Genomic DNA, 137,307 nt, shown 5'->3' with positions numbered 1-137,307 from the left:
GATCAAAATACCTACAAATTTTGAAACATTCATGCTCTATTTGGCATGAAACTTTCAGAAAAGGCGGAAACCCTAAACACCAAATTTTTCGTGATCCAAAAACACCAAATTTTTCAACCATTTAATCCTTGAAAAAGCTGAATAAAGCTGTTTACAGCCTGCAAATTAGATCACATGCCAAAAAAAACAAGAAAAATGATAAAAAAATGACAAATTTCAAAGAATCCCGTGAAGAACACTGTGCAACCCGTGTTCTTCACGAACTCGCCGATTCCGCACAGTGATTCGGTAGAATCGTCCGGTTCTCTCTAGAACCGGACGATTTTCGATTTCTTAGCCGATCCGATCCCCTTTTCACGATTTTCGAGTTGAACCGGGCGAGTCTGGTTGGACTCGACGTTTTTTAAAACACTACTCTTTACTATGAAGAAGGGACATCTGATGTGAGCTTGTCTTTTCTCTCTCTAGGAAGAGGTTTGGGTTGCCGAGGAGGCTAGGGTCTCAGCTCTCTTCTCTCTCTGGTAGGAGGTATGGGTTGCAAAGGCTAGGGTTTCATTGCGTTCGGTTTGGCTTCACGATGGGGTTGGGGAAAATCGATGGGTTAAAATAATGGATGGTGATGGTCTGATGGATGGATGGATTAAAATAATGGATGGTGATGGTCTGATGGATGGATGGATTAAAATAATGGATGGTGATGGTCTGATGGATGGATGGATTAAAATAATGGATGGTGATGGTCTGATGGATGGATGGATTAAAATAATGGATGGTGATGGTCTGATGGATGGATGGATTAAAATAATGGATGGTGATGGTCTGATGGATGGATGGATTAAAATAATGGATGGTGATGGTCTGATGGATGGATGGATTAAAATAATGGATGGTGATGGTCTGATGGATGGGTTAAATCGAGAGAAATGGATGTGTTAAATTGATGATGGCAGGTTGGGTATCGGTTGGGTTGTGCTGGACCCGTACCCGACTAGAGACTATTCAGGTATGATATCTTGGACCCGGACCTGAGTCGGGTATACCCACCCCAGCTCTGGGGTCGAGTATACCCGCCCCGTGTCTCGGGTCTAGTATACCTGCCCAGGTCTCGGTTCCGGTATGGGTCCACTGTCAACCCTAATTCCTTGTAAATTTCAATATCGCAGAGTATTATATGCCTGATCACATGCTTCAGCAATTTAGGAAGCCGCAAGGAATTCCTGATGAGCCTTTTTAGTGAGATAAGAGGGACAAATACACCGCAAGTTGGAAGGATGAGTTGTGCAAGGAGATTAGGGATTGGCGTGAACGGCAACACAATGTTACTGAAGTTGTCATTGATATGAATGAGGGGTGCCTATAAAAGAGTAGATGGCATGGTATAGTCATTTTATGCACCAATATATAATGACCCCACCTGCTCCCTGTAGCAGTCACGATCACCTAGACAATGCATTAGAGGGGATGATCACTACAAAATATGGGTAAATAAATTAGTTAGATATTTCATTGCATGTTTACGTTTTGTTATGTATTAAATCAAAATTTTCCAATCTCGTTTGTCTTGTAATTGTATAAATGCTGGTTGTAATTGCTGCAGCATACTTGTATAGAGATGCTAAAATCCGTACTTCAAAACGTTGTTCTACCAGGGGATTCTAGGCGTTATGTACTCGTGATCAGCAAATTATTACTAAAGAACACACTGGTAGACACATATGTAGATGAAATAATAGGGTTTGGGGATGGAGGAGAGGAGTGTGAGAGTAAAGATGGTGAGCAACGGGATGGAGGAGAGGAGAGTAAACACGAAGAGAATGGGGAGGAGAGTGAATGCGAGGAGGATGGTGATGAGCGAAATGAAGGAAAGAGTGAAGGTGAGGAGGACAATGAGAGGAAAACAAAGATAAGAGACCGGTATCAGGTGCATGGTCTGCTATGCGTGAGGAACTGAGATGGAATTTTCAATTGAAAAGAAGGGGAGATATAAGGGCCCAAATCCTGGCCGTTCAAGATGGAAGACCTGCTCATGAAACCAATGTGAAGAGGAATGGTCCATTTAGTTGGCCAAATAAATTTATGACGCGGAGAAACTAATGAACATCTTGTATAGTTATGGGTCTCTTACAGATTTGTAATTTGATGTCTTCATAGTTGGATATGTACTTAGTAGCAATTCAACCATGTAAAGCTTCCAGAATGAAAAAAGATCTGTATTTTGATTCATCTCATGTAGTTTGATAAAAATTTGGCGTTTATTTATCAATTTGCATAAATGTTACGAAATATAACTTTGTATAATTATGGCACTCTTTCAACTTTGTATGTTGATGTCTTCGTTAGATATGTACTTTGAAGCGATTCGACAATGTTAAATTTTACAATGAAAAATGTTATGATTTGTAACCTTGCAATTGTGGCTTGAAGAACCAAGCCTCATCACAAGGTCTTGAATATTGTTCAAGTGTAAAGGACTAAACTATCATGGTCAAAAGCATGCAATTGCTTCACATTTTAAGACACATGATTATTTTTTATTGTGTTTATTTGGATTAAAAAAATATAATTAAAAAATAAAATGCATCACTCTTGGGAAGACCTTTTCGGCACATTGCATCGGGACAACAGAGGATTCTGGGACCAAAATGTTTTGTGTCGGGTCACAAAATGTGCCGGACAGGACTTCTGGGCACCAAAAATAATTGTGTCGGACCGGGAATAAAATGTGTAGGATCGATCCTCTGACTAAAATGATTTACTGCCAAACCGACCACAAAATGTGTCGGATTGGGTTTCAGGATAAAATACTATTTTTGTGTCAAATAAAGCACAAAATGTGCGAGATCGAGCTTCTGAGCATCAGAAGTAATTGTGCTAGATCGAGCCTATAGAAGTAAAAGGTTTGGTGTCAAACCAGCCACTAAATGTCCCAGACTGGGCTTTAGGATAACAAAATATTTTAAGCTGGACCAAGCATAAAATGTGTCGGATCGACCTTCTCGGTATCATAAGTAATTGTGTCAGATCGAGAATCAAATGTGCCAGATAGGGCCTCTAGGGAACAAAAGGTTTGGTGTGGGAACAAAATGTGTCGGATCGGGCTTCAGGATAACATAATGCTTTTTGCGTTGGATTGAGCACAAAATGCCCCGAACCAACCTTAGGACACCAGAATTCGGACCGGGAACAAAATGTATCGGACCGGGCCTCGGAGAAATAGGAGATTTGGTGCCAGACTAGCCACAAAATGTTCAAGAGCAGGCTTCAGGATTGGTCGGACCTGGTTTTTTCTCACGGGGATGGTGGGATAAAATCCTCTCTCAAACAACCACGGAGGGTCCGTGCGCGCTGCATGTTTGTTGATGTGCGTACGTGTTCTCTCCTATATGCGGATAAGAACCAACAATGAGAAAGATTTTACAACAGCGGTGTGTTTAGGAGTCTACCTTGTCGTTTAGGGGTTCGGGGACACACCTAGGCGGTTTGCCCTCTTAGAACAATTACGAAGCCTCCGGGTGTCTGCCAACGTGGTTTGGGCACGAACTCACCTTAATCTTTAACATGTCACCTTGTTCTCTTATGCTGGAAACTGCAATGTGAATTCAACGATATTCCTCTATAACGGTTCACTCAAACGAGGGATGACTCGCAAAAAGTAAGAACGAGTGGAAAAAGAGCGACTAAGAACGAGTGGAAAAAGAGCGACGTGAATCCCTCTATCCGAGCAAATGCTATGTGCTCCGGCGATCAGAGCAACTAGAGAGTTAGAACCCTCTCGACTATCAACTCAGGAAGACTCCACCCGAGTGAGTGACGGATAAAACATATGTATTTCTCGTGGCTCAACTCAATTGTACGGAGAGGAAGTTAGAATGATGATCCAAGGGTTGGAACTCTTGGGATGATTATGAAGGGTACTGATTTGAGCATATGACAGGTAGCGGGATGCTATACGGAGCCGCAGGTTTGTTGTGTTTGCGCTTGAAGCACTAAGGGGAAGATCACAAAGAGACACGATACCATGGGTTCTGCGGCTCCGAGACCCACAACACGATGAGAATGAGAGAAAGGAGGGGGAAGAGCTGGGACCGTGCGTTTGTCGTGGCTCTAGGTTACTGTGCGAGGCAAGCAACAAGTAGAGAGAGATGAAGAAAGAAGAGAGAGAATGGGCTTGAGGTGTGGCCTAGCTCAAGAGAGGGGGAGAGAGAACGCGATCGCGTAATCAGGATGGGTCGGGGTTGTTTCTCTATCTGAAAATTTTCTCTCTCCTCGCCGCTGGATCTAGGGTTAGAAGCAAAAGACAAGTGGACACAAGCTTAATGCCTTGATTTCGTTATTGAATGATCCAACCCTTTTACAATTGACTTAGGCATGTTTATATAAAGGATCCACCGAACAGGGGTGGATGCTCACAATTGTTTTGCACCAAATTTTGTCTGATTTGGTTCTTCCTTGAAGTATTTCTGAATTCGGGAGGTCGCCGGAAAAAGGGATTTCGATGACTGGGAAATCTTGCCTTCTACAACCTTGGAATTTGCGATATTCGACCTTAGATTGTGTGCCAAAGTTGTACCAGCTTGTAGCCCTTTGTGATACAGTCTCATTGGATCCGACTTTGCGATGATTCGATATACGTATCTCGAGTTATCGCGTCACAAAGTTCCAGGTGCATTTCTTTCAAAACTATGATTTCTATAGTTTCAGGCTCATCTTATCTCTAGAAAAGCTTTGGTTTTGAGTCATGTCATAACGTGTGCCATATGTTAAAATGACGGGGTCGTCGAGCCCTAGCTTATATCCGAATTTGAGCTTGTTTTGATTCCAAACCAGCCGAATTTGAGCTTGTTCGGATTCTAAACCAGTGACCTATGGGTGCTTGCAAATCATCCCAAGGTGTGAAAACACAGACTCCATCATTTGAAACTGGTTTGGTGAGGTCACACCACAATAGTGTAAAACCTACCTGTTTATGGTAATTTGGGCTTAAAACGTTCCTAGGAAGTCCGATTGAGCCCAAATTTCGTCCCTAGGGGTTTTTCGACGTTCTGGATGCAACGACAATAGTTTGGTATTGTTTTGAAGCTTTTATCATGGGGCTATGATTGTAAGGTCTCTTTTCGGCATGATAGAAACTGTTCTTTGAGAACCGAATTTCATCCTGATCAGGTCAAAACTTATTTGAATGCGACAAAAATTTGCGCGTGTCCTTCTTGTATCCTAAAATACTCTTTTCATGGCTTCAAATCCGTTCTAGTATATTTTCCAAGGTTGCCCAGTTTTAGACTTATTATGCAGTGTTCCCTTGGTCTGACGGGGTCTTGGGTACCGACAGGACCAGGTTGTTATTGGGTCTCTTCTTATTTGTATCAAGGATGTAAGTACATAAAAAATGGAGTATAACAACTTGCAACGATGAATGCTGCGCTTCGAGAGATGCGAGAAGTGAAACATTTAGAATAAGATTTTGTAGTCGAACTTCATCTTTCGAATCCTCACTAAGACTTATTTTATTGTGTCTCAAAAGAAATTTTTTTCTTCTCGACCGCCAACGTTGGCACAATCTTTAAGGGGGAGATCATGCTAAGCTTCCTTCTGAAGGGGCGACCGAAGTGAGGTTTAGTGATCGAGAGCCTTGCTTAAGGGCTTCCTTCCCAATTATACTAAAATCCCTTTTTTTTTCTACTGAGAGAGAGTGCTAATAGGGTGCCTCGTGTAGGGCTTACCATTCCATATCAACAATGCCTCCTAATGACACAGCTAGTGGCTTGGTAGGCTTTGCCCCAATCTAGCTGGTGGTGTTATTTGGCTCTGGGGTCGACTAGTGAGTGCCCTTGGTGGGCATCTGGTCTCAATCTAGTTGTTAACAGCTGAGGGTCCTTTTGGTGGAGTTGATCTCAATGTTGTAGGAACTTAATTTTGGCTTTGGGGTCGACAAGTGGGTGCCCTTAGTGGGCGTTTGGTCCCAATCTAGTTAGTGGTGAATTTTGGCTCTAGGGTTGACTAGTGGGTGCCCTTGGTAGGCGTTTGGTCCCAATCTAGTTGGTGGTGAATTTTGGCTCTGGGGCCGACTAATGGGTGCCCTTATTGGGAGTTTGGTCCCAATCTACTTGGTGGTGAATTTTAGCTCAAGGGCCGACCAGTGGGGGCCCTTGGTGCCGTTTAGTCCCAATTTAGTTGGTGGTGAAGGGCTGGTCAGGATTTTACACAGCGCCTTGCGATTCTTTTGTTGTAATTGGTTGAGGTCATTTTTTTGGATGAGAGCTGCATCAACCTGTTTATTTAATCCAAATGCCCTTTCAAGTTTTCACTTGAACTGGGTAGGAGTGGTGCCACAAGAATGGTTTTTGCCGACTCCTCTTTGTTGAGGCACTTTTCCTCGTGACTTCGAGGCCACGTCCACCTTTTGATTTCCATTTTCTCATGGTGCCCTTTTGGGTTTTCTCCATGCTCGGTTTCTTGTTTTTAGGAAACTTTACTCATGGCTTCATGGCCATGCCAGCTTGTCATTTTTACTCATGGCGCCCTTGAGGATTTTCACCATACCTTTTTGTTTTTGGCAATTTTTACCCATAGCTTCGTGGCTATGTCCACCTGAAGCTTCTACTTTTACTCATGATGATTCTCATCATGCCTGGCTTCTTCTTTCTTTTTGAAGGGATTCCCTCTTGGAGGGGTCCTACTTGGAGAGGGCTCAACGGGGCAGTGGATACCGTTGGTGAGCTGTCAGAGGATAGAGGTGTGACATAGCCGCGTGTTTGTGCAGGGAGGCACACCAAGGTTGCAATATGTGTGTAGGGGCACAGAGCGCAAGTCAGCTCTCTTCTTTTGAGTAGGCGAAGTGTCACCAGTGAGGCAGGCTGTTTCGGTGACGGACCCACGTGTAAGGGGAACGTCGTCAAGAAGGCAGAACTTCTCTATGACAGGCCTGCATATAAGGGAGACGTTGCCAAGAAGGTGTAAGGTCTCTACGATAGGTCCGCGGATAGGGGAAATGTCGCTAGGAAGGCGAAACGTCTTAGATGGGCCAGTGGATAGACAGGTCATCATCTCGGGATGCAAGATGTTTCTGTGACGAGCATGCGATCCGGAGCGGCTTAATAAAAGTGACGGTAGGTGGGGAGTTGGACGGAACCTCTGGCAGATGAAGCATCGTCAGGAAGGCGAAACGACATGAGATTTGACTCACGGTTAAACGAGGCATCGCCAGGGAGGCGAAGTGACGGGAGATTGACCTGTGGTCAGACGGAGCATCGCCAGGCAGGCGACACATTTTCATGGCCAGTCCGTAGATGAAGTGGCCTATAAAAACAGGGTTTAGAGGAAGAGTGGGGCATTGTTTGCCTTGGAATGCCCTATTTCTTTGGTCTTCTTCCTTTTGTAGAAAAATAAAGAGACTCTTCCCCATTGGAGCATTTCTTCTGTGTTGCCATGACCTTAGCTAGCACCGACATTAAACAGTGTCCTTGGTTCCAAGAGTAGAGCTAGAGATAACCGCGGCTCGACCTAAAGTGTCAGGCTTGGCCACCTTTGGTTCGAGCAGTGAGCCAGCAAGGGCATCTGTGATGGCGGAATTAGCGATGCCTCCCGTATAATCATCTCCAGTTCCAAGAGTAGAGCCAGAGACTACCGTGGCTCAGTCTGAGGCGTCAAGCCTCAGCTCCTTTCGTTTGGTTCATGAGCTAGTGAGAGCTCCTTCTTCAATAGTGGAGGCAGCGACGCCTCTTGCTGCAAGCCCTATTGGATATGCTGCTTGTCCATCTTTGAGCCGAGGAGACTTCCTTTGCACTTTTGCAGAAGAGGGGTATGTTAAGGCTGCAGATGAGGCCTCTAGTACAGAATAGCGGCCCCAGAAGCGCCTGCCCCGACTGTCCCAGAAGTGGAGCAGGAAGGGGAACCTCGTTTGGAAGTCCCTTCTACGGGGTCGGTGGTGGCACCGGCTTCGGAGTTGCCAATCCCAGAGGTGCATGCTTAAGAACCCTCAGCTGAACCTCTTGCTGCCCCCAGTGAATATTGGGCTAGTATTGTTAAGGATAATGTCCTTGAAGTTCCTCCTCTAGATGAGTCGATTCCTCAGTTCCTCCTTCGTCAATCCCGAATGCTAAGGCACTCCTAGTGAGGTGTATGCTTCGTTCAAGCCTCCAAGGGATAAAGTAGTGTGCCCTTCCCAGCCTCAAGCTAAAGGTAGAAGTTGTCAAAATTTGTGCAACTAGTCTAAAGACTGTATACTATGATGAGGAGATCTTTGACCTGCTGGAGGGGTTGTTGCGAAACATCGAGGTCTTTGACCTGCTGGAGGGGTTGTTGCGAAACATCGAGGTCTTTGACCTGCTGGAGGGGTTGTTGCGAAACATCGAGGATTGGGGAGCTGAAGCTCTTCAGTCGGAGGTTGAAGCTCTTCAGTCGGAGACTGAAGTGCAGGCATCAGGCCATTTTAAAGGAAAACTTGGCTAGATAGCAGGCTCTCATGAAGGATCATGAGAAGACGAAGGCTCTGCTTACTTCTCGTCAAGTCGTCTCGTAGAGGAAGTCGCGGGTCTCTGTAGCGAGATCCAAGACATGGAAGATGAATTAGCAATGTTGCAAGTTTGCGCGACCCAGTTGCAGAGCCAACGGAAGGCGGAGATACACCGAAAATCTCAGCATTTGGAGCTCCTGAGCTCTGAGACGGCGACGGTCAGTGATTTGGCAAATGAAGTTGGTCAAACTATTTCCCGTCTTGAAGAGTGGAAGCAGGTTGAGCGGGGGAACTAAAGGGGCAGATTTACGAGGCTCTCGACCGTTTTTAGGGGTCCATGAGCTCGTCATTTTGTTTTTTTTTCTTTCAACCCATTTGCAGATTTTGAGATCCGTTCAAATTTTTGTAACTTTTCGATACATGTATGGAATTATTCTTCTTCTTTGCTTCTTACTTCTTCTTTGCTTGATGGCTCGCTTCCCTTGTTTATGGTTTGTGCCTATCTCTTATCCTCTCAAGAGGGTGCCAGTGGATGAGCCGAAGGTCTGCTGGAAGTGAATTTGATCCTTTCCATGCTTGACTTCAACGTTCACCAGGGTTTTTTTTTTTTTTTTGTGAGGCGTGTTTTAGGTAGTGCCTTCGAGACAAAGTATAATGCTGTACAACTAGGACATGGATAGAGATTTTAGGGTCATCACTTAAATTGGACCGAATCAGGCTTTCAATACCTTCCCCTTTTGTTAGACGGCTACATCGGATCTTTAAGTCTTCACCTTTATCAGACTGTTGTGGGGGGGGGGGGGGGGGGGGGGGGTTTCTTGTATCCTCACTCGTATAGGACGTATCCTGGATCGTTTTCATAGTCATATATTGACCTCCCTCAGCAAAAAGAACTTGCCTTGGGACGAAGTCGTACAGATTAAGAAGAGGGGGAAGGAGTACTTCTTTGATCGGGTGCTGAGGGAGTTTAAACTTGTGGCGTTGTGCTCGTGAGGCCTTTTTATTTTCCTCTCTTTTCTTAGGCCGTCGAGGCTCTTGAGCTCGGGGTGCAGGTAATGTATTTGCTTGGCGAACAACCTCCGTCTTGAGGCTTTTCATCTTGCCACGACCATGATATACTTCCCATGGTCTGGGCGTTCCTGCAAGATTATGAAGAGCAGGTGCTTCCGAAGCACTAGGGGCAGGGTTTTGAGCCTGCTCGACTCTTGTTGTGGGGGCTTTGACCTCATGAGTTAACTTTAAAGGTGGAGATGGTGTGTTACTAATGACTATCTCACCATTTCTTATGTACCTTTCCAAAATAGACCGGAATCTGAAATAGTGACATAAGTCGTTCCCCTTCAGTTTATGAAATCGGCACCACGGATTTTGATCTTTTTCTGCAACCTGCTGCAGTATCTTGGGTACACAAGGCACGATCATCTTATGTTGCATCATTATGTCAAAGAGGAAGGGGAACATGTGAGGAGACAGTCCAGTCACAGGGCCACTGTCGGTTGGCTCTTCTTGGACTATGACCACATGTGAAGCTTCCGAAGTTTCGAAAGCCTTCTTGAGGCTATCCAAGTTGATTTGCCCCTTTTGAATTAAGGCTTTGATATGCTCTTTGAGTTGAACACAATCTTGCATGGGTGGCCTAACATTCGATGATAGGCACTGTAGTGGACATGATTGACGAGTCCTGCCTTTTCTGGATTTCTATTGACAGGAAAATCCACCATGCTTTGTTCAATCAGCATTTTCAATAGAGTCAGCACCCATAGCTTGTTGAAGCTGTATGGCTGCTTCAGGCTCTACTCGAATTGTTCGATTCGATAGTAGCTTTGTGGCAAGGGTACCCTATTGTAGTTCTTTGTTTGAGGCGATTGCTGTTGGGGCTCCCTTGACTCTTGCGTGGTAACCCCGAGAGGTATTGTAAGGACCGAGCTTTTCCCGGTCAGGAAGACGCGCACGGCAGGAAATATCAGATGGAGAAGGAACACACGTGGCTATGAGATGATGTTACCACTGTGAGTGTTAGAAATAGATTGAGAATAGACCACCGAGACTATTGGAGTAAGGTAGTCCATGAGGGACTTCCTTTTCTTTTCCCGCTTCTTTTTTTTGTCTTTCCCCTTTAAACACATGGCTGTACTCTTTGTGCCACTTGGAGGTAGCTTGTTGCCACCTCACCCCCCTTCTTGTACCACTTGGAGGTGGCTTGTTACCACCTCACCTCCCCCTTCTCCTTACCAATATATCAGCCCAACTCTCTCTCTCTCTCTCTCTCTCTCTCTCTCTCTCTTAGAGCCTTTCTCTCACACGCCATGTTCTTTTCCCTCTTGAAACACTTAGCAATTCCAGTCCCTTTGAGCCTTGTGGGAGAAGCTTGGAAAAGTGCGTGTGTGAAGGATTTTGGAATCACAATTGGAACACAAGGTAAGTAGATTATGCTCTTATGTATCCATAGTGTAAAGCATGAAATTAGGCATGAGATTGTATAGAAATGGTGTGAAGAGAATAGGATTGCATGCATGTTATGTGTTCTATTTTCCAGGAATTGGGCTTTCTTTGTATGATATGTTAGGCACTATTATCATTCTTGTTGAGTATAAAAATCTGTGAATTGATGCTCTTATGAGTCTAGTTTAAGAAATAAAAGGTTTATGTCGTTATCTAGTATAGAGTAGAAGTTATGAAGTGATCTTTGAAGTGTGCCATGGCTGTGCTGTGAAATTTCAAGGTAGTTTGAGACTTTTGTAATACTCTTTTGACTTACCAAATGATATCCAAATTTTCTCAAATAACCACCATTGGAAAGATCTATGTGTCCACTTTGATTTTGGTATTTACGTCCAGTCGAAATTCTTGATAGTTTTGAAGCTATGCTTCGATTTGTGTATGTATGTCACTGTTAGCAGACTGTAAAAAATTTCAGAAATGTTGCTTTTGTTGTACTGAGATTTTGACTAAGCAATTGAAGCCTAAATGGCTCCAAATCACCATCATTTGAAAGATACATGAGTTTACCTTGATTTTTATGTTTTAACCCAGTTCAAATTCTGTATAATTGAGGAGATATGATCCAAATGGTGAAGGTATGTCACTATTAGCAGATTTCACTGAAATTCATAACTGTTGCCTCTGTTGCCATAAGATTTGATTGACCGAATGGAGTTTAATTTCTCCAAAACTACTGCCAATTGAAAGATCTCAGTGTTTACTTTAAGTTGCATGTTGAAACCATCCCGAAATTCCCACTAAATTGAAAGTCATACCTTTGTTAAGAGGGACAGGTCACTGTTAGTTAAATGCAGAAAACTCCAAAAAGTTTATGTTGTGCCCAAGTGTTGACTAATCAAACATTGGTCAATTGACTCCGAACCACTTTTGAATGAGAGAGAGTTGTGTCTACTTTAATTGTTGTTTTGTGACTAGGTTAAGATTCTTTATAAACCAAAAGCTATGTCTAATTATGTGAGACTATCACCCCTAAATTAGTGAATGTTATGACATAATGAATGTTGTAGTGAATGCCATAAAGCAGTGACACTATGAAACGGAATGGGCAATGAAATAGTAAATGCGGGTGAATTAGTAAGTGTGCCTAGTTGTTATAAGACATGCTTCTGAAATAGTGAATGCTCATGATGTGAGACCCGACACAGATATGATATGAAGCACTATGCAATGGGTCATCCATTAATAGGTGATGTGGTATGATATGACTATGATGAATGATATGTGATAAGACATTTGTGTTCATCTGTGTGATATATGAGATATATATGTAACAAGTGATTTAATGGCATGCTTTGTGCGTATTGCATCGCCTCGGATATGTGACTTTTCATGAGGTGGGAATCAGGTGATATGTTATGTGACTTCTCGGTGTACTTTGAGCGTATTGCGTTGCCAGAGATTATGTGATTGATTGGCATGCATTGAGCATATTGCATGACCATAATTGACACCATTGAGGTGTGCCCGGGGTGAGATGTGACTTCCTAGCATGCTTTACGCATATCACATCGCCTGAGATATGTGATTGACCAAAAACATGTGATCGACCCGAAATATATGATTACTTGAGATGTGTGATCAATCTGAGATATGTGGTTGGCCTGATAGATAGGGCTAGAGAGGGAGTTAGTGTTTGTTGATTTTGTTGTGCTTGCTTATTTGTGTTGATCGGTTGAGACTTGATACATTGCCAGTTCATATGATATATGACATCTAAATTGTGTTTGCTCTACCAAGAAAGAACCATTATGTAATTGTGATAGAACTATGATATATGACTCATGTGTTATGAGAATGGTATAGAAACTTGAACATCGTCGTGAGATAAAATTAATAAGCAGGGAAACATGATACTGTGATCTACTTACTAGGCTTTTTAGCTCATTCCTTTGTGTCCACCCTTATAGATTGACTGCTGCTGGTCGAAAACGGTCAGGCTGTAATTGTGATTGGTGGATTGAAAGCCCGCACTTGACTAGAAGATCTCCTTATATTTGTAGGTGTTAGCTAGCCGACGGCCGTACAGTGTTGTTTGTGAAGCTTTGTAATTTTGTTAATGTGCTTTTGGTGCGTTGGATGAATTGTAACATTCTGGTTATTGTAAATAATTTTGGTGAATGAATGTGTAAATATGACTTTGATTTGAATTTAAGTACTGTCTTGATGAATGGGTTTTAGTTTTATTTTTGTGGTTTGCTTTGATTACCGCTTTTTTAAAGCGATGAGCGCACTCCGACCTAAGTGGCATTCGCTACATGTGGTCACCGTCTTGCACCCTATCGTCCTTCGGCGTGTGTGATAGAGCGTAGGGGGTGGGGTCGTGACAGGTATCTAATGTTTGGAGAGGGGCAGCATTAGTTGGGGGTTTAGGATGAAGAGGCGTGGTAGTGACTGCTGCACTGACTGAGTTTCTTTGTTAGCTAACACGAGGGTTAGATATGTTGCTGACAGGATTACGAGTTTGACCTTCCCCTGAGGTCTGAGCTTTATTTCCCACGTGATGCTTTAACGGGCTTTTTATTTTGGCTGCCTTTGTGATCATGTCGGAGAAAGTGTTGGGATTAGAAGCTTCAACATGTAAGGAAATTTCTTTTTTCATGTTCCTTACGTACGTTTGTACAACATCACTCTCAGTCATAGGATTGGTCAGACACTTGGGGAGGTCCCTCCATCTTTGGATGTACTCGCCCATGACTCATTCATCTCCTGAGTCATTGTGAAGTTATATTGCTTAAACACTTAGTTCTGCCTCATATAAGCGCTTGTAAAACAATTGCTCCATCTCTTCCCAGGAATAAACTGAGTTTGGGGGCAAGCGTGCAAACCACGTAAAGGCGTGTCTGACCAAAGTTTCCACAAACTACTGAAGAAGTCTTCTAGAGTCCGAGGCCGATTCCTGGCATGTTGACATGAAATGAGCCACGTGCTGCTGAGCCGATCTCGTACCATCAAAGATTGACAACCTTCCTTTTTGATATCCAATGGGAAAGGGGATTTCATCAGTAAAAGGCGGGTAAGGCTTTTTATAATGGACACTTTCTTGTGTCTTTGAAGGTTGTAAGCCTTGGATGTTTTTATTTGGTCATTCCTTGGATGTCTTCTTGCGTGAACACCGATGGCATAGCTTGAGAGGCTATGTTGGGTTGGGTTCATCATCGAAAAAGACGGGAGTGTTTAGAGGTCTTGAGGTTCGGGCTATAGGAGGAGGTGGAAGTCTCTCTTCCTCTTCTCGTTGGGGTTCGAGAGGGAATTTTCCTCTTTATGGGAAGACATCGCGGGTCGAGCATCTTCGAGTCCCTTGAGTTTGTCCATGATGTTATTTAACATGTTCTCAAAATGGGCCATTGGATTTTTAGGTGCATCCTCATCATGGCTTACTACCATTACCGTGGCTTGCTTGCTTGGGTCGGGTAATTCGGCAGTGGGGGTGATTTGGGTTCTCTTCACACCTCAATCTGACAATCTGAGCAATAGGGGCTGAGTTTGCCCAAATTGAGCAAGAGATTATCTCGCAGCCCGAGTGAGTAGTGGCTCTGTACGGCCTTGGGGCCGGACTACTGTCGAGTTTGATGCTTGAAGGCAATGGGGCCATCGTCCAAACCAAATGGGCTCAAGACGGCCTTGGGTTCATATCTTTTCTACCTACTCGTGATGGCCTCGAGGCCCATATTCCTGCACCTCGATGATGTAGCAATGAACAGTGTCACCTATCTCAAGCTCTTCCGTGGTTTGCAATGGATAGAACCAATTTTGTTTTAGTAGACCTTATGAGATTAAAGACTCTACTTTTTGCTTTTGGAGCGACACTTTTATCCCCTTTGACTATTTAACTTGCAAGCTGCGGCTGATCTTCTCCCAGAATCGGAATTGACTTCGACTTTGACTTCTTCTTGACTGGCTTGCCCTACAGAGATGAGGGCAAAGTTGATCAGCTCCTATAACGTATGACATCCTGGGAGAAGGGAGCTCGTAATTAACTTTGGAAGCTTAGGTTTGCCTGAAGAAGGGGGGTGCTGACTAGTCGTCTTTGAGGGTATCCTCTCGCCCTGAGCCCTACCCCGAGGGCTAGCTCATGTGTATAAAGAAGGAGGAGTAGACAAGATGGTGCTCGAAGGGAACTTCTTCGAGTGCCATGTAGTAAGCAGCCTCGAGGTAGTGAGGGGTGTGTTCAACGCTCCTTTTCCTGTTTCAATGATAGCATCACCGGTCTTGCTGGTGTGTGCACGACCCACAATAGTGTTTGGGGTGGTTTGTGACCCAACCCCTGGTGAAGTGAAAGGCTGAGTATTCAAAATACTCGCCTTTTTAATCAGAGTAGCTCTAGGGCTTTCAGCATACATGTGCATTTTCTTGGAAGACTTTCAATTGCCTTCTTTGGACTGCCTCGAGCCGCGAGATCAACATGCGGTGAATTGGTGGCTCGAAGACCACTTGTGGTGAGTCCAGGTCCCAGGAGACCCGAAGCAAGTGAGGAGACCGGGGCAAGCTATTGCCTGTCCCGTTTCGTCACAGTGATGGTTAAACCATCAGTTGTGACATGCATGAATGTGTGTGGCGACACGTTAGTGCTAGCAATGCCTTTGTGAAGCGAGGGTGGGGTTACTTTTTGGTTACCCACTAGGACGGTGGTCTTATCATGACTCACCGAGCGAAGAAGAGAAGTGGCGCTAGGACCACTGTTAAGGTTGTGACTGGCAGGATGCCTACCAGTAACAGGGTGCATATGAGAGGAGGAAGTTTTAGAGCCACCCATGCAGCTGACATCAATGGATTTCCCTTTGACGTCAGAGGAGGGGGGACAAGGGATTTGAGCACTTGTTTGCTCAATTTTCCTAGCCTGAACTAGAATGGTAGGGCCAGCCAAGCCACTTGAGGAGAACATGGGAGAAGCATGATTAACTGTTATGCTCTTCATAAGTGAGGTCACAAATATGGGGATGATGAAGTCCCCAACTTAGATGAAAGCGGAATACTAGAATCCCATTGCAGTTTTAGAATGAGAAAGAAGCAAGATGTTTGTTTGAGAACAGTCTGAGCCAACTATAGGGTGGCGTGTCTCCAGTGTAGTCGCCAGTTGATCAGACCTGATTTTTCCACGAACAGACGGTGGGATAAAATTATCTCTCAAACAACTGCGGTGGGTCTGCGGGCACTACACGTTTGTTGGTGTGCGTACGCATGCTCTCCTTTGTGCAGATAGAAACCAACAATGAGAAATGTTTTATGACATGGGTGCGTTTAGGAGCTTACCTCGTCGTTTGGGGGTTCGGGGATACACTCGGGTGGTTCGCCCTCTTAAAAAAGTACGAAGGCCTCATGTTATCTGCCAACGCGGTTTGGACACGAACTCTCCTCAAGCTTTAATACATCACCTTGTTCTCTTATGCTGGAAATTGCAATGTGAATTCGACGATATTCCTCTATAAAGGTTCACTCAAACGGGGGCTGGTTGGCAAAAAGAAAGAATTAGGGGAGAATTAGTGACGATAATCCCTCTATCCGTGCAATTGCTATACACTCAAGCGATCAGAGCAATTAGAGAGTTAGAACCCTCTCGACTATCGACTCATGAAGACTCCACCTGAGTGAGTGAGGGAGATAAACGTATGTATTTCTCGTAGCTCAACTCAACTGTATGGAGAAGAAGTTAGAGCGATGATCCGAGGGTCAGAACTCTTGGGATGACTTTTAAGGGTATTGATTTGAGCATACGATGGATAGTGGGATGCTATACAGAGCCACAGGTTTGCTGCGTTTGCGATCGAAGCACTAAGGGGAGGATCGTAAAGAGAGACGGGACCACAGGTTTCGTGGTTATGAGACTCACAGCGCAAGAATGAGAGAAAGAGGGGGGAAGAGATGGCATTGCATGTTTGTCGCGGCTCTAGGTTACTGCATGAGGCAAGTACCGAGTAGAAAGAGAGGAAGAAAGCGTAGAGAGAGTGGGCTTGAGGCGTGGCATAGCCTAAGAGAGGGAGAGAGAGAATAGGACCACGTGATCAGAATGGGTTAGTGGTAGTTTCTCTCTCTGAAAGTTTTCTCTCTTCTCGCCGCGTGATCCAAGGGTTAGAAGCAAAAGACAAGTGGACACAAGCTTAATGCCTCGATTTCATTAATGAATGATCCAGCCTTTTACAAATGACCTAGCCTTGTTTACATAAAGGACCCATCAAACATGGGTGGTTGCTCAAACTAAGCCAAATTATGATTAAAAGAAATTACAATAAAATATCAAATTTAAGAATAATTATCAAAATACCCCTTAAACCTTTTATGCTAATGATAAAACCATCCCTTTCTGAGGGGCCTTTCGTCATTGCCAGATATTGGGAGCTTTTCGGGTGCTTGTGGCGGTGGTTCAGACGATCCATCATTGTAGTCTTGATGCTTGTTTGATTATGAAGAGTTTGGTGTCTTTTGATCATCTTGAGACAAACTTTCCCATGGGGTAAAAATCCGGCTAGGTTGTGAACTTTGGCCATCAATGAAATGTGATTCATGGTGCTCCAAGTATTTATCTTGATTACAAATTAAAGAGGGAACTGTCACAATTGCTTTGATAAATTTTGTCTGATTTGGTTCTTGCTTGAAGTATTTTTGAATTCGAGAGGTCCCCGGAAAAAGGGATTCCGGTGATCGACAAATCTTGCCTTCTTCAACCTTGAAATTTACGTTATCCGACCTTAGATTATGTGCAAAAGTTGTACCAGCTTGTAGTCCTTTGTGATATGGTCTCATCAGACCCGACTTTGGGATGATTCGATGTACGGAGATCAAGTTATTGCTTCACAAAGTTTGAGATGTATTTCTTTCGAAACTCTGATTTCTATAGTTTCGGGTTCATCTTCTCTCTAGAAAAGCTTGGTTCTAGGTCACATCATGACGTGTGCCATATGTCAAAATGACCAGGTCGTTGAGACCTAGGTTGTGTCAGAATTTGAGCTTATTCTGATTCTAAACCAGTGACCTGTGGACGCTTGCAGTTCATCCCGAGATGTGAAAACACAACCTCCATGAATGGAAACTGGTTTGGTGAGGCTACACCGCAATGGTGTAAAACCTACCCGTTTGTGGTAATTTGGGCCCATAACGTTCCTAAGAGGTCCGATTGAGCCTAAATTCGGTCCCTGAGGGTTTTTCTAGATGCAATGGAAGTGGTTTGGTATTGTTTCTGGCTGTAATGGAAGTAGTCTGGTATTGTTTTGAAGCCCTTAGAATGGGGCTATAGTTGTAAGGTCTCAGCGAGTGTCCTTTGGGTATCCCAAACTACCCGTTTCATGCCTTTTAAAGCCGTTCTAATACATTTTCCAAGGTTGCCCAGTTTTAGGCTTATTTTGCAGTGTTCTATTGGTCTAACGGTGTCTTGGGTATCGACAAGACCAGGTTGTTACTGACTCTCTTCTTATTTGTACCAAGGATGTAAGTACGTAAAAAATGATGTATAACAAGGATAACTATATGCTTTTGTATTGAACCGAGCACAAAATGTGCTGGATTAGCATTCTGAGAACCAAAAATAATTGTGCCGAAACAGGAACAAAATGTGTTGGACCAAGAACAAATTGTGCCAGACCGGGCTTCGGGTTAACAAGAAGGTTTGTGCCAGACCAAGTACAAAATGTGTTGAACCGAGCTACAAGACAACATAAAATGTGCAGGACTATGCTTGTGCATATAGAGTTAGTTTTTATTTTTATTTTTTTGTGACAGATTTGGAGGACAAACTGTGGTTGTTAAAATGCAAACATTCCATGCCACTTTAATTCACTTGGTTTTGACATCCTTCACATTTCCCATTTTAATGCAAGTGTTCAACATAACACTTTTATTATTTTGTGTTTGAAGCCAAGGAGTACTATTGAAAGCGCAAACCATAGACAGAGTTTGTATGGGGAGATCAAAAGAGAGACGCACACATGTACACACAAAGAGAGAGAGAGAGAGAGAGAGAGAGAGAGAGTGAGTGGGAAAGTAAAATCATGGGATAGAGCGAGAGATGGATTACTATAAAAAAATAGACCGTGAATCATGCAATTCTAAAATGATTGAACCATCATTTACACTTTCATAAGATTACAATGAGCACAGCATTACACTTTCATTGTAAGCTCCCAAAATACAATAGGCATATGATTAATTTGTAATCGATGAAGACTATACAAATTGCACTTGCAACATGAATTTGCAACATGCGGAAACTATACAAAATTCTACTTTGAAGCTCGATTCACTAGGCAAGGACTTCTCGACTTTAATGTTCATTTCATAAAAAATTATCAAGAAAAACTTCTCTGAGATGGGGAGCTTGAGGGGAAGCATTGGGCTTTTAGCACTAGCTAACTCGAGTCTTGTTCTTAAAGATATGGTATCTACTTTGACTTCTTGCATTGTTATCCAAACTGATATGGTCATAGAAAATTTAGAAAATACATTAGTTCAGTAACCAATTGAAAATGGAAAGAACTAAGCATTTAACATAAACACATGCCATTATACCCCAGTACATTTAAAATATAACAATCAATTAGTGCAAATGTATTCTTGATGTATCTTCAAAAAAGTCAATCATGTATATAATGAAGTCCAAATATTGTTTCACTCAACTTCAGGCTCCATAGTGGGTATCTCCATATCAAACCTGCATAAGTTGCAAAATAGTAATAAGTTGACGCATTATTTACAATTCGCAAGGCAATGTTAAAATATAACATTTGAGATGAGTAATTGTAAACATTAATTTTAATTTTACCTTTGAGTTGTAAAAGTTGGACAAGTACGCCTATTATGCCCAATATTTTGGCAAACAGAACACTTCTTCTTGCTTGTCTTCTCCTCCCATGGTACTTTCTTTCTTGCAGTGCTAGGTCGCTCTTTCATTCAAACACATGGTAGTTCAAGCATACAGATATTTGGGTCAAGCCATGGTGTAACTATGACTAGGCATGTTATCCTCTATTTTGCTACCTTGACTCTAACAACATATTTTTCATACTCCAATCTCTTTCTTTCCACTTTTTCATTACACTCCATAAGAATATTTTTTGTAAAATCCCAGAGTCTTTCACAATCCGATCCCTTTAACACAACTTTAAAGGCGTTTCTACTTAAATCATCATAATGAGCAGTTTAAGACTCCTTATAGGCGGCTTAATGTCAACACCATCACCATTTGATACCATTCCTGTGTTCCCTTCCTTAGTCTATCTTTTCATGATGTAGTGCTTAGGGATGAGCATAACATTATTATAATAGAAAATCCTTATGACATGTGTACAAAGTATACCGTCATGTTCATACAAGCAACAAGTACAAGTTGTTGTGATTTCTGATTCATAGAATAACACTATATTGACGTCATATTTATACACCCTATATGTGGTCATTGGTCCTTTAATTCTTATAGCCTCTGCAACCATTAGAGGTATATTTTGAATTTTCTCAATAAACGTTCCAAATACACCATGGGTATACAACATAGTAGCTTGTTTTTATAGGGGAATTTTGTTCTTATCATTGGAATATTTTCATTGCTATGAATTCCATCCTATTTTCTTTCTCATATAGATGATCAATTGCTGTCTAACACTGCTTCACAAATGTAGAAAAATTAGTGTGTGAATTTACATATCGTTTAATAAACTATTCATAGATTCGCTCTGCTGACTAAAGCACGCACCAACAATAAATGTGTCCAACAATTCATTCCGTCCAAGCTCATATTTTTGGAGCATTATGAACTAGCGATCCTCAAAATTATTAATTAACTCATTATAATCAGTAGTAATTCTATGCGGCTCATTTAAGAACCTTGAAATATATTCTTAAACGTGAGTCAATCCATAACATATCACAAACTTGACCTACTTGATCTAGTTGTAATTTATAGAAAAACTATGCGTTCGCCTCAACATGCTCACAAAAATAGGCCAAAAGAGCCTCCCCATCACTCCTTCTAACACTTGCCTTCCCACAGGATCTTTGGATAAGGTATTCGACATTTACTTGAGTGAAACCCAAAGCATTTGCCTCATTCATATGTTTTGTTAAAATATGCATAATTTTATGCACACCAAAGCTTGCTAAAGAGATTGCTTTAATCAAGTTCATAATAGTTATTGGGAAGCACCGGTGTGATATCAAATGATATTCCTTTGACGGCGACGTAAACTTGTGGGTTTGCTCCTCAACAAATTTTGTTACAACTCACTTCCCCTCATTCATCCTGCACGCACTTAACATTCCTTTACATCCTTTCCCTGTTATTGGTCGAGGATGAATATTTCCTTCATACTTTGGATGATGTTGCCTTCTTTTGCGCAAATATAACCTTGCATCTTCAAATTGTTGTCTTTGTTCTTCTTTGGCCTCTCAAGACGAATGATAAAACATTTTTGTGATGACCTTAATTTTTTTTTTAAACTGAAAACTAATAATAATAGTGTTAATAGAATAAATACAATAAAAATAAATAAATAAATGAAATAAAATAAAATGCACAATGAAATATTTAGAACGCTAATTCATGGTGTCGAAATGCACCATAAGGACCATCTTTTCTCTTATGTGAAATTACCCCTCAATTTGAATATGGACCCACGCTTTCTTGGATATTTGATTAATAATTCAAAGCTACTATTTTTCAAAATTTTTGAAGCTAGTCCATTTCTTTAAGGTGGACCTTTGATCCATCAGCTCATTTACCATAATTGAATGTAAAGCTTCCAAAACATTTATTCTTGCAAGCGTATTGGGCATGGTAAGGCTTACGTGCCTCCATAAGATGTTGCATTAATTGTCATATTGTGTGGTGGCATTAGCATATATTTCAATTAATCCTCTATTAACACAGTTTAAATGATATGGCACATTTTGCATCATGCGTGTTAACCCATGGTTGCTTTATAAAGAAGTTTTCTTTTGGTCTAAGGAGTGTCATTGACAAGGCTTTCTTTAGTACCGTACTCTCTCTCTCTCTCATTTTAATCCTCTTTCTCTCTCTAAGTTATCATTTTGTTTTCACTGTACTCTCTCTCTTCAACCTCTTTCTTCCATCTACTATGTTCTCTCTCTACAATTGTTCCTTCTACCTACCCAACCTACCCATTATCCCCTGCCATGACTGAAATGTTCAGGTTTTCCATTGAAAACCTCGTAAGTCACCAGCCTCCTCTATCTGTTCAAGATTTCTTGAGATAGTCTAACTATCTCTCATATGCGATAGACAGTTGAAAACCTTGTGCGCTACAACCCAAGCCATTCTTTCGAATCCAAAGCTTTACTTCCTCTCATGATCTTATTCATGGTGCTCTCACCGCTCTTCTCTCTCAAACGATGTCCCCCATCTCACCCCTCCAAACGTTCCCTCGCACTTTCAAGACGATACTTGTCCAATTTCTCTCACATCTTTGGTACTCAACTAAGACAGAAACCATGGCTTTCTCTCTCTAGTCGTAGAAATAGTGTGCTCTACCAAAATTTAGAAGCCATGAAGATTAAAGGCAGGGACTAGGGAAGTGGATAGTGATAAGCAAGATTGGGACGAACGACTGGAATTTGCCAAAGTGGACCGTCCATATCGATTGTTTAATCCAATGATGGCTTAAGTGTCGACCAAATTGTTGATATAAGGATACAAATGTGAAGATTCATGGTGGTGGTAATTGCAGTAATATGGGTCAAAAGGAATTCATAACTATGGACACAAGGTAATGCTTTAAGACCATTTGATCCTGATTGAAGCTTTGATGGGCGTTCAGCTTAACCATGTAGATGTAGGCACCAAAATCAGAAACTCATCACTCTTCACATAAAATATAATGCTTCGTATGAGGAGCATGCTTGCCATCTCTTATCTGAGAATAACCCACCTCAAGTCGTGGAGAAAAGCTTGGAAGAAATCCAAGCTTACATAGAAGTTGAAAACATTTTACCGATGGCAACATTCATTAGAAACATTTTTTCTATTTCATTCAGTCCTGATACTCGAGGAAATAACAGATAGGTAAGTGATTTCATTGTCTTAAAAAATAATATTTTTTTAGTAAAATTGTGATATTTTTTTCTATTGTTTTTGAATATTTAAACATTGTAAAATTCATGTGCAAATGACTGCCTCATTATTTGAAAAACTGATATTTTTGCACTTCATTGTAGTAGAGCCTGTGAAATGATTATTTCTAAATTTGCATTTTCATAAATTGTGATAATTCCGTATTTAATTTTGTATCCCCATAAGAGTTCTTCTAGTAATACTAGACTGTCTATCATGTCATGTTTGAAGAATGTATTTACGAACTGCTACCTTTCATAAATTATTGCCAAAATGTTTGACTAGTTACTTACAGATATTTCAATAAAAGTGATTGTTTAAATTGCTTCAAGTGAATTCCTGTTAATGATTTCAATGATACTTTACATATATGATGCTTTCTGATGTTTAAAAGAGATTCAAAGATAATTTAAGTATATCTGGACCCATCCAAGACGCTTATGGGGTATTTGGACTCATCCGGTACGTCGGTGAGGTATGATTGGACCTACAGAGATTATTTGGACCCATCTAGGACATTGGTGGGTGTTTGGGCCCATCTAGGACACTGATGGGATATTTGGACTCATTCGGGATGCCGGTGAGATAGGATTGAACCCGTAGGGATTGTTTGGACCTATCTGGTTATGCCGGTAGAGATTATTTGGACTCATCCGGTATGCTGGTGAGGTATGATTGGACCTGCAAAGATTATTTGGATCCATCCAGGATGCTGGTGGGCTATATAAGTGACCTACTTGGGATGTCAGTAGGGTATTTTGTGAAATCTTTTGAATGATGCATTGATGTTAAAATGTTTATATGCATTGCAATAATTGGGATTATGTTTAACTATGCATTTCTGAAAGTGAAATTGTTATCCATAAATGTTTTTGGCTGGCAATTCTTTCTCAGGTGATTTTTAATATACATTTTTTAGAAAATGTTTATATCTTCTAACCATGATTATTTTTTTAGGACCATGATGATCACTTACTGAGTAGCCATACTCATCAAACTATGGTAAATATTTTTCAGGGTAATTACAGTCTAATAGTTTGATTGTAGCAAGACTATGTTTGAAGAATGTGTAGGCATGATTGACCTCCCCTTGTAACTTTGGGCTCAAATGCAGTATTGTAATTTTTGTTCTATCAAGAAATGTATATATATAGCCTTCTTGTTGGTACCAGTTGTGAGCAAACTTTGTAGAAATTATTAATTAATTAATGAAAAAAAATCCGTTTTGGTACAATATATATAAGTAGGAATTTAAATTTTTCCCAGTATAAGAATAATCCGTTATACTTCAGGAATGTTAGTAAACTTGGGGTGTGACAATTGTCGATGGACATATGCATTGTGAAATAAATACTCAGCATCCTCATATAAAAAATTCATTCCTACAAATGGGTCATTTTCATGCCCCCTATTGTCTAGTTGATCACAAAACAGTGAGATCTCATTGTCCTTCCCATCCCCAGTTGCTATGACATTATCATAACTCCAATCCATAAAATGGTCTTTATGGAAGTGATCCGGGTCCCTATCAAAGGATGAATTGGCTAAAAGTGCCTCAATGGGTATGTAAGCCTCAATAGGCTCCATATTAGCAACCATAGTATCACTTGAGGACGCTCCACCTTTTCTAGTGATGTCCATAGCTTTTAATCAATAATACCTAAACATAAGTAACTAACACAAAGTCACTTCTATGTCACATAGACACACAAAATTCAAGCATAAACATGAATTCCAAAACAAAACTACACCTAGCAGCACAACAAATAAAAAATACCAATTAGAAATTGAGTTATAAATTGATGGTAAAACACCTAGAAATTTTAAAATTCACAATTAAAAATCACAATGCGAGAGGTAGAGATAGAGAGGAAGAGCTCGAAATCAACATGAATATGAATGCTATGGAGACATGAAAATTTACTGTTATAATAATACTACAACTCTATTAGCTCAGTTAACTCAACGAATAATGCCCAAGTCAGATGATTCTTTGGTCCACAATTCAAAATTCTATTAATTTAACAACCACATGAAGTAACTCATTACATATAAAATCGAATTTATGAAAATCAACAACCTTGTATTCACAAGAGATTAAAAAAAGAAGAAGAAAGAACACACAAAAAAAAAAAAAAAAAGAGGGATAACAAGTTAACACAACGAAAAAAGTGAACGAACCAAGTAAAATTAGCAAAACCAAATTTTCATTGATTGATTAGACCACCAATGTTTTCCTATTCCCTAAAACAAAGAGGCATGGGGTGGTGTTTACACTCGAAAATTTCAATCTGGACTGGGGTCCTGGCCTAGGTTTTGGGCCTAAAGTCGTCACAAAGTGGGGAAACTAGAGGATGGGTCCCGTCGAATGATAGTTGAGGCAAGACACAAGTAAGAAGACCATCCCTCACTGAAACGGCCGACAGAGCCGGCTTTCGGAATCATAAGCTTGAAACCAGATCGGGAATTTGGGAAATCAGGATAGAAGGAGAGAGATTTCGAAATGGTTTGAAATATAACTAAGTAAAAGCAAATAAATCAAAATAATAAAATAAATTAAACTTGAGACCGAGCTCCAAGGCCTGGTGCCCGGAGACGGCATCGAAATGGGACTAGTCTGAGCGCAGCTTTTCCTGAACTATCATAGATTCACTGATTCAAGTCAATGTACATTGTTTAGATTTGAGGGTTGAAGGATAGGAATAGGATTTGTGGTTTTGATTCGGGTTAGATATGGATTAGGGTTCAAACGAACATAGTCTAGGTGTTTTAATCAGAAATATGATAAATTTTGAAAATGGCATAGCCTTGGAGCCAAAATTATCTCTTTGAAATAGGGGATGGGGGGAGGGGGGCGCGCCATTTTATAGATATGTCTCATGCATTATCGTCGTCTAAAGTTGAGATTGAATCTAGGCCGTTGATGGCCATCGTGGTTGTCATCTTTGCCAATGGAGCTGTAACAGTCATTTTCTTGTAATGATTACAGGTTGTGTAACACACTACCTTGATGTTACAGCTCGCTTAATTTTGGGCAGTAGATGGTGGTTGCTCTGGCCAATCAGGAAGTGGCGACGTTGCCAATTGGGTTGACGCAATTTACAATTCCCTTGTCCATAATTATTACAATTTCTCTCATTCCTATGTCAGACGGTTAAGCCGCCATTCTCGACCAATAGGGTGTGGACATTATGGTGACCTCCATTGGCACAGTTGCAACCTTCGTTTCTTTGTACTGATGATGGTTTCTTCACTCCGATGTCAAGCGGTTAGACCGCCTTTCTAACCAATCAAATTGCGATGCGTTTCCCATATGCATCAACAAGCTTTCAACCTGAGTTGCATTCATCACCACATTAAAATGTTGGTGATACCTACGTTAACTTCTATAGTGTTTCAGTTGGCCTCTTTCTCCTTTTAAGTGCTTGTTTCATGCTTTGGTTTTTCATTTTGGGTCCCCTTCCTTCTTTTGCAGGTCGTCTGAGGCTGCTCTGCTGAGTTTCAAGTTCTGCCCATGGTTTAAGTAGTGTGGTGAGGCTCAATTAGGTGTTGGGGATAGTTCAGGTCCATGGGTGGCTTTCCCAGAGATTTTGGTTTTGATACTGTTTCCTCCATCGGGATCGGGGTGTCTATAAGTGTAAAATCTATTATACGAATAATGAATATTTTGTTATCTCCCTCTCTCTCACTCTAACAATCATAGAGTACATTCTCACTCTAAAAAAAACTAAAACAATAATGAAAACCCTAGTTTGTCAAAAAATAAAATAAAAATAACAATGAAATTCCAAAATAAAAATCCAAAAAAAAAGACAAGACAAGAACATGAAGACCCCAAAACTCAGATGTCTCCCATTTCATCAACACTATGAGCATAAAACTGTAAAAGCAGAAAAAATTGATTTTGATGATGCTCATACCTGGTGATGGTGGTGCAAGCAAAATGAAGTGGGGTGAAAGAAAGATGACGAAACTATGAAATAAAGATGCTCATTCTTTCTTCTTCCTTTTCTCCCGCTCTCTTTTTCCCTCTTCCCCTTCTTCCTCCCGTTCTTTCTCTCTTTATGTTTCCTTCTTCTCCTTCTCTCTCCGTCAAAGGAGTCATTTTTTCTTTTCTCTCTATTACATGCAAGTTTGAAGGGCTACCCGTTGAGCCCATAACCCTAATGACACTATGAGGGGTGCAGTTGGCATACATATGCATCTGTAGCTGTAGAGGTAAGGTGGACCTTCAAAATTTATTTTGGTATATAATTTTGATGTAAAATGTTATTAGGATTATCTCAAAATATACTTTTATATCTAATTATAAATTTTTAAATTTTAAAAATGGTTAAAATCAAGTAGATTTATAAACATATGAAAATATTGAAAATGGACGGTGTAGATAATATGTTATAAAATGCATTAGTTATGAGACTTAGAATCTTTTTATTTTTCATGGTCATATATCTCGATGTTGAGATGGTCAATCAAAGGGTTTTTCAACATTAAAATTACCTTTTCCGACGGATTTTTGAGGTGCATCCGTAATTCCACATTATAAGGTTGCATCCTTGTATAAACTTTTTCCCATTGAGTGAGGTGATCGTAACCGCCCATTTGAATTGGATGATTGGGAAGGAGATGGAATATGCTTGTTATATGTTGTATGCGAAGTATAGAAAGTTTCCCCTAAATATTTTACATCTAACCACTTACATCTAAGTGCTATCCCTCTCTCTCTCTCACGGATGTCTCTAACTTTTACATTTGGAGAGATTATATAATGACGTGATGTTAAAACAGGCAAGTGCACTCTTTGTAAGGTAAGATAGTTGTCAAGATGGTTAAGATAAATTAAGATAAATTAAATAGTTTAGATAAGATAAATTAAACAAGCAAGTGCACTCTACTGAAACATAGTTAAGATAAATGGGCAATGTTTATATACTTCCACTACAATATAGAAGATCTATGCTTCTCTTACTTTCTAGCCGTCCAATTTTGATCAAGAGAGCCACTCATTATTTGGCTTTAGATTCGACGTCTCAAAGTATTTTTTTTAAACTTTTTTATACAAATTGTATAAATATGAAATTTGGTATGTGCCATATTTTCATTGGGGCATACCTATAAAAATATTAAAAATAACTTTTCGATAAAATATAATGACTAAAATACCTTTTGAAAATTATAAAAGTATTTTGGTCATTTTATTTTATTGAAAATAGTTTTTTTATATTTTTTGTTAGTACGATTTTAATAAAAAATTGGATGTACAAATTTGACGTAAAAATAATTTATAAAAAAATATTAAAAATAAAATAACGTAATGACGTGACATTATGATTGGAGCAATCTTAATCTCTCTTACAAAATGGAATAAAGGAAAGTATATAAATTTTAATATAAATTACATGGGTGCTAGAGCGAGTGTGCACATAGGTTCTGGAGAGAGAGAGTGTACATTGAATACAAACCACTCAAATTTTTTGGGTGGTCGCGTTAAATATCAGAAATTATGATATAGGGCATACGTGAGGGACACGTGCTCCGTGAAGGACCCAAAATCAGGGGGTCATGGGTTCGAAACTTGTGGCGAGAGCCGTGCTCTGTCGTCTGCTTTTCCCGCGCTTCTTCTCCTCTGCAAATTCTCATTTTGAAAAACCGCTTTCTGTTCCACCTGATCGAGGGAGACGGCAAAAGGTATTACCATCAAAATCGCTTTTGTTCCTTTACATGGTTTTCAAACTACCATCGAAACGGCTTATCCCTGCCAAAACCCCTCCTCTGGCATAAAAAACCGCCTTAGCCGCTCATTTGTGTAACATCCCTGGTTTCCATGGCATTGGGGAACATCTGTTTTATTGAAAACGGAAACGATAAACTGCTGACTCCGGCAAATTTGTCTTTTTCTATGGCAGACTCCTTACGGAAACCCTAGTCGATGGTCATGGCAGAAGGTATGCAGATCAAAATCAACTATCTTCATGGCAGTTGTTCAGCTTTCTATGGCAGTCGTATCATACCAGATCCATTTTGTTTCCTTAACATAGTCGTCAAAGCCCTCCTTATGCTTGCATTTGTAACAAAATGGGTTCGCTTGCATTTCTAACAAGATGGGTTTGTTTAGATCAGTGATTAAAAAATTGGTGAGTCGACTCAGAACCATCCTAGTCCGCTAGGACTTGTGATGTGGTCTAAGACCGTACACAGTCCAAGACCGTGCTACCTCGTTGTGCAAACACGCACAGGTTTAAGAAAATGGTTCTCTCTCCCTTAACATTTCATTATTCAATCTCAATATATGTGGAAAAAGTTTATATAGGGTTGCAACCTTATAATGTAGAGCTACAGATGCACCCCAAAAATCCATCGGAAAAGGTAGTTTTAATGTTGAAAAACCCTTTGATTGATCATCTCGATATCGAGATGTATGACCATAAAAAATAAAAAGATTTTAAGTCTCAGAAATAGTGCATTTTACAACATATTATCTACACTGTCTATTTTTAAGATTTTCATATATTTATAGATCTACTTGATTTTAACAATTTTTGAAATTTAAACTTTTATAATTAGATATAAAAATAGATTTTGAGATACTCCTAAAAACATTTTACATCAAAATTATATACCATGATAAAATTTGAAGGCGTACCTTGCCTCTACAGCTACAGATGCATCCGTATGCCAACTGCACCCAATATATATACATATCAAGCGCTTTCCCTCAAGATGGGGATTTCAAATCAAAGTCAAAATAACAAACCTATTCAAATTAGGAAACTATCTCGAACTGGATAACTCTTAAATCTTAATTGAAATATTCAAATCTATTAAATCTTATGCAAATGGGAAACTTACTAACTACTCCTAACTAAAACTATGGGTTTCTTAATATTCCACCCCTTTCAAATCAACCTTGTCCTTAAGGTTGGAAATCTAGGTTGGCAGATCATCTTTCCCTCAGTTGGCATCACTGTCTAGCATAAACAATTACACAACTATGGCCGAAGTAAACCTATCATCACAATCATAGCAGAGACCCCTGTCTTGATGCTCCTTCATCTCGACCAAGTTAGTTTCTTAATTGCAAGGGTTCCTGTCGTAGAAGTCTTTAGTAAGGGCATGGTAACTCCTCATTGAATTGATATTTTTTTATGAGGCTAATAAAAGTTGGATAGGGTGAACTAGCACGGTATATGCAGTTTTTAATTATTCTTCTTTTTACTGGCTAGAACACTTACAAAGGTCCGATCCAAATAAAATAAAATAAACTCAAAATAAACAAGAATGAAATACAATAGAAGTTCGCACTTGTTGCCACTAATAAAAACTCTTTTATTTAATAAACAAAAATATATAAACTCTTGTAGGGACCAAACAACCATAAACTGCAAAGCATAGAAATAAACTGCCAGAAGGTTGCCTTAACTGGACTTTGCACACCCCACTTCGGTCTCCTCCTCGGATGGCGCATGGGATCAAGGTCTATCTCATATCTTCAAAGTACGGAAATCTTAGGCTATTCAACCCTTCAAATCAGAGAGCAATGGTGGAACTAGTAGCAATCAAAGGCTAAGTATCAATGCTTAAATATTTGGGGCGTGCCCCTCTCTTGGGCTCTTTAAGCTATGGTGCATGCCCCCAATTCAATATTTTTCTAACATAAAGAGGGAAGCTAAGAGAGATGATAGATTAGAGAGAGGGTGGCATGCCACCTTGTGAGAGGAGAGAGATGTAATGTGTAGAGAACTAGACGCCCCCCCATAGAGGCTTTTTATAAACTCATACTAGGGTTAGGGTTTCTTAGGGTTAGCCATCATTATATAGAAGGGATCCATATCATTGATCAAAAGAGACCTGTGGGGTGAGAGATTTTAGCCTTATAATCCTTAGATCAACCATCATGATTAAAAGGAAGGTGTTAAAATCTTATCATTCAGTTTCCTTAACCTAATCCCATCAAATAAATAATATATAGAAAAATATAATGCACATTCCTTTCTTTTCCATAATTCTCTTACACATGCTTTAATTTGAAAATAAACTCTATTTAATTTTTAAGGCTTTCTATTTTGTTTCACATTGACTGAGTGCCTTGATGGCCTCATCATAAAATAAGAAAGAATGCACAAAACTGGGTGTGCTCCTTATGGGGCCTCAAGTGGGCCCCACACACCAACTGCATGATCTTATTTAGTGGGGCCGCAAGAGTATAATGGGCTCCCGTGTGTAATGTTAATTTTAAAAAATAGAAAATGATTTTTAGTAAAAGATTTTTATTTTATTTTCTCTCTAAATATTAAAATATTGAAAAGTCAGTTTTAAACAATATAAATCCATTTTGAAAAAATAAAAAATCTAGAGCTTTCTAAAAATTCATTCTATTAATCCAAAAATCATTTACCGTTAAAATAATTATTTGAAAATTATTTTGATGGGATTTGGATCCAACTAAGTTAAGGATATACTAATTTGCTGAAGCACTCCATTTTCTACTAAGAACTATAATCCATACCACTTTCTCAAACTGGCACAACAATATCTATGATTTATGGACTATCTCCGGGGTTCATGATTGAGCTACCAAAATTAGCCAATAGGTGAGGGGACATAATCCTAGTCTATGGATTACAGGTTCCCCCAGGGACAAATCCAAGGTCACCTAGACCCTCATCCCTACAGGCCTTCCAATCGCATACAAGGGCCACACAGTCCCTGGCTCACTACCCTAAGCAATTCCGTCCTCATCAAGGGATAACCCCGCTAACCCTCATCGGTTGTGCTCCATGCGTAGGTATTTAGGGTTTTGTAACTCGACTGGCTTAGCTCATTAAGTGTAGCCTGAGTCTCGCAAACATCATTTGCCACTCTCGGTCCTACTGGACCATACTTCTACTGAAGTTCTTTGTTTCCACTCTATCAAAAATTGATTACATGCTCTCATAAGGCTTTTTGCCACAAATACCCAACATTTTCCACTTGGCCTTTGAAGGCTTTACAATCCCTCTTCCTCACTTTCTCTTAGCCCCATCTCACGTGCATTTTTTACAAAAACATTTGCAATTAACCCCTTTGTAAGCGGGTCTGCAATCATTACCTCAATGGGTATGTATGTGATCTCAATCTCTCCACACTGCACCTTATTGCGCAGATGATAAAAGTAGGGCTTATTGTGCTCGAACTTCCTATGGAATCATGGCTCTTTAGACATGCATATTGTGGCCGTGTTGTCGCAAAAGATTCTTACGCACTCACATCATACAAGCTCAAACTCCATCCAAATAAGAAACCTCTTTATCCATACAGCCTCCTTGGCTGCCATGCAACATTCCACATACTTTGACTCCATGGTGTGCATCGCCACCACATCTTTTTATTTTTGACTTTCAAGAAACAACCCCTACTCCAAGCATGAATACATGTGTAGATGTGGACTTCGCATCATTTGGATTACCCTGGTAACTCGCATCCGAATATGCTTGGATAGCAATTTCTGATCCTCCCTCATATGTTAGTGTGTAATTATCAGTCCCATTTAAATATCTCAAAACTCTCTTAACCGCTTTCTAATGCTCAATCCAATGCACTGGAATCGGCTAATCATGCTCATGGCAAAGGACAAGTCTGGCCTTGTTCTTGACATGGCATACCTAAGGGACCCTACTGCTCTTCGATATGGTACTCTTTCCATAGCTTTCTTTTTGTCATTGTCTTCACTAGGGCACATTTGACTTCAATTTTGTCTTCTTATCTATAGGGGTCGATATGGGCTTACACTTGTCCATCATAAACTTTCCAATGCTCTTTTGTAATAAGTTGCTTGGGAAAGTTGAATGGTACGCTCTTTTCTGTTTCTTATTATCTTGATGCCCAACATGTAGGAAGCTTCCCCTAGATCCTTCATAACAAAGTGTTGTGCAAGGAATTTTTTTGTTTCTAACACAAGGGCAATTGAGCTACTAACTATCAACATATCATCCACATACAAAGAAATAAATACAATTTCGCTCCCACTGATCTTTTTATAGATGTAGTAGTCTTCCTCATTTAAGGTAAACCCGGCCAGAGTCTTCCTCATTTGAGGTCCACTCTGTTAGAGATAGTGTCTCCAAAAAGTTGATTTACAAAAGGAACGAGGCTTGTTTTAGGCCGTAGAGAGATTTTCTTAGTTTGCATACAAGGTTCCCCTTTCCTTTCTTTTCAAATTCCTTAGGTTGTTTCATGAAGATTTCCTCAAAGTTAATGTGGTTGTTTTTAGGTCCATTTGATAGACCTCAAAGTTAATGTGGGCAGCTATGACTATCAGGATTCTAATAGACGTAAGCTTAGCAACTGGGGAGAAAGTTTTCTCACAGTCTTCCCTTTTTTTTGGGTGAATCCCGAATCCCTTAACTACTAGCCTAGCTTTGTATTTCTCTCTTTTCCCCTCTGAGTTTAGCTTTTTCTTGAACACCAAAGTAAATCCTATTGCCTTATAGTTTTGAGGTAGAGGTATCAGTTCCCAGACTTGGTTTTGGGTTATGGAATTGTATTTATCTTTCATGACTTCTACACAATAGTTCTTTTCAGAGCAGGTTATGACTTCTTGGTAAGTGGAAGGCTCATGATCTGGCTCATCCCCACTCTCATAGTGTTCCCCCAAGTAGGTGAAGAATTCAGGTTGTCTCTTAATACTTCTCCTAAGTAGTGGTTTAGGTTCTCGAGACTCAACCTTGTCACTAGCAATCTCATAGAGATCTGCTTGCTTGTGACTCGTTTCTGCTTCATGGAACTCATCCTCAAAGAAGTGAGCCTCTCGGCTTTTTATAACCGCTCCATTCCCTGAAAATTGGGCTCTATTTTTAAATAAATTAGAACTTTTCAAGTGGTGTGTTGAATATTTTTTGGTTCTAGGCTGTGTTAGGAAAGGCCGGGATATGTTTTGTGTTTAGTTTTCCTTAATTTTTCATGAAATTGATTTTTTTTGGTCTGTTCTCTATTTTTTTTTGAAAAATGGCTGAACTTTTTGAAAAAGTTTTAAATCTTTGAAAATTTTGTTGAATTTTCTTTGGGTTTTCTTCAAAATTTGTCAGGAAGAATTGAGATTTTTTTTGGTTGTTTTTTTTTTCGGAAGTTTGATGAAATTGATTTTCTTTGCTCAGTACTCTATTTTTCAAAAAATGCCTCGAATTTTCAGTAAACTTAATTTTATTGTAACTAAATAGTATTCAGTTTTGTTGGGGAACTTTTATCTAGATTGTGTTAGGATTGATTTGATCAGTATTTCGTTATGTTTTTCTTAATTTCTAATGAAATCAGTTTTTCCTTCCTTGGTTCTCTATTTGTTTGAAATTCCTTGAATTTTTGAAAGGAATATTTTTTAAAATATTAGGTTTAATATTGTTCTAAGTTTTGTCAGATGATCTTTTTGTTTGGATTTTCCTAATTTGTAATAATTTTAATTTTTTGGGTATGTATTTTTTTGAAATTCTTTGGATTTTTGAGAGGAATATTTTTTAAAATATTATGTTTAATATTGTTCTGAGTTTTGTTAGATAATATTTTTGTTTGGATTTCCCTAGTTTGTAACAATTTTAATTTTTTTGGGTATATATATTTTTGAAACAAGGTCAATTTTTCAAAAAAATAAATTGATTCCAATTTTTTGACTTTTGATGTTGGTTATTTTTTTTGGTTAATAAACAATTAGACTTTTTTTATGATTTTTCTTAGAATTATTTGGTTATATTGTGTACTTTTTATATTTTTTAATCATAAATGAAGTGCATTCACCAATACTGATTTTTAATCTTAGAGTATTTTCTTTGAATTGTTGGGTTATATTTCTAATTTCTATACTTGTCTTTTTGAAATTTTTTTTTTGTAATAGTTATAGAAATACTTAATATTACAGAAATCAAATTCCAAGTTTCCCCTGCTCAGGGTTGGGAACCATGTAGAAATAGTGATATTTTTCTTGTGTTTTGCAGCCTTTTAAGGCCTAGCGAGATTGTAAATATGATATTTTATAATAGATTATGCACACTTTAGTGGGAGTATGTGTGTTAATTGACAAAGGGTTGGGCTGTTTATGGCCCTATCATGTTCAAAATTCTTACCCTTGGGCATGTGGCACAATCGAGAAAGGTTTACAATGGGTCATCCGTTGTTGAAGTTGGAGAGGTGCCTATGGGTGATGTTTGTAGGCCAGGAGAATTGTGTGGTCTCCTATATATATTTGTAAGCCTGTGAGAGCAAATTCCAAAGCCTCAACAAATTTCTGCACTGTATGTATACATGACAACTACTTTATTGAGAAGTAGCCCTATAGAGGGACACTTATACATGTGCATAGAGAGAGCCCCCTTTGTACTGTTGTGACTTGCACTTAAAGGTGAGAACTTAAATCCACATTCCAGAACTATGGACCCACTACTTATTTTCCAATTTTGACAAGCTAATCATCACTTTCTCGCCCATGCCAACATTTCTCTCTCCCAGATTTTCTCTTACACAAACCTCTCTCTCTGCCCATGGCTTGGCACACCATTTTTCTCCTTCTCCATTATGTGTGTAGTAACTCAAGGAAATAAAGAAGAAAAATGAGACATGAAACCCTAAGTGAAGTTTGCTGTATTTTGAAGAAAGAAGGGAAAAGCCCATCCTAGAGAAAGATCAACTTACAAATTCAATCCTTATTGTTCTTGTGGGGTTTCTACAAACCCTAGTAGATTTTTTGAGCTCGCTAAAACCCTAGAAAAAGTATTGCCTAAAAAGGCTTCCCTATCTCAAAATTTTCAGCAACACTTACAGGACTAAAACTGCGCCATCGGTCGGGGAATCGGGTGTGGGGTGTTTCAAGATTTGTGAGGTTAACTCTAGGTATCTATTAGTAAGTCTTCTCAGTTGATTCAATTAATTTACATTAATAGTTCTTAATTTTCTATGAATTTTCAGAAATATATATTGTACTAAAAATTAGAGTGGGAGTTTGTTTAAAGCTCCTGGATAGTTTATATTTGTTTTGGCAGTGAAAGTAGAGATCCTAGGATATATCTAAGGTATTAATTTTGATTTATAACAGTATTTAGTGGCCCATGTAAGTGGAATTCATGTATATTGAATAACAGAAAAAGAATTTTTTTAAAATTCAATACCTTGAGTTCCACATAGTCACTTCTTTTCAATTTTGGTAAATTAAGTGACTCCGCTACCAGCAAAGTAAATACAAAAGGGCGTGGTTGTGCAATGAGGGGCTTGGCTGGGCCACGTGGAGGGGCATTCCAAAAGACGCTCTTAGATAGTTAAGGTGGAGCATAACTGCCATGGATAGGGGGCAAGGAGACCATCTTGGGGGGGCGAAGATCACAAGGAATGCCTGGTCGATGCACTTAGGCCACTGATCCTTCGCAGCTTCCTCAAGGTTGCATCTACTGTTCCTTTCTAAGCCCAGGTGGAGTAAATGAACCTATTAACTAGCTTCACTAAGACCACAAGGGAAATTGTGAGGAAGACAATGTCTAAGTGCATTTTCCATAGTGGTGTCCCTTTCATGTAGCCGACAACCCCTAATACACACAAATAATCGCTGCTATTGCGAAAGCAGATCTGGAATCAAGCCCCCCACTGCATATGAGCATAGTGAGCCTTATTTAATGAGGAGGTGGAAGGGGTGGGTGAGTTTATTGAGGAGTTTCGGGTGACTTGGCCGCTAACAAGGGTCTTGATTGTGTCAATGGTCGGAAGAAAGAGTGAATCAAAAGGATTATCTAAACTTCACGGTGTACTAGCCCGCAAGGGATGATTTATCACATTAGTGCACAGGTAACAAAGTTCAAGAAGGATTCCAAACTATTGTGTGCTTTGTTGGATAGAGTTGTGCAAGGTGTGTGAGAGGAGCATGTGATTCAGATCGACAAAAAAAATGCGAAAGAGTGCATATATGCATGGAGGAGGTTGATGAAAGATAGAAAACATCTAGTAGTGGAACCCCTATGCTGCCCATTACATTGAATTGATGCTAAAGGAAATTAGCAAGCTTATGAGTGTGAAGGACATTGAGAAGGCATGGAGAATGATCACAAAGTTGACCTACAACCGTTCTAGATTCCTTCAAGTTAGAAGACAATACATGGGTGGTAAGAAGTTGGAAGGCCTGGGATCACACACTTTACTACTACGTACTTTCCATGGAGTTAGTTTTGGAGTCTCAACCCAGGATGAGGATTTTTTTTCTCAATTGACTGGTTAAATTGCTATTTTAGGCAGACCCGGGCTGCAAGTAAAGTTGATGCCATAATAAATGACAGGAGGCTCTGGGAAAGGTACAAGAACATAGTGGCAGACACAACTCCTCTAGTATCATTACTGAAGGCCATGGATGCTGACAACAAGCACACCATGAGGCTCTTCTATGTAGGGATTTGAATGTGAAGGCCACAATACTAGGAAAATGCCAAAGTTTTGCAGCCGGTGCTGAAAATCATTAATTATTGACATTGTTGGGCCACCTGATTTCCTATTTAGCAATTAAAGGTTCTAATATCGCTATTTGATTTATAGAAGATGATGCTTGTAATTGTTATATTCTATCGCTGTTTGTGGTGTTCAGGTCATATCTCTATCCCTGTATGTTATTATTTGAACCCTGCTATTTCGCCTGAGGTCATGGCACGGTGAAATACTTCATATTGATCTTCGAAATAGATATTCCGAAGCAGGCTAATGCTCTAATGGAGGTAAGAATCCCCTTTCTTATGAGGATATATTCTTAACTCAGTGGATTTGTAGAATTTCAACTGTTGACCTGAATGTTGGCCTCTTTCTTAGTTTGCTATGTATAGGAAACGACAAGGGTAATTCAGGTTTATTCTTGCGAAGATGTCATACTCTGATAATGATCGATGTTAACTCTCATGTCCTTTCTTATGTGTCATTTCTTATCAATTAGTCGTAGTACTAGTTGGAACATTGTTTATATGTTATTTTTCTTTTTTTCAATCTCAATGGTGGGTTATGCATGCCGTCGAGATAGAGAATGGTGAGTAAGGTTCTTAGTTTTGCTACGGGGTGTGTGAGAAATTGTGGTTGCATTTCCCTAGGAGAAACATGTTGACTTTCCTCAGGCTTCAGGAATTGGTGTACTTCCATTATATTTTAAACATGAGAAAGCAGCAGCTATAGAGGACTAGAACCCAACTAATTTAGATCGCATACTTATAAACGGTTCAGGTGAGGAGTGGTTGGTGGAGAGGTTAAGCAACCAATCCTTGACATGAGGTTGTTTCTTGAAATGATAGGTGAAGAGGAAGGAGATGATGAGAACCAGCTGGGAGGAGGACGAGGGGACCAAATAATGGAGAGGCTATAATTTGAACAATTTGAAGGAGATGCACTTCAGGCATCCGTAGAGGATAATGGGGGGAGGGGATGGTGGTGATGATGATTCTAAGGTCACCCACCAAAGCCCCAATACAAATGCTGACATAGGTGAGCACAAGCCCGAGAACAATAGGAGGGTGGGGTCTAGCACAAGGGTTGGGTGGACCAGCCGTGGGAACTTTGGGCTAAGAGGAGAGGATGCTGTGGCCAGGTGTAGTCCACCACTCTGCTTAATTCTCAAGACCTCGAACCCTCAAACTTGTCCCTCAATTGATGGCGCATGGTCAGGATGATGGCAGTTGGGATTCTTATGAGCCATCAAATTGTCCCTTTTGGTATTGGATTGTATGTTGTAACTCATTGAAATATAAATTTCATATATAATTGATTCTATGAATGCCATTATAGAGATTTGTTGCATTTTAGATTGAGAAATGACTGTGGTACTCAAACAAGAACCGGACTTTCAATATGCACACTTCTTTAAAATTTTTATCACAATATGTATTACATTCATCAAATTTTGCACAACTCCACTTATTCTAATTTCTAAAATCTTTTGAATATTGGTTCAAAATTTTTAAGTGCTTGGTACGGTTGAACCAGTTGTACCAATCTGAGTCAGCTGGTTCACGGAGTTGACCAGGATTGGTAGTTGACCGGTTTGGCCTCCCGAGTTGACTTTCTAGAAACTGATTTAGATTATAGTCAAAACTGCTTGTTCCTGAAATTCTTTGATTGCCGTATAATTCATACTAAACTGTTCGTTTCCTTTACACTATAGTCAAAATTGCTTATTCCTGATCTGATTTCATGGCATTAAAACACCAAAATTGTTTCGTTTCCTTTACATTGTAGCTAAAACCCCTCATTCCTCCAACTTTTCTAATATTAACGAGCTAATCAGAACCTCTATATGTGTGATATTGATTTCTATAATAAACCACTTGTACCTGCATCTTTGTCTTTTCCATGGCAGACTGGGAAGCTTCAAATGACACTTGCAAATGAGATTGTTATGAGCGGAAGAGGGCTCCATTCTGGTGTCAAATCAGTTTTGAACCTTCTTCCTGCTAATGCTGGAGAAGGTCGATATTTCATTGTTGGAGCTGATTGTACAAAGATCCCGGCTTCTCTTTCTTTTCTTGAGGATGGTACCAGGCTTTGCACAACTTTGATAAAAAATAATGTGAGGCTGGGAACTGTGGAGCATTTGCTATCAGCCTTGGAAGGTCTTGGGGTGGATAATTGCCGCATCAAGATTGAACAAGGCAATGAGGTAACAAACTCACAGGCTCTATATTTCTCCCTTAGATTTCTTTCTCTCTTCTTTGTGAAATAATTGGTTTCCAATTTGTTGTTTGAGAGGCTGCATCTTGCCTGTAATTTTGATGCTCAGTAGTAACTATTGGTGCAGTTACAATTGATTGTTATATATTCTTAGCGGATGGCTAATAACATCTATTGGTTTATTACAAGAATGAACATATATTTCATTGTATATTTGAAGTGGCTATTCTGAAAGCATTACTCAGTTTAATAAGCATTGATCCCATTATAGATTTATTGATAAAATTGATAGTATTTTGACAAGGACCTACCAACGTCTTCTAAGATTCCTTCTGGATAATATACAGGAATTTGGCACTTAGTTGAATTATCTCTTTGTATGAACTATTATGATTTGGAAATCTGTGAAAATGTCGGCTCTTTTTCTTATGCAAATGTGCTTTTGAATTGCTGTTGATGTTTCGATAAAACTCCTTAATTTTGGTCATATGTACAAGATCAGTACAAATTTTTGTTATTCCTGTTTCTGCAGACATGTGTTTATCAAATTTAGGCATGAAATGATGTTAAGAGCATCGTTTCAGATACAAGAAGCAATAAGCTTATAAATCTTTGATATTCTTGAAAGACTAGAGCTTTTGCGCCTTTATTTCATTATTGTAAATTACTTATCCAGACAATAACCATCATATGTTGATGGCAACTGGAACGAAGTTTACCTTTGGAGGTTGTCCATAAATCTTATTTACCTATAAGCCATAAAATGATGTTAATAGCATCTCTTCAAATTTTTTTTTTCCTGTTTTGTAATATGATGCATCACTTAACTGTCTGCTGTAGTAAGAGCATTCTGGAATTATTGCCTCTGTCACACTACCGAGGTTTTGGATACACCTCATAGAATTGGGGGATGTTTTGACGTTTTTTTAACTTTTCAGCTTTCATGTCAAAGGAAAAGTTGCAGATCAGGCTTTGCTCACTTTTTGCACTTATCAATTTCTGCCCATCCCTTTTCTGATAAGATTTTTCTTTCCTATTTCTGCCAAGAGTGCTGCTATGATTGGACATCATTGCTTGTATAGCCATTGGGTGGTTGAATCCGGTGTTGTCAAATTTGCTTCGCTTCGGCCGAAGCCTTTGGATTTTAGGCCTAGATTGAAGCGAAGCAAAACCTATTGTTGCCGCTTTGGTCAAATTCAAGTCGCTTCGGACTGATTCAGCCTCTACAACCTAAGCAAAGAAATATCTATATAAAAGTGTTATATTTTTATTTTTTTTTGAAATTCTTTTTTTGAAATTTTTTCATTTTTTCATTTTTTTTTTATATTTATATATATAGATCTATAAATATCTAATTTATTTATATCAAATTAAAAAAAAGTCCGAAGTCTTCCCCCGAATTTGGTTGAAGCCCCCAATTGCTTCATTTTTCTCACTAAAGCGAGGAAGACTCCAAAGCGAATCAGACAACATTGGTTGAATCTACATTTGCACCACACTACTCACCCCTTCCACTATTGTTATATCTTTTAGATATTGTCTAGAGGGCATAAGGACCATTACCACTTGTGAATTCTTCTATGGAGGAAAGATGCATACCAGATGTACAGCATACTAAATGTTCTTTCTCACTTTCATCCAATGAAAAGAAGTGATCCATTAACTAGAAAGGCCCATCGAGTTTTTGGTAAGAAGTTTTTGATTGATGCAAAAACCCAAGATTTCTAACTTTATTGTAATATAAGGTTTAATTGTTGAAATTAATGTTCTTAGTCAAGGTTTAAAATCCGGTATGCTTGGCGCCTAGGCACCCAAGACACCTCTGACCGTATGCTTGAACTTGGGCGGGCCAGGCGGGTGCCTAGGAACGTGGGCCTTTTTTTGATTTTTAAAGATGCCCAAAAGGGCAAATGGTGTAATTTTGACCTCCAAAAAGGAATTTTGCATGAATAGTGAAAGTAGGGAAGAGAAAAATGGATCGGCAAAGGAAAATCCATTTGTTTATTGGAAAATGAAGTACTTCCAACCTATTTTTTGAATTGGTTATGAGAGACCCTTCATTTACATGATAATTAATTAAGATATCAAATATTGCCAAATGTTTTCATTTTTGTTCATCAGTTTGTAATTGACAGACGACAATAATGTTTTCTATTTGTTTAAATATTTCGTTTTGAATTGCAAATTGTTATTGTGTGTTGTGACAATGTGATGGTGGTGGAGTGGTGGCAGCGACAGTGGCAGTGTGGTTATGATGGTGGTGGTTCAATAGTTGTGGTGGTCGTGCTGGGAGTGCTGTGATGGTGGTAGCATAGTGGTGGTGATAGTGGAGTGGTAGTTGTGGTGGTTGTGGAGCTCATGGTAGCTGAGTGGTTGTGGTGGTCGGGGTGGTGGGGGCGGTGGTGGTGGAGGATTGTTGTTGGTGGTAGAGGAAGTATGGTGGTGGTAGTAGTTCAAGCTCTTCTTGGGAGCATATCATGAGTACTTTAGCACCATATCACTGGGTATTTGGACATTTGCTTGAGGTATTTTCTCTACCCCCTTCTTACCATGGCCGAAAGAGCAAGATCATCTTGCTTCCTTGAACCAACAGCCCCCTTTTGGCTAACTTAGCCTCCTCTGTACTTAAACTGATATCAACCTTTTAGTTAACCTAGCTTCATTTCACCCCTCGGGACCGATAAGGGTTAGTATAGGACTATTCAGTTGTAGTCAGTGTTTTAAAATGCGGGATGCGGCCAAAAGCCGTGGGGGGGCCGATGTGCCTCGATGCGGTCCGGATGCGGGTGCATCATGACGATGCGGTCAATAAATGCAAACAAATTCTAAAAAACCTAAAAAATAGGTTAATGCATAGAAAAAAAGATGGAGGTGATATATGTGATAGTAGGTATTTTAGTTAATGATTAACTCCAAACTTATTAGTTGTCGGAGATTCTATATCCACTATGCCCAATTTTAGTGCTCAATTTCTTGTCGCAAATTCACCTAAACTTTCCCAAATCAACAATCAAAAGGTTCTAATCAATATCCAAGTATCAAACAATCCCCAAATCCAAGATCTGAATGAAAAACAATTTTCGACTAAATTTTTTTTTGCTCGATTTGATGTCAAAAAAGCCACGAAAGTGGCTGTAAATGATAGTTTAGGGGGGTTTAATACCCTTCCAAATTGTTTCCCCCAATTTTTCATGGTCAAAAAGATCATTTTGCTCCTCCCCGAGGGGCACAATCAATTTTTTTTTGCAGAAAACGATGCGGCCAGATTCGGGCTGATGCGCCGCATAACTCAAAACCGCATATGCGGTCTGTGCAGATGCAATGCCCACCGCATACCGCATGATGCGGCGATGCGGCCGCATTTTAAAACATTGGTTGTCGTCCATCAATGCAACCTTTTGGCTCTCCTCGAACTATCGTGAAGCCTAAATGAGGTGAATGTATGATGCATAGGATGATAACATTTTGGCTTAGTGGGTTAGTGTTTGGTTAGATCCTCAGTTGGGCTTAGCTTATTCCTCAATTTCCTTTCCTCAGAATCGGGAAAAGAATTCAGGCTGCGGCAAAGTGGTGGTGGTGGTGGCTACGTGGTGGTGTAGTGTTGGTGGAGGTGGTGGTGATGGAGTGGTTGGCAGTAGTGGAGGTGGTGCCGGTGGTGACATGATAGTGACTTCGATTGATATTTCAGAAAGCAAAAACTTCAATTTGGGGACCCAATTGCAGTTGGGGATAAGTTCAAATTCAAATAGCACCTCTTGAGGCCAAATTGCAGGTGATGAAATTATAAATTGGCCCAAATTGCAATATATCTTGGAAACCAAATGGCGCCTAAGAATTCACTAAGCATTTTCTATTGAATTTGTAGAAAGGCATTGATTTGCTGTTGATGAAATCCAACTTGAAATGTGTTAGAGCGGTACTAATAAAAGCATTGTAGATGGTCACATTTCATTCGCGTTTCTTCTTGACTTGTGTTTTCCTTTGCTGTTTTATGGTCACTGATTTTAATATATTTTGTTGAGTATTATAGAAGTATTATATTCTAATTTATGTTTTTCAAATATTATTGAAAAGTTGAGCTCACAAATTGCTTTGAAAGGTGAGACTAATTATGAGTGATGGATTGAAATGTAGGTTCCTTTACTAGATGGTTCTGCTAAGGAATGGGTGGAGGCTGTCAGAGAAGTTGGTCTATCTGTAGCGGCAAATGATAGTGGCATTACTATGGAAAGGCTTGCTCTTGTAGTTCATGCTCCAATGAACTTTTTCAAGGATGGTTCATTTGTAGTAGCCTTCCCTTCTCCAAAGATCCGGATTACATATGGAATCGATTTTCCTCAGGTGCGATTGTTTTATTGCTATTCTTTTAGTTACTATGGATTGAGGTGACTTAGGGAAATATAGTTCTGCTTATGGTTGTCTTTGATTATTCGGCATTGTATAAAGATTTATTTCCATTGAAATCCTCAAGGTTGTACTGCTATTTGTCCCAAGTTGTTAAATTTATGAAGATTGACCATCTTAATCAAGATGGTTTTGCTACTTCTGTTTTAAGAAATACAAATTTAAGGTAAGAACAGATATATGGTTCTACTCCTGTTGTAGATCTGTCGAGTCACGAACATTTGGTCACTGTTAGAATTCTCATGGTTGTGCTGCAAAATTTCCCAAATTTTCAAATCTGTTAAGATTTATATCTTTTGGTCCCTAAGCTCCTACTATATTCAAAGATTTATCCATCTTGAATTCCATACATCTTAATTTCAATGTCAGTGTTTCCGTGCCTAATGCCGTTTGGCTAAGAAAGAGAAATATGCTTTAGTAATTTTTTAATGTTGGGGAAGGATGGAAATAAAAATGACCAAGAAAAAATGGAAAACCACTCACAAAGCATGAAACTGGTGATAATCTTGGGAAAGGATGGAAATACAGAAATAAAAATGACCAAGAAAAAATGGAAAACCACTCACAAAGCATGAAACTGGTGAGACTAGCACAAATAAGATCATCTATATCATAAGAAAGTTAAAAAATAAGCAAATAAACACTTCATCACAAGATTATATATATGTTTATTACCAACAAGTATTGGTAACTTTGATAATCTAAAAACTGCTGCCCAGAAGAAGCTGCTATGCGAAAGAAAGTAATTAAACTAAAAAATAAGATCAATTTTAATTCTTGTCATAGAAATTTTGACTGAGGATCACTAGCAGAGGTCCTTATGTAGGATTGACCTCATTCTAAAACTTGAACATCATAGTAATAGCTTAAATGTTTTGATATAATAGTTGTAACATTAATGAAAGGAGTGGCTATGTGGAACTCAAGGTAGTAAATTAAAAAAATTTTCTTTTTCTTTTATTCAATAACCTGAATTCCACTTACATGGGCTACTAAACACTGCTGAAAATAAAAATTAAAACCCTAAACACAACCTAGGATCCCCTAAACACAACCTAGGATCTATACTTTTACTGCCAAAGCTAATAAAAACCATCCAGGAGCAATAATAATTCTTACGCTATAATTTTGAGTACAAAATATGTTCCCAAAAATTCACAGAACAATATAAAAGAAAACATTTATATAAGGGCGAGGCCCTAAACAATCAAATTAATGCGCACCTCAAAACTTCACTAAAAGAGGTTGTTTTGATACCCAAAAATTCTCAAATTGATCCTACTGAAATTTCAGAGATGGGAAGCTTTCATAGGCAATATCTCTTAGGTTTTAGAGAGCATGAAAACCTAACAAAGGTTTCTAGGAACCCTTAGGAACAAATTAGGGTTGGGCTTGAAGGTATAGAGTCCTCCTATGGCTGGGCGTACCCCTTTTTCTTCTCCAAACAGCAAAACCCAAATTAGCGTCTCAATGTGCCACCCTTGTCTTATCAAATTTTGGGTGGCAGGACCCTTTTTGGAAGAAGGAGGAGAGAAAAACCAATTTTTAATGAAAGAGATAAATTTGGTGCATGGAGGAGAGAGAAATATGTGTAATGAGAGAAAGGGGCTCAATGGTGTTTAAATAGAAAGAATTCCTTCTATTTGGATTAGAATTCCTTCCTTAGGTATTGTCTATCCAATGACACAGCTTGATCAATAGGAACTTAAGAAATCTGTGGGTTGAGAGAGAACAAATCTGAGCCATCCATCTCAGAGGATTATTAGGAATCTTTTCCCCTTGTAACTTGATCTAAGTCCAACTTTTATTTAAATTAGAATTATAACCAATCTAAACTTCCTAATAGCTTTCCAAAATCTGTAAGAAGTTAAAATAATCGGAGTTTTGGTCAAACCAAACTCCTAATAGAACAATCTTTTAAGAACATAACTCTCATTTGAATAGGAATCCTTTTTTTTTTTTTAATTTTAAAAGATTTCTAGCTAATTAAGACTATTAACTAAAAGCGGCACATAAAAAAAAAAAAATGGGGCATGCCATCCTAGGGACTTTATGTGGGCCCCACAAGGCCACACGTGCCACTCATAGTGACACACACATGTTGGGGCTAGATCCTAGGTCCCTACATGTGCCTTTTGTGGTTCTGAAAATTTCAAAACTACTATTTTTAATGAATTTACAGCATTAGTAGATTTTAAAAATTCTGAAAAAATTTGTAAAAATCATAGAATATTTCTAATGGCAAAATAAAATATTTAAAAATGGACTAGTACCATTGGGTAAAAATTAATAGCAATAAGGGTACTCCACTTGACCTAAGAACCATGATCCACCACTGTTTCTTATCCAATCCAACAAAGACCTATGACCCACATTCTCAATGCAGGGGCTCATGATTAACTTGTCAAAGTTGGACAATAAACAGTGGAACCATGATCTTGGAATACGGATTACAGTCCCCCCTTTAAGAGCAAGTTCAACACTTGTCACTACAGTGCAAGGTGGCTTCTTTTTCTATGCACATGTACACGTGTCCCTCTATTAGGATGCTTTCCAGTAATGTGACTATCGTGTGTACATGCCATGTAGAAGTTTGTTGAGGCTTTGACCTTTGCTCTTACAGGACTACAATTGTACACAAGAGATTACCCAGTTCTCTTAGCATATAAACATCATCCTTAGACAGCTCTCTGACCTCAACAAGGGATGACCTATTGTAAAACCTTCTCGGTAGTGCCACATGCCCAGGGGTAAGGGTTTTGGAATAACTAGTGCCATAAACTGCTCAATCCTTGGTAAGTCAACACGCACACACTCCCACTGAAGTACATATTTCACTTTAAAATTTCATTTTTACAAGCTCTCTCGGCCTTTAAAGGCCACAAACCTAACATCTCCCACTTTGCCTTTGAAGGCCATACAATCACTACCTCTCAATTTCTCTCAAGCCCATCCCATGTACATGTTTGGCAAAAATATTTGCCACTAATCCTTTCGTCAAAGGATTGCTAACATAGTCTCTGTCGGGAGATATGCAATCTGAATATCTGCTACTCGAATCTCGTTGCCAATGTGGTAGTAGCATGCTTTATATGCCTCGAATTACTCTGGAACCTACTAACCAAACTCATGGCAAAGGATAAATCCGGTCATGTCCCAGGCATAACATACATTAGTGATTGAACTGCACTTCTCTATGGAGTTCTCTGCATGGTTTAGTTTTCCTTTGGAGTATTGAAACGCATGGCTGGGCTAAGCTTGGTCTTCTTATCAATGGGAGTTTATATGGGCTAGCAATTTTCCATTTCAAATCTTTCAAGAATTTATTACATTATGTCTCTTGAGATAATTGAGTAGTTATCTCTTTTTTTTTTTTTTCACGTTTCAGGTTATTTTTCATTTCCAAAACATATGATGCTTGTTGAAGATTCTTCATTTCAAAATGCTGTGACAAGAAAGCTTTTGTCTCCAACACGAGACTCATCGAACTATTGGCAATTTACATGTCATCCACATAGACAGAGATGAAAACAATGTCACTTCCACTGACTTTGACATATATACAATAATTCTCCTAGTTAGGCAAAAACCAGTTGATGACAAGGTCTCCTGAAACTTAAAGTATCGTTGCCTTGATAGCTGTTTAATACCATAAAGGAACTTATTGAGTTTACACACTAGGTTTTTTTTTTCCATTTCTATGAAGCCCTCTGGTTGTTTCATATAAATTTCTTCTTCTAGATCCCCATTCAGAAATGCACTCTTAACATCCATCTGGTGGAGTTCGAAGTCGAAATGGCCTGCTATGGCTATAGGGATTCTTATGGGGGGGAATTTTGCTATAGGGGAGAAGGTCTCATCATAATCTATTACATCTTTATGGGTAAACCCTTTAGCAACTAATGTGGATTTATATGTCTCCAAGTTCCCTTCTGAGTTCAATTTCTTCTTATCAAGGTTTGAAAATTTGACCATCCGGATCAAAATCGCCCGATCTAGATCCAAAATTGGATGAGGCATCCTGTTCTTGTCATATATTGGGAATCGACTGTGTTCCCCTAGAATCGCCCGGTTCGTAGCGGTTGTCTGATCGAACCAACAGGTTATGATATCACCAAATGATTATGATGTCATCAAACCCAATATGACGTTATCAAACCTATTTTCTTTATTTTTAATATGCGTTTAATTGTTTTTCAAATTTTTGACTTTTTTGTCTAATTTTTTGTTTTATTTTCAAAAACTTTATTGTTTGTGTTGTTTTATTTTCCAAACACCTTTTTTTATTTTTTATTTAAAATGTCCAATTTTTTTTAATAAATAAAGGGCCCAATTATTAATTTAAAACTCTAAAATATTTTTTTCCACAAACTCTCCCTTGCCCCATATGTGTTAAGCACTTCCTTCCCATAATTTATATTGGCACTTCCTTCTACAAAGTCTCGATGTGGGACTATTTTTTCTCTCTTCTTTCCTACAGCTGCATTGGGACTTTGAAGAAAGAGCTATTTGATAGAGAAACTCCTTAACAACAAGGTTTAAACGTGTCACACGAATGCTTGATACGGAAATTCACAAGGATCATCAAGCAAGTGGTTTTAATTTTTGTTTGCAAACCAAAAGACTTTCCATCCCCAAGGATTTGAAAGAGCACCTTCTTTCTACGTGGCATATTATCCATATGGATTTTGTAAGATATTTTGCCTATAAAAATGATCCAAATAGCCACATTCTTTAGAACTTATATAAGCCCCTCTCTCTCTCTATCTCTCTCCTCCCTTGGCGTCTCTCTCTAAAAACAATTAATTGCACTAAATTTCTCTCTCTCATTCTACTGACAACCCATTCCATTAAATTTGTTCCATATTGCTTCTTTTAAAAGTCCAAACTCTTAAGTTAATAAAACAAAAAATAAATTGAGTTAGAGAGATTCATTATATTGTCTTGAGTTACATTTTAAATTTCATTTTGACTATAAAAACGAACTTAATAGACAACACACACTCAACATAAAACAGATTCTCAGTATTTATATACTTTTGATACAATAATTACATAATGCAATTGCCACTATTTTTTTTAGAGACCTAAAAAATTTCGATTTTTGAGAAATTATAGCGATTTTTTGAAAATGTTTTAAGCTGAGATCGGCCAATTCAGCCGATTCTCTGATTTGGATTGCCGATCCACCGATCCGACACAGTTTTTGGGGCGGCTGATCCAAGTCACCGATCCGTTTTTTTAAATCTTGCTTCTTATAAATCCACTTGTAGCCTATGGGTTTTTTACCAGGAGGTAGTTTCACTAGTTCCTTAACGCTGTTTTGTTTGATCGAGTTAAGTTCATCAATCATGGCATCTTCCCATTGTGCCTTTTAATGACATGTCATGGATTCCTTGCAAGAACAGGGTTCATGTAGCGATTCTTCTTCAACTCTCTCATAATATTCTCTTAGGTAGTTGAAGAACTCAGGTTTCTTCTAATTCAGTTACTTTTCCTAGGATGTAGTGGTTCGGGATACAGGGCCTGGCTGGTGTCACTTTTTTTCTCTTAAAAGTGTGCTTGTTTCTGAGTGGCACAACCCTAGAGAAACTCTTCCTCAAGGAAATGGGCATCCCTACTCTCAAGGACAGCTTCAATATTAGGATTATAGAAATGGTATCCCTTATCATTCGGTGGGTATCCTATAAAGATGGATTTAACGGTTTTAATTTTTTACTATTTTGACAGAGTATTAGGACATGGGCAGAGCATTCCTACACTCTGAGGTGATCAAGGGACAGAGCATGACCAGTGAAAATCTGATGAGGACTTAGTGGGACAACTTTTTTGGCAGTCCCATTAAAAATACAATTAGCTGTCAAAATAGCTTCTCCCCAAAAACTTGAGAGTTTGGCATGTTCCATCATGCTCCTCACTATTTCCGTCAAGGTCCTATTTCGTCTCTCAGCTACCCCATTTTGCTGAGTGTATGGCATAGTATATTGATGTATGATACCATGCTCAGTTCAAAATTCCTTAAAAAGTCGTGAGGAATATTCTCCACCCCTATAAAATCTAAGGCCTTTAATTTTCTTGTTTTTGGGTTTAGACCTCAGCCTTATATTCTTTGAAACGGTCCATGGCTTCAGACTTTTCATTTAATTGATAGACATGGCCAAAACAGGAGTGATCATCAATAAAAGTGATAAAGTACCTCTAGTGGCCCTTAGTGGCCACATGCCCAGGTTCACAAATATCACCATGGACAACTTTTAATATGCCAGTAGCTCTCTGAGCTTTCACAAAGGATTTCTTAACCAACTTTCCTTGAACACATGATTCACGGACTCTGATTAAGCCTTCAAATTCGCGAACTTCTTTAAATTCACGAGTAAAAGAGTTATGTTTATAAATCACTAGTTGCTGGCACATGAATGCACAAAAGCACATGCAAAAAGTAGTAGTAAATTGGTTGCACAAGAGGATATTTTAAGGAATCAGTAAAAACAAGATGTTGTAAAGGCATATCAACAAGCATGTTTTTATGTATGGTAACATTAGAAATGTTAAAAAAGTACAAAGGGTATAATAAATTTAAAACAATTGTGTGATGTTTTTTAATCATTTCTAAAAGGATTGTTGTTTCTTGGTTATTTCTTACAAAAATTGAACTGGCGTTTGCTAAAACATTTGCAAATATAAGATAATTGGAATTGTCTTGTTAATCCTGTTTTAGGTTGAGTATCTTGTTTCGTTGTTCGCTAAGCTACTTTGTTCGCTACGTTAGCTTGAATATTTTTTGAAACAAACTAATGAGATTTGATCACGTGATATTTAAATAACTTCTCTCTCACAGGCCCCCGCAATTGGCTGCCAATGGTTTTCTTGTTTTGGGATGGATGAGCATGTCTACATGAAAGAAATTGCAGCTTCTAGAACCTTTTGCATTTATGAGGAGGTGGTGTTCTTTTATTCAACCTTATGATACATGGCATTTGGGTATTGTGTCCAGTAATGGCAAGAAAAGTTTTTTTCGTCTTGAATGTGAATATTGTATTTGACTTGAATCGTTGTCATCATCATTAGCATCTGAGCCTTAGCACAATTATTTAGGATTGGCTACATGAATCCTGTTTCGCCATTCTGCTTTATCAAGGGCCATATAATCAATAAGACTATAAGGCGCCATATTTTTTCTCATTACTTCTATCCATGTCATTTTGGGCTTTCACTTGCCCTGTAGAGCCTTCCACTTGAACAAGATCACATCTCCTAATTGGTATTATATTAGGTCTAAACTGCATATGGCTAGCCCAACTATGTCTATCTTCTCTCATCTTATCACCCATTGAAGCCCACACCTAAGTCCCATCAAATTTATTCATTCCGAATTCCATCATTTCTTGTCTTGCCACTCATTCATCTCAACATCCTCATCTCAGCTACATTCATCTTATGGATATGTTGTTTCTTGTCCGCTCAACATTTTGTCTCGTAAAGTATGGTTGGTCATACAACTGTCCTTTCTAACTTCTTCTTTAGTTTTATTAGTATGCGGCGATCACATAAAACTCCAAATGCATGTCGCCACTTCTCCCATTTAGAGCTCTAAATCTATGTGCGATATCTTCCTCAATCTCTTTGTTCTGTTGTATTATTGACACAAATATCGAAAATTCTCTCTTTAAGGTATTTCTTGACCATCAATCTTAACTATTTCATCGTTTCTACTCTTATTATTACTAAACTTGCATTCCATATATTCTTTCTTAATCTGGCTAATTTGAAAACCTTTAGATTCTGGAGCATCCCTTCAAAGTTTAAACTTTGCATTGACACCGCCTCTAGTCTCATCAATCAAAACTATGTCTTCCGTGAATAACATACAATATGGTACATCATTTTATAGGTACCCAGTTAACTCGTATGTAACCAAAACAAGTGATATAAGCTCAATGTTGACCCCTGATGTAGGCCTATTGTCATTGAAAATTCACTTGTTTCTCCACCATAGTTTCAAAAAGCGGTCCACCTGGCACCTAGGAGAGCCAAGGGAGCCTTGGCGACTAGGTGGCCCTTCTAGGCGTTTGGTCCTTGGGCACTCAACCTCAATATGCATTTTTTTACCGTGTATGTTTGTGTATGGAGTATGGATTAATGCTAAGGAGTGTATGGACTGTGTTATGCCTCAATATGCATTCTTTATACAGAATTTGGACCTAAAGCAATTGGATCAAACACCTCCTACACCTGTTCTTCCACCTAGGCGGCATGGACCCCCCAGCTGTCTAGGCGCCGCTCGACGTGTTTTGGAATATTGTTCTCCACTAGTTGTCCTCACTGTACTTAGTGCTCCCTCCTACATATCTCTTACTATGTCAATACTGAAAGGTGGACTAGGTGACCGGGCAAGTCAATACCGATTACAATTTTTTATTTTGTTTTTATACCTATTGCCACTTGGATCACTTACAAGTGTCCGAAATACTATTTTGACTTAATGAAATAACCAGGGCCTCTCACTTGCATGCCATTAAAAGAGAAATTACATTTATCATGTAGAACTGAAAGTTACATAAGGAACCAATAGAAGCAACATAAACACGAAATGTGAAATACTGCGTACCATCCTCAGGTTCCCTCAAGGACTTCGTACACCTCAAACCGGGTCTCCTCCACTGATGGTGCACATGATCTTGGTTCAAGAACGCACCTCACAATTAGGGAAGCCTAGGCAAAACTCTTAGAGAGTATCACATGATGCATGAGCATGAGGCAAGGACCTATGGCTAGGGCTACGGCCTGTGTGGCTTGGGCGTGCCACCCCTGAGGGTTAACTCTTTTCTAAACCCTAATTTGGATGAGAGAAGAAGAGAGGGTTAACTCTTTCTAGACCCTAATTTGGATGAGAGAAGAAGAGAGAGAAGGCTTGAGTGGGGCGTGCCCCCTTTGGTTGCTTAGACAGAGAGAGATAGAGAGATGAGAAATAGAACTCCCATAGCTAGTTTTTATAGATAAGAGGCTACGGTTTCTAGGGTTAGGGTTTTTCCATCATCATGAGGTTTAATCTTGACCTTTGGGGCGAAGAGATCTCAACTATTCATTCCCTAAATCAACCATAATGTTTAAAGGAATGATGTGGAACCTTATCCCTCAATTTCCATAACTCTATTCCCATCACATGTTTTGTGTAGAGAAAGTAATAAATCAATGAAAATTAATTTCTTACACATTCCTATTTGAAATCAATCACAATCAATTCTTACACCATCCTATTTTGAAATCAATCATAATTAATTTCTTACACCTTCCTATTTTGAAATAAATCAAAATCTCTACACAAAAAGGTATCGTAAAATATAAGTCAACATATGGCATAATTGCCATTTTTCAATTTAGGAAAGTATGGAGGAGGTGGGTTGCCTCGTGGGCCTCACACCCCCACAATATGGTGGGCCCAATGAACCCAATGGGCACCCAATCCCTTAAACATAATTTTTAGATAATAAAATAGTTTTCATAAAACCTCCAAGTATTTTATTTTTCTTTCTGATTAAAATAAATCCAGGAAATTGATTTTTCTCTATTTAAACATCATATTTCAATATAATAAAAATACCTAGAGAGGTCTAAAAATTCATTTTAATTATTTAAAAAATAATTGAAACATATCTAAGAAAGTTTTATGGCAATTGGATCCATAGAGTTAGGATTACGACAAATACAATGAAGACCCATCCTCTCTAGAGACCACATCTCACTGCACATTCTCCAATTGGCCCAGCCAATCCCATGACCCACAACCCATCATAGGGGTTCATGATTGGACCATTAAACTTAGCCAATAAGTGGAGAAGATACGATCTTAGACCATGGATTACATGTCCCTCCTTGATGACAAGTCTAGGGCCCATTTCAACAGTATGCTCCATGAGTCCTTCCAACACAGTCCAGTATTGCAGGAGTCATCTCTTCTGCACATGTACACGTCACACACCCTTATTCAAAGGATTGTTTCCTAGACGACTATCTAGTGTATGTGCCGTGTGATGGTAATGATGAGGATTTAAGCCTTTGTCCTCTCAGGCCATCCATCACATATAGGGGTCAAATCCATGTCCCCTGGCCAACTGTCTTGAGCACATCTCCAACCTCATATAGGGATAACCCCACATCGAAACCCTTATCGGTTATGCTTACATGATGCTTAGGACTGCGGGTTTTGGATTTCACATTGAGTCATAGCCAGTCAAAACTCATGTGAGTGTAAGGCATTGTTAATGCCCTACAGTCCAAGCTGGACCATACTCCCACTAGAGTCAATAGTTCGTTATATATATTCTGTATATGCTCTCATAAGGCCTCTAAATGGCCACAAAAACCCAACAAATATAGCCTCTAGAGACTCCTTTCTTTCCAATATCTACTAGATTAAGGGGTCGTTTGGGTACCTGAAAATATATTACAGGGAAATAGATTAGTAGGAAATATGATATTTATACTGTTTGGGTACATTTATTGGTAAGGAAATGAAAATAGATTACACAATATTTCTCCAAATATCGTGAAATCTATTACACGCGGGGAGGGCTGGGAAATCTTTTACGTCCGTGATGGGTAATCTACTGCGCGCGTCTAAAAAAACCATTTTTCTTCTGTCCTGCGTACATCCTCTTCTCCCTCTCAAGCTCCCCTTTTCCCTCTCAACCTGGCAAGCCTACCACTTCCCTCTCTCTCTCAAGCTCCCCTTTTCTAGACTCAAGGCCATTTCTAAATCATGGTATCAATTTCTCTTTTTCCATCATTTTGCTCGAATCCACTCTCTCCTCTTCCTTGCTTCCTCAACCTCTCTCCTCTTCATCAAGCACTGCGTTCATGGAAACCACATGTTTTATGTTTGCCCTTCTGATATAATCATCTTTACTCAGCCTCTCTTCGAGCCTCCCTTCTCTGTTCCTCTTTGAGCCTCCCTTCTCTGTGCTCTCTCTCTACAAGTGAGCTGTGTAGGTAAATTATAATGATTACTAAATCTTTTGAAAAAAAAAAGGATTTTTTTGGGATTAGGGTTTAGATCGAGACAGAAAAGTGATATATTATATTTTATTTTAATTATAATGATTACTCTTTTGGAAAAAAAATGATTTTTTGGGGTTAGGGTTTAGGTAAAGATAAAGAAGTGATAAATTACTTATACATTGGCCTCTATTTCAATCTAATTTTTAAAATACTTTATCATTTCACAATAATTTTTTTTAAAATACATCACCATATACTATTTGAACTACAAATTAATGATATTTAAAGGTTGTGAATAAAATAGTTCACTCAATGTTTATGACCAATATTAATTCACACTTTTAAGTTATTATTCTTTGAGGCATGACAAGCATGGTATAGTCCTGCTATCTATACATATGCATTTCAATATTAAATAAGAATGTCAACAAAGAGACCATTTATCTTTTGTGAATAGAGGTCACGATCATTCTTAAATATTAGATATCAAATTGGATGGCTTGAGGTGAGGCATGAACTGAATTTTTTTTTTTTGAAATTTTGTATTTATTCAATGACACTAGTACAACCACCCATTTTGAAATATAAAGGACAAGAATGATTGTGCGTACAAAAGATAAATGGTCTCTTTGTAGACAATTCCATATTAATTCATTATGTCTAGTAAGAGTAAAAAAGATAAATGGTCTCTTTGTAGACAATTCCATATTAAATTGTAAGAGCAAATTTAAGGTGCAATGTAGACAATTCCATTATTAAACCGTGTCAAGTAAGAACAATGTATTTCTTAGGTTGCATCTAAATACTACCCAAACAGTAACAATCTATTTGCATGTAATGTATTACGCCAGTAATATATTTCACAGACAATATATTTCCAGATATCCAAACGACCACTAAATCTTTAAGTATCTTATCGTATGCTTTCTCTAAATTAATAAAGATAACGTAGAGGTCTTTTCCCTTTTCCCTAAACTTCTCAGCTAGTTGCCTAAGTAGGATAATGACCATCTGTTTGACTTGGTTATGGTTCTTTGTTTGCATCTCTATATAAATTTTTTGTAATTTGTATAGAAAATTCCATTATTTAAAGCAGTAATTTGTCATTTATGAGCACACAAGATGATGATTTTAATATATATATATATATATATATATATATATATATATATATATATATCTGTGTGTGCATTTCTGTGTGTGTGTGTGTGTGTGGTTTTGTATTTTGGTCAGGAGCCTTTGAGTTCCTTGTGTTATTAAAGGGAACTTTGAAAGACGTGGCTATGTGGAATTCACGACTATAAAATCAAATTTTTTTTTTTTTTCTTATTATTGAATTCGAGTTCCACGTAGAAGTGCCACATTGCACTGCTGTAAATAAAAATTAAAGCACTAAATACCACCAAAGACCTTTCTTTTTATGGCCAAAATCAATAGACAATCTAGGAATGAAAATTTTGCTTCCATTAACAATTTAAGTACAAATGATGTTCCTGGGAATTCAGAACCAATATGCAAATATGATTGGAAAATAAAACAAAAAAATGGGGAAGACTTACTTGATTATGCCTAGGGTCATTCCCATAGGATTTAGCGCATCCTATACCTGATTTCCTGACCTACGGTGCACTTCGCTCCTATTGGTTTTACTGAATTTTCACAGCTGGGAAGCTTCCTTAGGAAATACTTCTTCAACTAAGGTTTAAGAGAGAACAAAAGACAATTAGGGTTTTGTTAGAACTCTTTTGGAATAAATTAGGGCATGCCTCAAAGACACCACGCTTTTCTACATTTGGGCTTGCCCCTCTCTCTTCAAACCTTAATTATGGTTAGGTTTGCCACCGTTATTTTTCTTATGGGTGGCGTGTCACCTAGAGTGAGAGGGGAGAGAGATAAGATGTTAGAGAGAGAGAGAGTGGGGGGTGGAGGATAGAGGAAAGAGAGAGGCTAAGAAAATTTGGTAGAATGAGAAGGGGGATTCACCTCCGTATATAGGATTCAAGACCCCCCTAGGTATGCTCATCCAATTATGACTCACATTGACCAATAGAAATTTAGGAAATTTGTGAGGTGAAAAAATAAATCTGAGCCATCCATCTCATAAATCAGTTGTCATGATTTAGGGAGGAATATTGGGAACATTATCCCATTAGTATTTGACTCATATCCACCTATAGTCTAAAAAGGATTAAACCAAACTAAAAACATTCTGGAACTTCCTATTTATCTCTTTAAAATTGTGGGAAGTCAAAATAAAATATTTTTTGTCAAAACTAATTCCCACAAAATAAGCACAAATAATCTTTTATTTTAAAAGATTATCCTTTAACCAACTTAAAACATCTTTAATTAAAATATAACTTAAAGATATGAGAAGAGGGTGGCGTACCACCCCATGTGGGAGGTATGGCCCCACCATGGGCTCCACGCCCTGTCCATGAGGTGCGACATACATGTGGGGCTGGATCCAAGGGCCCCACATGTGCCCCCTCCACAATTAAAATTTCAAGAAATACTCGTTTAGGGATTTAACAGTTAATTTTAAACATTTTCTGAAACATTTATAATATTGAAAATAAAATATCTTGAAGTGGATGGGTACCAATGGGTCACAATAAGTAACTGTTAGGGCATTCCACCCAACACAGTTACCATGATCCACAACTGTCTTATCAAACCGACCCAACAAGACCCATGACCTATATGAAAGGGGGGCTATGTGATTGGGTAAGCCAATACCGATTAAAATTTGTCTATCTTTTCTTTTGTATTGCCACCCGAATCTCTCACAAGTGCCTAAATACAATACGTGAAACAAATAAAACACCAAGGACTCTCACTTGCTTGCCATTAAAACATAATTACATTCACAACATAGATCTGAAAATTACATATAAGATGCAATTGAATCAAAAGAGCATAAACCAGCAAATTACTGTATACCTTGCCTCAGGTTACTCCCAGACTTAGTACACCCCATGCCGGGTCTCTTTCACCATTGGCGCATGGGATCAAGGTTCAAGAACTTGTCCCACAATTTAGGAAGCAGAGAGCATGACATAGTATCAGTGTTTCAAAAAGCGCTAGGTGGGTCATAGACGACCTGGGGGGTCCAGGCCGCCCAGCGCCTAGGCGGGTGCCCAAAACCTGGGTGGCCCAATTGAATCCAAAAAGGATTCTACAGTCTCTAACAATATATATATTGTATAAAATATAAAAATTTGGTATTTAGGTCACATCAGAATTCAAAGTATATTACACATTAGCACACTTTCCATAAGCATAACCATAAGTTGGTCCATATTCAATTAAAACTTAAAATTTACCAACCAAATTATCAAACCAAAGTTATCAAATACCAAACTAGTGGAACTACAAATCCACTATCCACAATATACAACCAAGAAGAAGAAAACAAAATGAAAGTAATACTTGAAGACTCAAAAGAATCTTCCATCAATGTTCAAAGTTTAATCATTATTCATCATTCATCATTCATCATCAGAAAAAGTAGGGTCAGCCGCATTTGCATCATATTCATCAGAGTCGTCACCCTCCTCAACATATTAGTCGTCTTCATCCGTCTCTTCTGAATCTGCTTCTACTTCCTCCACCCTCGTCCTCTATGTAGAAGATCTAGTGGCCCTAGGAGGGTCGACTGATGTCCTTGAAGCATCCATGACCCTGTCCCATTTCAATCCTTCATGTCCCTCGACCTCATCATCATCAACACCTCATCATCATCCATATTGTCTCTTATATCTCTTAACAAACTTGTCCTTCAAGAATCGATTATACTTGACATAGACTAGGTCGTTGAGCCTCTTTGATTCAAGCCCGTTCTTTTTTTTGTATGAATCTAACAAAAACAAATGAAACTAATTAAAATCTATCGTTCATGTATTATTACCCATTCAAAGTACTCCAATTGTGCTCACAACTGGATGAGGAAGTGGTTAGATTTAAGATCCGAATGGCCAACTTTTGTAAATTTGGAGAACTACGCCCATGTTGGCTCCACGAATTGGCTGCAAAGATATAGAATAAAATCATAAATAAATAATAGAATTATAAAAATGAAACTTGATTACTTGAATTTGATGAGCTTAAGAATGTTATTACTACCTGGATTAATTTTGGTCCTTTGCCTCATCGCCATTGGATTTCTAAAAGACTTTAATGAGCACTTGTAATTATCAGCTCATCAGCACATATAATATCCTGGATATCAGGATAAGGACTGGCACATCTACACACCTATTAAATCCAGTCATAATTGAGTCATTTGTGTGTATATCCTTGTCAACATAAAAAAAAGCCGGGTTCAAATAATAACTAGCTACATGCAATGGACGATGTAGCTGTCTATAGTCCTCAAATAGACTTCTAGCGGTTCTCATCATCATCAAAATTTTGGGCTTTCTCTCTTTTGCATTTCTCCATAGGCTTATATATGTAGCTCATAGAAGCCTTGTCGTTATCAACCATGCGAAGGACTCTGATAAGAGGTAAAAATACCTTAAGAGTGCCTTTCACCCTTCGCCAAAAAGCCTTAAAAAGGATAATATCTCTCACCTTTTTCCCAACTTGATCCTTGGATTTCCGCAGTAAACATCTGCCTCAACTGCACTCTCCTCGAATGTATGTTATCAAGACATGAATACCAGGTCGCAAACTCGTGACCCTAGGCCTCACAATCTCTTTCTTCTTTGTAAATTTACGCATCATGCTGAGGGTGAGATTGTGGCTATAAATGAAATTCGTAACTGATTTTGCCTTCTTCACTGCACCTAATATCTCGGTTAAACCGCCAAGAGCATCAAGCATGAGGTCTATATAATGTGTTGCACATGGTGTCCAAAAGATTCTAGGATAAGCTATACGCAACAAATTAACAGCAACAACATTAGAAGCAGCATTGTCTGTGACAACCTGTACAACAGAATGCTCCCCAACTTCGTTGATTCCCTTCTCTATAACTTAGAATATATAATGGGCATCATGGATGTCATCAGATGCATCAAGAGACCTCAAAAAAATAGTCCCTAAAGGACAATTCACAAGCAAATTCATCTGACTTCTTTTCTTCCTATCACGCCAAGCATCAGTCATAATAGAAACAGCCCATGAATCCTTCTTAACTTTTATAACATCTTTCGTGACACTCACCGTTTTTTTCAAACGAGGCTCTGAAAGCTCATATAGGTTGGGGGTTTCATCCTAGGCCCAAATTGGCCAATTGCCTCTACCAAGGCATAGAAGTTGCTTAGGCGGTATTGAAATGAATGCTCGCCTCATAAAACTATGTAGCAATATAAAAAACAGCTCTATCTCTCTCTTCCTTCTTCATTCTATTTTCAATGGTGGTTTGCGTCTTTGTTTTATCTCTTGCAACCTCAGGCTTAGGTCGGGGCAAAAAACTATTCACGGGGCCTCTAACCCGAGGCTTCTTACTCCTAAAACCAGAACCAAAAGCAATTACAACTCCCTTTCCCTTTTCCCTAATAATGGATTGTTCTACCTTTTGACATCCCTCCCCATCCTCATCACTATCATCATCATCAAAACTGACTCGAACCTCAGACTTAATCTCTGCTATGGAGGCAAATTTCTCATCTTTTTTCATTTTTACCATTCTCAAAAAATTGGTTATTGCCTCTTTAACAACATCAGGAGTCTTTTTACATGAGGCAACATTCTCTCTGACACAGACAAGATGTTTCTTGAACTGGTTTATGCCCTCTTTTGTATCCTTTTAACAAAACTTGCTTCTTATGCAATTTTTATCATTAGGATCTGGGATGTAGCCATATTTTCAACCAGGATCACTACTCCTATTAGATCCCGAAGAAGACATCTCAAAATAATACAACTTATACAAGCAATAAAAAAAAATCACTTACTTTGATTGCTCAATCTCGAAACTTCCACCTGAAATATGCTTTTAAAGACTCAAAATCTTTTAAAAAACCCTCCAATAGATTTATAAAACATTACAAATTAAATCTAATATCAATGGTTGATGTTTTGATCAATTTCTCATAACTTTGAGAAACCCATCAAAAATTGGTTTTTTGGGTTTTTTCTCGTTCTAAAATGGACTCTAATATGTTTTAGGTTACAAATAAACCTAAAAACAAGAAATTTGGCCCTTTAGTATAAAAAAAAGGGACAAAAAATGCCCCTGTCGAAACTCATTTCCGCCTCTGGGGGGGGGGGTGTAGGCCCTGGGCGGCCGCTTTGGTCTGAGTGCTGGGGGCCCGCCTAGGCGGATGGATACCTTGACCACATCTAAATGCATGAGCATAACGCCAAAACTGACGACTAGGGTGTTGTGGCTTATGAATGCCACCCCTTAGGATTTCTTTGTGCTTCTTAAACCCTAATTTAGAAAGAGAGAAATAAAGCGAGATTAGAGAGGGGCGTGCCACCCCTTGGGCTCACAGAGAGAGAGATATCAAGTGTATTGAGAATGAAACCCCATGGCTAATTTATATAGAATAAAGGTTAGGTTTTTTCTATCTTTGTAAAACTTAATCTTGACCTTTGATCTTGAAGACCTGTGGGGTGAAGAGATCTTATCCATTCATTCCTTAGATCAGCCATCATGATTAAAGGAATGAGGTCGAGCCTTTATGCCTCAATTTCTATCACTCTATTCTCATCGAAATATACAGCGAAGAAAGTGCTAGATCAATATCAGTTAATTCTTACACTTTCCCTTTTGAAATCAATTAAATTCTCTATACCACACTTTCCTAAAATTCTCAAGTCATCATGTGGCTTAATTAGAATCAACCAATTTAGGAAAGAAAAAGAGGAGGTAGGATGCCCCACCCCAATGTGGGCATTGTGTCCTCTAATTGGTGGTCATAATAAAATCCAATGGGCCACCAATATATAAAAATTAATTTTCAGATGATAAACTAAATGTTTTATTGTCATTAAATAACTTATTTTTCTCTCTGATTAAAATAAATCCATAATTGATTTTTCTCTATTTTAAAATCATATTTCAATAAATCAGAGAGGTCCAAAACATTATTTTTAATTATTTAAAAATAATTAAAACATGTTCAAAGAGATTTGATAGGATCCATAGAGTTATGATTACAACAAATATACTGAGGACTCTGTCCTTTCTAGAAATCGTATGTTATTGCACCTTCTCAAACTGACCCAATAGTTCCTATGACCCATAACCCTTTGTCGGGTTTATGTTTGAATTATCAAAGTTAGTCAATTAGTGAAGGAGATACGTTCTTCGTCTATGGATTACAGGTTCCTCCTTGAGGACAAGTCTAGGCCCCATTTCAGCACTACACTTTATGGGTCCTTCCAACACAGTTCAGTGTTGTAGGGAGTCATCTCTTCCGCACATGTACACATCATACACCCTTATCCAAAAGGGCTACTTCCTGGATGGCTATTTAGTGTACATGCTGTGTGATGGTAATGATGAGGATTTTGGCCCTTGTCCTCTCCGGTCATCCATCACACACAGGGGTCTCATCTTGAGTACAATTCCGACCTCATCAAGGGATAACCCCGCATCGAAACCCTCAGCGGTTGTGCTTACACAATGGCCATCACTACGGGTTTTGAAGATCACCTATGAGCCATAACCAGTCAAGGTGGACCATACAGATGAGTCTTGGCACTAGCAATGCCTCATAGTCCAAAGTGGACCACACTCCCACTGGAGCCAATATTTCACTATAATGCTTTTAGTACATGCTCTCATAAGGCCGTAAAATGGCTACAAAACCCCAACATAGTCTCATGCAGGGGCCATGATTGTCTCGTCAAAGCTAGCCAATGACCAGTGGAACCACAATCCCTGAATGTGGATTACAGTTCTTCCCCTTAAAAGCAAGTCAAGCACATGTCATTATAGTGCAAGGGGGAGTCTTTATGCACATGAATGTATCCTTTTCATGGTTGCTTCCCAGTAGTGTGGCTGCATGTGTACATGCCGTGCAAAAGTTTGTTGAGGATTATGTTGAGGTTGAGTGTTTGTAAATGAAATCATTTATAGTGATTTGTGCACTTCAATGAGAATGTACCATGAATGAATGACTTAGGATTTGGTGGTCTATGGCTCGGCTCATATCCAAAATTTTTTACCCCGAGGCATGTGGCACTATCGTTGAGGGTTTGCTGCAGGTCATCCCTTGTTGAGGTCAGAGAGATGCCCAAGGATGTTGTTTGTAGGGAAGGAGAGCTATGTGTTATCTTGTGTGCAGAGGAGGGGTCTGTGAGAGCGAGGACCAAATCCTCAACAAAACTTCCACACAACATGTACATATGACAACTACATTTTTGGAAACAACCCTATATAAAGGGATATGTGTACATGTGCACAGAGAGAGCACCCCTTTGCACTCTGCGTGCATTTGACTTGCTCTTGGGGGAAATATGTAATCTACATACTGGGATTGTAGTTTTACGATTTAATTGCTAACTTTGATAGGCCAATCATGAACCTTTGCACTTGATTGTGGGTCATAGGTATCGTTGGGTTAATTTGAGAAGATAGTAGTGGATTATGGATCCTAGCACTGGTAGAGTGCCCCAATATTCACTTGTTTTTTATCCATTGTGTACCTGTCCACTTCTAAGTTATATTTTTGTTTGTTTCAGATTTTGTGGAACTCCGTAAATATTTTTTTCAACTAAAAATGTGTTATCGTGAATTTTAAATTTTTTTTAGAATTTCAAAAACGAATTTTAAATGTATAAAAACTCTAAAAGGGTATTTCTATTTTTTTTAAAAATTACATGGGCATTCTGGATAATTTGTAAAACTGTGTGGGACCCACATGGATGGGTTAAGGACCCAGACCCATACGTGTGAGCACCAATAGGGGGTTTCACGAGGACCCCATTAGGGACCACATGTCCGTTTTTATGAAACACCCTCTTTTTTATTGGGTAAGTCAGTGGGGGAGAAGGCCCCCTACCCGATTTTGCATTAATAAGAAAGGAGAATATAACTCATAAAGTTACAACCCTAGAGTAGGGCATTTGTTCCACATCATAAAGTGATGCAAGAGAAAGAAAATCTGATGGTCTAGATCGCCAAATAGTGGCATCTGAGAATGCTGAGGCTTTCTTAGCGAATGTGTCAACCGCCATATTGGCCTCACGATAAATGTGGAGTAGGGACGAAATACTGTCAGAAAGCTTGTATTGGCAATTATTAAAAATAGTATTGAGCGCCCATGGAGCTTTGCAATGATCATGGATTACATTAACTAACAATGATGAATCGCTCTTGATCTGTAAAGGAAAACAATTAAGTTGGATGGCCCGGTCCACTCCTGCTTGCAAGGCATGAAACTATGCAAAATTATTTTATGCTATTCCAAAGCGATTGGCAAATGCGGCAATAAAGGAGCCATCATCACTTCTAATAACGCCTCTGCCACCTGCAAGTCCAGGATTCTGGAATGAAGCCCCATCATCATTTAACTTAAAATAATTCTAATTATGTTATTGCTCTCTAAGCCCAATAAAATTTAGTGAGGGTGTCCCAGAGGTGCTTTTCAGTTTAGATTTGACTGTTCAACAGAATCCGGAATTTTAAGTGCGTCATTAGTCAGGTGATCGAGTGTGGGGCATTCTAAGCTTTGGAGGGGTAACCCTAGGTGAAAGTCATTAAGTCTTCTCTTATTTAATTTAGTTTTATTTGCTGCTGTTTATTTCTTATTTTTGCTTCCTGAGAGTCTCAAAATTGTATTCAGTTGAATAAATATGTCAACAAGTATATAAAGATCCTAGATTGTAGTAGGAGGAATTTATTGTATTTGTGCTACCTATAAGTCGAATTTTCAGCAACTAATAGAAGGAAAGAAAGAAAAAATTTGATTTTATAGCTTGGAATTTCACGTTGCCAGTACTTTCAGATTTAGCCCTCGCTCTCACATCCTACATCTGCACATAGGAGACCACACAACTCTCCTAGCCAAAATTCCATCCCTGGGCATCTCTCCAACCTTAACAAGGAATGACCCTCTATAAATGCTTTTGGTAATTCCACATACTCAGGGGTAAGGGTTTTATACATGATTAAGGCCATAGACTGCCTAATCCTTGGTCAGTCAAAAACAACACACACTGCCATTGAACTGTATAATCCAATACAAATGTTGTTTGCATGCTCTAATGACTTTTAAAGGCCACATGCTCTCACTTGATGGAGCCAGCAATGGCTGATAAGAAAGCCTTATTGGTAATTTAGTGGAGCCCCTTGTGCATCCTCTTATTATCTAAGCCGTCTCACTGCATGTTCTGACATTACTCAAAGAGAAAATATACCCTCTCCCAGAGATCAATGAAATATTCATGAGGATACAATACGCATAGTCTACTAATGGACGTATATGTCCTGTGTTGTCAAACACAACGTCCAAAGCATATCAATAAGCCAACTTTGGGGTAAATCCTGATGGCTTGGTTCTTTTGGAGTTTGTGCCATGCCATTTCTGTCTATCACTATCATTTTATATGAGAAGAGAGCAGCTTACTACTACTATATGTACTCTTACCATCTTAAGAAATTTTTAGTTGATCAATACAACAAAAACATGAATACATAGTCACTTTCAAGCATGATAGTACAAACTGCACAAAATATTAAGTTCAATAGTGGGGAATGTTTACACATCATCATAGAAAATTGGAAGTTCAAATGTTAATTTGTAGGAACTTAAGCAGTAATGAAGAAGATGAAGGCTTTATATGGATTCCTATATTTTTGGTACTGCTTATTTTGCCTTTTCGCCTCATGGTGACTATTGCCATGATTGTTGTTATTGTCCAGCTGGATGCCCTATCTTATTTGTTTGTGTGGGAGTGGGCATGGGGGCAGCCGGAGCAGGAGTAATGGATTGACCAATGCAGGAAGCTCCCTAGGTTGGGAGCTCATTATGTATAGTTTGTAATTAATAATTTTTAGGAATTTTAGATAATTTAAAATCAATAAAAAAAATACAATAAAAAAGGCTCATAAAAAGGGCAATAAGAAAATGAGTTATTTTATCATTGAAACTCCTTTAAATTAATATATAATATTTTTAGATTCTAAGTATAGTTTTTGTAACAATAATCCTGCGTAATAAATCCTACAAATAATCTTATTAAAAAAATCCTACAAATTACAATAAAAAAATTACAATGAGGCACATCTGTAGAATAAATAATAATCAAGGGAGCTGATTTTTTATTGACAAAAATTTGTTTTATTTACAATTTCAAATTTTATAACATCCAAAAGCCAAAGTTATTGCTTTATTTGCAATTTTATGCTTCACAACATCTAGATGCCTTGAAGATGGGGAGGGAGGGAGGAGTTCACAACATTGAAAAGCGAAAGATATTGCTTTATTTGCAATTTTACATTTTACAACATCCAAAATCCTTGGGGAAGGAGGGAGGGAGGGAGATCCCAATAAATCATCTTGTTGGCCTTGTACTGCTCCTTCAAGTGGCTAGGAGCGATCCCTAAAAGGTGGGGATCGAGATCCCATGGAGATGCCTTTTCGGCAGTCTTGGAGATGCCTTTTCGGGAGTCTTGGAGAGAGATTCTAGAGAGTCTCGACGCCTAGGGTCGGAGATTCCGGTGACTATGTGCCCTACTCATCATGTCATCAATTTAACTTTTTTATTTACAAAAAGTTCTGGCCAAGAAATACCAAAAAGAGCGCACTTTCGACATCTTGGGTCGATATCCCAGAAAATAGAGAAATTGAGGAAGATGTCGTACATAAAATTAGAGCTAGGTGGATCAAGTGGAGATGTGCAATCAGAGTTTTATGTGATTGCTGCATACCAATGAAGTTGAGGGGAAGGTTCTATATGACACTTGTGAGACTAATTTTACTTTATGGGAAGGAATGTTGGGCAGTCAAAAACAACAAACCTATAGAATGAGTGTAGTTGAGATGAGGATGTTGAGATGGATGAGTGGCAAGACAAGAAGGGATATAATTCGAAATGATACATTAGAAAGAATTTAGTTATGACATCAATAGGCCATAAGATGAGTGAAAGTAGATTTAGGTGGGCTGGATATGTGTGGCGCAGATCCAGTACAACATTAGTTAGGAGGTGTGAGTTAGTTCAAGTGAAAAGCTCAAAAAGGGCAAGGAGTAGGCTGAAAAAGACATGGTTGGAGGTTGTAAGAAAAGATATGGGGACCTATGGCCTCATTACAGGTATGACCCTTAATAGAGCAAAATGACGAACCAAGATTCGTGTAGCCAACCCCTATTAGTTGGGAAAAGGTTTTGTTGATGATGATGATTTACAAAACGTTCAGTAACAAAATCTCTCTTCTGGTTTTGCTTTTTCATAAAAACTGCTGATTATGAGGGCCAATATATATCTGTGGAAGTTGTAGTACATTGATATAGGCTTTATAAAACAAATTATGCAAAGATTGTCAACCAATAACCGACATTTGAAGGTCATTTTCAATTTCTTTGTTTATTTCGAATATAGGGCAACTATGAAAATCATTGCGTGTCCCCACCACCTTTTTTGTTTTTTTGATGAACGTTAACTTTTGTATTGCTGTATAAAAGGAGAATACAAGTTTGGGTTAGTCCGAGAGTACCCACTTGACGGGACTCTCGATAAAACAAAAAAAGTCAACAGACCCTATACAAAATGGGGTTATAAGCTTGCCCCCTTACAAAGTATACGGTGAGTTTACAAGAAAAGGCTCAAAAAATTGTCCGTTCCCAGTAAGGTGTTCTTCTTGCAGTATCCTCTGTGGCCCAAAGCAAAAAAGGTAAGGGCTTAGTCTCCGTCATGGGCCTTGGCTTCATCCTTCGCCAACAGGTTTGCGAGCTCGTTTGATGTCTTCGTGGTATGCGTCCAAAATACAGGCATATCCCTGCAAATGTGTACAATCTCGTCATAAAGTGGTGCAAGATACCAGGGAGGAGTAGCTTTCCTGGAGGCCCAAGTAATGATATTTCAGGCGTCACCCTCCACTATAAGGTTTTGTCCCCAAGATCGATGGAAACTTTGAAGGCCTTTGAGGAGAGCCAATGATTCAGCATACTGGAAATCTTGGAAGCCAAGGTATTCGGAGTAGGTGAAAAGGATATTGTGTTGGTGATCTCTAAAAACCACACCCGCACCTGCATGGCCTGGGTTTCCCAAAGAGCACCCATCGAAATTTAGTTTGATTGCTCCTTGAAGGGTAGGCTTCCAGAAGTTTGATCTTTTCTTCTACCCTAAATCACCATTCTTGAATGAGGACATGAATGTTGTGTGAGTTGTTCTGGGTGTGGGTTGATAATGTTGTAACCCAAAGACTAGAGCCAAATGGAAAGGAATACTAGGGTCTGCAAGCAAGAGGCATAAGCTTTAGTGGGACGCATGCAAGTCACTCTAGGAGGCACAAGCCTCCTCCAAGCATTTTTTAAAGGCAGATCAAAAGCAGCTTCTAGGTGTTGGACCTGAACCTCATCTTTGTGGTGCCGATTGGGACTAGACCTTTGTCAACCATGCCAGTGATTTAGATGTGATGAATAACTATTCATCTTGCTTTGCTCGGGTGTTATTACAGATATTATGAATTAGCCATAATTGTCCTTTCTAAACATGTATAGTTTTGTCTTAAACTCTTTTGATGGTTTCATTTCTTTGATGCAGGTTGAGCAGCTACGAATGAATGGACTAATTGCTGGAGGATCTGTGGAAAATGCTATTGTTTGTAGGTTGGCTTCCCCTTAACCTTGGGTTGGAGTTACACTGATAGACTTGCTTGGTTGTATTCATGTTTTGCATCGTTGTCGCAAAAGTCGTTGTATTTTGATGCAAATTTTTGGTTCGCTATGATTACATTTTGTTCCTTTAACCTTCTGCACATCTGACAGGCATTAGCTATGCATACTAGCCAATGAATATTAGCAGGGTTGACATTAATTTATATGCATAATGGACTATTCAAACTTAGTAAACATTCCACATGCTGTCCAGCAACTGTAAATGCTTTTCCAATAACATAAGTGTTCCATGGTCCTGTCTTGGTTGGCCTCCTTCTCGAACCAGGTCCACAGCTGGGCTGGTTTCCGACAATGCCAACTCCGGCTCCTCAAATCTGCCTTGAAAGAATGGAGACGCCAACTCCCAGGAAATTTCTGATCCCAGAAGAAGCATTGCTTCTGTTCATCCTGCACTGGGACTCCATCAAAGAGAACAGAGGCTCGACTCCTGATGAAAGGTAACTTAGATCCCAATCTAAGCTTGACTACCCGCTCCTCCTTTGTAAAGAAGAGATCTTTTGGTCTCAGAGATCCAGGGTCAATTGGGTCAAATTTGGTGACCTCAATACCACATTCTTTCATAAGATGGTCAACTGTAGAAGGCGCAAACAAGTCTATCTCCCACCTCAAGGTAGATGACCTTGTCTTCGACCAACATCCCCTCGTGGAAAAGGCTATCATTGACTTCTTCTCTCACCTTTCCTTGGCTCCCCAGGCCCCACACCGTGGATGGCTGACTTTTCCTTTCAATCTATCCCATAGGACAAAGCTGTTTGGCTCGAAAGACCTTTCTTTGAAGAGGGCCTGAGGGCCATCAACGACCTTGGATAGGATAGAGCACTTGGCCCTGATGGATACCTAGTGGCTCTGTTCAAAATATTTTGGGATGCCATATGGCCAGACCTGCTCGCCTTCTTTGACGAATACCATACTAGAAGCATCATTCATAAGGCCATGGACGCTAGGTTGATTGCCTTAATTCCCAAAGTTGAAGGGGCCAAAGGGCTCAAAGACTTCAGGTCAATTAGGCTAATTAACAGTTCTTACAAGATTCTCTCTCCAAGGTTCTTGCCACTAGGTTAAAGGAGGTCCTCGGCTGGGTCATTTCTCTGACCAAAGGGACCTTTGTCAAGGACTGCTAGATCCTTGATGGTGCACTCGTTGCCCACGTATGCATCCGCTTTAGATCCCTGTTTAAACTTCTAGGATTGGTCATCAAACTCTATTGGGAGAAAGCCTACGACCACCTTGGCTGAGACATTCTAAACGAAACCCATCGTAAGATGGGTTCTAGCCAACGTTGGAGGGGCGGGATGTGTGGACGCATCTCGAACCCCCTCTTCTATGTTCTTAATGGCTCCCCCAAAGGATTCTTTCTTGCCTCTAGAGGCCTTTGACAGGATGACCCCCTATAACCTTTCCTTTTTGCTATTGCGATTGAGGTTTTAGTAGGTCCATCTCTAGAATGTATCACCCTAGCCTCCTCAAGGGCTTTATTATTGGGAGTTAGGGCCCCGTAATCACTCACCTCCAATATGCTGACGATACCTTGCTCTTCTGTGATGCCTCCACCCAAAGAGTTGACTCCCTTCTCCTATTCCTAAAATGTTATGATATGACCACTGGCTTCAAGGTTAGTATGACCAACTCCGAGATGATATGCGTGTCCACTGAGGCCTATATGATTCATAACCCGGCAGACAGGTGGAGCTGTATGGTTGATGAGCTGCCCTCCACCTTCTTGGGGCTGCCATTGTGCATTCGCAAAGCCCAAGTTGCGGCAATGGAACCACATAATTGACAAGTTTGATTGGAGACTACCTGGTTGGAAGGGAATGTTTCTTTCCTTGGTAGGGTGAATAACCCTCATCAAGCCCACCCTATCCAACATCACAATCTTCCGTATTTCCCTTTTTCATATGCCTTCGTTGGTAGTGGAAAGGCTGGAGCAGCTCATAAGGAACTTCCTTTGGTCGAGAATGGGGGGTTGTAGTATTACCTCATCTCTTAGGCTAAAGTGTGCTCGCCCAAAGCCCAAGGAGCCAAGGTATTCACAGTCTCAAAGCTAACAATCTAGCTCTCCTTGGCAAATGGTGGTGATACTATGCCACAAAGATAATCACCTTTGGAAAGACGTCCTCTGACAAAAGTACGACTGCAGAGCCTCAAGTTGGCTTCCTAACTTAGGGACTAGTGGCAGATCCTCGAGCTTTGGAGATCCCTCCCTTGGAGCCACAGTCTCTTCTTAGAGAATAATTGTGTGTGACCTCGTGAAGGTAATAGAGTCCTTTTCTGGTCCGATCTCTAGACAGGACATTGGGAACACTTTCCCAATTCGTTCCTCATAGCTCGTGAGACCCACACAATTGTAGCTGATCACTTTGTTTCGTTGGGTCCTGCTAAAGTTTGGCACTCCAACTTTAGGAGGCCCATTGCATACCACAAGATCTGTCGCCCTCCTACCCCATGGTGTCGACAAGATTATTTGGTCATTCGCCCCCTTAGGTGTTTTCTCCGTAGCCTCATTGTACCACAAATCACCTCACCTCCTACCCTGCCAATAACACCCCCCTTCGTAGCTGCTAAAGACCAGTTTCCCTTTATTCTTCCCAAGATCTAGGTCTCCAATTGGAGTGCGCTCTTCAAGAGAGCCTCGACTGTTGACAAGCCCCAAAGAAGGGCTTTTTTGATACCCAACAGATGTGTGATGTGCATTGAGGAGAAAGGAATCAACACACACCTTTCATCCATTGCGACTTAGCTAGATCCCTTTGGGGAGATCACCTCCAACTTTTCAACTAGTCATGGTGACCCCAAGGTTAGTCCTACGTCTTTTTTCTGCTTTTCTCTCTCCTTCGTGGTTCAAGTCGGGCTTACTCCTATGGCGGGCTTCTGTGTCTGTCATGCTGTGGGTCATTTTGAATGAGAACAATAGTAAGACCTTCTGTGGGAGAAGGCTACCCTCGCAACCTTGAAGGACAGGGTCAAAACTTTGGTCATCTTTTGAGCTAGATATCACGACTCCTTTAAGCATTTTTCTTATACAGATTTTCATCAAGACTGACAGACAATGCTGTACTTGAGGGCAACTAGAATCCCTCGTGCCTCTCGATGGAGACTGCCTGAACCCAGCCAGTCCAAGCTAAACTTTGATGGTTGTTCCCTCGGCAACCTGGGCCCTTCAGGCATAGGGGGTATCTTCAGGGATGAGGACGGTTGTACTCTCTTCTCCTTTCCTCAATTAATTGGGCACATTGATTCTAACCGCAGAGGCTATAGCTCTTCTCGAAGGCCTCAGCAGCTTCAATCCTAGTTAGGGCCCAGAATTAGTTGTCGAGGGAGACCCCAAAAATGTCATTGCCCAGGCCTCCACGTCCTCGCCTTGCTCCTGGAGTCTCAACCATATTTTTGATGAAATTTTCACCATCAGCGAACCTATGCATGTTTCATGGAGGCATATTTGGAGAGAAACCAATGCATCAGCCGAAGCCCTTTCTATGGACCGAGCAGCACAAAACGCCATCAGGGGGGTTTTTGGAAACTTTTTGAGCTCATAGTCCCCCATTTTTTGTACCTAGTTCTATTCTTCATCTTCTGGATGTAGAGCATTTTTTGAACCCTGTTTGAGGGTTTTTGTGCAAAGCACCTAGCTACTGGATTGCCTAAACTCTTATAATTTGCCTATTACTTTAATACAACAGTCAACAGATAAAAAAAAAGAAACGATAGTTTAATTTAGTTTGTAATAGACAGAATAATCTGTTATGAATTCAATTATTTTGAGAGAGAACTAAGTAGAAAGGAGCAACATTGTAGATCCACTTGCTTTTTTATTGAAGTTGACTGGTGATCCTTTTGATAATCCAAGAAACTCATGAGTTGGTGTTGGTATCTAGATAGATGGTATCATTACATAATTTTGAATGAATTCCAGGTGATTCTTAATGTTTTTAGGAATGGGTTCAGTATCCCATATGATTAAGGAGCACAAATTTGGGATGACCTCTGGATGAAATAGTTGAAGTATGTTATTGGTTCCAGTACATTTAATGTATCCTTTAACTTGTCTCCTAATGTTGCCTTGCATTGCCATTTTGTTCCTTCAAATCTTAATTGCTATCCAAGCTTGATGCACATGATTTTTTTTTATCAAAAGTTCAAGACATTTGGTGGTAATGGAAAAAGATTGATTCTGAAATTTTGATAAAGAAATGCTCAAATCCATTGCCCCATATTAAGTGGATCCCTAGAAAAGGATAACTAGGAAATGGTTTTCCAAGGAGATTGCATATTTCCATTGTTGGATCCAAAATCTGGGGCAAAATGTTTTGTTTGCTAGAGATTGTTTTCCCTCTCCTTTTCCCTCTTATCTCTACCATGTATTCCTCTCTAGAGATTCCTTGCATTTAACCCCTTTTCCAGGTAGAAATGTATTTTTCAAATTGCATTTAGATGCTATTACATTTCACAAGAATATATTTTACAGGAAATAGTCTTTTTTAGACAATTTCTTTCTGAAGATCCAAACGGGTCCTTATTTTCCTGGTAACTTTCAGAAAATTTGGCTCCTAGAGAAAACAAATGTTACATCGATGTTATACCAAGGAGATAATATGTTAATATCTTGCTCATTGGTTCCTTTTTTAGCAATGGTTTTTCATGGATACCAATAATGTCCTTTGTATTCATAGTTGTAAACTTTATCACCATTATGTTGATGCTCTCGTTCAAATAATTTGTATTTCATATGGCTTAATTGTTGACTTTGTTTTTCTCAATAAGGTTTGTATAGAAGTCCCTAGGGGTTATCTAGGCCCTGTAAGAAGATTTGGTTTTGAATTTCCATGCCACTCTAACTTGTGCACGTCATTGTTTGATTTCTGTATTTGTGAGGATTGATGGTTATTGTGCTTTTTTTTAATGAGTTGTAATGCAGAATTATGTCTTGAAATTGTTGAATTAAGGAGTTGTAATTTTGTCCATTGTTGTGCTCAATCTATCATGTTATGAGCGGAAAAAGTCCTGGGAGTACTATTGGAGTCATTATAGTAGATCATTTTAGGGGCTTCTTTTGAAGTACTATTGCTGTAAATTTCATTTTATGTGTTTTTATCTGATTTTGGAAGCCAAGAAATTTTTGTTTTGCTACCCTTGAGGGGACCTCCAAATACCTTCAACATTACAACTGTCATATAGAAAACTTCCCATTCAATTTCATAGGCATGCGGCAATCACATAAAACTCTAGGTACACCTCTCCACTTTGCCCACTCAACTCTAATTCTTTGCGCGACATCATCCTCAATCCCTCCATTCTCTTGGATTGTCAACACAAGATATCAAAAGTAATCTCTTTTAGGTATTTCTTGGCCATCAATCTTAACTACTTCCTCGATTTACTCCTATTATTACTAAACTTGCATTTAGTATATTATGTCTTACTCCGGCTAATTTTAGAACCTTTAGATTCTAGAGCATCCCTCCAAAGTTCTAGCTTTGCGTTGACGCCTCCTCTAGTCTCATTAATTAGTATATCATTCGTGAACAACATACACTACGGTACCTCATCTTGCAGGTACCTAGTTAACTCGTCCATAACCAAAACAAAGCTATGGCCTTTACGCTGACCCCTGATGTAGGCTTATTATTGTTACAAACTTTTCTCTCCACTAGTTGTCCTCACAATTATTAGCATCCCTCATACATATCTCTCACCATATCATATGCTTTCTAGGGACCCTCATACATATTTTCTTTCTTCGCAATATTGTATTGAACAACTTAGTTAGCTAACATATGGCAATCTCCCCCATGCACTTCCAGACTCTATCGGGTTACCATCTGATCCTAAAGTCTTTCCTATCTTCATTTTTCTCAAATCTTTTTTTACTTCAAATGTCCTAATCCTACGGATGTATCTATAAACTCCGCCCTCATTAATGTTAAAAGTTCCTCCGAATGCTGTGTTCTCATGGTGTTCGTCATTAACAATTTTTGGAAATAAATTGCCCACCTTTCGTTGACCTCATCATCCTTCATCAAGACCCTCTAATCCTCACTCTTAATGCATTTAATATGATATAGATCCCTACACTTCCTCTCTCTCATCTTTGTTAGTTTGAAGACATCTTTTTCACCTTCTCTTGTCCCCAGTGTATTTTGTAGATTGTCGTATGCCTTAGGTTTAGCCTTACTATTTTCTTAGTATTTTTATATTCTTCTAAGTTTTGATGATTTCTGCCATATTGTCAAGCTTTATAACGTGATCGTTTTCACTAATAGCCTTTTGAACCTTAGCACTCCGTCACCAAGTGTTTATAGTTTGTACATGCATGTCTTGCCATATTAGCTTTTCAGATCGAAGTACTAGTTACTTTGGACATGTGGTAGGCATGACATTTATGTCGATATCTATCAACACTAGTTTCCGCTCTGTTTTCCTTTGTGGACACTTACAAGCTTACGGGCAGTTTGGCTGCAATATATTGCTCTGTGATTGCAATTTTATGGTAGGAAGATTCACTACACCATAGTACACAAACATCTGAAACTAAGGACCTGCTTGCTTGTGGATACGTACCAGACCTGCTGGGAAGGGGCATGAAGTACCATTCTTAAGAGTCAATAATTTCTTCACAATTAACCTAGAAAACTGCAGGTTTTGAGGGGTTAAACCAGAAAAATAAGGAACCTTGAAAAGAAGTTTTACCGTTTATCTTGGATGAGTGCTGTCCCTTCAGGCCCTTATCTACCCAGCCAAACTGGCTATAAGAATGACTTCATAAAGATATTATGTTCTAGTGCTCATTAACTTTCTTCAAAAAGAAGTGTTTAGGTGCATGTGCTTTAGTTACGCTTTTATGATGATTTTCTACTGTAATGAGAGCTTCCAGTTGCAAGAGAACTAACACCAGTGACAAATAAAATGTGTTAATATTTATTCCATTCAAGGACATCACTATTATATATATAAGTACGATCACTTATAAAGAATCAATAGGTAATGGCCCAGAAGCAAATGCTTCCCTGATATGCTCAGCCAAGTTAATGCTCTCATGAAGCTTGCTATTTTTGTTTCTTTCTTTGATTGGCTTTTTTGACATGGTTCCAAGCATGTCAATAGCTCTTACTATGTTCTCAGGGGTGAAATGGATATGTAAACTTGATCCTTTTTGTCGTTTCATACATAGATTAGAACATCGAAAGATTCTAATCTTTGTGGAGCCTATTAAATTGTAGACTTGTGTTTTATATTTCATTGTATGGACATTTGAAGAGATGGTCTTCATTTTGAGGATTTTATTGACATTACTCGAGGAATTCATTTCAGAAACATAGTCTTCATTCCAAGTCTAGCTATTGTTATTATCAGAATACTTTAATTTTGTTGACTCCCAATTTCATTTGCAGTACCAGTGAAGGATGGCTTAATCCACCATTGCGTTTCCATGATGAACCATGCCGGCATAAAGTTCTTGATCTTGTAGGAGACCTCTCACTTCTTGCAAGCAATGGTAATCAAGGATTTCCTGTGGCACACATAATTGTTTTCAAGGTTTGTGCGCTAAACTATGTGATAGGATTTATGAAATTGCATATTTTGGGGAGAGTAATTGTCTACAAATGGATACATGAAAAGGCACATATTACGGATTCCTGCTTAATGAAGGCTGATAAAATGCTTACACTTTCACAAGGAAAATATGACTAGATTTTTTTATATTTAGAAGATAAAAATGACTGCGTAAGGGTCATTATCCTGGGGATCAAGTCGTCTACGGTCCAAGGTGAATCACATTGGCTTTGTATAAGGTCTAGAGCATCCTAAGTCACTAACACCCTCCATGCATTGACAACTGAATTCATTAGTCACTAGGATTTTTACCCGTCATTTCATTGTTTAAACTAATTGGGAAGCATGAAAGCAAGACCATGAACCAGGTTGACCATTGTCCAGATATTGAAGAGTTTGTTTCTAATGAAGCAGCTTGACTACCACGCCCACCACCTCCCAAAAAAAAAAAAGAAAAAAAAAACCTTGTAAATTAATGTGGGAATCTCAAAAATTAGACACGCTTTTCTCTTTCCCCTCGGAAAAGACCTTAAAGCTCTCAACAGTTGCAGTCCTCAATTCAAAGGAGCCCTCCTCTCTCTACAACGCCGGAATAAGGAAATGGGCGCTGCACAACCGCAGAAAATTTGGCTCACAGTATCCCATATTACCCTTCAAGCTTGGCACATCGATACTTTCAAGAAGATTGGCGACTCTTGTTGGGCTTTCATCTTGGTTCATTGGAAATCCTCAGCATCACTCCCTCTCAGGACCATTCAACTCCTCGTTGAAACCCTCATCCCTTATCTCATACCTTCCTGTGGATCGATGCTGATGGCTTGTACTACTGTATTCCGCTAGCTTGGTACTGCGCTTCCCCACTTTTGCCTTGCCATGTTCGTGAACACCAGTTTCCCCTCCATACTCTTATGGACCACCCTACACCTGCAGGCCAGAACTGGTGGACCATGGTCTCCCGTAGACGCCACTCTTGCGTTCGTTGTAACCAGAGGCAACGACCTGGTGGGCACCGCAACTGTCCATCCCTTCATCGTAGGGATGCATGCGCTTCTTCTCATTCCCCTAGGGAGGGGATTTCAAATTCAATCTCAAATTCAAACCCTGGGACAGTTGTCAACCCTGATGAGTTACCCCATGGCACTTCGTCCTTGCCCATGTGAGCAACCTCCAAAACCCAATGGCACTGCACCACCTGGCCCTTGTCACGTGGTACCTTCAGAGTGCTTTCCTCAACACGTTTCTCCCCAACTTTTGCCGCCCCCTCGCCCTGCCCCACTAGCGATTCAATGACCACCATCCAGCCTGTTGAACCTATTTCTTCCCCATTTGTGGCCTTACCGCTCCCAGATGTGACCACACCTCATCCTTCACCCTCATGTCATGCAGCTGGCATTGACCCAACCGCATGTTCCTTGGGTTGCCCACCCCACATGGCCTTGCCCCTTCTTGCACCACCTACTGCCTCTTCCCCAAAAGCCTTTCCTGGGCTGTCAGATTTTCATTGACCTCGTCCCACCCTTCTCTAGCTTATGATGTGCCCCCTCAACCACCACTTCCTTTTCCTTTCACTCCCTCGCTATTGCCTGCTTCTCACCTTCCACCAACATCCCTCAAGCCTCGCCTCTTTGCTCCACCCCTCTTGAAGCACTCGTCCACCCTCACCTTGCTGGTAGCATGGCCTCCTCTGGTCACACCAGCGCACTTTTGCAAATCCCATGTTCCCATTCCCATTTTCCTCGCCCCATTCCCCTGTGTCACCTTCGTTCTCTGCTATGTTACCCCCTACTCCCCTCTCTCGCTCCACCTCTTGGCCTCGTTACCTCAAACCCTCTTCCCTCCCTTCCCCATCCTTCCCTCCCTTCTTCATCCTCCCAATTTTTGCCCCCTTACGCCCACTCCACCAGCCCTTCCTACCCATCACCCACACGCCTCCCTACGACCTCAATTCTTTCTCCTCTCCTTGGTTTTGCCCCAACCCCTTCAATCGAGGATGTTTCCCCGGCCATGACAAACATGAAAGGTGGACCATGTGACCGGACAAGTCAATACCAATTAAAAATTTTCAACTCTTTTATACGTATTGCCACTCGGATCATTTACAAGTGTCCAAAATACAATTTTGACTCAATGAAATAGCCAAGACCTCTCACTTGCATGCCAAAAATTACATTCATCATGTAGAACTAAAAATTACATAAGAAAGTAATAGAAGCAACAAAATATGAAACATGTACCTTGCCTCAGGTTAACCCCAAGGACTTCGTAACCCCAAACCGGGTCTCCTCTACCGATGGCACATGGGATCTCGATTCAAGAACACACCTCACAATTAGGGAAGCCCAAGAAAAAACCCTTAGAGAACATCACATGGGATTTCCTTGACCAAGGCTCAACACATGAGCATAAGGCAAGAACTTAGCACTAGGGCTTGTATGGCTTGGGTGTACCACCCCTTAGGGTTAACTTTTCCTAAACCCTAATTTTTTATGAGAGAAAGAAGAGAGAGAAGGCTAGAGTAGGGTGTGCCCCTTTGGTTGCTTAGAAAGAGAGATAGAGAGATGAGAAATAGAACCCCCATAGCTAGTATATATAGACAAGAGGCTTGGGTTTTTAGGGTTAGGGTTTTTCTATCATTATGAGGTTTAATCTTGATCTTTAACCTTGGTGACGTACGGAGTGAAGAGATCTCAACTATTCATTCCTTAGATCAACCATCATGATTAAAGCAATGATGTGGAACCTTATCCCTCAGTTTTCAAAACGTCATTCCCATCAAATATTTTGTGCAGAGAAAGTATTTAATTCATAATTATTTGATATCTTACACTTTTTTATCTACTTTCAATTCAAATCTTTACACCTTAATTTTCCGAAACTTCAAATCAACCCATGCCTTAGAAGGCACATGAAACAATAAGGAAAGTTTGCATGCGGTGGGGTGCACCACCCATGCGGTGTCCATGTGGGCCTCACACCCAACACATTGGTGGGCCCATTGGATCCCATTGGACCCCAATATATTAATGTTAATTTTTAGATATTAAAACAAATTTTACAAAACCTCCAAATATTTTATTTGTCTCTCTAATTAAAATAAATCCAGAAAATTGATTTTTCCTTACATGAAATCATATTTCAATAAAATAAAATACCTAGAGAGGTCTAAAAATCATTTTAATTATCTATAGAATAATTAAGACTTATTTAAACATATTAAAGAATATTTGATGGGAATTGGATCTATAGAGTTAGGATTACGACAAAAATAGTGAGGACTCTATCGTCTTTAGAGGCTGCATCTCATTGCACCTTCTCAAACTGACCCAATCGATTCTATGACCACAACCCATCGTAGGGTTCATGATCGGATTATTAAAGTCGGCCAATAAGTGGAGAAGATACGATTCTAGACCATGGATTACAGGTCCCTCCTTGAGGACAGGTCCAAAGCCCATTTTGGTAGTATGCTCCATGGGTCGTTCCAACACAGTCTCTCTTCCACACATGTACACGTCACCCACACCCTTATCCAAAAGGGTCGCTTCTCGGATGGCTATCTAGTGTACGTGTCGTGTGATTGTAATGATGAGGTTTTAGGCCGTTGTCCTCTCAGGCCATCCATCACACACGGGAGTCAAATCTAAGTCCCCTGGCCAACTGTCTTGGGCACATCTCCTACCTCATAACCCCACATTGAAACCCTTATCAGTTGTGCTTACACGATGCCTAGGACTACCTACGGGTTTTGGACTTCACATTGAATCATAGCTAGTCAAAACTCTTATGAGCTTAATCTAAGACATTATTATGGCCTACAAGCTGGACGATACCCTCGCTGAAGTTAATAATTCATTATATATTTTCAGTACATGCTCTCATAAGGCCTTTAAATGGCCACAAAAACCCAACAAAACCATCCCTGGCTCCCCACTCTTCTACCAAATCCCCCCCGCCCTTTTGGGTCATCCACTCCTTCCCTTGAGTCCCCGCTCTTCTTCCTCTCTCTATTTCTATGCTGGTCCCTCATTCCCTCCCTTCTCTACCAAACACTCCCCAGAGTTGGATCTCTTTTCGCATCCAAAGGAGAGACAATCACCACCCCCATTTTCTCAACTACACCCCTCAGCATCGGCTAGAGGTTCCTAATTCCCCGCAGATCACAGACTCATCTTTTTTGCAGTCTATGGCTTTTGTCAATTCAATTTTCATGGATGATTTGGACGATGCTCAAGGTAACATCGACGAAGTTCTCAAAGTCTTGGGGTTCAAATTCAACGAACCAAAAGAAGCTCTTCAAGCCTTCATCAGGACCACAATCTTGCACAATGCTACTAAGGATACTAAAGGCAAGGGTCCCATGGCCTCTACCAGAGGTAAACGAGAATTAGCCAACCTCCACTGTGGAATTAATTATGAGAGAGGGGATCCTTCAGCCCTCCTCCATGCTGCCCTGACCTCCTCGGCCTGGTAGACTACCATACGCTCGTCTAGGCGAACCCCTCCCCCACCCTCTGCACGATGAAGATTCTTAGTTGGAATGTCCAGGGCCTGGGCCACCCGAACAAGCGGAACCACATCCACAACGTTTGCTCTACAACCTCACCTTCCCTCCTCGGGTTGGTGGAAACAAAATTCATACCGTGCCAATGGCATGCTCTCGAAGCCCATGGTGCTTCGGTCGATATGGGTCCTCTGGGACTCGATCATCCACTCTCTTGCTCACCACTCCATTGGCTGTTTTTTTGTCACAGCCATCCTCTCCAAGAACTTTGACAGCTTTCTTTGGAATGCCACAGTGGTGTATGGACTGAACTCAGATACAATTCGAGATGCTTTTGGGGGCGAAGTCCAATCTGCCTCCCTGGCCCCTCCCACTTGGTGCTTAGGGGTCGACTTCAACGTCACAAGATGGTCGCATGAGCATAACTCCAATCATAGCATTACCCCAACTATAGTCAAGTTTTCGGACTTCAACTTCCGTAAGAACCTCCTCGACATCCCCCTTGAAAGGACTGAATTCACATGGTCGAACCATTCCTCAACTCCCAACCTATCAAAATTAGATAGAATCTGACCTCCATAGATTGGGACAACCACTTTCCTAAAACTCACTCCCTTGTCCTTCCCAAGCCAGCGTCAGATCACCGCCCCATCCTTCTCGACAACCAAGCTGTCCAAAGGGTCCCAACCCTTTTCGCTTCGAGTTGGCATGGTTTGAAGAGCCAAATTTCCCATCTTTCGTTCGATCCTTGTGGGACTCATTTTCCCCATTGGTGCACAGTCGAGCTGGCTTCAGGCTACAAAGGAAGCTTCAATTCCTTAAGAATTCCTTAAAGTTTGGAGCTCACAGCTACCTGGAAACTTTAGAGCTCAGAAAGCTTCCCTACTTGAGTTCATTCACTTTTGGGACTCTACTGAGGGGCATAAAACTCTCTCCCCTTGCGAACTTCAGCTTCGGTCTAATACCAAACTAGAGTATCAGCTCATACTTAAGGAAGGAAGAACTTTATTGGTCCCAGCGAGCTAGGGTCCAATGGCTTAAGCTTGGAGATTTTAGTATGGCTAATTTTCATAAGATTGCAGACTACCATAGGCGCAAATATTCGATCACTCACCTCAATGTGGGATGATGAATTCTAGATGAACCTTGCCTCTTTGAGCAGGTGGTTGTGGATTACGTTTCCCAGCTTTTCTCCACCCTCAATTCCCCAAACCTCAAATGGATGACCTGTCTTTCTCTCGTCTACCTTATGATGTTGCTGCCTCTCTTGAGAGACCCGTCACCAAGGAGGAGGTCTTACAAGCCATCAATGACCTTAGCATAGACCGGTCCCTTGGTCCGGATGGCTTCCCTATCGCACTCTTCAAATCCTTTTGGGACACCTTGCTACCAAACATAATGACTTTTTTTGAAGAATACCACTCTTGGGGCATCATCCACAACGATGAATGCTACCTTCATTGCACTGATACCTAAGGTCGAAGGAGCCGAAGAGCTAAAAGTCTTCAGACCCATTAGTTTGATCAACAGTTCCTACAAGATTCTGTCCAAAGTTCTTGCCTCTCGCCTTAGAAATGTTTTAGGCTATAGGTCGTTTCCCCCATCCAAGGGGCTTTCGTAAAGGATCGGCAAATCCTCGATGGCACTGTTATAACCCATGAATGCATCCACTCTTGCCACCTCTCTAAAACCCTTGGCCTCGTGATCAAAATCAACTGGGAGAAAGCTTATGATCACATTGATTGGCATATCCTTGATGAGACCCTTCTAAGAATGGGTTTCGGGGTTACTAGGAAGAGATGGATCCAAGGATGCATAGCTAAACCTCCCTTCTTTGTGCTCATCAATGGCTCTCCCAAAGGTTATTTCCAGGCCTTAAGAGGCCTTCGACGGGGTGACCCACTGTTTCCTTTCCTGTTTGCATTGATAGCTGAGGTGTTTGGTGTTTGTATCTCGAGAGTATATCGTGCGGGTCTCCTTTCGGGCTTTCGCATAGGAAAATATGCCCCCCATCATTTCACACCTTCAATATGCTGATGACACTCCTCTTTTGAAACGCCTACCAACAGCAAGCGAAGTGCCTGATGAGTTATCCTTCAATGCTTTGAGTTAGCTACCGGCTTCAAAGAGAACATGGCAAAATAAAAAATTATGGGAGTGTGTACCGACAACTCCCTAGTACAAAGTCTTGTTGACTGATGGGGTTGTGCTGTCAACGACCTCCCATCCACTTGGGCCTCCCTCTAGGAGTGTGCGCTGATAGCTCCCTAGTACAAAGTCTTGTCGACCGATGGGGTTGCGCTGTCGATGACCTCCCATCCACTTGGGCCTCCCTCTATGTCTCTACCTACCGAGACTCGAGTAGTGGAGCCTAATAATCGACAAGTTTGATAGTAAGCTAGCTGGGTGGAATGGGTGATTCTTCTCTCCAGCTGGTTGATTGACCCTCATCAAGGCCACGTTGGCTAGTATCCCGCTCTTCCTCATGTCTCTCTTTTACATGCCAGCCTCTGTTCAAGCCAGATTGGAAAAGCTCATGAGAAATTTCTTATGGTCAGGCTAGGGCAGCAATAAATTCGATCTCATATCTTGGGCCAAGGTATACACTCCCAAATCACAAGGGGTCTTGGCATCAAAAATATTAAAGCCACAAACTTAGAACTGCTCGATAAATGGTGGTGGCGTTTTGCCGCCCAGCCAAATCACCTCTGGAGAGAAGTCATATCCCGCAAATATTGTCATGAGGACCATGTATAACTACCATCTGTTAGAACCAGTGGTCATTTATCAGGCTTCTGGAGGTCCCCTCGCCACTGCCACAACCTATTCTTAGACAAGGTGCGCTTTCGCCCAAGAATGGGCGACATAATCCCCTTTTGGTTAGACGCTCGGGTAGGCACCACCTGCTGAAGGACCAGTTCCCCTCTCGTTACAGAATTGCTGCTGATCCACTCGCCATGGCAGGCAACAGTTTTGCTAGCCCTAGGCACTCTAGAACGGAACCCCAACTTCAGGAGGCCCCTCACTGATGACGAGATTAGTGCTTTGTCATCCACCCTAGCACAGATTTTCATCCCTCCTTCTGGGGAGGACAAGATCATTGGACTCCAGATGCTTCTGGGGCCTTCTTAGTAACTTCTTTCTATCGAGCCGTCAACCTACCACCCAATTCCTCTGCTGCGCCTCCCTCCATTGCCGCCAAAGCATGGTTCTCGGCTATCCCTTCCAAGATCCAATTCTTCAACTGGGCTCCACGAAAGAGCCTTTATTCTTGACCATCTTCCGAGAGGACTCCCCCTACCCAATAGATGTACAATTTGCTTGAAGGCCGAAGATACAAATGCTCATCTCATTATTCATTGCCAAGTGGCATCTACACTGTGGTCCTATGTACTCCACTTGTTTAATTCGCATTGGGTTGCTCCTTTAGTCCATTCCCTAACTTTTTTCAACCTGCCTCCACACCCCTTGGACTAGCTCTGGTTACTTCCTATGGAGAGCATCGATTGTGGCCATTTTATGAACTATATGGCTCGAAAGGGACAGCCGTATGTTCAGGGCGGAGATAGCCCCTACTTCTACCTTGTTTGACAAATATCACACCCTAGTTTCCTTTTGGACCAAGAACCACAGTATTTTCAGAAGTTCCTCTTTTGCCGACCTCTTCCACAATTGGCACTTGAACCTCAGGGCCTAAAGGATATCTCGTTCTTCTCTGTGGAGGCTGCCTGAAGATGGGCATATTGAGCTCAATTTTGATGGTTGCTCCATTGGCAACCCAGGCCGCTCTGGCATGGGAGGCATCTTTAGAAATTCTGAAGGTTCTACCCTCCTTTCCTTCTCTTTACCTATTGGTTCATCAGATTCTACCACTGCGGAGGCTTTGGCCTGGCTTGAAGGGCTTCGAAGATTCGACCCTAGCTGAAACAAGGACTTGGTTGCTGAAGGTGACTCTAAAAATATCAACTTGGGCTACTGGTACTGGTCCCTACCCGTGGAGACGTTCATATCTTCGACAAAATAGTTTTCATCACCAGTACCTTAAGAAATACTTGGAGACACTTTTAGGGAAGCTAATGTTGCTGCCGACGCTCTAGCTAGGGAGGGCGCAAGACTCAACAGTCTTAAGGGATTGTAGGCAATTTTAAGCTTGCACCGTCTTTTATCTTTTTTTGATGTAGAGCATTTTTTTGGCCCCCTTGTGAGTTTTTGTACAGGGCACCTGCCAATTGGGCTTGCGTAATTTTTGTATATGCTCTATCTGTTCATCTCTTCTCTGCACTCCTTTAAATTCATTAATATAATAGTTTAACTTAAAAAAAAAATAGATATCATCTTTTATATCTAGAGTTCTTTGGAAAATTCATATTGGTGAATGATGCGGTCTCCTTTTGGGAATTTAATGGGATAATCTCACAAAAGTTTAGGTAGATTTTTAGTATTTTGATACTCCCCATTATTTTCAACATGGACTTGCCGCTCATCAAAATTCATCTTAATGTTTGAGCATAAGTTGGGGACTTCATAAGTTTACTGTTTTGAGTCTTGAGACAAAAAAAAAAAAAAAATTGTATGCATTAGCTTTATTCAATTAGAGAGCTAATATGGGTAGATCTTATGTTAGAGAAGGCGTGATGTTTGATTTTCATGCAGGGTGGCCATTTCTTGCATACCAGTTTTGCCCGCCATCTTATGAATCTTTAATTGGAGGAACCATTCCTGTGCGTACTTCAAAACTGCACCCTGGAAAGCTAGAGTCTCATTAACATAAATCGTGTATGATTACTGGCCTTTTGCAGCAAGAGAGGCAGTAGCCTTCTGATTGTAATTGCTGCCCATCCTACTTCTCTTATATACAAATTATGGATGGAAAATACACAACTGGTTTCTCATAATTTTGATTGACAGGTGTATATTGCTACAGAAATTGCTATCTTAATGCCTGATTGCTCTTGTAAACTGGATTTTGCATTGTAAATTTGATGAAAACTATAATTTGAGTTCTTTCATATTGTTGGTCCGAAACTGCAATATTGCTTTTGGATAGTAGAGAGCTTCTCATCATAGATGGCATTCTTAGCTTATTACGTGGTAAAGGGAAAGTGGGGAACAAATTTAATCGTACAGAGGCTGATTTGCAATCAGTCATGCACATAAAGAGATTGTTATGACACCACATGTGCAGGTAGTGTATTACAAATGCAGTTTATGTGCTTGAAAATGGCAATAAACCAATCCCACGGCGTGAAAAAAGAGAGATTTACCATAAAAAAAAGATGTAAAAATGGTAGTACAGAGTCAGATTTGCTTCCTATGGGGGAGCTATATATATATATATATATATATATATATATATATATATATATATATATATATAGATAGAGAGAGAGAGAGAGAGAGAAGGGGGGGGGGACGGAGGGTCATGATCAATCTCGGACTGGATTTCCAATATGGAAGAGCTGGATTGTGTTTATCGGTTTCTTCAGGCACGAACGAGCCCACTTAGCTGAGCCCACTTCACCCTATTGGTTTGGCGGTTGGGGCACCAAAAAAAAAGTTAAAAAAAATATTAAAAAAGTGAAAATCACTGATATTATCTAGATATATGTTTTTAGATGATTTTGATGGTTTCTTTTTGGATAAGTAGGAGTACTTGTTTTTTCTAAAATATTCAAGGTACAAATCAAAACTTTTAATAATCCATTTTTATAGATTCTTCTCGGTCGTTTAATGACTTCTATTACTTCGGCCTAGGTTTGAGTACCTCGGCCGAGGTAAGCTTTAAACCTCAGTATAATATATCATCTTTTGTAATACAAAGACATTTCCTAGCAAATTCCAAGTACCATAACCAGGTAATGCGCTTCATTGATGCGACATTTAAGGCCCTTGTATAAATTTTAGAAGGTTTCACACCCAATCGGCATGTATTTAGAAACGATTCTCACAATATATAAAATGAATCAGCATCAACAAGTTTGTGGTCAACAATTGAAGTATTATGATAACCATCCAGGTCCAAGCAAATCTGCAATGGAGGTGCGAATTTTCCATCCCAAAAGAATTCAGCAAATTTAGAGGGTTTGCTAGACTCCAAGCACCCTACAATATACAAATTCCAAACATTACATAAGCTGAATATAGGCTGGGATGATGCACTCGGTTATGTACAAATTGAGTTTCTCTTCTATTTGAGAAATAGTTCCAAGAGAATTATTTTCAATAAAATAATTGAGTTTCTCTTTTCTCATCTTTTCTAGAAAGTAACAAAATAAGGTTGCCCCAGCCAAAATGTCATGTCAGTTTGCCATGGGCAAATTACAAAATATTCCAATCAAAAAGATTGAGAGCATTTACCAAGACTACTCCCTAAATTTGCAAATCCCAAATTTTGTGTACATGTGGGGAGGGAGCAAACAGGCGTCACTTTTGAGAAACAGACAAACTTTTTTTTTCCCCCGTAAACATAAAATAATCGTATTAACAAAAGTTGCAAACTTCCTTCACCAGACATTGAGGACATAGGTAAAAGACTTTTTTTTTATATTAGCCAATCTCCTCATCTTATGTACACAATTTTGTCAATATCCACAGCAATCCTCCACACCATCAAAATTGTGAGCATCAAAAAGTCCAATTCATTGAATGGCTTCATGACAAAACTTGTAACTCATGCTTCATTCAGGGCTTTAGCATGCCAAGGAAATCAACTAACTTTTCAATTTTCACAACAAATTTATATCAACTTGATATCACCGACCAGCAAACCAGGTAAGCCATAACACCCACCTAATCCTGTTATGTTCATGCTATATACATACATAGGAGTACAAAATCCAATTGCTGTAATAAATATTACACCTGCTCATCACCCTTGAGAATATTGTACTTACAGAGCGGACACGTTGCATTGATCCGCAGCCACTTAACAATGCAAGTGGAATGGAAATGGTGGTTGCAAGGGAGAGCATTAATTTCAACACCATCTTCATATGGCGAGAGGCATATACAACACTCCTGCAATGGCAATTCAAGAATAGATTGAAGATTTCCATTTAATATGGAAACATTTCATTTAATGTGAATGGGGAATATCTTGATCGGGTACATAGCTATGTTGCATCTTTTATAACTAAGTCATTGTGAGAGGTTCCATCATATCCCGACATAATTACTTGTACTATTAACTCCAGTCCAAAAAGATATAAAAATAAGCATTTAGCCCTCACTTCACCAAATAATTGTCTTCAGTGAGACATTCAAGAAGAGGTGAACCTGATTTTCCTCATGTACATACATAATACATACAAACAGTATAGCATCATCAAAATATGGCTATCTTAACCTAGGATGACAAAAAAATAATTAGTGTGAGAAGAAATCATAGAACAAACTAATACATTCCCAATGACTGCTGCTGCTGCTACTATCATCATCATCATCATCATCATCATCATTATTTCAAACAATGTGGAGATAACTTTGGTTACTGAGAAGTTCACTCCAAAAGATGGTATCACTTCAGAAACATTGTGACATTGAAAACTCACCGCTTCATCTGATGAAATAACCCGCTCATCTGTTGCATTTGCGAGGGCTGTCATGGTCCCTGAGCCTGTGATGGGCTTTTCTGGGCTTCCAGCTTGAGAGAACCTGTATCTAGGCAGGATGTTGATATCGGCATCTGATGCACCTTCCTGTTTATTTTCCATCAAATGATGGATAAGTTCAGTTAAAGATAGTAGGCGACCTCCTGTTTCTTCTCAGATAAAAGCATGTCCATCAACAGAACAACAATCATCTGAGTATATTTTCAGATGGGTTTTTGAGATCAATCCAAACCTGTCCAGCCACTGCATAAAGGATTGCAATAATGCAAGGCAAGCAACAGCATAGGGCAATTCCAATGATACAAGCCAAGGCAACGCAAAAGATTGCAAAGAGAACATCAAATGCCAGAAAAACAACAGCCAACCTGCAAAGAGTATCATCAAATTGTCATTTACAAGACAATTACTCCATCAAAGAATATTTTTTTTTTCTTCAAGAAACGAAGGATGGTGACCTTACCAGTAAAGCCGAGGAGCATTGTGCATAAGAGCCTCACCTCCTGCAACAACCCAGTAGAAACCAACGATCCACCAGAAGAAGGAAACCATTGTATTGATAGACTCGAAACGCTTGGCAATGCTGAGACACACATAATTGATCTTATCGTAAGTATGGCCAAGGCGAAAAGCGATAAATAGGAGAACAAAGAAGAACCATCAAATCCTATATCAAACTTTAAAAAGAGTAATGCTTTAAAAACCAACTGCTTCAATCAATAGTTGGGAAAGAAGGTTGCAGTAAGAGCGTAACATGGTCAATTGAACTTCAGCCACTCTATTGATGCTTGAGTGAGGTTCAATCACTGTTTTGTCACCTTATTTAATTTCTTTTTGTTTTGTACTTTATTCCTTTGCATAAGTATATTTATTTGTTTGTCCTATTTCAATATTCCTTCTGATTTTTATTTTTTTATTTTTTTATTATTATTTTTAGAATGTTTACCTGTATTAAAAGAAAGTTGAAGATGTAAAAGTTACAAAAATAATCAATAAAAAAATGACCACCAACATCCAGGGTGCCATCTACAGTGAACCCTTTCACTATACAAGAAGGTAAAAGTGGTCAACAGGCGTATATAAGATGGCTAAAACAACGCAACAGAAGACAAGGGCAGATCTTAGTAAATCACGGAATAGGTTCCAGATGAGTCCTCTGCATGGTGTGCATCATCTTTGGCAAGTGCATCTACTGCTGTGTTTGCTTCCCGCCGAGTGTGCGTCCATGAGACAAGAAAATCACTTGAAATGTGGGAGAATTCATCGAAGATATGTGCCAGCTTCCACGGACTAACTGATGAGCCTGAGGCCCAGTTAATGACATTGCTGGAATCACCCTCTACAGCTAGATTTTCACCCCAAGTGCTGTCGTAGTTTTGCAGACCTTCAAGGAGAGGGATTGCTTCTGCGGTGTTGGAATCAGCCAGTCCAATGGACTTGGAAAATGAGAAGTGGGTTCTTCCTTCATGGTCCCAGTAGATACCCCTGATCCCTGCTGGGCCAGGATTGCTTGATGAGCAGCCATCAAAATTGAGTTTAATGTGCACCGGATTGGGCGGTCTCCAAAGAGAAGCCCGGGGAATGTGAGTGGAAGCAAAGTAGAGCATAGCCTGCCCAGAAAATGACATACTCCTTAATCCTCTTCTTCAAGACTGAGGGCATATAATATACGCCCCTAAAAGGTCTGTGGTTTCTCTTAGTCCAAAGAACCCACAGTATAGCAGCCATGGACGCCCGCCACAGTAGAATTCCAGTTTTGGTCCAAGAGAAGGGGTATAGGGAACTGAATAACATAGGAACATTTTCAGGGTCAACCAACACCAGTGGGAAAGCTCTAGGAGATCCTCCCATTGCCACCTTGCAATGGATGAAGAGGTTCGTATTGGCCTCTTTGTGCTCCGTACACATAACACATATATTTGGAATGGGAAGACCCCTTTCTTGGTGCCGGTCGACTGTTAGAGCTCTTTGGGCTAGGGCTATCCAGTTAAACACCTGGATTTTGGGGGAATGAAGGGGAAACAAGCCCTGGAGGTAATAGAGGGTGGAAAAGTTGAAAGAGTGCAGTCCAAAAGGAGTTTCCGGTAGAAAGAAGAAACTGAGAAGAGACCATAGGCTGCAAGAGACAAATGATACAGTCGGCACCCTGAGAAGGGAGGAAGACCAATTGGAGGAGGGTAGACATGACAAGGAAGTCTTCCAACTCATTGTCTGTAAGGACCCTCCTGAACCTGGGATTCCAAATTCTAGAGGGACCCAAAGAATCAAAGTGATCAGCCACTGATCCTTGACCCAGGCAGGCTATAATGAACAAGTTTGGGAAGTGCTCCTTGAGAGTGGAGTTGCCAATCCACAGATCCAATCAAAACCTCATAAGAACTCCCTCCCTTGGCCAAAATCTGATGTTAGCTCTGAAATAAGGCAGGCTGCAGAGGATGGATCTCCAGGCACTTGATGAGCAACCAAGATGGTAACCATTTGGAGGAAAGAAGGCAGTATTTGCAACGGAGAACATCTTGCCACAGGTGCTTGTCTAGGGTTGTCAAACATTGCCACCGTTTGCCCAGAAGAGCAATGTTGTTTACTTTGAGGTGGCGGATACCCAGCCCCCCTAGGTTTTTCGGTAAGCAGACTCTATTCCAGGAAAAAAGATCGAACTTTTTGGTTTCCCTGTCTCCGGACCACAGGAGGTTGCGCATGAGCTGTTCGAGATGGAGGGCCATCGAGGAGGCCATATGGAACAAAGACATCTGAAATATGAGAAAGTTTGAGAGGGTTGCTTTAATTAAGAGTGATTCTCCAGCAGCTGAGAGGAACTGCCATTCCAACTAGTGAGCTTTCTATCGAACTTGTCTATGAGGGGGCTCCATTGTCTAATTTTGGGCTTCCCAACGCATAGGGGCAGCCCCAAATAGGTGGAGGCTGGAGTTTGGACATCACACCCCCAACAGTCAAGCCACATTTTGAATAGTAAGGGCATCAGAAGACACCCCTATCATCTTGGTCTTGAAAATGTTCATGATGAATCCGGTGGCGAACTCAAAGCACTTAAGGAACCACAGCAAGGTATCAATGGTGAGATACCCCACAGCAGAGGAGCGTGTCGTCTGCATATTGGAGGTGTGAGATGGCTTGCAGACCCAATCTTGAAGCCTTCAATGAGTCCATTCTGATACAATCTAGTAATGGACCTCTTCAAGACCTTCCTTGATATGGCATAAAGGAAAGGAGAGCGGGGATCACCTTGTCTGAGACCACGGAAGGAGAGGAAGAATCCTTTGGGGGATCTATTGATGAGAACTAAGAAGAAAGGATTGGATATGAGCCCTCGGATCCAGGTTCTCCAATGTTCCCTGAAGCCCATATGATGAAGGGTTTCATCTAAGAGCATCCAATCCGCGTGGTCGTAGGCCTTTTCCCAGTCAAGCTTGATGACTAGTCCCAGTACTTTGGAAAGGTGTTGAGAGTGGATGCATTCATGGGATATAAGGGCTCCATCAAGGATTTGGCGATCTGTGACGAACACCCCATGGTGTGGAGAAATGACCCAATGGAGAACCTCTCGAAGGCAGGAAGCGAGTACTTTGGAGAGTATTTTACAGGAGCTGTTTATCAGTCTGATTGGCATAAAGTCACTGAGATCCTCTGCTCCCTCCATCTTTGGAACAAGCGTGATGAATGTGGCATTCATGGCACCGTGAATTCTACCTCTAGAGTGAAATTCCTCAAAGAAGAGGAGGTCAGGCCGAAAAGAATTCTAGAAAGTATTTAAAGGAGTAACCGGAGGTCAGGCCGAAAAGAATTCCAGAAAGTATTCAAAGGAGTAACCGGTTAGCCATCCAGACCTGGAGCTTTATCCTGCCCAAGATCCTTGATGGTCTTGAGGATTTCCACTTCAGTAAGGGGCGCTCAAGCTAGGTGGCCTACTTAGGGGGTAGGGCTTGGAAAGAAAGCTCAGCCATGTGCAGCCTCGGGCCAGACAGGGATGAGAAAAGGTTAATGAAGAATTGGATGATGGCATTTTCTACCAAAGGAGGATGGTCGAAAGTGACGTTCTCTACTTTAATTTGGGTTATGGTGTTGTCTCTCCTTTTGCAGTTTGCGATCTTACGGAAGAAAGAGGTGTTAAGATTGCCGTATTTAAGCCATTTGACCCTAGAACATAGGAACCAACATATTTCTTCCTTGTGCAGTAGGGACTGGTAATCTTGTTTGCGTTGGCTTCTTCGTGAACCTTCGGCCAAGGTCAAAGGCCTACCCTCCTCTATGAGATCACACTCCTTGGGAGTTGTCGACTCCAAGATTTGTGGGAGGTCTTCAAGAGCTGTAATTTGAGTTGAAGACGGAAGCTTGCTGGATCTTAGACCTGGTTGGAGAAAGATTCCCACCAAGATGGCACAAGGGAGTGGATATTATCCTTTTCAACCCAATACAGTTCAAAGCAGAATGGTTTGAGGCTTCTAGGGGCTGGCTGGGTATCAAGAAGAATGGGTTTGTGATCAGAGGTGGGTGAAGGACCAGGGGAAGGGAGTCGGGAAAGGGGGCATCCCATTCGGGGCTAATGAGGTACCGGTCCAACTTGGAGAGGGAGGGTGTGAAGGAATGGTTCGACCGTGTAAATTTAGCTCCTTACAGAGAGGGGGCGGGTATCCAAGACATTGTTCCTTGAGATGAAATCTGAAAAGTCTAGCATGCACTGGGATACTAGAGAGTTCGAGTTTCACTCGAAGGACCACCTTGTGACGTTAAAGTCTCCCCCTAAGCACCACAATGAGGGGTTTGATTTTGCTATGCCATCAAGTTCGTGCCAGAGCTGGCTTCTCAGTCCAGGAGAGTTTCGCCTGTGGCCCATGGTGAGCTTCTAGTGCAGGCAATTAGAATCTCTGGTGAAGAAAATTGTGACCGAATAAGTGGCCGCTAATGAGGATGTAAGGGAGAGGAGGGTAGGATCCCATATTACCCGAATGCCACCTGAGGCACTTCGGGCCTCCAAAGCAACCTAGTGGCAAGGTCTGCGACTTCACACCTGTCAGACCTAAAGAAGGGAGGGGGAAGGGCATTTGATTTCAATGATGGCCAAAACTAACAACATAAGTCTTTTACTGCCTGACATTTGTGGAGGTTGCCCAATCCTCTTATGTTCCATGTGAGGATTTTCATGGGCGAGGATTGGAGGAAGAGGAAAGGCTGGAGGATCACCTAAGATGCCAAATTGCTGGAGTGGCTGGGGCCACAAGGGTGTAGTGGGCTACCGGGCTCCCTGCCCGATCTAAACCATCACCAGAGAAGAAGCTAGGGGTCATCCTCTTACCTTTGCCACTTCCTGGGGATCTTGGATGGGGATCAGCCAAGAAAAATGTGCTTAGAGCTTCCTGTATCCCATCAAACTGGAATTCCATGACTCTGAGGACCTGGAGGATGTCCCCTTGGGCTTTGTCAATACATTCAACAAAACTTGATCCCACAGAGAGAGGAGAAGAGGTTTGGGTGGGGTAGGATTGGTGTGATTTGGCCTCATCAACAAGAGTAGGGCCTGCTGGTGAGAGGTGAGGGGAAATGGGGGAGACAAGGATGTCGTCCACGGGTAGCCAGGAAGGGTAGGGGTAGCCACCGCAGCGTGAGGGTTAAAGGAGGGAGTGAGGGGAAGAGAGAGGAGAGAGAGGAGAGAGGGAGAGAGGGAAGAAAGGCGAATGAGGGGAAACGCCACATACTTGAGGGGAATGCAAGAGAGGGGGGAGGGGAGCATAGAAGGGGAAGATTTTGGGAAGAGCTGGACAAAGGGGAAGGGCAAAGGGGGAAGAGAGAAGGATGGTTGGAGAAGGGGATGGGAGACCAGTTTGGTGCTAGAGGAAGCTGGTGAGGGGGTAGGATAGGAGTAGGAAGGTTGTGGCCGGGTGTAGGGAGGCAGGCAAGAAATGGGGGAGGGGGGGGGGGGACATAAAAAACAGGTTAGCAAGGTTCTGGTTTGAGGGTGAGAAAGGCAAGGTATGCGGGTTAGAAGTAGACAAGCGAGAGGGGGCCCGTTGATAAGGACGAAGATTTAGAGTGAGGGGAAGAGGGAAATAGGTGAAGGGGTTTAGAGGGGAGGGGTGCAGTTGAGGGTAAGGTGGCATAACTCGAAGGGTGGGTAGTCACGGCTCACGGGAGAGAGTGAGGACTAACAAAGGGGAGGGTTAGGGGGGGAGGAGGAACTGGAGAGGAGGGAAAAGAGTTTAGAGGACCTGGAAACCGTAGGTGAGGCGGGAAGGTGGCTGAGTAGGGCCTATCCTCAGCGAGGGAGAGCAAGGGGTTAGAGGAGAGAGAGGGGAGCAGGAGAATAGGGATGAGAGAGATATGGGGAGGGGTGCCCTATCAAGGGCTGTAAGGGCACCTCCTTCCAAGGAAAAGCTAAAAAGGACCCACCCATTAAAGAGTTTCCAGTAACTCAAATCTAGCTCAGCCCAATTTCCTTGGCCCCATGCTTTGATGCCTCTGATGTCGTCCCTCTGAGGGTGGAACTTGCCAATTAGGGAAGATAAAAGTTTCTTCTTCATGTCCAAAATAAAAGGACCCTCTAGAGTGATGAGTTTGGAGCCTAGCAAGAGAGGTGGACAGGGAGAGAAGCGAGTGGATGGCGAAGAGCAGGAAGTGGGAGTAAGTCCAAGGGAGGAAGCACGATTGGGGTTCTGGGTGGAAGAGGGCTTAAAAAGTTGGGCATGGGCTTGTGGGGTGGGATAAGGACAGGGTTGGTGAGAAGGTTGGGGACCAGATGAGCCAGGAATAGGGAGAGAGGTGAGAAGAGAGTTCAGGTTAATCAAGTGGACGTAGTTGTGGTAGACGGGGCGAAGGGGAGGAGGCTTGGTATTGGCAAAACCTGATAATTGTGATTTTAAATTTCCTCTACTTTGTCGTGTTATGCATTGCATATTTCCTTTATTTATCTCCTAGTTCTCATTTAAAATCTCCTGTAGAATTCTTATGTGTAATAATATTTCACATCACTTCCTGGGTCCTCTTTTACACAACAATATTTTGGGGCAAGCAGATTTTTTAGGTTAGTTGATGGGTGAAATACACAGCCACATTTTAACAACATCAGAAACAGGCCATGACGCATGCAAAATACATTTGAATGCAGAAAAGGCTCACAATCATCTTCACAGTCAGATGCACTCATATTTAATTATATCAACTGAGGCTCCAGAAACTTACATGAAAAGTATAAAGAAGTCAACTCCCTCCGGTTGAAATTTACCACTAAATAAAGGCACCTTGAAGTCCATTCAAGAAAAATTAATTTCTTGTGGACAACCCCAATGCAAATGAGGATCTGTAGGATAAGTCAGTTTTAAAATAAAATTGCACTGCAAAGAAAAAACAGAGTCAAACAAGGCAAATGTCCCTGCATTTTATTCAATACTTAAAAACTAGCATTGTAGACGGAAATTTGTCGATGTTGGAATTATTCAAATACAAAATAGGGTTAAAAAACTCAAGAAATCCGACCCAAGTCAAGCGCTTATGCGACTCATATGCTCAAGTGTGCAATGCATCATGACTATGGGAAGCCAATCAGAGCTCTCAGGTGCCTCATTTACAGCCTTGGATCTTAACTATGTGTCATTGGGTGATATCAGATGGCAGACCACAAAATCGGGCCAATTCATCATCTAACAAGTGGGAAGCCAAGCATCTACGAATACACACTTAAAACATGAAAATATTTGCAGAGATCTAAAGATTAAATCTAATGCTCAAAATCGGGCCAATTCATCATCTAATAGGTGGGAAGCCAATCATCTAATAATACACACTTAAAACTTGAAACATTTGCAAAGATCTAAATATCAAATCAAGTGGGAAAAACATGGGAGAAAACAGGGCTCTTAAAACACAAAACCGGTTCAATTGAGTTCACAATTTGGTTCACAAAATTTCGACACAATCTCCTCTTATAAAACGAACAATTCAAGGGATCAAAAGAAGATTTAAGTGACTGATATGATCATAAAAAACTTAGAAATATTAGCCAAAATTACTCCAAAATTCAATGACGAAAACTCATGGAAACTATGTCAAAATGTGAATGGATGAAGCCTTTAACTATATGGATCAAAAGAGATCAATGATGATTCAAAGGACCAAAGATCTAATCATCAAAGGATGAAAAAATATTGCTGTAATTGAGAATTTACAGCAAGGAGAAACTAAAAGAATCGATAAAAATAGAAGAAACCTTACTCAATTGTTGAAGACTTGAAGACTAAATCATCCATGGCTTGAATCACCATTAATGGAGTAGTATAAGACCTTCACCTTAACTTTAAGGAAGATATTTAGGGAGAGAACGGAAGAGGAAACTTGCTTTGGACGCGCCACTCAAAATGGGAAGACAGAGAGAGAAGGGCATGCCACTTTTGCAAAGAGAAATTTAATTGAACTCATATATGAAATGAAGGGTCAAGGGGGTATTTATAAGCTTCTAAACCTTAAGTGTGGAAAAGCTTCTAGATTGATGAATCTTAACCCTCCATATCATCTACCAATGGCTACAAAGAGAGGCTTGATCCTAGCCCACCATCGACCATCATGCTATCAAGATTGTAGTATAGATTTAAACATATTTATCTTCCTTTAATTCACTCAAATTTCCCTTGTTATTAAAATACCCATGCTCTTTGCATTTAATAAAACCAAAACTAAGATGGACAGTATACCCTTATGGTAATTTGACAAATATTTCAGTAAAAATCAAATCTTACAAGTTCCCAGCATTTTATAAGATCATGTGGGGCAATGAAATCATACTACATAAACTAGGTCGTTCATTACATATTTACCATATACTATTAAGGTTAGGCTTGTAATTACAAACCCTATACCCCTTCTAGAATCCTCCACACATGTGCACAAACCTCTTACTTTAAGTATTAACATGTGCCAAAATATTTTTTTCAAAACCTCAATATTTCACAAAATACCATAAATCAATGTCCTTAACTTAAAACAACAAACTGTATAATGACATGAGGATCCTCTGGGGGTTGATGTCACCCCCACATCATGGGACCCCCCCCAAGCCACCACGTGGACACCCATTGGCCATTTGGGTGTCCCGTGTGGGTCCAGGGGGATTGTACTTGTTAATCATGACATCAAACAATTTCAAAATATGGATTTTCTTGCCCTAAAAAAATCCAGAAAATTTTCCAAAAAATAAAATGATTTTCCATCAAACTAAATCATTTTGGCATTGTTTAAAAACATTGAGAAGAGAAATTAGGATCCTTGAAGTTGAATTACAAAACAGAGCACTCCACTCGCCTAGACCTAGAATCCAAAGCCACCTTCTCAGTATGACCCAACAAACTCATGATCCATAGTGTATAATCAGGGGCTCATGATCTCAACTTATCAAAGTCAAACCCAATGTTTTAAAAGGCGGACCGCCCAGTGCTTGGGCTGCCGCCAAGGAGGTCCAGAAGACCTGGACGCATTGCCTAGGCTTAAGCGGCCAAATTAGGCGGATATCCTTGGGCGCCCGCCTGAACCCGCCTAGACACCCGCCCAGGCGGTCGCTCAGGGGCCCGGAGCTTGTGGCCAGCCTAGGGGCAGAAATGCGACTCCTTGTGGGTATTTTTGGGTCATTTTTTTACTAAAGTGACAAAATTGTGGGTTTTAGGCTCATTTGAAACCTAAAACCCATTAGAGGCTATTTTAGAGAGAGAAAACCCAAAAAAAAAAAAAAAAATCTACTTGTCTGCTTAGGTTCTAAGCGCTCGCTTGGGCACCTGCCCAGGCGCTAGGCAGCCAAGACCCCCTCGACCGCCTAGGTGCCCCCTAGCGCTTTTTGAAACACTGGTCAAACCAATGTGTGACTCTGAATCCCCAAGTATAAGTGGATTTCAGGCGCAACCCCTAAAGGACATGCACACCATGGTGCAGGGGTTACTCTCTTGACACATTTGCATCATGTGGATCCCTAGAAGAGCGGCTTCTCATGCATTGCAACTGTGTATACACATGCTACGAGAAGGTCCTAGGAGTCATTGCTTTACGCCAATGTCCTCTATTGGCCCTAATCTTCCTGTACATAGCTATTTTGTCATTGAGCTCATATCACATAAACACATAAATCATATCGCCTTGGCCCATCACTCAGTCATGTGGCACAAACATAACAACCCTGACTAAAAGGTAACCCTCATGCATAAAAATCCTCCTCATGACCTAATCAGGGTTCCATGACTCTTGGCCCTAATGCGCCAAGATCTCACAGTCATGTTGCTCTGTTACTCCCATTGAAGTTAAGAGCCATTGAAATGTCCAAATTTAAAGCCTTGAATGGACATAATTCCAACACTGCTAAGGTTGCCACGTTACATAAACTGTTTTTGTTTGTTATTTATTTATTTGTATAGGTTCAAGTTTAAAGACAACTTAGTTGCTAACTTATGGTTGTTCTGCCTTTCTACTAGAAGAGGATTCTACTTGGAAGTCTGGAGTTAGGATATATCCCAATAGGAAAGGAAAGTTCAGATGTACGGTATGTAAAACAAGGTGAGTGATGGCATTAACTGCCTTGGAAATCAGCTAGCGTGTGCTATGTGATAGTGTGCTAGATAATGAGAGGGGGAAAACAATTGTTTTAATAGCGATGTGAAGTTCAGATGTACAGTATGTAAAACAAGGTGAGTGATGGCATTAACTGCCTTGGAAATCAGCTAGCGTGTGCTATGTGATAGTGTGCTAGATAATGCGAGGGGGAAAACAATTGTTTTAATAGCGATGTGAGGCGATGGAGTTTTAGAAGTTATCATAGTGGTGAAAGAGAAAATCGCCGTAAACACGAAGTTGATTGAAGAGCTTGGCAGCTATACTACACCCTTAGTATTATTGAATACTTGTTGATAATGAAATGCTAGGCCTTGTAGTTATCTAATCCATATGATTGTTAACAATATGAGAAGAGATTATATCATCATCATTATCCCAACTATTTGGGGTCGGCTATACAAATCTTGTTCCGCCATTCTTCTCTATCAAGGGCCATACCCTCAGTCAAATTATAAGTCACCATATCACTCCTTACTACTTCCATCCATGTCCTTTTGGGCCTTTCCCTTGCCTTTTTAGAGCATTCCACTGGAACCAAGTCAACACTCCTAACCGGTGGTGTATTAGGTCTAAGCTACATATGGCTAACCCACTTAAGTTCCCTCGGATGCATTCTAAATTCTATTCTTTCTTGTCTTGCCACTCATACATCTCAACATCCCCATCTAAGCTACACTCATCCTATGAATATATTGTTGCTTGACTGCCCAACATTCCGTCCCATAAAGTATGTGGGTTTACAGTTGTATTATAAAACTTCCCCTTTAGTTTCATTGGAATATGCGGCAATCATATAAAACTCTGAATGCACATCTCCACTTTGCCCACCCAGTTCTAATTTTATGCGCAACATCTTCGTCAATCTCTCCATTCTTCTAGATTATCGACACAAGATGAGAAGAGATTGTATACCTGTTAATAAAGAATAGTTACACTCAGCAGTTATGTTGCAATCTACAATAAAAAGGGAGTACAAACACAACAAAATTTGAACACGTGATAAATTTAATGCTCATTGTGAAATCTAATATTTTGGGATTCAACAGAGAAGCCTGCAATGAGCTAGCTTTACCTTTTCCTTTTCCTTTTCGAATAGCTAACTAGTTTTACATAATATTGTGAATCTTGTGAAGCAAGTAGTCTAGGTAGAATGCAAGCTCTCCACTGTTTTAGGGCAAAATTAATTGCTAATCAAACATGCAGTTGTAGTGAAAAATCTATTAAAAAAACACTAATTGCTTTCCATTAAACTAACAATCAGTAGGACTTACGTTCGAGTGTCCGAGAGCACGCGCGTGTGCTTGTGCGTATGTCGTGTGTGTGCATTAAGGTCATATATTATAGTCTAATGAAAGTTCCTTCAGCATGGCCTACTTAATATGATTTAAACTCTTATATCACATTCTGAGAATGCAGTGTTTGACTGCTCAGGCAAGTCCGCTCGCCTGAGTAACCCGGGCTCACCACCTTGGCGAGCTTATGTATCCTTGAGTTGAGTCTCCAACTCGGAGGATCTTAAAAAAAATTCAAAAACATTTATAAAAAATAAAAAAATAAGGAATTTATTTGTAATGTTTTTTTATGTTTTCTATCATTTTGGCAAAGATTGGAAACTATTTTGGCTATGAATACATGATCTTACATTCTGCCTTCTTTTTGGATTATTTCCAAAATACCCCGGTCACAAAATTCAATTTTCACTACTTTTTTAACCTCATTTAGACGTGTTTTGTTTAATTTTACTTTAAACAAAATTTTCCTATTTTTGGGGTTTTTGTGTCTCTTTTAACATTTTATTGCTGCTATAGTACTCAGCCCAACTCGGGTTGAGTACTGGCTCGGGTCTGGGCCGAGCACTCGGCCTGAGTTGCTCTTTCTAACAATGTTAGAATGTAAAGGGTTGATGGCTTCCTTGATATACAAACTCAATAACATGTTTGGACATAAGAGTCAAATATTTATTAATTATAATTATTTACAATTATAATTAAGAAATGCAGCTCAAGTTTTTACATAATAACCTCATGTTCTCTCTTAGATTCAAATATTTATGTTTTTTATCAATAAAAGAAACTTTTTTTCAAATAAAGTAAAACTAACAAATATAGAGCAAGGAAGTTACCCCTACCAACATACTATTACATTTCACCCCACTGCTAGTGAGTGTGTAAGCAAACTCATTAGCATTCCCAAGAACATGATGAAAAGAGATAAATCTCCAGCACATAAACTTAAAAACTAAAAATCTTGTCAGATATCATTTATGGATGCCAAAGGAGGCAGAGAACTGGATAAGAATCTGCATATTTGAGCAAGTGTCTGTCTCCAAGTATCTCTAAGGTCCACAAGTATCTGTAAAATCCTTACCAAATCCCTTTGTGCGTGTGTACGTGAGGGTGACGGTGTGTTGGGTGCGAGTATGAGAGAAGTGTGTGCCACTGCAACTCTATGAACAACCATCATATATTCACGTATCCATAGAAAATGTGAAGTCTGTCTTTCCCTTGCTAACTTTTTTAATTTTTGAAACTAGTCTTGGTGGCTACTTATTATTGTTAGTACATATATTCACATATCCATAAAACATTTGATTTCAATGCATCTATCAAACTCACATGAGTCACATCACTAAGCATTTCACATCCTAAATTCGATTCGCACCTCATTAGGGTGTGAATGTAAGGAAAGGTGTTCTAGTTGGTTGTAGGAAAACACAAAATTGACCCCCTGACACTGTTAAAAAAATGCACATGTACACAGAAATCAGTTTTAAGTGGTACTGAATTCAGATTTGAAAAACAGAAGTTGAGAGAAGAATCCTTTTGTAGTGCAATCAATTTCGATGGGATGGTTGGTAAAGAGAGAATTCTCTCGGCAAATCACAAAGAACCTATGGTCAAAAAAGGGTCAATGCCACTTGTAGTGAGCACATGTAGCTAGTCCTTCCAATAGCTATCTCAGCACATGTGCCTTAAACTATCTGAGTCATGCCTTAAACTATTTGAGTCATAACATAATGTAATATAACATTAAAATAGTATATGTGCGTGCATGTTTCTGAAGTTCAAAACATATTATACATACAAAGGCGCAAGTGAAATAAAAACATAATCTTTCTCCAAGAACCCTGATCAATCAGTAACAGTCTACAAAAGCCCCCCATGAACTAAGTCAGAAAATAAAGTAAATAACCTTGTATCCCTCCATTTCAGGAGAAAACATAGGGAGGTAGAGGTCCCTATGTCCTAATGCTCATGCGCTTTGAAAGCATCATTCAATCTGAATTAGTTGCATAAGAGGAGAATTGGTTGTCAAGGGAAGGAATTTCAAAGCAGTCCCTTACAATTGCAGATTTTTTATTTGTTCGAGTCTATCAGTTAGATGAACTCAGTTTTCTTAAATGGAAAATACATGTACATATCATTTTTTTAAAATGAAATTAAAGTTATTGATCATAAAAAATTAAAAATTAAAAAAAAAAAAAAAAACGAAAAAAAATGTAAAGCACAGAGATAGAACAAAAAAATTCATATCCTCCACCTCTCTCCAAACTCCATGACCTCCTCATTATTATGGTATTACAAGTTCTTAATGAAAGAAGGGGCTATGTGGCATTCAAAGCTAAACAATCAATTTTTTTTTCTTTTATTAATATAATTGAATTCCACTCATAGGTACCACAAAACAATGCTGTACATTTACAAACCCTAAAATACAACCTAAGATCTTTCCTTTTACTACCAAATAAATATGACTCAATTCAAAACGTTGAATACAAACTTTAACTGATAATTCTAATACAAATAATGTTCTCGAAAATTGCAATAAATTAAGCAATTGTGACTGAAAACAAACAAAGAACAACCAAGAAGGCTTAATTGATTGTGCCTAGTGTCACTCCCTTCGGACTTGATATACTCATAGTTACCCGGGGCATGAGCGAAAAAGCTCAGGGATTAGGAGCAGAAGAACGAAGCGAGGATGCCATGAAGTTCTATAGTCAAGGGAATGAGTTCCGTACATGGGCACATTTAGGGATCGAGATCCCTGACTTTTACGGATCAAGTTCCATATCTACAAAGGAGCGGATCCCTTACGAGATGGGATCGCGTTCTGTCATCTTAGGATCAAGGTTCCTAAAGTTCAATTATCTACTGGATTGTAATCTAGGAGAGAGTTCCATTTAACAGTATTTTTAACTTTTTCAAAATCCACAAACCCAAGTATTAATGGGAACAAGAATTATGTCATTGAAAATCTCGTGGACTTTTTGTTATCAATAGAATAAGATTACACAAATGAGTAATTATACTAAAAAACCAATATGGTGATGTGATACCTAGCAAGTCATTGGTAATGTATGGAGCTGTATGTCCTCAGTGGTCTCTCTCCTTCTCTCTCTCTCCCTATAGCTCTCTTGTCAGCTGGTGAAGAGATAAATTCATTGGGGACTTTTATGAACTCTTATTCTCTTCAAATTCCTTTGGGAACATTGTGGTCTATCTCCCTCTCAACACTATCAAGAATAAACTCTCTGAGATCCCCTATTATAGGTGCACTTCAACTGGTGCAAAGAAGCAGGAACAAAGAGGAAGCACAATTCACCAGATTTGTGAAGTTGTAAACTGTAAAATATATATAGAAAATCATGGCATTTAGAAAGTTTGTAGGTCATAGAAAAATGGAGATCCACACTCTATTTTTGTAACCAAAAAATGCGTTGTTGAAACTTGCACCCAAAGCATAGGAGATTCGATTCCATGTTGGTGGAATGGCGGTTATGCTTACTCATTAAAGGATGAATTTTGGTATAGGTATCTGCATCCTATTTACATAGGATTGAGATCCTTAATATCAAGGAATCGTCCGAAATCGAGATCTTGTGTTTTAGAGCGTTAGAACGAGATCCAAGAGCGGAAGCAACCCCTCCTTAGAAGATGCCAGTAACTATGGATATACCCCAAACTCGATTACTTGACCGATGGACACTAATCTTATTAGCCCTGTTAAATTCACTAAACTAGGAAGCTCCTTAGGCAATACCATTCTCAGATTTGGGGTTAGTTAGCATATGAAAGATATAGGGTTTTTTATAACCCTTTTGGGACTCTTAGGGCATGCCACCTTAGTGGCACCTCCTCTTCACAAAGTAGGGTCCGCGACATGCCACACTCTCTTACCTATAGGTGGCCATGCCATTGCAAGTATGCTAGGGTGGTGTGTGCCACCCTTTAGACTATAGAGGAGAAATAGAGGCTGAAAGATGTGGAGAGAGGAGAGAGGCAAAGAAATTCAAGTGGTTAATTGAGGATGCTACCCTCTATTAATAGGTTTCAAGTGGTTCCAGGTATGCCTATTTGAATTAAAATTCCTCTCGGCCATATGATTCCTAGATAACCTGTGAGGTGAGAGAGACTAAATCTAAGTCATTCATCCTAAAAATCAGCCATCATAATTTAGGGAGGAATCTAGGAACTTATCACCTGATTCTTTTACCCATATCCACTTCTAGTCAACCTAGGATAAGACCAGTCGAAATTCATCTTCTATTTTGACTAGGTTTTTCTTTTCTCCTCACAAAGAGATTGTAGGAATTCAAAGTAAAAAAAATTGGTCAAATTCAAATATTGGAAGAATATGTTCTAAGGGCAAAATATTATCTACTCCCACAAAATATGATGACAAAATATTTCCTCAAGATTCTCTCCAATAAATCTTAAAGAATATTCTCACAAAACTTGTTAGGGGATGTTTCTCAAACAAGTGGGAGCCTCATACTCCATGTGGGGTGCCCCACCTAGTGTGGGGTGTGTGGCCCATGCGGGCCAGACGTCCCATCCCATGTGGGTCCCCCACATGTGGGAGCTCACCCTTTAGCCCCCTCACATGGGTCCCACTCAAAATAATGGCCCTAAGAATTTTTAATAAATATATACACTACCCTTTTTAGGGTTTTATAATCTGAAAATGATTTTACAAATTCCAAAAGAGTTCTAAAAACACAAAAACATTTTTTAAGCTGAAAACAAAAATTCTAGAAGTGGATTAGGACGAATGAGTCAAGAAAAGTGATTGTCAGGGCACTTCACCCAACCGAATAATAGTGATCCTCGACTATCTTCTCAAACCAACCGAACGAGACTCATGATCTGCAGTCCTATACAGGGGGCTCATGATTGGCTCGTCAAAGCTAGCCCATAAATAGCGAAACCACGGTCCCTGAATGTGGATTACATGTTTCCTCCAAGAGCGAGCCACACGCATATATTACTATAGTGCAAGGGGAATCTATATGCATGTGTACATGCATGGCTTTATAGGTTACGTCCCGAAATTGCAACTATTATTTATACATGTTGTGTAGAGGTTTATTGAGGATTTAGCCCTCACTCTCACAGGCCTACAACCACACACGGGAGACCACGAAGCTCTCCTGGCTTACAAACATCCCTGGGTATCTCCCCGAACTCAACCAGGGATGATCCTCTGAAAAACCTCAATGGTAGTGTCATATGCTCAGGGGTCAGGGTTATGAATATGACTAGGGCCATAGACAGCCACCTAATCCTAGGTCAGTCAACCAACACACACACCTACTTAAGTGTCAATCTGCTTTAATTTTTACTTATATGCTCCCACGGGGTTTAAAGCCCATAAACCCCTCCAAACCTCTATGGAAACATGCCTTTTCTATGTTTAGCTTTCACATTATTATATTGTTTAAATATCAAAGCCTAATGGGAACTAATTATCCCCTTCAACTTTGTGTACCCTGCACAAGATATGTAAGTCAATAACCAAGTCAAGAGAACATCATCAATTAGAAGTCGAGGGCCAAAGTAACCTTTGGCATCATCAAGGTGAACAATATATCTTAAATCCTATACTCCAGTCGCCCTCATTACTTTAGAGAATGGTGATGAACAATGCATATTACATTGTTAAACACCTACAGAAAGAAAAATTAAGAGAACACATGAGCCAAACACCTTCTAGAGTTCTTAGAAATGACGATCCAATGGCCAATTAAAGTTATTGGCAGTCTGATATTGGGGATCTACAAAATTTTCCTTTGCAGTGAAAATTAACAAATCATCAATCAATGATAGACAATGCAACAAGTTGCACAAAGTGCAGGCAAGACTAAAAAGTTGCCTTATATGGCTATTGTTCAAGGAAGGCTCCTTCCAACCAGCTCACTAGCTCCAGATTACAGCCTTGAACAACCAGCCCACTACCTCTGGACTTATAATATCTTCTTTACCCCTTGTGCAAAAGATTATCACAATTTTGGGAGCACAAAACACTTCATACTATAACAACTAGCTCGTGAATAATGATCCTCATTGTTTGCCGTGTTGACATTATTGTTAAAGATCAATCAACTTCCATAACCCAGGGGTGCATATATAGGACTGCCTGCCCAGAATAACCTGGAAACAACAGTTTTTTCATATTGATGCACATAATCCCACTTAGAAAATTTTGAAGTTCAGCAATATGTTATTAATGGAGTATTTGGGGACTCTGTAACTATGTGAAACATTTGTATTGAGCACAAGGACTTAAGAAATTAACCATACCTCGTCACCCAATCGTTAGATTTCATACCTCATCTCAGTAATGTACCACAGAAAACCATCTATACACAATAACAAATTACATTCAAAGGAAATCAGTTCTAATTCCCTAATTCCAATTAAATAGGAACCCAACTCATCCATACAAAATCACACTTCCATCATAAATATATCCAATTACAAGCAATATCCTGAAAAAAACGAAAAGCAGCTCAAATGCTCTATTCTATAGCTTGTGCATCACTTCTCAATGAACCAATCAACTGACCCAAATCCAGTAACAAAAGCTAAGAGGAAAACAAAACATAAATGAAGAGAAATCAGTAGTGAAAACTAAGAGAAAAACGAAATACATGAAGAGAGAAAAAGAGTATGAAGATAGTGCGAGGATGTCAATGAGTACCTGATCCGAGAACCAGTGCGGTGGAACCCACCACCTCCACCTGCCACCTCATCCTCACCGCTCTCGTCCTCCCCTGAATCTACTGCCCCCCCTGCAGGTGCAGCCACAGACTCGGGGAGCCTGCGCCGCTCCCGGCGCCTAAACTCAGCCCACACAAAAATTACATGTAGCAGACATTGCAGAGCATACCCACAGATCCAAAGCCTCACAGGAGTAGGAGGATTCTCGTGAGTTGAAGACGCAAGTATCGCCACAGAGGCCGCAAAAAACACCAAATTCCAGGCTATGTCCAAAGCAACAACCGGCTTCGAGTAGCCCCAGTCTGCGCGACGCTCCTCGAGCTGGAGAGCAGCAGCCTCGCGCACCGCGACTGATGGCTCGCGAAGACTCTGGCGACCCGTGGCGCGGCCTATGAGGAGGGCCAGTTGACTGCTGGCCCCTCCGTTTCCATTACCATTTCCATTGGTGGATGGGTTATGGCGGAAGAGAAGGGGGCGGGAGTCGAGGGATGATGGGGAGGTCGCAGAGCTGGGAGTGGAAGTAGCCATTCCTTTTCTCTCTGGAGGAAGGAGAGATGTGGGAAGGTTTTATGTTGATTTGGAAGAGAGAGAGAGAGAAGGGAGAGTTATGGAGGTCAGACAGAGCTGGGGGCAGATATGGAGAAAGAGAGAGCGAAGGGGAGGCAAGACATGGGGTTTACGGGTTGGAATGGTAGATGGGGATGGACAGGCAGACGGGCGGCCTGTTTTTCATTTTTGCTAATGTAAAAGATGGAAATTTTCATGCGGGCTGGACCGTATTTCTACTATATGCGGTATCAACGTATAAATCATCCATTAACAAATAGGAGGTCCATTAAAAAACAATTGAAACTATGGGTCCAAATATTTTTTAAACAAATTATTATTTTTAATTTTAATTTTTTTTTTAATTCATGATCTCCATGTTAGAGATTACATCCTCTTAAAAATTAATTTCCAAAATTATATTCTCAAAAATAGATTTTTAAGAGGTGACTCATTTCTACATGGACTCATAAAAACAGTGTCCATGTAAGAAAATTACAATTTATAAAGAGAAAGACTGCATGTTTCGTACACGGGGGCATTGCATTGTAAGAAAATTAACATAGGGAATTATTAGAAATATAATTTAATTTTTATTTAATTAAAAAAAAAATCTTCAACTTTTATAAACCTCGTCCACACCATTTTTATTCAATTTTGACCCTTTTTTTTACCAAAATAACCTTCACAGTAGTCGTGTTATCGTAATGTCCACCATATTATAGTATTTTAAGTACTGTTATGCCCAGGCTAAGCATTACGGTACTTAAAATACAGTAATGACTAGGCTAGGCATTATGGTACTTTAAATACTGTAGTGGTCAAATTTTCAAGCATTTTGTTATGTTAAAGACCGTAAGCACGCATTAATGCTTAAAATTCAAATTGATTGAAATGCTACAAAGTACTTTTGAAACTTACTCCAAAAAAAAAAAAAGGGCTGGGGGGAGGGAGGGGGGATTTCTTACCTCAAAAGAAAAGTCTGAGGAGATGTGGCAAATGAAGGAAAAAGACATCCAATGAGCCTTACGGTTTTTAAAGTACCGTAATACTTAGCCTGGTCATTACGCTATTTAAAATACTCTAATGTAGTAGTTATTAAGGTAATACAACTGCTGTGAATGTTATTTTGGTAAAAAATATATCAAAAGTGAATAAAAAAAAAATGTGGACAAAGCTTATGAAGAGGGTTTTTTTTCAATTAAACGATAGTTAAAGTATATTTATGATAGTTTCCTACTTACAAATTACAATGGCTGAGAGAGAGAGAGCATGTTTCATACTGTAGCATGTGAAGTGCTTCTCTCTCTTGTGAGATGGAGAGATTGTCTCTTGAGCAAGAGCTTCCGATATATGTAGAGCATGTATACTATGTTCTTGCCAGAAAAGGTTGTACACATGCTCCATTAGGTGAAAGATTTACTTACAAGATTTTTTTTCCAATTTGAACATTTGGATTCTACATGAGAATTACCGTGTGATTATTTTTGAAAAAAAAAATTAGATTTTGATTTCTTCAATACTTAGATTTTACCTTTTTATTTGTTCAATCTTGGGATGTGATGTTTTAACGCACATACTGATTAGATTTTTGTTTTTTTTAGGCACCTTGAAGAGCTTAAATACCCAAATTTGGATTTATCCATTGGAGTAAATGGATATAAAATCTTTTCCATATGTATGAGTCTTTTTAGGTTAGTATTTGGACTATCCATTTACCTACTCAAAAATTTTGTAGACATTTATTCTTTATTTTTTAAAAATTATATAATAACAATATTTATTTTTGTAATAAGAAGGTCACAATCACCTTTGTGCATCAGATCTAAAACACTAGAGTTTGGTGTGTGTCACTGTAACAATCCTAAAATTTCAAAAAAAAAAAAAAAAAAAGTAGAAAATATGCTTATAAATAGGTGATGTTCTGTTTGAGTATGATGGTCCTTGGGGACCATCACTGTTTTCAAAAACTTTTGCTTTGGATTAACTTTTGCTTTGCCTTTACCTTTTTCCTTTGCCCGCTTTTGCCTCCTGTTGCTTGCAGCTGGCAGCGTCCTTTAGCGGACGTGGTTTTCGTACGATAAAAGTCTGCTTTTAATGCGATACCTCAGGTAAGAGGTAGAGCGTAAGAAAACAATATAATAATACGTTATAAGAATTTAAATAGGGGATGTGAGCACTCCCACCCTAAAACAAAAATTTGAGATCTCTCTCTGGTCGAAACACAGTGAACTTCTCTCTCGAACCGAAATTTTTTATCGGAAGCTCCCTCTCAAATAATTATGGGTAAGTGATATCGTCTTTCTGAAAAATAGTCTATTTTTAATAAATAGTGATATTTTCGTCCAGGATCTTTATTTTATAAGTTTTGTGTGTAAGTGACATCGTCTTTTTGAAAAATAGTCTATTTTTAATAAATAGTGATATTTCCGTCTAGGATCTTTATTTTATCAGTTTTATGTGTAAGTGACCTCATTGTCTCGAAAAAAAATCCATTCTTTTTAAAAAATAAAATGAAATAATTATTTCTGCTTATTATCATGAATTTTAGGCGCGATAAATTTTATGCGCACGTGACCTCATTATCTTGAAAAATAATCTTTTTAATAAAAATTGTGATATTTTATCTATATTAGAAATTTTGAATGCTGTAAATTAGAAAAATAAATTCATTTATTTTTCTTGTCTATTGTTAGAAATAAATGTGATATTTCTGCTTTTAGTAAAATTGTGATATTTTTTTCTACTGTTTTGAATATTTAGACATTGTAAAATTCATGTGCAAATGACTGCCTTATTATTTAAAAATTGACATTTTTGCAATTGATTATAGTATTGTTGTGAAATGTTTATTTGTGAATTGATATTCCATAAATTGTGATAATTCCGTATTCTTGAATTTTTATAAGAGTTTTTCTATACATATTAAATTGGCAATTATGCTAGAATGCCTTTACAAACTGCTACCTTTCTAAATTTGAGCCCAAAATATTTGATTGGTTATTTTTGAAATGTTATAGAGAGTGACTGTTATTAATGGTTTAAGTGAAATTCATATTAATGGTTTCAGTGATATGTTGAGTACATGATATTGCTGCTTTCGAATGTTTAAAGAGATTTAGAAATAATTTAAGTATGCAAGTGGACTCATCCGGTTCGCCGGTGAGGTATAAGTGGACCTATCTGGGACGTCGGTAGGGTTTAAGTGGACTCATCCGGTACGCCGGTGAGGTATAAGTGGACCTGCAGGGATTAAGTGGACCTATCTGGGATGTCGATAGGGATTAAGTGGACCCATCAGGACGCTGATGGGGTATATAGGTGACCTACTTGGGACGCCAGTAGGGTATTTTGTGAAATCCTTTGAATTATGTACTGCCGTTAAAAGTGTTATAAGCATTTCAATTACTCGGATTAGACTTAATTATGCATTTATTGAAAGTGAAACTGTTGATGCATTTCTGTTAATAGATCTCATTTTGGAAAATATTGATATCTTTTAATCATGATTATTTTTAGGATTATGATGACCACTTACTGAGTAGCCAAACTCATCAAACTATGGTAAACATTTTTCAGGATAACTGCGGATTCATTTTGAGTGATAGTCAAGATCAACCTTGGAAGATACTGTTGTTGTACTAGCTTTCTTTATTTACTTTGTAAGACCTCGCCACTGTAAATTTGTCCTATCAATAGATGTGTATATGTTTTGTCCATCACATCTCAGGAATAACAGTATTGTAAATTCTTGGAATGTGACAATTATGGTATCAGAGCAATAGATTTAAGATCCTTAGGAAATTTAAAAAAATAATATACTTAAAAATCACATTTATTGTGTGTACAGACCGGGATAAAGTCAAGATCCAGAATAGCTGAAGCCAGTATGGAAGGAATTCACAAAGCTTTGGAAAATATGGTTGCTCTAATGCAACATCAGATGGAAAACAACAATCCACCCAAGCAGTCAGTTACAGGAAATGGTGGGAGCAATATCGAACAATTTAAGAAATTAAACCCACCTTCTTTTAAGGGTGCTGTAAACCCACTGGAAGCCGAGGGATGAATTATGCAATTGGAAAAAATATTCGAGGTTATGGAATGTCCTGATGATAGGAAGGTGGCCTTAGCAGTTTTTATGTTAGAAGGTGAGGCACAACACTTGTGGCGAATGGCAAAAGGAGTATTGGTCAAAGAAAATAAACCTTTGACTTGGAAAGTATTTCTAGAGGCATTTAATGAAAAGTATTTCCCAGATTTTATTCGAGACCAAAAAGAAATGGAATTTCTAGAATTAATCCAAGGAAATAGGACAGTAGCACAGTACGAGGCCAAGTTTACTGAATTGGCCAGGTTTGCACCACATATGATTAACAATGAGGCAAGAAAGGTGAAGAAATTTGAAAGGGGTCTCAGGCCAGCCATTAGAAGCAGAATATCAGTCTTGAAATTAAGAACTTATGCTGAAATAGTGGATCGTGCCCAAATTGTCGAAAAAAGATTTTGAAGATTACCAAAAGACGAAAAATCAGAACAGTCATGTTAGACCTACATCATCTAATCGACAACAGTTTGAAAGGCCAAACAAGAAGCCAAGGCCCTCGCCATTTCAAAGCCCAATAGAAACATGTAGAAAATATGGGAAAAATCATGGATCAAGTCCTTGTTATTGGAATACCGGAGCCTGTTTTAAATGTGGAAAATTGGGACACCAGATTAAACAATGTCCTAGCTTACAGACACAACAGCTTCCAAAGCAGGGAGAGATAGCTCCGAAGCCTCAGATGAAGGGAAGAGTATTTGCGATTACCGAGCAAGACGCTCAGGCCTCAAAATCAGTGATCCAAGGTACTCTTACTATCTTCCAAAAAGTAGCGCATGTTTTTATTGATCCTAGATCTACTCATTCATTTGTGTCACAACACTTTACATGCCACTTAAAGGTAGAATCAGAACAATTAGAATACATTCTAGAGGTAGCCACACCGATGGGAGATTCAATTAACACCAATATAGTGTACAAATCATGTGTAATAAAGATAGAAAAAAAGGAACTGTTGGTTGATTTAATACTCCTGGAAATTCAAGATTTTGATGTAATCTTAGGCATGGATTGGCTCTCTGCATACCATGCAAGTATTGATTGTTATAAGAAAATTGTTACCTTTAGTATTCCGAATCAACCAGTATTTTACTTCAATGGTGTCAAAGAAGACTCCCCATCATATTTAATCTCTTGTATTCGAGCTAATCGCCTCCTTCGAAAAGGGTGTTAAGGCTTTCTTACCTATATCAAAGAAGATAGGAAGGAAGAAATAAATTTGGATACCACTCCGGTTATCCGAGAATTTCCCGACTTTTTTCCTGAAGAATTGCCAGGATTACCGCCTGACAGGGAAATTGAATTCTCCATTGAATTATTGCCAGGGGTAGCACCAATTTCTAAGGCACCTTACAGAATGGCTCCTGCAGAACTTAAAGAACTGAAACAACAATTGGAAGAATTATTAGATAAAGGTTTTATCAGGCTTAGTGTGTCACCTTGGGGTGCTCCAGTACTGTTTGTCAAAAAGAGAGATGGGACTATGAGATTGTGTATTGATTATAGACAGTTGAACCAAGTGACAGTGAAAAATAAGTATCCATTACCTAGAATTGAGGATTTATTTGATCAATTACAAGGATCACAAGTGTTTTAGATCTGGATACCATTAGCTTAAGATTAAAGGTGAAGATATACTCAAGATAGCTTTCAGAACAAGGTATGCCCATTATGAATTTTTAGTTATGCCTTTTGGATTAACTAATGCACCGGCTGTATTTATGGATTTGATGAATCGAATCTTGAGGCCCTTTTTGGATAAATTTATTGTGGTATTCATTGATGATATTTTAATTTATTCCAAGAATCTGAAGGAACATGAGCAGCATGTAAGAATGGTATTGCAAATATTAAGAGAAAATAAATTGCCAAACTTAGTAAATGTGAATTTTGGCTTGAACAAGTGACATTTTTAGGACATGTCATATCAAAAGAAGGTCTATCAGTTGATCCTTCAAAGGTTGAAGCCGTTGTTAATTGGAAACAACCAAGTAATGTGACTGAAGTTCGAAGCTTTTTGGGATTGGCAGGATATTACAGAAAATTTGTAGAAGGATTTTCTCAAATCGCAATCCCATTGACTCGATTGACACAGAAAAATGTCAAATTTGAGTGGACAAGTGAATGTGAGGAGAGTTTTCAAGAACTAAAAGTTCGATTAACTTCAACACCTATTTTAACTATTCCTGAGGGGAGTGGGGGATTTGTGATTTATAGTGATGCTTCACATAAAGGTTTGGGCTGTGTATTAATGCAATATGGGAAAGTAGTGGCATATGCATCCAGACAGTTGAAAGAATATGAGAAAAAATATCTAATTCATGATTTGGAGCTAGCTGCAATAGTATTCGCTTTGAAAATATGGAAGCATTATCTATATGGTGAGCAATTCGTAATATACACGGATCATAAGAGTTTGAAATACCTTTTCTCTCAGAAGGATTTAAATATGCGGTAGATAAGATGGATGGATTTCTTAAAAGATTATGATTGTACAATCCATTATCATTCAGGAAAAGCTAACGTTGTGGTCGATGCTCTAAGTAGAAAATCTACGGGAGTCTTAGCTCATCTAATGATCCAAGAAATGCGATTGTTAGAGGAAATAGTGGATTGGCATCCAACTCCGTCCATTAATGGTGTGGTAAGTATGATTGCCAATATTAAGGCGGAACCCCAACTAATTCAACAGATTCGATTGGCGCAAAAGAAAGACCCTCAGCTTATAACAATTATAGAAGAGGTGAAGCAAGGAAAGAGAGATGAATTCTCTATATGTAGTGAGGATTTGCTAAGATTCAAAAGTCGGGTTTGTGTCCCGAATGATGAGAGTGTAAAGAAAGCTATCTTAGAAGAAGCACATCATTCTCGTTATACGATACATCCCGGAAGTATTAAAATGTATCAGGACCTGAAGAAAACCTTTTGGTGGAATAATATGAAAAAAGAGGTAGCACTATTTGTATCTAAATGCCTAACATACCAGCAAGTAAAAGCTGAACATCAAAGGCCCGCTGGGTTGTTGCAGCCTTTACCGGTGCCAAAATGGAAATAGGAGCACATCTCTATGGATTTTGTCTCTGGCTTGCCTAGAACAAATTCAGGACATGATAGTATTTGGGTCATTGTGGACCGGTTAACCAAAGCTGCCCACTTTTTACCGATTCGCACGACGTACACTTTGGATCGACTGGCTCAGCTGTACATTAAGGAAATAGTGCGGTTGCATGGAGTTCCTGTCAGTATCGTATCGGACAGGGATACTCTGTTTACTTCTAAATTTTGGGCTAGACTACAGTCAGCCATGGGGACGAGACTCGCCTTTAGTACTGCCTTTCACCCCCAAACTGATGGACAATCGGAGAGGACCATCCAAACCTTGGAAGATATGCTGAGGGCCTGTGTTATTGACCTTACAGGAAGCTGGGATGACCATTTACCCTTGATTGAGTTTGCTTATAATAATAGCTTCCAAGCCAGTATTCAAATGGCACCATATGAAGCCCTGTATGGAAGAAAATGCAGGTCACCCATATGTTGGGACGAGGTTGGTGAAAGAAAGCTTTTGGGGCCAGAAATTGTCTAGATAACCACAGATAAAATAATATTAATTCGTGAAAGGCTCAGGACAGCTCAGTGTCGGCAAAAGAGTTATGCCGATAACCGAAGGAGAGATCTTGAATTTGAGGAAGGTGATCGAGTTTTCCTAAAAATCTCACCAATAAAGGGCATTATGAGATTCGGCAAGAAAGGAAAGTTGAGCCCACGTTACATAGGACCATTTGAAATCCTGGAAAGAATCGGAGGTGTCGCTTATAGACTTGCCTTACCTCCCGAATTGGCAAATGTCCATAATGTCTTTCATGTATCTTCACTACGAAAATATCAGCCCGACCCGTCCCATATCTTAAAATATGAACCTTTACCGATCAGGAAGGACCTACCCTTCATTGAGCAGCCAATTTTGATACTGGATAGAAGGGTGCAAGTGTTGCGTAACAAGGAGATTTCTTTAGTCCGTGTATTATGGCAGTACCATTCAAGAGAAGAGTCGACTTGGGAACGAGAAAACGAAATCAGAGAAAAATGCCCCTATCTTTTTCAGTAATCAGGTACACAAATTTAGAGGACTAAATTTCTTTAAGGAGGGAAGAATGTAACAATCCAAAAATTTCAAAAAAAAAAAAAAAAAAAGAAAAAAGGAGAAAATATGCTTATAAATAGATGATGTTCTGTTTAAGTATGATGGTCCTTGGGGACCATCACTGTTTTCAAAAACTTTTCCTTTGGATTAACTTTTGCTTTGCCTTTACCGTTTTCCTTTGCCCGCTTTTGCCTCCTGCTGCCTGCAGCTGGCAGCGTCCTTTAGCGGACGTGGTTTTCGTACGATAAAAGTCTGCTTTTAACGCGACACCTCAGGTATGAGGTAGAGCGTAAGAAAACAATATAATAATACGTTATAAGAATTTAAATAGGGGATGTGAGTACTCCCACCCTAAAACAAAAATTTGAGATCTCTCTCTGGTCGAAACACAGTGAACTTCTCTCTCGAACCGAAAATTTTTATCGGAAGCTCCCTCTCAAATAATTGTGGGTAAGTGACATCGTCTTTCTGAAAAATAGTCTATTTTTAATAAATAGTGATATTTTCGTCCAGGATCTTTATTTTATAAGTTTTGTGTGTAAGTGACATCGTCTTTCTGAAAAATAGTCTATTTTTAATAAATAGTGATATTTCCGTCTAGGATCTTTATTTTATCAGTTTTATGTGTAAGTGACCTCATTGTCTCGAAAAAAAATCCATTCTTTTTAAAAAATAAAATGAAATAATTATTTCTGCTTATTATCATGAATTTTAGGCGCGATAAATTTTATGCGCACGTGACCTCATTATCTTGAAAAATAATCTTTTTAATAAAAATTGTGATATTTTATCTATATTAGAAATTTTGAATGCTGTAAATTAGAAAAATAAATTCATTTATTTTTCTTGTCTATTGTTAGAAATAAATGTGATATTTCTGCTTTTAGTAAAATTGTGATATTTCTTTCTACTGTTTTGAATATTTAGACATTGTAAAATTCATGTGCAAATGACTGCCTTATTATTTAAAAATTGACATTTTTGCAATTGATTATAGTATTGTTGTGAAATGTTTATTTGTGAATTGATATTCCATAAATTGTGATAATTCCGTATTCTTGAATTTTTATAAGAGTTTTTCTATACATATTAAATTGGCAATTATGCTAGAATGCCTTTACAAACTGCTACCTTTCTAAATTTGAGCCCAAATTATTTGATTGGTTATTTTTGAAATGTTATAGAGAGTGACTGTTATTAATGGTTTAAGTGAAATTCATATTAATGGTTTCAGTGATATGTTGAGTACATGATATTGCTGCTTTCGAATGTTTAAAAAGATTTAGAAATAATTTAAATATGCAAGTGGACTCATCCGGTTCGCCGGTGAGGTATAAGTGGACCTATCTGGGACTCCGGTAGGGTTTAAGTGGACTCATCCGGTACGCCGGTGAGGTATAAGTGGACCTGCAGGGATTAAGTGGACCTATCTGGGACGCCGATAGGGATTAAGTGGACCCATCAGGACGCTGATGGGGTATATAGGTGACCTACTTGGGACGCCAGTAGGGTATTTTGTGAAATCCTTTGAATTATGTACTGCCGTTAAAAGTGTTATAAGCATTTCAATTACTCGGATTAGACTTAATTATGCATTTATTGAAAGTGAAACTGTTGATGCATTTCTGTTAATAGATCTCATTTTGGAAAATATTGATATCTTTCAATCATGATTATTTTTAGGATTATGATGATCACTTACTGAGTAGCCAAACTCATCAAACTATGGTAAACATTTTTCAGGATAACTGCGGATTCATTTTGAGTGATAGTCAAGATCAACCTTGGAAGATACTGTTGTTGTACTAGCTTTCTTTCTTTACTTTGTAAGACCTCGCCACTGTAAATTTGTCCTATCAATAGATGTATATATGTTTTGTCCCTCACATCTCAGGAATAACAGTATTGTAAATTCTTGGAATGTGAGAGTCACAAAATTTGAAAAAAACAAATTGGACTTTGAGTTTGGTTAGTGGCATACTCGCTAAAAGTAAAAGGGGGTGGGGGGGCGCGAGGGGGGGATTTGTCCCAACAAGCCCAAAGAATATGTCCTACCCATTTTTTACCTTTGCATTCAATACAAAATTTTTAAATGAGCACTTTCTATCATTATTAAGAGTAGAATGAATATTTTTAGAAGAAAAACAATATTTTATTAATTATTGGATAACTATTAATGCAATATAATAGGTTGTTTCATATCTCATTGTCATTTTTTATCATTATCATCATCATCCACCAAGCTTTATCTCAACTATTTAGGATTTACTTATACAAATCATACTCCGCCATCTGCTCTATTAAAGACCATACACTCAGTCAGACACTCACTATATCCCTTTTATTACTTCCATCCACATTCTTTTGAGTATCCTTTTTGTCTTTTTAGAGCATGCTACTTGAACCAAATCACTCATCCTAATTAGTTTTGTTCTAGGTCGACGTTGCACATAGCTAAACCGCCTAAGTCTATTTTCTTTCATCTTATTGTTTATTTGAGCTACCTTTAACCTACCTTAGATGTATTCATTTTGAATTCTATCATTTTTTTATCTTGCCACTCATCAATCTCAATATAATTTTCTTAGCTACATTTATTTTATAGATAAGTTTTTCTTGACCGCCAAACGTTATGTTTCATAAAGCATGGTTGGTCTATAACTGTCCTATAGAACTTCCATTCAATTTCATTGATATGTGATGATCACACAAGATTATGAAAACATATATCCACTTTGTCCACTCAGCTCTAATTGTATACATAGCATCTTCATCAATCCATTCATAATGTTATTCTTTATAATAATTAATAATTATTTTTCTAAAAAAATATTTTATTCTTTATTAAATACTCAATGGTTATTTTGGTCAATAAAAAGATACAGAGTAGCCTAACAGTCTTACCAAACCATTCATGTATTATACATATGTAAAGAGTTTCATGTCTCACCTAAACTACCCAAATATGTTGGGCCTCTCTCAATCAAAACCAATTTAAATGTTTTTCAAGTATTGGGCTTCCTTCTAAAAAACCTAGTAAAACAAGTTACAGCAAGAGAGAGTGAACTAAGTGGGCTTGAAGGTCATATGGACCCATATGAGCCCCATGCCCCGTTAAAGTGGGCCTCCACATGGTGGGCCCTATTTCAAATGGTTTCCAGTCACCCTAATAATTGTAAAGTTAATAAAAGAATCTCAAAAGGCCATTTAGTAATTTTAAAATAGCTATGTATCTACAAAATCCTGAAAAATAGCTATATAATTTTTTTTTGAGAAAATAAAATATATAGAACATTTCATAAATTCATTTTATTGCTCTATAAGTCAAATAAAATATATTTAAATGTAATTGAATGGGAATTGGATCCATCGGGTTGATGCACTCCATCTATATTAGCAATCATGAATTGCAATCATCTTCTAATACTAACCCAAAGGAACCCATGACCCACAGTCTATTAGAAGGGTTGATGATTGAGCCATCAAGGTTAGCCAATAAATAAAGATAATACAGTTCTAAACTATAGATTCCAAATTCCTCCTTGAGGATAAGCCTTGTCTCATTGGACATACGTACAACTCACAATAACGTAAGGAGCCATCTCTTCAGCACATGTACACATCATGCCCCAATGGGTAGCTTTTGAAGACGAATATCATGTGTATATGTTGTGTGATGGCAATGATGTGGATTTGACCATTGTTCCCTCAAGCCCGCCAACCATAAATTGAAGTCTATTGGCAAACAAACCACCCTAGGCATCTCTCTGATCTCATCATAGGATAACTCTACAAACCATCAACAATTACCCTTTATGCCCAAGGCTAAAGGGCTTAGATATCATCCCAAGCCTAGCTCGTCAAACCTAGATTAATTATGGCATCAAAATGGGTCTTTTGATCCCTACTAAACCCTCATACGGCATCATGTATATATAAAATATTTTTACATTCTCTCATACGACCTTTAAATGACTACATAACCCCAAGAGGTCCAATAGTTTTACTTCACTAGAGATAAAGGGGTTAGTGGTCTAATTTTGCCCTTGCTTTCCCCCTTTTGAAAAATGCCTCTCAAATGATTACCTACATCTTCTCCTTTAAGATGCACCCTAGAGCACCAAACTTTAGAAGGACTCACCTAGAGGATATATGAGCTTACTTTTGAAGCACTTTTTTTAGGCATCCTACCAGATTTTTGCAAAAGCATGGTAAGGCTGGCATCTAAGGGGATTATCACTATGCATAGTATATTTTTCTTTTTAGCACTGTTACCCATGGCTATTATGCATCACCAGCCATTTCTGATTTTCTTTTTTTTCATTCTTACCCACAATGCCCTAACAAGTTTTCACTATGCTTATTTTTTTGACATTTTTACCTTTGGGGCTCTTTTGAGTTTTCACCATGTCCATTTTTTTTTGTTCGTTTATCTCTTGTGTTTAAGTGTGACACCTTTTCACTACATCTATTTTTTTTACCTTTTTTTTCCTATGGAGCCCTTTTGTTTTTTACTATATATTTTTTTTTCTTAACACTTTTACCTTTGTTGCCTTTCGGGTTTCTGATTTTCACCACATACGTCTTTATATATATATATATATATATACTTTTGCCTATGACACCTTTTTGTGTTTTCACTATGATCGTTATTTTTCTTTTTCCTTCTTCTTTTTCTTTCTTTTTTATTTCGTTTATTTCTTGAGGACCACCACCATGAATATCCACCCCAAAATTATCATATAGTTCAAGGTCATGTGATCAGGGTCATAATGAGGTGAATTGGGGAGACAATAGGAGGTAGCACGTAAAGATGTGATCTATTGTGGATGAATGGGGCCACAAGTTAGTTGATACAGTTCATTAGGAAATGTTGAACCTTGGGATGACCTAGGGCACAACTAGAAGTATGGGAGTGTTACATAGTTTACCGTCATGTGATCAGGACCCTGTGGCTCTTTAATGTCACGTAACTGGGATTTTGAGGCTATGTAGTTTAGGGTTTTTGCAGCTAAGACCATGAGAGCTTTGTAGTTTAACATCGTACCACCGTGATGGTGTATGCTCATGGGTTAATTCTCTTGAGACACATGCCATTGATGGGGGGCATTGCTTGGGGAGTGACACCGCCATGTGGCATCACCCAGATTAGGGCTAGTGCAATGACAATGTGCACCAACCAAAGGAACCATCCATTGAGGAACATAGACATGTTGCACTCGATACGATCCATGGAGAACACCATGCTTGAGCGGTGGTGAAATTGGTGGAATGACATTGTGTATCAAAGTACAACCAGTGGGGGCATGTGGGATTGTGTTGCTCTTTGTGAGAAATAATATTTCACAGTATTTTTATTAATCAATAAGATAACAATACAATTATGTATTTATAGAGAGAGTACAACCAATACATACTAAAACTATAGGATACAATTTCTATATAGGTATATCATACAATTAGATACTGACATATCTCAATATCCAGTTGCCATATATGTTGTACTTGCCATGTCTATTTTGTTCACACCCCCTCTCAAACTCTAGATGATTTGAAAGGAATCATGAAGAGTTTGGAAATAAACTGTGAGAAAAAATGCAGGGGATGAGACTTAGTGAAGAAATCGGCAAGTTGTGCTGCGGTGGGCACATATGGTAAGAAAATTGTGCCTGCGAGACATTCTGGTCAGATATAGTGACAATCGACTTCAATATGTTTCATGCGCTCATGGAATTCTAGATTTTTAGAAATATAAATGTCACTCTTATTGTCACAATAAAGTGGAGTAGAAGTTAAGATAGTGACACCCATGTCTGCAAGCAGCCAACATAGCCAAACAATCTCGGTGGTGGTTTGTGCCATAGCCCGGTATTCAGCTTCTGTAGTTGATTGAACAATGTGTTTTTGTTTCTTTCTTTTTCAAGAGATAAGAGAATCACCGAAAAAAAATGCACAATCATGTGGTAGATTTGTGATTACTCGAATTTCCTAAAAAATCAAAATCTTTATATGCCCGGAAATCAAGGGAGGTAGAAGAGGAGAAGAATAAGGCTTGGTGATGGGTATCCCTGATATAACGAATGATGTGCAAAATGGCAGCGAGATGTACAGAATGCTGGGCACTCAAAAATTGGCTAACCATATGTACTGCATAAGCAATATCGGGGCGTGAAATGGTCAGATATATCAGTTTCCCAACCAGTTGCCTATAAAAAGTTGGGTTAGGAAGAGCTTCTCCATATGTAGCCTAAAATTTGACATTTACTTCAAGAGGGGTATCAACTTTCTTTGTATCATTCTCGAGTCGAGCTTGATAGACAATATCTAAAGCATATTTTAGCCGTGACAACAGATAGCCACGAGGAGAATATACAACTTCTAGTCCAAGAAAATATCGCAACAAACCCAAATCTTTCATTTCAAAGGTGCTACTTAGCTTCTGTTTGATTTTATGAATTGTGTCTATATCATTATCAGATATAATCATGTCGTCCACGTATAGTAACAAAAGAACCCGTCCTTCAGAAGTCTCAGGCACAAAGAGCGCTGAGTCATGATGTCATGATGACTTTGTCAAAATTCAACGGAAAGAACTTCATTACGAAATTTCTCAAACCAGGCACAAGGTGCTTTGTTGAGTCCATATAAGGCCCGTTGAAGTTTACACACGCGTCTTTGTGAATCCACATTGTCAGGAGGAAACTTCATATATACTTCTGTATCAAGAACACCATTAAGAAAAGCATTTTTGACATCTAATTGATAGAGAGGCCATTACTGAATATAAGCTACATAGATTAGTGTACGAACTGTAGTCATATGAGCAACGAGAGCAAAAGTTTCTATAAAGTCAATGCCATATTGTTGATTGTAACATTTTACCACTAGACGGGCTTTGCATTGTTCTAGACTGACATCTGCCTTGGTTTTAATTTTATATATCCATCGACAACCTACAACAGTTTTTCCTTTCGGGAGAGGTGCCAGATCCCAAGCACGTATACACTCGAAAGCATTCAACTCATCAGTCATAGCTTGTTGCCACTCAGGTTAACTTGTAGCTTCTTTATAAGTTTGGGGTTCAGAAAAAGAATGAACAACGACAATGAATACTTGATGCTGAGGTAAGAAGGTTTCAAAGTCAGCAAGTCGAGGAGGCGGTACAGATACCCGGGTGCTCTGTCTAACAGCAGGGAGCGGCGAAGGATCAACAGGTGCATGGTTCTGATCAAGAATGTGAGCACGAGATGATGGAGTGCCTTTCTGGATTTCAAACAGAGGGACATTAGTGGAATGACCAGAGGAATTAGGAACAAAATCAGATAAGGGGACCAAAAAAGAAATGTGAGAGGGAGAGGAATTATTGTTACTGTCAAAGTATGGAATCTGCTAAAAAAATACGGGATACCCAAAGTCTTTTGGTCACATGGTCATAACCGATAAAGTAACATTTGACCATCTTTGGAGATAACTTATCCCGCTCGATTGGGGGTAACAAAACAAAACAAGTACAACCAAATACACGTAGGAGGGAATAATCAGGTGGTCGTGTAAATACTTTTTGGAAATGTGTTTCACCTGATAAAATAGAGGATGTCATGATGTTGATGAGAAAGACTGATGTACGAACAGCTTCTACCAAAAATCCTTCTGGGACAGATGTAGAAAAAAGAAGGGATATTGCAGTTTCTAAGATATGACAGTTTTTACGTTCAGCAAAACCATTTTGTTCTAGTGTATAAGGACAGGTTTTGTGGTGTTGAATGTTATGTTTTGCCAAAAATTGTTGAAGCATACCACTGATATATTTCCCTCCAGAATCTGAGCGTAGGGCTTTGATTTTAGTGGAAAATTGGGTTTCGACATACGAATAAAACTGAGTGAAGATTTTAAAAAATTTAGTGCGATTATTCATAAAGAAAACCCATGTATAATGAATATGATCATCAATAAAGGCTACAAAATAATGTGACCCTCCTTTAGCTGGAATAGATGTAAGACTCCACACATCAGTATGAACAAGATCGAACATAAAAGATGAAATATAAGTACTTCAAGAAAAAAGTAAAGCATGAGATTTAGCGACTTTGCAAGTTGCACAATGTTGGACATCAGAAAAAATTTATTTCTTACAATACCAAGTGCATTGTGTGAAAATAAAGACTGTAAACAGGAAGCAGAGATGTGATCAAGACGTTGATGCCATAGAGATGTGTCATCAATAGTAGAAACAACACATACAGAAGAGGTTAGCATATGCAGATATTCCAGGTAGTATAAATTTTCAACTTTACACCCAATCCCAATTAATTGCCTTGACTGTCGATCCTGTATGTAGCAAGAAATGGAGAAAAACAACATTACAGTTTTAACGGGTAATCTGGCCAACAGGCAATAAATTCATGATAAGATAAGGAACATAGCCCTTAATTTACCATAAGGGTTAGAAGTAAGAGATATGGAGCTCATTTTTTAAGCAATGGTGGACTTGTATAAGCAATAACAATGAAGATGAGTTTCTTCTTGTTTGGGCAGGTGCACTTGATGTGTCCTAGTTCTTTACAATAATTACATTTGACAGATGTCATGTTCTTGGGACGGACATAGTATGAATTGTGATGATTTTGTTTAAGCACATGGGATCTCTGAGGTCGGGTTGCCGCAAAAACTATTTTTAAAACTTGAGTTAAGAGATTTGATTTTGGTTTCTTTTGGAATTAGCTCAGAAAGAGCTTGATTCAGAGTAGGGAGAGAGCTTCTGTGGACCAAGCCATTTCTTAAGAATTCAATAACTTGAAATTCATCGCGAGATTTGGCAATTATTTCGGCATTAGGGCCATCTTCAATTGCAAGTTCCATAAGTGCTAGAGTATCCCAATGTGTCTTCAGGAAGAGTAAAAATCCCTAATTGACTACTCTCCCTATCTGAGCAAGAGAAGTTCTTGGACTAACTGGTACTTATGTGCCCAGTTAGTCTGATTATAAATTTCCTCAAGATTTCCATGTTTCTTGAGTAGTTTTGAAAGTGATTAAGTTTATCCCTGTATTACTTTCAAGATGAGCTCATCAACCATGCTATAATGTGAACATTATTTATGCCCCATTCTTCTATTTTTCTGGCTCAGTAGGTTTCTTCTGGGTCCCATCGATGTATCCGAGGTGACTTTTTCCATGAATGACATTCCACATAAATGAGGCCCAAAAAGTATAGTTGGTGTCATTGAGTTTAACGGATACAAGCTGGAAAGACTCTGATTTTTCCATTGTGAAGGAAACTTTTTTTTTTTTAATAAATTTGACAACCTCACAAAATATATCTCTTTAAAAGGTCAAAAGACATCTTATTTTGAATAGTAAGGAGCCTGTGGGTGTACTTGTTCAAGGTGCACGTTTTCAAAAGATGACCAACAAGGAACCAATTACCCAAACATCTGTCAAATGAAGGAAACACTTTTTGCAATTAGAGAGAGAGCCCCAATAATAGGAACTAATTACATAAAGAAAAAGTCCATGTAGAAAATGAGGAAAGCCCAACAAAATAGGAGGGGTCTCGTCGAAAACAAGCAATCACAACCCTCTTTGTGAGGCTTGTAACTGATGAAGGACATGCGATTGTTTCAAGATTGACGCTAAATATGGTTGAGGTTCAACGCTCAACAGATCCACTCAAAAGGAAGATCTAGTTTACTAAAGTACAGAGGAAGAATAGATACCATCTCGCTTGAGAAAGTTGATTGACAGAGAGCCCTTCAGATCTGGGTGAGGGAACTTCAGAGCCCATCAGAGACCCTCAAGTTTAGATGGTTTTGTAGTTTCAGATGGTTTATCAGATGGTGGTTTATGTGGTGGTTTCAAATCTGGCAGTTTCAAAGGGGTGGTTTTATGTGGTTTTGGGGATGTTCCAGATTTTGAAAAGACGATGGTTTTGCTGAGTGGTTAGGGTGGTTTCAGATGAGGCTTAAAAGACCGTGGTTTTGTTGGGCAGTTTAGATAAGGCTTAAAAGACTGTGGTTTTGTGGTTACTGGGTGGTTTGTGATTTCAGGGTGGTTTTTAAGCGAGTGGTATTGTAGGGGTGGTTTCGAAGGGTGGTTTCAGAGAAAAGACCGAGAGAGAGATTTTGGGGGTAGAGAGATGTGAGAGAGAATAGAGGAAGACAGAGGGAGAGAGATTAGAGAACGAGAGAGAAGAGTACCAGTTGTAGAGAGACCAGAGAAGGAGCAGAGCACCAATGACAGAGACTTTTAGGCAAAGGTTCTTACACAGAGAAGAAGATCAAAGAGAGATTGAAAGTAGAGAACGTTGCTCTGATACCATGTGAGAAATAACCTTTCACAGTATATCATATAATTAAGCACTGACAGATCTCAATATCCAGTTGCCATATCTGTTGTAGTTGCTATGTCTGTTCTGTTCACACTCTTGACTCACTCCATTGGGGAATATAATTGTGTTGTGCCTATGATTTTAAACTTATGCAAAATCTAAAACTGGCTCACTAGGGCATGCCATATTACGGCTAGAGGCATGGGAGTATTACACAATTTTAGGGCCAAGGTAGTAGCCAAGTGAGTTGCTCCAAGGATGCGCTTCACTAGGGGTATGTATGACCATTTTGCTTTTTAATACGATCCATAAGGGGGGTGTGGCTAGAGTGTGCTGACGATTCATGACCTTGAAATCGGAGCCAAAATGGATTCATTGTGGCCTCACACCTTTAATCTTTTCTTTAACTAGTAAACCCCCATCTTAGATATTGTTGATTCATAACCAATAGTATCAATATGGATAATGTGTGACTATTGAGGGAGGCTTGGGCTAGTCACTATAGGACCTAATGATTGAACACCACTGTGGATAAAGGGGAGGCCAATGGCCTATCTTTTCCATCTTTCTCTGCCTCTTGGAATATGACTTAGGGTTTTTCTGACATCCTCACCTTCTAACTCAAAGTTAAGGGTGTATATTGTAGCATTATGGGGGACAACTTTGGTTGAGCAACTTGCTTATGCATCTTAGGCCCCACGAGTCCTCTTCCAGACTGCAACTTAACTCGGCCAGCTTCAACATTTATACTTCTCTCTATGATCTGAGCTAGGTAGGAACAACTCTCATTCTCTTTAGTATTATCCTTGTTCATCTGGCCATTTATTCTTCTCCTTCTTTTGATGTCAATGGCGTTCAATCAACTCTTTAAAGGTTTGGAACTTTGGTGGCCCATTAGGAAAGGAGAGGACATGATGAAATTGAGGAATTTGGACTTCTAAGCCAAGGTCTTTCATAGCTACTTGCAATGTCTGTTACTAGTATTCCCATACCTGAGCCCTCTTTTGAGGGCTTCAAAGTTGGAGCATTTTAAGGTGACATTGCTCGAAGAGCGGGCTAAGGGCGTAAACCTCAAGTTGGAGAGCTTTTAAGGCTATCACTCAAATTAGACCAAGCTAAGGTGATTTTGAAGTCTTAACCCAAATCAAATGTAGAGGGGTTTTTAACATCTTCACTCCCATAGAATGATGTGGGGTGTCTTTTAACTTCTTGACCCTCTTTTGGATGAAGTCAAGCAACTTTTTACATCATTAGCAGATTTGGACATTAGGGGGGTACATTTAATATCATCACTTTTGTCAGACCAATTGGTGAGGAGCTCTTAAGGTCGCCACCTCTCTTGGACCTATTTGGGGTCCTTTTTAAGTCATTACCCATGTTAGACATAACATCATCACCCTTATGAGACAGCATGGGTCATGACCCTTTTTGGATGAGGTCAAGTTGCTTTTTAGATCATCAATAGATTTAACAAGTTCAAGCGGCTTCTAATGTCATCACCCGTGTTAGACAATTCTAGTGAGCTTTTTATGTCCTTGCCCATCTTGGACATAAGGTAGAACTCTGTTGGATGGTATTTTTGATGTACTTCTTTCCCCATGCACATAAAAGAGGTGGTTGCAACATAAGCCCGTAGGTACCAAATTTTCCTATGGACTATGGAAGCCCGCGCGGAAATAACCCTAATTTTGAAGAGCTATCAAAATGGTGTCATCTCGGTCCCAAAAGGTATGTAAGAGTGGTATTTAATATCCCAAAGTTTCAGCCCAACCATACAAAGGCACGAGGGAATATGATGAAGGTCTAGTTTGGAGTGCGGCACTCTAATATGCACAAGCTGCCCCATAAATAGAGCCCTATCAAGGTGATCTCGGATGGTTACTAGAGCCCTAAAAATAGAGGCATTTCGACTGTGAGTTAAAGGGCTTCGATTTGAGGTAAAGTATGCCCAATATGAGGACCAGGAAGGCACCTGTTCGAAGCCCGCATGAAACCTTTCTAGGTCTTACTTTCCTGAAAAAGGTAGGCTATTTACTATTTGTGTGAGGGAAGCAAAAAAAAGTACTAAAAATAGTAAAAAAATGGATGCACTTGCCCAAAAATTGGACAGTTTTGCGAGGCTTGGATCTCATCGACCCCAAGGTGGATCAAGCTCAAATTTTAGTATGTTGTTCTCCTCATTGAGAGGAAGATTTTGACGTATGGCACACATCAAGCCGATCATCAAGCCAAGAGAAATCTTAGAGAGAAGGTTGTCCGGAAAGCACATTATGCAATTTTTGTGTACGTGACCTCCCTTCACTCCGATGGACATATCTCTAGTCCCCAAAGTCTGGCCGACCTAAAAATAAAGGCATTTTTACCATGACTTAAAGGGCCTTGATTTGAGGTAAAATGTGTCCGAGATGAGGACCGGGAAGGAACCTATTCGAAGCTCGCACAAAGGCACAATTTTTGAGTCGTCGAAAAACCATTTTACGGTGACTCCCAAAAATCATAAATGGCAATCGGAGGCCAGATTACGTGGTTTTTATGCAAAACGACCACACTAACTTCCTCTTCGATTCACCATAAAAAAGAAGAGCAAAAAAGCAGTGATTCGAGCTAGATCTAATGTTCAAGAAATTCAAGTTTGCATATTTGGCCAAAATTTTGAAACTTTGAAGAACACGAGCAATACCTCATGACACCATGCAAATCATATATCAAAATGTTCCTCTCGAGACGATCTATGTTTTCATGATGATACATCACCTGAGATGCTGCCGACCATCATGGAAACTAGGCCTCAAACCATGTAGATGGGAAGAGGCCCCTTTTGGGGACCTATTTGTTATTTTCATATTGTATTAGGGTCATAATTGGTCATTTTTGCCTAATTTCTAGATTTAAACTTTTAATTCACTTATTTTTATTTTTAGGCAATTTCTTTAAGTTTTGAGTGTATATCCTTGTTTAAGGGGTACCTCTATATATGCTCAAGCATTGTAATATTTCAAAGCTTGGTAAATTTGGCTTGAAATGAATTGAAATTACGTTTGACCTAAGAGAGAAAGAAAAAGATGAATACCTATACACCCATACTCTCTATTCTCCAATCCATACTCCCTAATTCTTACATCCATACTCCACACTCCTTACTCCTTACTTCCTACACCCATACTCCATACTCCCTACCTCCTACACACATACTCCATACTCCCTACTTATCTTCTCTCTCTCCCTCTTCTTCTCTCTTCTCTTCTTTCTCTCTTCCTCTCTCTCTCTCCCCTTCCCTCTCACTGGTGGCTAGGCCGCAGGTCTCCCCTCTCCTTCTCTCCTCTCGTTGCTAGTCTCCTCCCCCATCTCTCTCTTCACTCTCTCTCCCTCTTCACACTCTCTTTCTCTCTCTCTCTTCTCCCTCTCTTTCTTTCTCTCTCTCTGTTCTCCCTCTCTTTCTCTCTCTCTCTTCTCCCTTTCTTTCTCTCTCTCTCTTCTCCCTCTCTTCTCTTTGTCTTTTCTTCTCCCTCTTCTTTCACTCTCACTATGTAATAATCCTGAAATTTCAAAAAAAAAAAAAAAAAAGAAGAAGAAAGAAACTTTTAATACATGATGATTTGTTTGAACATGATGGTCCTTAGGGACCATCGCCACTTTTAAAAGCTTTTGGTTTAAAAGCTTTGTTGCTTCCTTGCGCTTGCCACCTCCACTGAAGGACGTGGGCTTTAGGCATTTAAAGCGTAAGTTAACGCTCACATCTTTAACGGAATAAAAGAATAAAATAATACGTTATTAGAATTTAATTTCGGAGAGGTGAGGACTCCTACCCTAGAAAACTTTTGAGATTTTTCTCTCTCTGGTCGAAACACAGTGAACTCCTCTCTCTAGCCGAATTTTTATCGGAAGCTCCCTCTCAAATATTTTGTGTAAGTGATCGCATTCTTCTGAAAAATAGTCAGTTTTCAATAAAATAGTGATATTTCTATCCAATATCTTTATTTTATTAGTTTTATGTGTAATTGACATCATCTTCCTAAAAAATAGTCTGTTTTTAATAAATAGTGATATTTCCGTCCAAGATCTTTATTTTATAAGTTTTGTGTGTAAGTGACTTCATTACCTTGAAAAATAATCCGTTCTTTTTAAAAATGAAATGAAATAATTACTTCTGCTTATTATCATGAATTTTAGGCCATAAATTTATTTATTTTTCTTGTCAATTGTTAGAAAATTTTAGATACTGTAAAATTATTAGAAATAAATGTGATATTTCTACTTTTAGTAAAATTGTGAGATTTCTTTCTACTGTTTTTAAATATTGAGACATTGTAAATTTCATGTGCAACGACTGCCTTATTATTTAAAAATTGATATTTTTGCAATTGATTACAACATTGTTGTGAAATGTTTATTTGTGAATTGATATCCCATAAATTGTGATGATTCGGTATTCTTGAAATTCTATAAAAGTTTTTCTATACATATTAAATTGGCAATTATGCTAGAATGTCTTTACGAACTGCTACCTTTCTAAATTTGAGCCCAAGATATCTGATTGGTTATTTTTGAAATGTTATTGAAAGTGACTATTATTAATGGTTTCAGTGAAATTCATATTAATGATTTCAGTGATATATTGAGTACATGATATTGCTGCTTTCGAATGTTTAAAGAGATTTAGAAATACTTTAAGTATACAAGTGGACTCATCCGGTTCGCCGGTGAGGTATAAGTGGACCTATCTGGGATGCCGGTAGCAATTAAGTAGACTCATCCGGTATGCTGGAGAGGTATAAGTGGACCTGCAGGGATTAAGTGGACCTATCTGGGACGCCGATAGGGATTAAGTGGACCCATCAGGACGTTGATGGGGTATATAGGTGACTTACTTGAGACGCCAATAGAGTATTTTGTGAAATTCTTTGAATTATGCACTGCCGTTAAAATGTTATATGCATTTCAATTATTCGGATTATACTTAATTACGCATTTTTTGAAAGTGAAAATGTTAATGCATTTCTGTTAATAGATCTCCTTTTTGGAAATATTGATATCTTTCAACCATGATTATTTTTAGGATTATGATGATCACTTACTGAGTAGTCAAACTCATCAAACTATGGTAAATATTTTTCAGGATAACTGCGGTTTCATTTTGAGTGGTTGTTAGGATCAACTCTGGAAGATTTTGTAGTTGTGCCTAAGCTTTCTTTTGTTACTTTGTCAGAATTCGCCATTGTAAATTTGTCCTATCAAGAGATGTCTATATATTTTTACTATCACATCTCAGGAATATCAGTAATGTAAATTCTTGGGGTGTGGTAATCCTAAAAATAATCATCGATGAAAGATATAAACAAACTTTCAAAATGCAGGTCAATAAAAAAAAACAATGCGAACACAAGCATTTATAGATAACAATTTCACTTTCAGAAATGCACAATTAAACACAATCTAAATGATTGAAATGCATATAACATTTTAACGGCAGTATATAATTCAAAGAATTTCACAAAATACTTTACTGGGGTCCCAAGTAGGTCACCTATATACCCCATCAGCATCCTGATGGCTCCACTTAATCCCTATCGGCGTCCCAGATAGGTCCACTTAATCCCTGCAGGTCCACTTATACATCACCGGCGTATCGGATGAGTCCACTTAATCCCTACCAGCGTCCCAGATAGGTCCACTTATACCTCACCGGCGAACCGGATGAGTCCACTTGTATCCTTAAAGTATTTCTAAATCTCTTTAAACATTCGAAAGCAGCAATATCATGTACTCAATATATCATTGAAATCATTAATTTCACTGAAACCATTAATAACAGTCACTTTCAATAACATTTCAAAAATAACCAATCAAATATCTTGGGCCCAAATTTAGAAAGGTAGCAGTTCGTAAAGACATTCTAGCATAATTGCCAATTTAATATGTATAGAAAAACTCTTATAGAATTTCAAGAATACGAAATTATCACAATTTATGACATGTCAATTCGCAATTAAACATTTCAGAACAATGCTGTAATCAATTACAAAAATATCAATTTTTAAATAATAAGGCAGTCATTTGCACATGAATTTTACAATGTCTAAATATTAAAAAACAGTAGAAAGAAATATCACAATTTTACTAAAAGCAGAAATATCACATTTATTTCTAATAATTTTACAGTATCTAAATTTTTTTAATAATAGACAAGAAAAATAAATAAATTTATTTCTAAGACTTTACAGCATTTAAAATTTCTAACATAGATAAAATATCATAATTTTATTAAAAAGATTATTTTTCAAGATAATGAGGTTGCTTGTGCATAAAATTTATCGTGCCTAAAATTCATGATAATAAGCAGAAATAATTATTTCATTTCATTTTTAAAAAGAACGGATTATTTTTCAAGATAATGAAGTCACTTACACATAAAACTTATAAAATAAAGCTCCTGGACGAAAATATCGCTATTTATTAAAAACAGACTATATTTCAAGAAGATGATGTCACTTACACATAAAACTAATAAAATAAAGATATTGGACAGAAATATCACTATTTTATTGAAAACTGACTATTTTTCAAAAGAATGCGATCACTTACACAAAATATTTGAGAGGGAGCTTTCGATAAAAATTCGGCTAGAGAGAGGAGTTCACTGTGTTTCGACCAGAGAGAAAAAAATCTCAGAAGTTTTCTAGGGTGGAGTCCTCACCTCTCCGAAATTAAATTCTAATAACATATTATTTTATTCTTTTATTACGTTACAGGTGTGAGTGTTAACTTATGCTTTAAACGCTTAAAGCCCACGTCTTTCAGTAGACGTGGCAAGAGCAAGGAAGCAACAAAGCTTTTAAACCAAAAGCTTTTAAAAGTAGCGATGGTCCCTAAGGACCATCATGTTCAAACGAATCATGTATTAAAAGTTTCTTTCTTTTTCTTTTTTTTTTTCTTTTTTTTTTCTTTTTTTTTTGAAATTTCAGGATTATTACATTCTTCTCCCCTTAAAGAAATTTAGTCCTCTAAATTTGTGTACCTGATTAATGAAAAAGATGGAGCTTTTTTTTTTTTTTTTCTCATATTCTTTCAACTTCATTATTATTTTAAGTACATTCTTTTTTAAAAATTTCTTAAGAATCTTAAATCTATTGCTCTGATACCATAATTGTCACACCCCAAGAATTTACAATACTGATATTCCTGAGATGTGACAGTCAAAATATATAGACATCTCTTGATAGGACAAATTTACAATGGCGAATTCTGACAAAATAACAAAAGAAAGCTTAGGCACAACTACAAAATCTTCCAGAGTTGATCCTGACGACCACTCAAAATGAAACCGCAGTTATCCTGAAAAATATTTACCATAGTTTGATGAGTTTGGCTACTCAGTAAGTGATCATCATAATCCCAAAAATAATCATGGTTGAAAGATATCAATATTTCCAAAAAGGAGATCTATTAACATAAATGCATTAACATTTTCACTTTCAAAAAATGCATAATTAAGTATAATCCGAATAATTGAAATGCATATAACATTTTAACGGCAGTTTATAATTCAAATAATTTCACAATATACCCTACTGGCGTCCCAAGTAGGTCACCTATATACCCCATCAGCGTCTTGATGGGTCCACTTAATCCCTATCGATGTCCCAGATAGGTCCACTTATACCCCACCGGCGTATCAGATGAGTCCACTTAATCCCTACCGGCATTCCAGATAGGTCCACTTATACCTCACCGGCGAACCGGATGAGTCCACTTGTATACTTAAATATTCGAAACCATTAATAACAGTCACTTTCAATAACATTTTAAAAATAACCAATCAAATATCTTGGGCCCAAATTTAGAAAGGTAGCAGTTCGTAAAGACATTCTATCATAATTGCCAATTTAATATGTATGAAAAACTCTTATAGAATTTCAAGAATATGAAATTATCACAATTTATGACATGTCAATTCGCAATTAAACATTTCAGAACAATGCTGTAATCAATTGCAAAAATATCAATTTTTAAATAATAAGGCAATCATTTGCACATGAATTTTACAATGTCTAAATATTAAAAAACAGTAGAAAGAAATATCACAATTTTACTAAAAGCAGAAATATCACATTTATTTCTAATAATTTTACAGTATCTAAAATTTTCTAACAATAGACAAGAAAAATAAATAAATTTATTGCCTAAAATTCATGATAATAAGCAGAAGTAATTATTTCATTTGATTTTTAAAAGAACAGATTATTTTTCAAGGTAATTAAGTCACCTACACACAAGTCAAAAGATAAGTTTGCGTTCGTCATGGGTATTCTTTAGCTCCTGTCACCCCCCTAGCCCAAGGATTCGTTCAAGCAGGTCTGTTATGCCCCAATCGAGATTGGAGAGGCTAGATTAATGGCAAGATCACACCATCTTGTGACATGTTACAATAAACTCATACTGCTTGTTCGCCAAGGTGTACCTCCCTTTCTACATTGTAAAAGCATTTCAAGAACTCTTCTTGCATTTGCTGCTAAGAAGTTATTGAGGCCAGTGGAAGTCGAGAGTACTATTTAAAAGTAGCTCTCAAGAGAGATCCCATGAACTACCTAAGCAATAAGTGGTGATTGTTAGGTGCATCCGTACTACTAAACACAAAGTGAGCGACGTGTTGTTTCGCTTACTCGATGAGATCAGGTTTCTGGTAACCTGGGGGGAATGAGGGCAAGATGAGATTTTCAATAGGGAGCCAACTCTTCAACATCTGGAATTTGTAAATGCTTCAGTTGTTCTATCACTATGGCTTTCACTTGATCTGCATCCACACAAGGGGATGAAGAGGGAACCAAATGTGCGGGTGGCATGGATTAGGAAGGTGATGGCTTAGTGGCACCACATGGTTCACCTGGTATGGTGGCTGGGACTCTTTGGCAGGAGCTAGGTGAGCCAGGTGGACATCTCTAGTCTTAGAGACCGCTCATAGTTCTTGGTGAAAGCTCTCTATTATGGCAACTTTCACATATGTTTCTTCGTTCAACTACCTTATCATCGCTTTGAATTGCGCCACCTGATCTTTGAGGGGCTTCAATGCCCTAGTTCGCTTGGCATATTTGATCTAGTTGGAGTTTTGACAATTGGATCGGCTGCCACCTTCATGACACATCAATGACGGCCATGAGAAGCTCTTTTAGATATGGTTCTTCTTCAATTTGGGGAATGGATTTTCTTACTCTTAAAGGATAACATGAGCTTTCAAGGCAAGAGTTATATCATTGGCATCAATGGAGAATGTGGATCTTTCAAATGAGGGTGTTCTCATGTAATCAATGTCATCAGGGAAAATGGAGCCATCAAAGAAGAAAGTAGTCACATAACTATCATCACTAATGAGCCAGTCTCTTCCTGGCTCAACTTCTCCCAAGCTTGGGGACCATTTCCTCATATGACAGGATATGACTCTCATCCGAGGAGGGAGCTTGTTGATAGTTTGAAGCTTGGGAGGTAATATCATCATCATCTTTGTACCTCATGCCTTCTCTTCGATTTGGTTCTTTCAATGTCGGGGCATCATTTCCCTCAAATGATAGTGTGGACTTCCTCACTCGATGAGGAAGTTTGTGGATGGGTGGAAGCCCTAGAAGCAACATCACTATCATCTTCGTGTCACACACCTATTCTTGATCCATCTTTTCTATTGTCAGAATATCATTTCCTTCAAATGATAGTGTAGAACTCTCACATAAGGGGAGAGTTTATGGATGGGTGGAAGCCTTGAGGCAACATCACCATTATCTTTGAGTTTCATGTCTTCTCTCTAGCCTTGTGGCTTGAGTGGATTGCTGCTTGGGAAAGTCTCTCGAGCTACCCTGGGCTCGGATTAAGTCATCTTGGTTGGGCCTCTCTTTATGTTTGGGCATGCCCCCTTTTCTTGAGATCAGATTTGCCCCCAGCCGATGCTTGAGCCTTTTGGAGAATTGGTTTTGGGATCTCCTAGTGGATTTCTCTGACCTGCACGATGTGGTAAGTCACTTAGGGTTCATCATCCCTACAGGTAGTAAAGGAATAAAAAGGGTTTTGCTCCTCCAGGGACTTTGGTGCTTCGGTTGGAGGAGGGTTTATCTCTTTCACAGTATTCCCTTGTGCATTGTTGAGTTGGGCCTTCAACGTTTCGACCAAATGATTCCATAAGAAGGCTTGTTTGTGGCTCTCCTCTTGATGCCCTTTTAGAATTGCCACTTCGCTTACCTCATTGCCACATTTGGGGCCGGTATTGCGATCTTTTGTTGCTTTTTGTTGGTTCTTGCTCCTATCTATATGTGACCCTGGAAAGGGTTGATTGCCTCTCACTTGGATGAGCTCGGATGGTTGTGGTTACTTCCACTTTGTAACATGTGTTCTAGTGCAAACCTTGATGGACTATATAAGAGAACTACAATTTTCAGGCCTTTAGGGACATTTTTTGGCAAAATCAGTTTCGAAAATGAATAAAGTTGGTTGGGGTGTTGTAGAACTTGGCTAGAGATTTTTAAAGAGTACAAATAAGCTCAATTCCAAGTTACAAGCGTTAAAGTATGCCCCAAAGAAGGCACACTGCTCATTTTAACAGTCAATCCCTTGTCTGTGACCTTTAGGACTGGATAGGTTGGTTTGAGTGGAATGATATCAATTTAAAATGCATCCTAGGTGCTTTGGAAGGTAGCCTGGGCAAGTAGATAGAGAACAATGCATGTATTGATCATTTGCTGCTAAATATGTGGGTGAGGCATGCAAGATGTGCACTCATGTTGCACTAAAAGCGGGCAGTTGTCTGTGTGGATGGCTAGCATTGGGCAAGTACGGTGGTTAGATGGGGTCAACATGTGTATGGCATGTGGCTAGCATGGCTAGGCAGATTACTGGTCAGGGTGGGGGAAAGCTTGATTGTGAGTGCATGACTGTGTTGGTAGAAGTTCTTGACTTGGCACTAATATTTAGCTTTAAGTCCCTTAGGAATCTGGTATTGTGCCGCTCCTTTGACGACTTGTGAAGTGATGCGTCAGGGTGATGGGTTGCCCAAATGAAAGATCATGCCCCCCTACTGAGGGGCCATAAGTTGTTCAAAGGCTT

General features: G+C 39.2%; 2 protein-coding genes across 15 annotated transcripts; one reads left to right on the top strand and one right to left on the bottom strand.

Annotated features, from left to right (window-relative positions):
• The first annotated feature begins 28,401 nt into the window (after window positions 1–28,401).
• LOC18423799 (putative UDP-3-O-acyl-N-acetylglucosamine deacetylase 1, mitochondrial) lies at window positions 28,402–85,925 on the top strand. 12 transcript variants are annotated; one of them, XM_011629753.3, is made up of 8 exons: window positions 28,402–28,691; window positions 28,910–28,948; window positions 39,334–39,633; window positions 43,779–43,985; window positions 50,887–50,988; window positions 68,715–68,779; window positions 76,237–76,381; window positions 85,554–85,925. In XM_011629753.3, the coding sequence occupies exons 1-8, from the start codon at window positions 28,566–28,568 to the stop codon at window positions 85,602–85,604; spliced, it is 1,035 nt and encodes a 344-aa protein (XP_011628055.1). In that variant the 5' UTR covers window positions 28,402–28,565; the 3' UTR covers window positions 85,605–85,925. The 12 variants fall into 12 exon arrangements, 6 of the variants coding, with proteins under 6 accessions (XP_011628055.1, XP_011628063.1, XP_088721298.1 ...); XR_967093.3 differs by having other exon boundaries at window positions 28,405–28,691; window positions 68,715–68,775; XR_016054446.1 differs by having other exon boundaries at window positions 28,521–28,691; window positions 38,273–39,633; window positions 68,715–68,775.
• An 843-nt stretch (window positions 85,926–86,768) lies between these two features.
• RIE1 (RING-finger protein for embryogenesi) lies at window positions 86,769–107,647 on the bottom strand. 3 transcript variants are annotated; one of them, XM_011629767.3, is made up of 6 exons: window positions 107,087–107,647; window positions 88,971–89,090; window positions 88,743–88,875; window positions 88,451–88,597; window positions 87,794–87,917; window positions 86,769–87,002 (listed from the first exon to the last, which is right to left on the bottom strand). In XM_011629767.3, the coding sequence occupies exons 1-6, from the start codon at window positions 107,632–107,634 to the stop codon at window positions 86,845–86,847; spliced, it is 1,230 nt and encodes a 409-aa protein (XP_011628069.2). In that variant the 5' UTR covers window positions 107,635–107,647; the 3' UTR covers window positions 86,769–86,844. The 3 variants fall into 3 exon arrangements, with proteins under 3 accessions (XP_011628069.2, XP_088721296.1, XP_088721297.1); XM_088865170.1 differs by lacking the exon at window positions 107,087–107,647 and adding an exon at window positions 95,699–99,976; XM_088865171.1 differs by lacking the exons at window positions 86,769–87,002; window positions 107,087–107,647 and adding an exon at window positions 95,699–99,976 and having other exon boundaries at window positions 87,555–87,917.
• Between the last annotated feature and the right edge of the window lie 29,660 nt (window positions 107,648–137,307).

The sequence above is a fragment of the Amborella trichopoda genome, chromosome 4 (genome assembly GCF_054954075.1).
Source record: "Amborella trichopoda isolate Santa Cruz 75 chromosome 4, AtrichopodaSantaCruz75HAP2 v2.0, whole genome shotgun sequence".
In the NCBI taxonomy this organism is placed as follows: domain Eukaryota; kingdom Viridiplantae; phylum Streptophyta; class Magnoliopsida; order Amborellales; family Amborellaceae; genus Amborella; species Amborella trichopoda.
This window is presented reverse-complemented; position numbering and strand designations above follow the sequence as displayed.

What these genes read in the sequence shown, in the direction of transcription:
- RIE1 (XM_011629767.3), bottom strand. Translation starts at nt 107,634, where the DNA reads ATGGCTACTTCCACTCCCAGCTCTGCGACCTCCCCATCATCCCTCGAC. An exon ending in AATGCTCCTCGGCTTTACTG is followed by an intron (nt 88,876 to 88,970) that starts GTAAGGTCACCA and finishes TACTCTTTGCAG; the next exon opens with GTTGGCTGTTGTTTTTCTGG. An exon ending in TTATTTCATCAGATGAAGCG is followed by an intron (nt 87,918 to 88,450) that starts GTGAGTTTTCAA and finishes TTGCCATTGCAG; the next exon opens with GAGTGTTGTATATGCCTCTC.
- LOC18423799 (XM_011629753.3), top strand. Translation starts at nt 28,566, where the DNA reads ATGGGTTCGAAACTTGTGGCGAGAGCCGTGCTCTGTCGTCTGCTTTTC. An exon ending in ATGGAATCGATTTTCCTCAG is followed by an intron (nt 43,986 to 50,886) that starts GTGCGATTGTTT and finishes TCTCTCTCACAG; the next exon opens with GCCCCCGCAATTGGCTGCCA. An exon ending in CCTTTTGCATTTATGAGGAG is followed by an intron (nt 50,989 to 68,714) that starts GTGGTGTTCTTT and finishes TCTTTGATGCAG; the next exon opens with GTTGAGCAGCTACGAATGAA.